This window comes from Oncorhynchus keta, unplaced genomic scaffold (assembly GCF_023373465.1).
Source record: "Oncorhynchus keta strain PuntledgeMale-10-30-2019 unplaced genomic scaffold, Oket_V2 Un_contig_1957_pilon_pilon, whole genome shotgun sequence".
NCBI lineage: Eukaryota > Metazoa > Chordata > Actinopteri > Salmoniformes > Salmonidae > Oncorhynchus > Oncorhynchus keta.
In genome coordinates, this window is record NW_026281550.1 from 76,653 (window position 1) to 182,414 (window position 105,762).

General features: G+C 49.4%; 1 protein-coding gene and 5 long non-coding RNA genes across 10 annotated transcripts; 2 read left to right on the plus strand and 4 right to left on the minus strand.

Annotated features, from left to right (window-relative positions):
* Positions 1-25,449: 25,449 nt before the first annotated feature.
* reep3b (receptor accessory protein 3b) lies at positions 25,450-90,601 on the minus strand. The gene is made up of 8 exons (XM_052504561.1): positions 90,273-90,601; positions 60,511-60,583; positions 57,223-57,299; positions 48,695-48,815; positions 48,317-48,430; positions 41,149-41,308; positions 33,623-33,759; positions 25,450-29,356 (listed from the first exon to the last, which is right to left on the minus strand). Exons 1-8 carry the CDS (start codon positions 90,302-90,304, stop codon positions 29,282-29,284), a joined length of 789 nt encoding a protein of 262 aa, XP_052360521.1. The 5' UTR covers positions 90,305-90,601; the 3' UTR covers positions 25,450-29,281.
* LOC127920473 (uncharacterized) lies at positions 29,686-30,317 on the minus strand. The gene is made up of 3 exons (XR_008106348.1): positions 30,212-30,317; positions 30,086-30,153; positions 29,686-30,017 (listed from the first exon to the last, which is right to left on the minus strand). It is a non-coding gene; the product is annotated as an uncharacterized LOC127920473 (long non-coding RNA).
* Positions 37,390-41,134, minus strand: LOC127920474 (uncharacterized). The gene is made up of 3 exons (XR_008106349.1): positions 37,755-41,134; positions 37,668-37,714; positions 37,390-37,627 (listed from the first exon to the last, which is right to left on the minus strand). It is a non-coding gene; the product is annotated as an uncharacterized LOC127920474 (long non-coding RNA).
* LOC127920476 (uncharacterized) lies at positions 50,388-51,200 on the minus strand. Its single transcript, XR_008106351.1, has 3 exons — positions 51,164-51,200; positions 50,998-51,123; positions 50,388-50,518 (listed from the first exon to the last, which is right to left on the minus strand). It is a non-coding gene; the product is annotated as an uncharacterized LOC127920476 (long non-coding RNA).
* On the plus strand, positions 52,257-54,787 carry LOC127920477 (uncharacterized). Of its 5 annotated transcripts, none has more exons than XR_008106353.1 (3): positions 52,257-52,312; positions 54,521-54,584; positions 54,745-54,787. It is a non-coding gene; the product is annotated as an uncharacterized LOC127920477 (long non-coding RNA). The 5 variants fall into 5 exon arrangements; XR_008106352.1 differs by lacking the exon at positions 52,257-52,312 and adding an exon at positions 52,656-52,792; XR_008106354.1 differs by lacking the exon at positions 52,257-52,312 and adding an exon at positions 53,193-53,240.
* LOC127920475 (uncharacterized) lies at positions 65,893-69,797 on the plus strand. Its single transcript, XR_008106350.1, has 3 exons — positions 65,893-65,967; positions 67,849-67,962; positions 69,729-69,797. It is a non-coding gene; the product is annotated as an uncharacterized LOC127920475 (long non-coding RNA).
* Positions 90,602-105,762: the final 15,161 nt, after the last annotated feature.

The window sequence follows — 105,762 nt, forward strand, 5'->3', positions numbered from 1 at the left end:
GAGTTGGGATGAATCTGATCATTAATCAGTGTGTTGAGTTGGGATGAATATGGTCATTAATCAGTGTGTTGAGTTGGGATGAATCTGGTCATTAATCAGTGTGTTGAGTTGGGATGAATCTGATCATTACTCAGTGGGTTAAGTTGGGATGAATCTGGTCATTAATCAGTGTGTTAAGTTGGGATGAATCTGGTCATTAATCAGTGGGTTGAGTTGGGATGAATCTGGTCATTAATCAGTGGGTTGAGTTGGGATGAATCTGATCATTAATCAGTGGGTTGAGTTGGGATGAATCTGGTCATTAATCAGTGGGTTAAGTTGGGATGAATCTGATCATTAATCAGTGGGTTAAGTTGGGATGAATATGATCATTAATCAGTGTGTTGAGTTGGGATGAATCTGGTCATTAATCAGTGGGTTAAGTTGGGATGAATCTGGTCATTAATCAGTGGGTTAAGTTGGGATGAATATGATCATTAATCAGTGGGTTAAGTTGGGATGAATCTGGTCATTAATCAGTGTGTCCTGATTCTTCACGACGTCACATTATGTCAGTTTAAACACAACATTCTGGGCACGTTCCAGGTGCTCTTTATTTCACAGTTGGGCTGATCTCACAAAATTGGGGGAAATTCTCAGAAACCAGCGAACCATCCCAGTAATATGACTTGGGATCTTCAGATGAGGCCTTCATTCCTCGAATAAATAAGTCCACCGATGCATCATTAGGGTTTCAAATGTAGGGCAAGATGCATCATGGGAGTTGACTGTTGCTCTGAAAACTCCCCATTACAGTTCCTGGGACAGAGCAGCAATGCATCACACTCAAACGTGAGAAAATAACTATAGTTTAACTGTGCAACCATTGAAAATGAGGTTGAATGATACATAAGGGTTCAATATTAGACGCATTTGTCAGTGCATTAATAAATGTTTAACAGCTGGAGTTAAATAGTGTCTCACTATTTGGCAAGCACTGACTGGCTATCTCACTATTTTGACCAATTTGTTATAACCCATTTATTAATGGTTTATAATAATTTACTAATGATCAAATAACCGTTAATAACATAATAACAAATCATCTATAAACCCTTTACAAATGGAACCTACAAATGGAACCGACAAATGGAACCTACAAATGGAACCTACAAATGGAACCTACAAATGGAACCTCATTGTAAAGAATTACCCAAATTTGATTTGACAACCTATGTGTCCCTACCCTCTTACTGAACCCTGGGTTGCCCTGCTTCCTGCGTCTCCACACACACAATTACCCTGTGGTTACCCTCCCGTTACCCTGGGTGAACTACAGATGAACCCTGCTCTCTCTCTCTGAACCAGGCAGCTGCTCATACATCTGAATCCATGGTTCATTTCCAGCCCCAATTCACCGGCACAACCTCTCGCCCTCTCTCTCTCCTCTATGATGTAACATCTGAACTGGCATCAGCTCGCTCTGATCACTTCACGCTTGGAGGACCATATTCTGCTGTGTTATGTCACAGGAAATGACTGTCGGTGTCAATTCACCCCCCCCCCCTTTAATCAATTATTTGAAGCACAGCTCAACCTCAGTCATACCCCCACCAGATATCTCCAGTCATACCCCCACCAGATATCTCCAGTCATACCACCCTTCAGTCATACCCCCACCAGATATCTCCAGTCATACCCCCACCAGATATCTCCAGTCATACCACCCTTCAGTCATACCCCCACCAGATATCTTCAGTCATACCCCACCAGATATCTCCAGTCATACCCCCACCAGATATCTCCAGTCATACCCCCACCAGATATCTCCAGTCATACCCCCACCAGATATCTCCAGTCATACCCCACCAGATATCTCCAGTCATACCCCCACCAGATATCTCCAGTCATACCTCCACCAGATATCTCCAGTCATACCTCCACCAGATATCTCCAGTCATACCCCCACCAGATATCTCCAGTCATACCTCCACCAGATATCTCCAGTCATACCTCCCACCAGATATCTCCAGTCATACCACCACCAGATATCTCCAGTCATACCACCACCAGATATCTCCAGTCATACAACCCTTCAGTCATACCCCCACCAGATATCTCCAGTCATACCCCACCAGATATCTCCAGTCATACCCCCACCAGATATCTCCAGTCATACCACCACCAGATATCTCCAGTCATACCACCACCAGATATCTCCAGTCATACCCCCACCAGATATCTCCAGTCATACCCCCACCAGATATCTCCAGTCATACCACCACCAGATATCTCCAGTCATACCACCACCAGATATCTCCAGTCATACAACCCTTCAGTCATACCCCCACCAGATATCTTCAGTCATACCCCCACCAGATATCTCCAGTCATACCACCACCAGATATCTCCAGTCATACCACCACCAGATATCTTCATATCTTCAGTCATACCACCAGATATCTCCAGTCATACCCCCACCAGATATCTCCAGTCATACAACCCTTCAGTCATACCCCCCCCAGATATCTTCAGTCATACCCCCACCAGATATCTCCAGTCATACCACCACCAGATATCTCCAGTCATACCAACCCTTCAGTCATACCTCCACCAGATATCTTCAGTCATACCCCCACCAGACATCTCCAGTCATACCACCCTTCAGTCATACCCCACCAGATATCTTCAGTCATACCTCCACCAGATATCTTCAGTCATACCCCCACCAGATATCTCCAGTCATACCACCCTTCAGTCATACCCCCACCAGATATCTTCAGTCATACCCCCACCAGATATCTCCAGTCATACCCCCACCAGATATCTCCAGTCATACAACCCTTCAGTCATACCACCACCAGATATCTCCAGTCATACCCCCACCAGATATCTACAACCCCAGTCATACACCCTTCAGTCATACCCCCACCAGATATCTCCAGTCATACCCCCACCAGATATCTCCAGTCATACCCCCACCAGATATCTCCAGTCATACCCCCACCAGATATCTCCAGTCATACCCCCACCAGATATCTCCAGTCATACAACCCTTCAGTCATACCACCACCAGATATCTCCAGTCATACCCCACCAGATATCTCCAGTCATACCACCACCAGATATCTCCAGTCATACCCCCACCAGATATCTCCAGTCATACCACCACCAGATATCTCCAGTCATACCCCCACCAGATATCTCCAGTCATACCCCCACCAGATATCTCCAGTCATACCCCCACCAGATATCTCCAGTCATACCCCCACCAGATATCTCCAGTCATACCACCACCAGATATCTCCAGTCATACCACCACCAGATATCTCCAGTCATACCCCCACCAGATATCTCCAGTCATACCCCCACCAGATATCTCCAGTCATACCCCCACCAGATATCTTCAGTCATACCCCCACCAGATATCTCCAGTCATACCCCCACCAGATATCTTCAGTCATACCCCCACCAGATATCTTCAGTCATACCCCCACCAGATATCTCCAGTCATACCCCCACCAGATATCTTCAGTCATACCCCACCAGATATCTCCAGTCATACCCCCACCAGATATCTCCAGTCATACCCCCACCAGATATCTTCAGTCATACCCCCACCAGATATCTCCAGTCACACCAGATATCTTCCCCCACCAGATATCTTCAGTCATACCCCCACCAGATATCTCCAGTCATACCCCCACCAGATATCTTCAGTCATACCCCCACCAGATATCTCCAGTCATACCCCCACCAGATATCTTCAGTCATACCACCACCAGATATCTCCAGTCATACCACCACCAGATATCTCCAGTCATACAACCCTTCAGTCATACCCCCACCAGATATCTCCAGTCATACCCCCACCAGATATCTCCAGTCATACCACCCTTCAGTCATACCCCCACCAGATATCTCCAGTCATACCCCCACCAGATATCTCCAGTCATACCACCCTTCAGTCATACCCCCACCAGATATCTCCAGTCATACCCCCACCAGATATCTCCAGTCATACAACCCTTCAGTCATACCCCCACCAGATATCTCCAGTCATACCCCCACCAGATATCTTCAGTCATACCCCCACCAGATATCTCCAGTCATACAACCCTTCAGTCATACCCCCACCAGATATCTTCAGTCATACCCCCACCAGATATCTCCAGTCATACCACCCTTCAGTCATACCCCCACCAGATATCTCCAGTCATACCACCACCAGATATCTCCAGTCATACCCCCACCAGATATCTCCAGTCATACCCCCACCAGATATCTCCAGTCATACAACCCTTCAGTCATACCACCACCAAATATCTCCAGTCATACCCCACCAGATATCTTCAGTCATACCCCACCAGATATCTCCAGTCATACAACCCTTCAGTCATACCCCCACCAGATATCTTCAGTCATACCCCCACCAGATATCTCCAGTCATACCACCCTTCAGTCATACCACCACCAGATATCTCCAGTCATACCCCCACCAGATATCTCCAGTCATACCATCACCAGATATCTCCAGTCATACCCCCACCAGATATCTCCAGTCATACCACCCTTCAGTCATACCCCCACCAGATATCTCCAGTCATACCCCCACCAGATATCTCCAGTCATACCACCCTTCAGTCATACCCCCACCAGATATCTCCAGTCATACCACCCTTCAGTCATACCCCCACCAGATATCTCCAGTCATACCACCACCAGATATCTCCAGTCATACCCCCACCAGATATCTCCAGTCATACAGATATCCCATACCAGATATCTCCAGTCATACAACCCTTCAGTCATACCACCACCAGATATCTCCAGTCATACCCCCACCAGATATCTCAGTCATACAACCCTTCAGTCATACCCCCACCAGATATCTCCAGTCATACCCCCACCAGATATCTCCAGTCATACAACCCTTCAGTCATACCCCCCCACCAGATATCTCCAGTCATACATCACCTTCAGTCATACCCCCACCAGATATCTCCAGTCATACCCCCACCAGATATCTCCAGTCATACAATAAAGTCTTAATTTATTACAATTAAAATACCCACCATGAATATAACAATAATAATTAATAATAACCAGATATCTCCAGTCATACCCCCACCAGATATCTCCAGTCATACCACCACCAGATATCTCCAGTCATACAACCCTTCAGTCATACCACCACCAGATATCTCCAGTCATACCCCCACCAGATATCTCCACCAGATATCTCCAGTCATACTACAACCCCACCAGATATCTCCAGTCATACCCCCACCAGATATCTCCAGTCATACCCCCACCAGATATCTCCAGTCATACCCCCACCAGATATCTCCAGTTATACAACCCTTCAGTCATACCCCACCAGATATCTCCAGTCATACCACCACCAGATATCTCCAGTCATACCCCCACCAGATATCTCCAGTCATACAACCATTCAGTCATACCTCCACCAGATATCTCCAGTCATACCCCCACCAGATATCTCCAGTCATACCCCCACCAGATATCTCCAGTCATACAACCCTTCAGTCATACCTCCACCAGATATCTCCAGTCATACCCCCACCAGATATCTCCAGTCATACAACCAGATTCAGTCATACCCCCACCAGATATCTCCAGTCATACAACCCTTCAGTCATACCCCCACCAGATATCTCCAGTCATACATCCCTTCAGTCATACCCCACCAGATATCTCCAGTCATACCCCCACCAGATATCTCCAGTCATACCCCCCTTCAGTCATACCCCCACCCCCCACCAGATATCTCCAGTCATACAATAGTCTTAATTTATTACAATTAAAATACTGTGTATGAATATAACAATAATAATTAATAATAACCAGATATCTCCAGTCATACCCCCACCAGATATCTCCAGTCATACCACCACCAGATATCTCCAGTCATACAACCCTTCAGTCATACCACCACCAGATATCTCCAGTCATACCCCACCAGATATACAACCCTCCAGTCATACCCCACCAGATATCTCCAGTCATACCTTCAGTCATACCAGACCAGATATCTCCAGTCATACCCCACCAGATATCTCCAGTCATACCCCCACCAGATATCTCCAGTCATACCACCCTTCAGTCATACCCCCACCAGATATCTCCAGTCATACCACCCTTCAGTCATACCCCCACCAGATATCTCCAGTCATACCACCCTTCAGTCATACCCCCACCAGATATCTCCAGTCATACCACCACCAGATATCTCCAGTCATACCACCACCAGATATCTCCAGTCATACCACCACCAGATATCTCCAGTCATACCCCCACCAGATATCTCCAGTCATACCACCCTTCAGTCATACCCCCACCAGATATCTCCAGTCATACCCCCACCAGATATCTCCAGTCATACCACCCTTCAGTCATACCCCCACCAGATATCTCCAGTCATACCACCCTTCAGTCATACCCCCACCAGATATCTCCAGTCATACCCCACCAGATATCTCCAGTCATACAATAGTCTTAATTTATTACAATTAAAATACTGTGTATGAATATAACAATAATAATTAATAATAACCAGATATCTCCAGTCATACCCCCACCAGATATCTCCAGTCATACCCCCACCAGATATCTCCAGTCATACCCCCACCAGATATCTCCAGTCATACCCCCACCAGATATCTCCTTCAAAATATCTGTTGTTATGGTGTGGATTCAACTGTGTGTGAAACAGTGCAATACTTAGATCAGTTGAAACAAGTTTTTTTTTTTGCCTTCTGCTATTGTTGTCTCCTGGCTGACCAATCGGTTGTTTGTATCTTATTCCAGGAATCGAACAATGCTCTCATCTGATCTGTTACAGGATCTGACTGCACCTGCACTACTGGGCCAGGAGCCAAGAAGCCAATAGCCAGCCAGCGAGCTGCGGAGAGAGCAGTCTGTTTTACGGTCACTGGGTGAATACACGGCCACCAGGGTAGAGATGTCAGCTGCACAGTCAGAGCCTGGGGAGACACTCTGTCAGGGGCAGGAGAGAAGAGAAGGGGGCAGCAGGGAGGGAGGGAGGCAGAATCACTGGAAAAGAAGGGGGGATATGCTGGAAGAGCTAACCCTAACCCTGGAGGATACCCTAATCCCGGAAGATCCCCTCCCTGCTCCCCTAACCCTGGAGGATCCTCTAATCCCGGAAGATCCCCTCCCTGCTCCCCTAACCCTGGAGGATCCTCTAATCCCGGAAGATACCCTCCCTGCTTCTCTAACCCTGGAGGATCCTCCCTGCTCCCCTAACCCTGGAGGATCCCTCCCTGCTCCCCTAACCCTGGAGGATCCTCCCTGCTCCCCTAACCCTGGAGGATCCCTCCCTGCTCCCCTAACCCTGGAGGATCCCTCCCTGCTCCCCTAACCCTGGAGGATCCCTCCCTGCTCCCCTAACCCTGGAGGATCCCTCCCTGCTCCCCTAACCCTGGAGGATCCCTCCCTGCTCCCCTAACCCTGGAGGATCCTCCCTGCTCCCCTAACCCTGGAGGATCCTCCATGCTCCCCTAACCCTGGAGGATGCCCTCCCTGCTCCGCTAACCCTGGAGGACCCCTCCCTGCTCCCTAACCCTGGAGGATCCCCTAACCCTGGAGGATCCTCCCTGCTCCCCTAACCCTGGAGGATCCCCTCCCTGTTCCCTAACCCTGGAGGATCCTCCCTGATCCCCTAACCCTGGAGGACCTCCCTGATCCCCTAACCCTGGAGGACCTCCCTGCTCCCCCTAACCCCAGAGGACCTCCCTGCTCCCCTAACCCTGGAGGATCCTCCCTGTCCCCTAACCCTGGAGGATCCTCCCTGCTCCCCTAACCCTGGAGGATCCTCCCTGCTCCCCTAACCCTGGAGGATCCTCCCTGCTCCCCTAACCCTGGAGGATCCTCCCTGCTCCCCTAACCCTGGAGGATCCCTCCCTGCTCCCCTAACCCTGGAGGATCCCTCCCTGCTCCCCTAACCCTGGAGGATCCCTCCCTGCTCCCCTAACCCTGGAGGATCCCCTAACCCTGGAGGATCCCTCCCTGCTCCCCTAACCCTGGAGGATCCTCCCTGCTCCCCTAACCCTGGAGGATCCTCCCTGCTCCCCTAACCCTGGAGGATCCCTCCCTGCTCCCCTAACCCTGGAGGATCCCTCCCTGCTCCCCTAACCCTGGAGGATCCCTCCCTGCTCCCCTAACCCTGGAGGATCCTCCCTGCTCCCCTAACCCTGGAGGATCCTCCATGCTCCCCTAACCCTGGAGGATGCCCTCCCTGCTCCGCTAACCCTGGAGGATCGCCTCCCTGCTCCCCTAACCCTGGAGGATCCCCTAACCCTGGAGGATCCCTCCCTGCTCCCCTAACCCTGGAGGATCCCCTAACCCTGGAGGATCACTTCCTGTTCCCCTAACCCTGGAGGACCCCTCCCTGCTCCCCTAACCCTGGAGGATCCTCCCTGCTCCCCTAACCCTGGAGGACCTCCCTGATCCCCTAACCCTGGAGGACCTCCCTGCTCCCCTAACCCTGGAGGATCCCTTCCTGTTCCTCTAACCCTGGAGGACCCCTCCCTGCTCCCCTAACCCTGGAGGATCCCCTAACCCTGGAGGATCCTCCCTGCTCCCCTAACCCTGGAGGATCCCCTCCCTGTTCCCCTAACCCTGGAGGATCCTCCCTGATCCCCTAACCCTGGAGGACCTCCCTGATCCCCTAACCCTGGAGGACCTCCCTGCTCCCCTAACCCCAGAGGACCTCCCTGCTCCCCTAACCCTGGAGGATCCTCCCTGTTCCCCTAACCCTGGAGGATCCTCCCTGATCCCCTAACCCTGGAGGACCTCCCTGCTCCCCTAACCCTAGAGGACCTCCCTGCTCCCCTAACCCTGGAGGATCCTCCCTGTTCCCCTAACCCTGGAGGATCCCTCCCTGCTCCCCTAACCCTGGAGGATCCCTCCCTGCTCCCCTAACCCTGGAGGACCCCTCCCTGCTCCCCTAACCCTGGAGGATCCCCTCCCTGATCCCCTAACCCTTGAGGATCCTCCCTGCTCCCCTAACCCTGGAGGATCCTCCCTGATCCCCTAACCCTGGAGGATCCTTCCTGCTCCCCTAACCCTGGAGGATCCCCTAACCCTGGAGGATCCCTCCCTGCTCCCCTAACCCTGGAGGATCCCCTAACCCTGGAGGATCCCTTCCTGTTCCCCTAACCCTGGAGGACCACTCCCTGCTCCCCTAACCCTGGAGGATCCTCCCTGCTCCCCTAACCCTGGAGGACCTCCCTGATCCCCTAACCCTGGAGGACCTCCCTGCTCCCCTAACCCTGGAGGATCCCTTCCTGTTCCCCTAACCCTGGAGGACCCCTCCCTGCTCCCCTAACCCTGGAGGATCCCCTAACCCTGGAGGATCCTCCCTGCTTCCCTAACCCTGGAGGATCCCCTCCCTGTTCCCCTAACCCTGGAGGATCCTCCCTGATCCCCTAACCCTGGAGGACCTCCCTGATCCCCTAACCCTAGAGGACCTCCCTGCTCCCCTAACCCTGGAGGATCCTCCCTGTTCCCCTAACCCTGGAGGATCCTCCCTGATCCCCTAACCCTGGAGGACCTCCCTGATCCCCTAACCCTGGAGGACCTCCCTGCTCCCCTAACCCTAGAGGACCTCCCTGCTCCCCTAACCCTGGAGGATCCTCCCTGATCCCCTAACCCTGGAGGACCTCCCTGATCCCCTAACCCTGGAGGACCTCCCTGCTCCCCTAACCCTAGAGGACCTCCCTGCTCCCCTAACCCTGGAGGATCCTCCCTGTTCCCCTAACCCTGGAGGATCCCTCCCTGCTCCCCTAACCCTGGAGGATCCCCTCCCTGCTCCCCTAACCCTGGAGGATCCCCTCCCTGCTCCCCTAACCCTGGAGGATCCCCTAACCCTGGAGGATCCTCCCTGCTCCCCTAACCCTGGAGGATCCTCCCTGCTCCCCTAACCCTGGAGGATCCTCCCTGCTCCCCTAACCCTGGAGGATCCTCCCTGCTCCCCTAACCCTGGAGGATCCTCCCTGCTCCCCTAACCCTGGAGGATCCTCCCTGCTCCCCTAACCCTGGTGGATCCTCCCTGCTCCCCTAACCCTGGAGGATCCTCCCTGCTCCCCTAACCCTGGAGGATCCTCCCTGATCCCCTAACCCTGGAGGATCCTCTAACCCTTGAGGATCCTCCCTGATCCCCTAACCCTGGAGGACCCCTCCCTGATCCCCTAACCCTGGAGGACCTCCCTGCTCCCCTAACCCTGGAGGATCCTTCCTGCTCCCCTAACCCTGGAGGATCCTTCCTGCTCCCCTAACCCTGGAGGATCCTCCCTGCTCCCCTAACCCTGGAGGATCCTCCCTGATCCCCTAACCCTGGAGGACCTCCCTGCTCCCCTAACCCTGGAGGATCCCCTAACCCTGGAGGATCCTCCCTGCTCCCCTAACCCTGGAGGATCCCTCCCTGCTCCCCTAACCCTGGAGGATCCTCCCTGCTCCCCTAACCCTGGAGGATCCCTCCCTGTTCCCCTAACCCTGGAGGACCCCTCCCTGCTCCCCTAACCCTGGAGGACCCCTAACCCTGGAGGACCCCTCCCTGCTCCCCTAACCCTGGAGGATCCTCCCTGCTCCCCTAACCCTGGAGGATCCCCTCCCTGCTCCCCTAACCCTGGAGGATCCTCCCTGCTCCCCTAACCCTGGAGGATCCCCTCCCTGCTCCCCTAACCCTGGAGGATCCTCCCTGCTCCCCTAACCCTGGAGGATCCCCTCCCTGCTCCCCTAACCCTGGAGGATCCCCTCCCTGCTCCCCTAACCCTGGAGGATCCCCTCCCTGCTCCCCTAACCCTGGAGGATCCTCCCTGCCCCCTAACCCTGGAGGATCCCCTCCCTGCTCCCCTAACCCTGGAGGATCCCCTAACCCTGGAGGATCCCCTCCCTGCTCCCCTAACCCTGGAGGATCCCCTCCCTGCTCCCCTAACCCTGGAGGATCCTCCCTGCTCCCTAACCCTGGAGGATCCCCTCCCTGCTCCCCTAACCCTGGAGGATCCTCCCTGCCCCCTAACCCTGGAGGATCCCCTCCCTGCTCCCCTAACCCTGGAGGATCCTCCCTGCTCCCCTAACCCTGGAGGATCCTCCCTGCTCCCCTAACCCTGGAGGATCCCCTCCCTCACAGAACGGCCCATTACAACCAAAAGTTCTGGTCTGATGCCAATGTAGGGATGGAGAGAGGGAGGGATGGAGGGACAGAGAGAGAGACTGATGGAGGGAGGGAAGGTGGGACTTAGGGAGAGACTGATGGAGGGAGGCAGGGATGGTGGGACTGATGGAGGGAGGCAGGGAAGGTGGGACTGAGGGAGAGACTGATGGAGGGAGGGAAGGTGGGACTTAGGGAGAGACTGATGGAGGGAGGCAGGGATGGTGGGACTGATGGAGGGAGGCAGGGATGGTGGGACTGAGGGAGAGACTGATGGAGGGAGGGAAGGTGGGACTTAGGGAGAGACTCATGGAGGGAGGCAGGGATGGTGGGACTGATGGAGGGAGGCAGGGAAGGTGGGACTGAGGGAGAGACTGATGGAGGGAGGGAAGGTGGGACTTAGGGAGAGACTGATGGAGGGAGGCAGGGATGGTGGGACTGAGGGAGAGACTGATGGTGGGACTTAGGGAGAGACTCATGGAGGGTGGGATGGAGGGACTGAGGGAGAGACTGATGGAGGGAGGCAGGGATGGTGGGACTGATGGAGGGAGGCAGGGATGGTGGGACTGAGGGAGAGACTGATGGAGGGACTGAGGGAGAGACTGATGGAGGGAGGGAAGGTGGGACTTAGGGAGAGACTGATGGAGGGAGGCAGGGAAGGTGGGACTGAGGGAGAGACTGATGGAGGGAGGGAAGGTGGGACTGAGGGAGAGACTGATGGAGGGAGGCAGGGATGGTGGGACTGAGGGAGAGACTGATGGAGGGAGGGAAGGTGGGACTTAGGGAGAGACTCATGGAGGGTGGGATGGAGGGACTGAGGGAGAGACTGATGGAGGGAGGCAGGGATGGTGGGACTGATGGAGGGAGGCAGGGATGGTGGGACTGAGGGAGAGACTGATGGAGGGAGGTAGGGATGGTGGGACTGAGGGAGAGACTGATGGAGGGACTGAGGGAGAGACTGATGGAGGGAGGCAGGGATGGTGGGACTGATGGAGGGAGGCAGGGATGGTGGGACTGAGGGAGAGACTGATGGAGGGACTGAGGGAGAGACTGATGGAGGGAGGGAAGGTGGGACTTAGGGAGAGACTGATGGAGGGAGGCAGGGATGGTGGGACTGATGGAGGGAGGCAGGGATGGTGGGACTGAGGGAGAGACTGATGGAGGGAGGTAGGGATGGTGGGACTGAGGGAGAGACTGATGGAGGGACTGAGGGAGAGACTGATGGAGGGAGGCAGGGATGGTGGGACTGATGGAGGGAGGCAGGGATGGTGGGATTGAGGGAGAGACTGATGGAGGGAGGCAGGGATGGTGGGACTGATGGGGGAGGCAGGGATGGTGGGACTGATGAAGGGAGGCAGGGATGGTGGGACTGATGGGGGAGGCAGGGATGGTGGGACTGATGAAGGGAGGCAGGGATGGTGGGACTGAGGGAGAGACTGATGGAGGGAGGGAGGGATGGTGGGACTGATGGAGAGACTGATGGAGGGACTGAGGGAGAGACTGATGGAGGGAGGGATGGTGGGACTGAGAGAGAGACTGATGGAGGGAGGGATGGTGGGACTAAGAGAGAGACTGATGGAGGGAGGCAGGGATGGTGGGACTGAGGGAGAGACTGATGGAGGGAGGGAAGGTGGGACTTAGAGAGAGACTGATGGAGGGAGGCAGGGATGGTGGGACTGATGGAGGGAGGGATGATGGGACTGAGAGAGAGACTGATAGAGGGAGGGAAGGTGGGACTTAGGGAGAGACTGATGGAGGGAGGCAGGGATGGTGGGACTGAGGGAGAGACTGATGGAGGGAGGGAAGGTGGGACTGATGGAGGGAGGCAGGGATGGTGGGACTGAGGGAGAGACTGATGGAGGGAGGTAGGGATGGTGGGACTGAGGGAGAGACTGATGGAGGGAGGTAGGGATGGTGGGACTGAGGGAGAGACTGATGGAGGGAGGCAGGGATGGTGGGACTGATGGAGGGAGGCAGGGATGGTGGGACTGAGGGAGAGACTGATGGAGGGACTGAGGGAGAGACTGATGGAGGGAGGCAGGGATGGTGGGACTGATGGAGGGAGGCAGGGATGGTGGGACTGAGGGAGAGACTGATGGAGGGACTGAGGGAGAGACTGATGGAGGGAGGGAAGGTGGGACTTAGGGAGAGACTGATGGAGGGAGGCAGGGAAGGTGGGACTGAGGGAGAGACTGATGGAGGGAGGGAAGGTGGGACTTAGGGAGAGACTGATGGAGGGAGGCAGGGATGGTGGGACTGATGGAGGGAGGCAGGGATGGTGGGACTGAGGGAGAGACTGATGGAGGGAGGCAGGGATGGTGGGACTGATGGAGGGAGGCAGGGAAGGTGGGACTGAGGGAGAGACTGATGGAGGGAGGGAAGGTGGGACTTAGGGAGAGACTGATGGAGGGAGGCAGGGATGGTGGGACTGAGGGAGAGACTGATGGAGGGAGGGAAGGTGGGACTGAGGGAGAGACTGATGGAGGGAGGGAAGGTGGGACTTAGGGAGAGACTCATGGAGGGAGGCAGGGATGGTGGGACTGATGGAGGGAGGCAGGGATGGTGGGACTGAGGGAGAGACTGATGGAGGGAGGCAGGGATGGTGGGACTGATGGAGGGAGGCAGGGAAGGTGGGACTGAGGGAGAGACTGATGGAGGGAGGGAAGGTGGGACTTAGGGAGAGACTGATGGAGGGAGGCAGGGATGGTGGGACTGATGGAGGGAGGCAGGGATGGTGGGACTGAGGGAGAGACTGATGGAGGGAGGGAAGGTGGGACTTAGGGAGAGACTCATGGAGGGTGGGATGGAGGGACTGAGGGAGAGACTGATGGAGGGAGGCAGGGATGGTGGGACTGATGGAGGGAGGCAGGGATGGTGGGACTGAGGGAGAGACTGATGGAGGGAGGTAGGGATGGTGGGACTGATGGAGGGAGGCAGGGAAGGTGGGACTGAGGGAGAGACTGATGGAGGGAGGGAAGGTGGGACTTAGGGAGAGACTGATGGAGGGAGGCAGGGAAGGTGGGACTGAGGGAGAGACTGATGGAGGGAGGGAAGGTGGGACTGAGGGAGAGACTGATGGAGGGAGGGAAGGTGGGACTTAGGGAGAGACTCATGGAGGGAGGCAGGGATGGTGGGACTGATGGAGGGAGGCAGGGATGGTGGGACTGAGGGAGAGACTGATGGAGGGAGGCAGGGATGGTGGGACTGATGGAGGGAGGCAGGGAAGGTGGGACTGAGGGAGAGACTGATGGAGGGAGGGAAGGTGGGACTTAGGGAGAGACTGATGGAGGGAGGCAGGGATGGTGGGACTGATGGAGGGAGGCAGGGATGGTGGGACTGAGGGAGAGACTGATGGAGGGAGGGAAGGTGGGACTTAGGGAGAGACTCATGGAGGGTGGGATGGAGGGACTGAGGGAGAGACTGATGGAGGGAGGCAGGGATGGTGGGACTGATGGAGGGAGGCAGGGATGGTGGGACTGAGGGAGAGACTGATGGAGGGAGGTAGGGATGGTGGGACTGAGGGAGAGACTGATGGAGGGAGGCAGGGATGGTGGGACTGATGGAGGGAGGCAGGGATGGTGGGACTGAGGGAGAGACTGATGGAGGGACTGAGGGAGAGACTGATGGAGGGAGGGAAGGTGGGACTTAGGGAGAGACTGATGGAGGGAGGCAGGGATGGTGGGACTGATGGAGGGAGGCAGGGATGGTGGGACTGAGGGAGAGACTGATGGAGGGAGGTAGGGATGGTGGGACTGAGGGAGAGACTGATGGAGGGACTGAGGGAGAGACTGATGAAGGGAGGGATGGTGGGACTGATGGAGGGAGGCAGGGATGGTGGGACTGAGGGGGGAGGGAGGGATGGTGGGACTGAGGGAGAGACTGATGGAGGGAGGGAGGGATGGTGGGACTGATGGAGGGAGGCAGGGATGGTGGGACTGATGGAGGGAGGCAGGGATGGTGGGACTGATGGAGGGAGGCAGGGATGGTGGGACTGATGGAGGGAGGCAGGGATGGTGGGACTGATGGGGAGGCAGGGATGGTGGGACTGATGAAGGGAGGCAGGGATGGTGGGACTGAGGGAGAGACTGATGGAGGGAGGGAGGGATGGTGGGACTGAGGGAGAGACTGATGGAGGGACTGAGGGAGAGACTGATGGAGGGAGGGATGGTGGGACTGAGAGAGAGACTGATGGAGGGAGGGTGGGATGGTGGGACTGAGGGAGAGACTGATGGAGGGAGGGAGGGATGGTGGGACTGAGGGAGAGACTGATGGAGGGACTGAGGGAGAGACTGATGGAGGGAGGGATGGTGGGACTGAGAGAGAGACTGATGGAGGGAGGGAGGGATGGTGGGACTGAGAGAGAGACTGATGGAGGGAGGGATGGTGGGACTGAGGGAGAGACTGATGGAGGGAGGGACTGAGGGAGTGACTGATGGAGGGAGGGAGGGAGGGATGGAGGGACTGGGACTGAGGGAGAGACTGATGGTGGGAGGGAGGGATGGAGGGACTGAGGGAGAGACTGATAGAGGGAGGGACTGAGGGAGAGACTGATAGAGGGACTGAGGGAGAGACTGATGGAGGGAGGGGGGTGGGACAGAGGGAGAGACTGACAGAGGGAGGGACTGATGGAGGGACAGAGGGAGAGACTGATAGAGGGAGGGATGGAGGGACAGAGGGAGAGACTGATAGAGGGAGGGACTGAGGGAGAGACTGATGGAGGGAGGGATGATGGGACAGAGGGAGAGACTGATGGAGGGAGGGAGGGATGGTGGGACAGAGGGAGAGACTGATGGAGGGAGGGAGGGATGGAGGGACAGAGGGAGAGACTGATAGAGGGAGGGACTGACTATGTACCGAGTGTGAAAACAGTAGATAACATCAGGTCACCCACTGAGCAGGAGATCACCCAGAGCAGCAGCAGGCTAAATCACCCTCAGACCCCCAAACATGTTGTCTTTGGCCCGGTCCAGTCGACAGGCCCCATGCCTTGGCCACACCATAGAGTGTCCTGGGCCCCTGACACAGACCTCAAGCCTCTTCACACAGGAACCCTCCTAGAACCCAGACCTTGATCCTAGAAGGTAAAACCTGCTGTCACAGGGACATGGCTGGAGCGGACAGAACAGACAGAGGAACCAGGTCAGGAAGTAAAGCGTCAGAACACACCCCTGTCATTGATCTGTGGAGGCGGTAGGGAGGTCGCAGAGAGGACAGAAGCACACAGGCAGCCTCTGCCCTTGCTTTAAACTCTCACCCCCTCACCTCCACCTCCTCCTTGCCTCATCCCACCCCCTTTCCTTTCCTCCCCCGACTCCCAGCCCCAAAAGACACGAGCTGATTCAATCAGATTTGTCCGTTTTTTAAGGTCCTGACCCCTGTGCCTTCGGGAATGTGAACTTTTCCTGTTTATTGATGCTCGTCAGGCCAACGCTTGTGGATAACAGCTGTGTGTGTGTTTGTGAGAGAGAAACGAACTCCATCTGTGGATAGCTCCTGTTCAGCCAATCACAAGCCCCGTCTCTGCATTTCCCCCTCTGCCAGTCCAAGTTTCACACTTTATAAACACACAGTAACAGGTGTTTACTACCACCTCAAACATCCAAAGGAAAGAGATGGAAACCTGTTGGTTGACACCGGCCCTGGGTGAATACCTGTGACACCGGCCCTGGGTGAATACCTGTGACACCGGCCCTGGGTGAATACCTGTGACACCGGCCCTGGGTGAATACCTGTGACACCGGTCCTGGGTGAATACCTGTGACACCGGTCCTGGGTGAATACCTGTGACACCGGCCCTGGGTGAATACCTGTGACACCGGTCCTGGGTGAATACCTGTGACACCGGCCCTGGGTGAATACCTGTGACACCGGTCCTGGGTGAATACCCGTGACACCGGTCCTGGGTGAATACCCGTGACACCGGTCCTGGGTGAATACCTGTGACACTGGACCTGGGTGAATACCTGTGACCCCGGCCCTGGGTGAATACCTGTGACACCGGTCCTGGGTGAATACCTGTGACACTGGACCTGGGTGAATACCTGTGACACCGGTCCTGGGTGAATACCCGTGACACCGGTCCTGGGTGAATACCCGTGACACCGGTCCTGGGTGAATACCTGTGACACTGGACCTGGGCGAATACCTGTGACACCGGCCCTGGGTGAATACCTGTGACCCCGGTCCTGGGTGAATACCTGTGACACCGGCCCTGGGTGAATACCTGTGACACCGGTCCTGGGTGAATACCCGTGACACCGGTCCTGGGTGAATACCCGTGACACCGGTCCTGGGTGAATACCCGTGACACCGGTCCTGGGTGAATACCTGTGACACTGGACCTGGGTGAATACCTGTGACCCCGGCCCTGGGTGAATACCTGTGACACCGGTCCTGGGTGAATACCAGTGACACTGGACCTGGGTGAATACCTGTGACACCGGCCCTGGGTGAATACCTGTGACACCGGTCCTGGGTGAATACCTGTGACACCGGTCCTGGGTGAATACCTGTGACACCGGTCCTGGGTGAATACCTGTGACACCGGTACTGGGTGAATACCTGTGACACCGGTCCTGGGTGAATACCTGTGACACCGGTCCTGGGTGAATACCTGTGACCCCGGCCCTGGGTGAATACCTGTGACACGGGCCCTGGGCGAATACCTGTGACACCGGCCCTGGGTGAATACCTGTGACACCGGCCCTGGGTGAATACCTGTGACACCGGCCCTGGGTGAATACCTGTGACACCGGTCCTGGGTGAATACCTGTGACACCGGTCCTGGGTGAATACCTGTGACACCGGTCCTGGGTGAATACCTGTGACACCGGTCCTGGGTGAATACCTGTGACACCGGTCCTGGGTGAATACCTGTGACACCGGTCCTGGGTGAATACCTGTGACACCGGTCCTGGGCGAATACCTGTGACACCGGTCCTGGGTGAATACCTGTGACACCGGTCCTGGGCGAATACCTGTGACACCGGTCCTGGGCGAATACCTGTGACACCGGTCCTGGGCGAATACCTGTGCTCCTGCTGTCATGTGAGTGCTCCTGCTGTTGGCTGTTAGAGCTGAAGGCCTAACATGTGACAGGCAAGGAGGAACCCAGGCAGTCGAGGGGGGCAGTAGAGTCAGTCTGCTGTCAGCAGAACAGATTTATGACACCTCCTGTCACTTTGAACACTGCTCCTGTTTGCTTAATTAAAGACCCCTAACTACTTTACATGGCCTGGCTCAGCCCCTCAGCCCTCTGGTTCTCTATCCTGTCTCTCTGGCTCAACCCTCAGCCCTCTGGTTCTCTATCCTGTCTCAGCCCCTCAGCCCTCCGGTTCTCTACCCTGTCTCAGCCCCTCAGCCCTCTGGTTCTCTACCCTGTCTCAGCCCCTCAGCCCTCCGGTTCTCTACCCTGTCTCAGCCCCTCAGCCCTCTGGTTCTCTACCCTGTCTCAGCCCCTCAGCCCTCTGGTTCTCTACCCTGTCTCAGCCCCCAGCCCTCTGGTTCTCTACCCTGTCTCAGCCCCTCAGCCCTCTGGTTCTCTATCCTGTCTCTCTGGCTCAGCCCCTCAGCCATCTGGTTCTCTATCCTGCCTCTCTGGCTCAGCCCCTCAGCCCTCTGGTTCTCTATCTTGTCTCAGCCCCTCAGCCCTCTGGTTCTCTATCCTGTCTCAGCCCCTCAGCCCTCTGGTTCTCTATCCTGTCTCTCTGGCTCAGCCCCTCAGCCCTCTGGTTCTCTATCCTGTCTCTCTGGCTCAGCCCCTCAGCCCTCTGGTTCTCTATCCTGTCTCTCTGGCTCAGCCCCTCAGCCCTCTGGTTCTCTATCCTGTCTCAGCCCCTCAGCCATCTGGTTCTCCATCCTGTCTCTCTGGCTCAGCCCCTCAACCCTCAGGTTCTCTATCCTGTCTCTCTTGCTCAGCCTCTCAGCCCTCTGGTTCTCTACCCTGTCTCAGCCCCTCAGCCCTCTGGTTCTCTACCCTGTCTCTCTGTCTTCTCTACCCTGTCTCTCTTTCATCCCACATCCCTTCATCCCTCGCCCCTTCATCCCCATCCCTCCATTCTCCATTCCTTCATCCCCCATCCCTCCTCCCCCATCCCCTCAGCCCTCCATCCCCCATCCCTTCATCCTCTATCCCCCCATCCCTTCATCATTCATCGCCCCATCCCTTCATCCCCCATCCCTTCATCCCCTCATCCCCCATCCCCTCATCCTCTATCCCTTCATCCCCCATCCCTTCATACCTTCATCCCCCATCCCTTCATCCCCCATCCTCTATCCCTTCATCCCCTCATCCTTCATCCCCTCATCCCTTCATCCCCCATCCCTTCATCCCCCATCCCTTCATCCTCTATCCCTTCATCCTTCATCCCCCATCCCTCCATCCCTCCTCCCTTCATCCCCCATCCCTCCTCCCTTCATCCCCCATCCCCTCAGCCCTTCATCCCTCCATCCCCCATCCCTTCATCCTCTATCCCCCATCCCTTCATCCTTCATCGCCCCATCCCTTCATCCTTATTATCCTCTATTCCTTTATCCCCCATCCCCTCATCCTCTATCCCTTCATCCCCCATCCTTCATCCCCTCATCCTCTATCCCTTCATCCCCCATCCCTTCATCCCCCATCCCTTCATCCTCTATCCCTTCATCCCCATCCCTTCATCCCCCCCATCCCCTCATCCTCTATCCCTTCATCCCCCATCCCTTCGTCCCCCATCCCTTCATCCCCATCATCCCCCATACCTCCATCCCCTCATCCTCCATCCCTTCATCCCCATACCTTCATCCCCCATCCCCTCATCCTCCATCCCTTCATCCCCATACCTTCATCCCCCATCCCTCCATCCCCCATCCCTTCATCCCCCATCGTACATCATCCTCTACCTCATAGTCCAGCGTCAATCAGCACTCCTTCTAAACAAGTGGTGGGTGTGTTTTAGTAATTAACAATATTTAATAAATCAATGATTGTTCCTTTGAATGAACTGATGTAGTGAAGGTTAACTCATGGAAGGATGTTGCTATAATCAATATAAATGTAGTTCGCTGCACCATGTCATCTTTTAATAATTTGACTCTGTTTTATTCAAACCATGTTAAATGTGTTTCTGGTCTAGTTGGTGTACTATGGGAAATGTGGAATACCAAAGTCCTCTCTTTTTTCTGGTTTTAATGTTCCACAGCGACCCCTGGTGGAGGCGATTAGAACTGGGGGAAATGAAATCCGTTGTGAGTGGCTTGAAGAGAACTGGCCAGAGAAGGGCACTTACCTCCCGGTAACAACAACAACAGGATGACAGGTAAAACAAAGGAATATTCACACACAATACAAGTATTATAATAATATATAAATATTCTATGGGGGAGGGTCCATTGAGGTGGGGAGGGGAAATGTCCTAGGTGGCAAAGGTTCAGATGGATATAGTTATTTATCGCCGTAGTAACGAACCCACACCTCACAACCTATTCGACCCCAAACATGGTCAAAATGTTTACACCCTTCTTGTTTGCAGAGAGAATATTTAGCCGTTTTAAAACTCATTTCCTGTAATTCTCCACATTCTACTATGTGCTGTGTGTGTTTATATGACACCAGGGGTCGAAGCCCGACCAAGTTGGCCCTGTTCTGGTTCCGGACCGCCAGCAGAGTATGGGGGCTCAATATAGTAAGCAGATACACCCTAAGGCTGGATGGTCTATGTGCTTGTTAATTAAGAGAGTTGGACTAGTAACCGGAAGGTTGCAAGTTCAAATCCCCGAGCTGACAAGGTACAAATCTGTCGTTCTGCCCCTGAACAGGCAGTTAACCCACTGTTCCTAGGCCGTCATTGAAAATAAGAATATGTTCTTTAACTGACTTGCCTGGTTAAATAAAGGTAAAATAAAAAATTAAAACATGTAAATAATGATTCCCAGACAGGTTGAGTCTGTAATACAGACATCCCCCACCTCCAGGCTTTTTGTGGCCAGAGCAGGCCTGAGTCCTCATCTAGGCCCCAGCCTGTATCCTCATCTAGGCCCCAGCCTGTATCCTCATCTAGGCCCCAGCCTGTATCCTCATCTAGGCCCCAGCCTGTATCCTCATCTAGGCCCCAGCCTGTATCCTCATCTAGGCCCCAGCCTGTATCCTCATCTAGGCCCCAGCCTGTATCCTCATCTAGGCCCCAGCCTGTATCCTCATCTAGGCCCCAGCCTGTATCCTCATCTAGGCCCCAGCCTGTATCCTCATCTAGGCCCCAGCCTGTATCCTCATCTAGGCCCCAGCCTGTATCCTCAGCTAGGCCCCAGCCTGTATCCTCATCTAGGCCCCAGCCTGTATCCTCATCTAGGCCCCAGCCTGTGTCCTCATCTAGGCCCCAGCCTGTGTCCTCATCTAGGCCCCAGCCTGTATCCTCATCTAGGCCCCAGCCTGTATCCTCATCTAGGCCCCAGCCTGTATCCTCATCTAGGCCCCAGCCTGTGTCCTCATCTAGGCCCCAGCCTGTGTCCTCATCTAGGCCCCAGCCTGTGTCCTCATCTAGGCCCCAGCCTGTGTCCTCATCTAGGCCCCAGCCTGTGTCCTCATCTAGGCCCCAGCCTGTGTCCTCATCTAGACCCCAGCCTGTATCCTCATCTAGGCCCCAGCCTGTATCCTCATCTAGGCCCCAGCCTGTGTCCTCATCTAGGCCCCAGCCTGTATCCTCATCTAGACCCCAGCCTGTGTCCTCATCTAGACCCCAGCCTGTATCCTCATCTAGACCCCAGCCTGTATCCTCATCTAGACCCCAGCCTGTATCCTCATCTAGACCCCAGCCTGTATCCTCATCTAGACCCCAGCCTGTGTCCTCATCTAGACCCCAGCCTGTATCCTCATCTAGACCCCAGCCTGTGTCCTCATCTAGACCCCAGCCTGTATCCTCATCTAGACCCCAGCCTGTGTCCTCATTTAGGACCCCAGCCTGTGTCCTCATCTAGACCCCAGCCTGTGTCCTCATCTAGGCCCCAGCCTGTGTCCTCATCTAGGCCCCAGCCTGTATCCTCATCTAGACCCCAGCCTGTGTCCTCATCTAGGCCCCAGCCTGTGTCCTCATCTAGGCCCCAGCCTGTGTCCTCATCTAGACCCCAGCCTGTGTCCTCATCTAGACCCCAGCCTGTGTCCTCATCTAGACCCCAGCCTGTATCCTCATCTAGGCCCCAGCCTGTATCCTCATCTAGGCCCCAGCCTGTATCCTCATCTAGGCCCCAGCCTGTATCCTCATCTAGGCCCCAGCCTGAGTCCTCATCTAGGCCCCAGCCTGTGTCCTCATCTAGGCCCCAGCCTGTGTCCTCATCTAGGCCCCAGCCTGTGTCCTCATCTAGGCCCCAGCCTGTGTCCTCATCTAGGCCCCAGCCTGTGTCCTCATCTAGGCCCCAGCCTGTGTCCTCATCTAGACCCCAGCCTGTGTCCTCATCTAGACCCCAGCCTGTGTCCTCATCTAGGCCCCAGCCTGTGTCCTCATCTAGACCCCAGCCTGTGTCCTCATCTAGGCCCCAGCCTGTATCCTCATCTAGGCCCCAGCCTGTATCCTCATCTGGGGCCTGTGTCCTCATCTGGGCCCCAGCCTGTGTCCTCATCTGGGCCCCAGCCTGTATCCTCATCTGGGCCCCAGCCTGTGTCCTCATCTGGGCCCCAGCCTGTGTCCTCATCTGGGCCCCAGCCTGTATCCTCATCTGGGCCCCAGCCTGTATCCTCATCTAGGCCCCAGCCTGTGTCCTCATCTAGACCCCAGCCTGTATCCTCATCTAGGCCCCAGCCTGAATCCTCATCTAGGCCCCAGCCTGAATCCTCATCTAGGACCCCAGCCTGTGTCCTCATCTAGGCCCCAGCCTGTGTCCTCATTTAGGACCCCAGCCTGTGTCCTCATCTAGGCCCCAGCCTGTATCCTCATTTAGGACCCCAGCCTGTGTCCTCATCTAGGCCCCAGCCTGTGTCCTCATCTAGACCCCAGCCTGTATCCTCATCTAGGCCCCAGCCTGTATCCTCATCTAGGCCCCAGCCTGTGTCCTCATCTAGACCCCAGCCTGTGTCCTCATCTGGGCCCCAGCCTGTATCCTCATTTAGGACCCCAGCCTGTGTCCTCATCTGGGCCCCAGCCTGTATCCTCATCTGGGCCCCAGCCTGTATCCTCATCTAGGCCCCAGCCTGTATCCTCATCTAGGCCCCAGCCTGTATCCTCATCTAGGCCCCAGCCTGTGTCCTCATCTAGGCCCCAGCCTGTATCCTCATCTAGACCCCAGCCTGTATCCTCATCTGGGCCCCAGCCTGTATCCTCATCTAGACCCCAGCCTGTGTCCTCATCTAGACCCCAGCCTGTGTCCTCATCTAGGCCCCAGCCTGTGTCCTCATCTAGGCCCCATCTAGGCCCCAGCCTGAATCCTCATCTAGACCCCAGCCTGTGTCCTCAGCTAGGCCCCAGCCTGTATCCTCATCTAGGCCCCAGCCTGAATCCTCATCTAGACCCCAGCCTGTGTCCTCATCTAGGCCCCAGCCTGTGTCCTCATCTAGGCCCCAGCCTGTGTCCTCATCTAGGCCCCAGCCTGAGTCCTCATCTAGACCCCAGCCTGTATCCTCATCTGGACCCCAGCCTGTATCCTCATCTGGGCCCCAGCCTGTGTCCTCATCTAGGCCCCAGCCTGTGTCCTCATCTAGACCCCAGCCTGTATCCTCATCTAGACCCCAGCCTGAATCCTCATCTAGACCCCAGTCTGAGTCCTCATCTAGACCCCAGCCTGTATCCTCATCTAGGCCCCAGCCTGTGTCCTCATCTAGGCCCCAGCCTGTGTCCTCATCTAGACCCCAGCCTGTGTCCTCATCTAGGCCCCAGCCTGTATCCTCATCTAGGCCCCAGTCTGTGTCCTCATCTAGACCCCAACCTGTATCCTCATCTAGGCCCCAGTCTGTGTCCTCATCTAGACCCCAGCCTGTATCCTCATCTAGACCCCAGCCTGTGTCCTCATCTAGGCCCCAGCCTGAATCCTCATCTAGGCCCCAACCTGAGTCCTCATCTAGGCCCCAGCCTGTGTCCTCATCTAGGCCCCAGCCTGTGTCCTCATCTGGGCCCCAGCCTGTATCCTCATCTAGACCCCAGCCTGTATCCTCATCTAGACCCCAGCCTGTATCCTCATCTAGGCCCCAGCCTGTATCCTCATCTAGACCCCAGCCTGTGTCCTCATCTAGACCCCAGCCTGTGTCCTCATCTAGGCCCCAACCTGTGTCCTCATCTAGACCCCAACCTGTATCCTCATCTAGGCCCCAGTCTGTGTCCTCATCTAGACCCCAACCTGTATCCTCATCTAGGCCCCAGTCTGTGTCCTCATCTAGGCCCCAGCCTGTATCCTCATTTAGGCCCCAGCCTGTATCCTCATCTAGACCCCAGCCTGTATCCTCATCTAGACCCCAGCCTGTGTCCTCATCTAGACCCCAGCCTGTGTCCTCATCTAGACCCCAGCCTGTGTCCTCATCTAGGCCCCAGCCTGTGTCCTCATCTAGGCCCCAGCCTGTATCCTCATCTAGACCCCAGCCTGTATCCTCATCTAGGCCCCAGCCTGTATCCTCATCTAGGCCCCAGCCTGTATCCTCATCTAGGCCCCAGCCTGTATCCTCATCTAGACCCCAGCCTGTATCCTCATCTAGACCCCAGCCTGTGTCCTCATCTAGACCCCAGCCTGTATCCTCATCTAGGCCCCAGCCTGTGTCCTCATCTAGGCCCCAGCCTGTATCCTCATCTAGGCCCCAGCCTGTGTCCTCATCTAGGCCCCAGCCTGTATCCTCATCTAGGCCCCAGCCTGTGTCCTCATCTAGACCCCAGCCTGTATCCTCATCTAGGCCCCAGTCTGAGTCCCAAATGGAACCTTATTACCTATATAGCGCACTACTTTTATCCCATAGGGCTCCATTTGGGACACATATCTAGGCTGGGTGATACACCGGCCGTCTCTCCCGACAGATCAGGCCGTCTCTCCCGACAGATCAGGCCGTCTCTCCCGACAGATCAGGCCGGGAGGGTTTTCTTCTGTGATTGTGGTCTGACCTTAGAATGGCCGTCATCATTCAGGGTCAGGACTCTGTGTCGTTGGGAAAGAGCTTGTCAGTCAGAATGTCACTGTAAAGTCGACAGCGGTTGTAATCAGCATGTGACAAATGAAATGTGGTGACTAGAAGTCCCATCAGAGGAATCCCTATCAGCTGTTGATTGGTAGTAATGTATTATATTGTTTTGTTGAAAACCACATGATCAAAAGTTGAATTACTTTTCAGACATTTTTGAATGTATACATTTATTTACAACACCTCTATGATACATTCCCACACGAATCAGACCCAGGTCACTGGTTTAGTAGATAAAGCTTTGGTATTAAATAGGTTTCATCACGTGGTTAAAAGCATCCCAGAATGCAGCAGGACACATTCTAAAAACAGATGACATCAAAGCCTTACAAAAGGACATCGTTTTGGAAGAGAGTGTGCAAAAAGACTGGTTATGAAAAAATGAAAAAAGCTTTGTTCCAAAATCTAAAACAGGAAATGCAGTCATTCAAACTGGACAGGCCAGTTACAGTCAACACAAACATACCTCAACATTGGGTTCGCATCCCTAATGGCACCCTATTCCCTACACAGTGCACTACTTTAGAGCAGGGCCCTATGGAACCCTATTCCCTACGTAGTGCACTACTTTAGAGCAGGGCCCTATGGAACCCTATTCCCTACGTAGTGCACTACTTTAGAGCAGAGCTCTATGGAACCCTATTCCCTACGTAGTGCACTACTTTAGAGCAGGGCCCTATGGACCCCTATTCCCTACGTAGTGCACTACTTTAGAGCAGGGCCCGATGGAACCCTGTGCACTACTTTAGAGCAGAGCTCTATGGAACCCTATTCCCTACGTAGTGCACTACTTTAGAGCAGGGCCCTATGGACCCCTATTCCCTACGTAGTGCACTACTTTAGAGCAGGGCCCTATGGAACCCTATTCCCTACGTAGTGCACTACTTTAGAGCAGGGCCCTATGGACCCCTATTCCCTACGTAGTGCACTACTTTAGAGCAGGGCCCTATGGACCCCTATTCCCTACGTAGTGCACTACTTTAGAGCAGGGCCCTATGGACCCCTATTCCCTACGTAGTGCACTACTTTAGAGCAGGGCCCTATGGACCCCTATTCCCTACGTAGTGCACTACTTTAGAGCAGGGCCCTATGGACCCCTATTCCCTACGTAGTGCACTACTTTAGAGCAGGGCCCGATGGAACCCTATTCCCTACGTAGTGCACTACTTTAGAGCAGGGCCCATTGGGTAGTGCCCTGTATAGGGAATGAAGCCATTTGGGACACAAGCCAATAACAGGATTCTCTGTTCCCTTTCTCTCATCATTGGTTTATTCCTCCGGAAAGGAACAAGGGACACTTTTTGGTCAGCTGTTACTTTGTAACAATCTTTTTAAGTGTGTCAGAATGATCACTATTCTAATGTATTCTACTATTTAATAGGCTAAACTCAAAATACAAGGCAGCATATATGACAAAATGAAGCTAAATTAATTATATAACACCTCCAAAAAAAAAAAGCCAAGATCCTAAAAAGTCCACATCCGCACATTAAAACGACCCAGAAAATAAGATCCATGCAACAAAAACACACAACTAAAAGACAGGAAACCTTAAGATTCTTTCTGTACAGCTGCCGCTGTACGATGGTTTAAATACACAGTCAGAATAAATGTCATAAATATAGTGAGTTGATGGTTCATTTAAAAAGACAGATGCTCCCAGCGTGAATAGAATTAGACCCCCAGGACAGTTAAAAAAAACACCAGCAGAACAGTTCCACAGCATCGTTCTCCATAGAATGGATGGTCTGACACGTCAGTAGTTACTGATATGGATGTTGGAGCAGTCAGTAGCCACTGATATGGATGTTGGAGCAGTCAGTAGTTACTGATATGGATGTTGGAGCCGTCAGTAGTCACTGATATGGATGTTGGAGCCGTCAGTAGTCACTGATATGGATGTTGGAGCAGTCAGTAGTCACTGATATGGATGTTGGAGCAGTCAGTAGTTACTGATATGGATGTTGGAGCCGTCAGTAGTCACTGATATGGATGTTGGAGCCGTCAGTAGTCACTGATATGGATGTTGGAGCCGTCAGTAGTTACTGATATGGATGTTGGAGCCGTCAGTAGTTACTGATATGGATGTTGGAGCAGTCAGTAGTTACTGATATGGATGTTGGAGCCGTCAGTAGTCACTGATATGGATGTTGGAGCAGTCAGTAGTCACTGATATGGATGTTGGAGCAGTCAGTAGTCACTGATATGGATGTTGGAGCAGTCAGTAGTTACTGATATGGATGTTGGAGCAGTCAGTAGTCACTGATATGGATGTTGGAGCAGTCAGTAGTTACTGATATGGATGTTGGAGCCGTCAGTAGTTACTGATATGGATGTTGGAGCAGTCAGTAGTCACTGATATGGATGTTGGAGCAGTCAGTAGTCACTGATATGGATGTTGGAGCAGTCAGTAGTCACTGATATGGATGTTGGAGCAGTCAGTAGTCACTGATATGGATGTTGGAGCCGTCAGTAGTTACTGATATGGATGTTGGAGCAGTCAGTAGTCACTGATATGGATGTTGGAGCAGTCAGTAGTCACTGATATGGATGGTGGAGCAGTCAGTAGTCACTGATATGGATGTTGGAGCAGTCAGTAGTTACTGATATGGATGTTGGAGCCGTCAGTAGTCACTGATATGGATGTTGGAGCAGTCAGTAGTCACTGATATGGATGTTGGAGCAGTCAGTAGTCACTGATATGGATGTTGGAGCAGTCAGTAGTCACTGATATGGATGTTGGAGCAGTCAGTAGTCACTGATATGGATGTTGGAGCAGTCAGTAGTCACTGATATGGATGTTGGAGCCGTCAGTAGTCACTGATATGGATGTTGGAGCAGTCAGTAGTTACTGATATGGATGTTGGAGCAGTCAGTAGTTACTGATATGGATGTTGGAGCAGTCAGTAGTTACTGATATGGATGGTGGAGCAGTCAGTAGTCACTGATATGGATGTTGGAGCCGTCAGTAGTCACTGATATGGATGTTGGAGCCGTCAGTAGTTACTGATATGGATGGTGGAGCAGTCAGTAGTCACTGATATGGATGTTGGAGCCGTCAGTAGTCACTGATATGGATGTTGGAGCCGTCAGTAGTTACTGATATGGATGTTGGAGCCGTCAGTAGTTACTGATATGGATGGTGGAGCAGTCAGTAGTTACTGATATGGATGTTGGAGCCGTCAGTAGTTACTGATATGGATGTTGGAGCCGTCAGTAGTTACTGATATGGATGGTGGAGCAGTCAGTAGTTACTGATATGGATGTTGGAGCAGTCAGTAGTTACTGATATGGATGTTGGAGCAGTCAGTAGTTACTGATATGGATGTTGGAGCAGTCAGTAGTTACTGATATGGATGTTGGAGCAGTCAGTAGTCACTGATATGGATGTTGGAGCAGTCAGTAGTTACTGATATGGATGTTGGAGCAGTCAGTAGTTACTGATATGGATGTTGGAGCAGTCAGTAGTTACTGATATGGATGTTGGAGCAGTCAGTAGCCACTGATATGGATGTTGGAGCAGTCAGTAGTCACTGATATGGATGTTGGAGCCGTCAGTAGTCACTGATATGGATGGTGGAGCAGTCAGTAGTTACTGATATGGATGTTGGAGCAGTCAGTAGTTACTGATATGGATGTTGGAGCCGTCAGTAGTCACTGATATGGATGTTGGAGCCGTCAGTAGTCACTGATATGGATGTTGGAGCAGTCAGTAGTCACTGATATGGATGTTGGAGCCGTCCTTCCTGAATTGTTGACTGATTACCTGGTCCGTCCCAAAAAGCCTATTCCCATTCTAGTGCACTACTGTTGGCCAGGGCCCATAATGCACTACTGTTGGCCAGGGCCCATAATGCACTACTGTTGGCCAGGGCCCATAATGCACTACTGTTGGCCAGGACCCACCGTGCTCTGGTCAACAGTAGAGCACTACAGAAGGAAACCCATCCATGGCACCAGCCAGCAGTCTCCTGGACTGGTCATTACATGGCACTGTAGGTAGCAGCAGTCAGAACCGGCCTCCGCTTCCCTTTGATCTTCAGAGATCCATAACGGGCCTGTTGGACAGAACAGATTATTTATCACCATCAGACTGGTATAACTCTGACCTAGTTAATATACGATAACAAGCATTACAGCCTCCTGAAACAGACCATCAGACTGGTATAACTGACCTAGTTAATATACGATAACAAGCATTACAGCCTCCTGAAACAGACCATCAGACTGGTATAACTCTGACCTAGTTAATATACGATAACAAGCATTACAGCCTCCTGAAACAGACCATCAGACTGGTATAACTCTGACCTAGTTAATATACGATAACAAGCATTACAGCCTCCTGAAACAGACCATCAGACTGGTATAACTCTGACCTAGTTAATATATGATAACAAGCATTACAGCCTCCTGAAACAGACCATCAGACTGGTATAACTCTGACCTAGTTAATATACGATAACAAGCATTACAGCCTCCTGAAACAGACCATCAGACTGGTATAACTCTGACCTAGTTAATATACGATAACAAGCATTACAGCCTCCTGAAACAGACCATCAGACTGGTATAACTCTGACCTAGTTAATATACGATAACAAGCATTACAGCCTCCTGAAACAGACCATCAGACTGGTATAACTCTGACCTAGTTAATATACGATAACAAGCATTACAGCCTCCTGAAACAGACCATCAGACTGGTATAACTCTGACCTAGTTAATATACGATAACAAGCATTACAGCTTCCTGAAACAGACCATCAGACTGGTATAACTCTGACCTAGTTAATATACGATAACAAGCATTACAGCCTCCTGAAACAGACCATCAGACTGGTATAACTCTGACCTAGATAACAAGCATTACAGCCTCCTGAAACAGACCATCAGACTGGTATAACTCTGACCTAGTTAATATACGATAACAAGCATTACAGCCTCCTGAAACAGACCATCAGACTGGTATAACTCTGACCTAGTTAATATACGATAACAAGCATTACAGCCTCCTGAAACAGAACAGACCATCAGACTGGTATAACTCTGACCTAGTTAATATACGATAACAAGCATTACAGCCTCCTGAAACAGACCATCAGACTGGTATAACTCTAACCCTAACCCTACATTATCACAGCACAGTGGCTATATGCCTGGTCTAATACATTATCACAGCACAGTGGCTATATGCCTGGCCTAATACATTATCACAGCACAGTGGCTATATGCCTGGTCTAATACATTATCACAGAGTAGTGGCTATATGCCTGCCTGGTACTATATTTAATTATCACAGCATAGTGGCTATATGCCTGGTAATACATTATCTAATACATTATCACAGCACAGTGGCTATATGCCTGGTCTAATACATTATCACAGCACAGTGGCTATATGCCTGGTCTAATACATTATCACAGCACAGTGGCTATATGCCTGGTCTAATACATTATTATCTAATACATTATCACAGCATAGTGGCTATATGCCTGGTCTAATACATTATCACAGCAGTGGCTATATGCCTGGTCTAATACATTATCAGTGGCTATATGCCTGGTCTAATACATTATCACAGCACAGTGGCTATATGCCTGGCCTGGCTATATGCCTGGCCTAATACATTATCACAGCATAGTGGCTATATGCCTGGTCTAATACATTATCACAGCATAGTGGCTATATGCCTGGTCTAATACATTATCACAGCATAGTGGCTATATGCCTGGTCTAATACATTATCACAGCATAGTGGCTATATGCCTGGTCTAATACATTATCACAGCATAGTGGCTATATGCCTGGTCTAATACATTATCACAGCATAGTGGCTATATGCCTGGTCTAATACAGAATAGTGGCTATATGCCTGGTCTAATACAGAATAGTGGCTATATGCCTGGTCTAATACATTATCACAGCATAGTGGCTATATGGTCTGGCCTAATACATTATCACAGCATATTGTCTGGCCTAATACATTATCACAGCATATTGTCTGGCCTAATACATTATCACAGCATAGTGGCTATATGCCTGGCCTAATACATTATCACAGCATAGTGGCTATATGTCTGGCCTAATACATTATCACAGCATAGTGGCTATATGCCTGGCCTAATACATTATCACAGCATAGTGGCTATATGCCTGGCCTAATACATTATCACAGCATAGTGGCTATATGCCTGGCCTAATACATTATCACAGCATAGTGGCTATATGCCTGGCCTAATACATTATCACAGCATAATGGCTATATGCCTGGCCTAATACATTATCACAGAATAGTGGCTATATGCCTGGCCTAATACATTATCACAGCATATTGTCTGGCCTAATACATTATCACAGCATAGTGGCTATATGCCTGGCCTAATACATTATCACTGCATGGTGGCTATATGCCTGGCCTAATACATTATCGCAGCATAGCGGCTATGTGCCTGGTCTAATACATTATCACAGCATGGTGGCTATATGCCTGGCCTAATACATTATCACAGCACAGTGGCTATATGCCTGGCCTAATACATTATCACAGTGGCTATATGCCTGGCCTAATACATTATCACAGCATAGTGACTATATGCCTGGTCTAATACATTATCACAGCATAGTGACTATATGCCTGGCCTAATACATTATCACAGCGGCTATATGCCTGGCCTAATACATTATCACAGCATAGTGACTATATGCCTGGTCTAATACAATATCACAGCATAGTGGCTATATGTCTGGCCTAATACATTATCACAGCATATTGTCTGGCCTAATACATTATCACAGCACAGTGGCTATATGCCTGGCCTAATACATTATCACAGCATAGTGGCTATATGCCTGGCCTAATACATTATCACAGCATAGTGGCTATATGCCTGGCCTAATACATTATCACAGCATAGTGGCTATATGTCTGGCCTAATACATTATCACAGCACAGTGGCTATATGCCTGGCCTAATACATTATCACAGCACAGTGGCTATATGCCTGGCCTAATACATTATCACAGCACAGTGGCTATATGCCTGGCCTAATACATTATCACAGTGGCTATATGCCTGGCCTAATACATTATCACAGTGGCTATATGCCTGGCCTAATACATTATCACAGCACAGTGGCTATATGCCTGGCCTAATACATTATCACAGCACAGTGGCTATATGCCTGGCCTAATACATTATCGCAGCATAGTGGCTATATGCCTGGTCTAATACATTATCACAGCATAGTGGCTATATGCCTGGCCTAATACATTATTATAAAGTGTGTTGTATTCAGACAGACATCTTTACAGTGTGTTATATTCAGACAGACATCTTTACAGTGTGTTGTATTCAGACAGACATCTTTACAGTGTGTTGTATTCAGACAGACATCTTTACAGTGTGTTGTATTCAGACAGACATCTTTACAGTGTGTTGTATTCAGACAGACATCTTTACAGTGTGTTATATTCAGACAGACATCTTTACAGTGTGTTATATTCAGACAGACATCTTTACAGTGTGTTATATTCAGACAGACATCTTTACAGTGTGTTGTATTCAGACAGACATCTTTACAGTGTGTTATATTCAGACAGACATCTTTACAGTGTGTTATATTCAGACAGACATCTTTACAGTGTGTTATATTCAGACAGACATCTTTACAGTGTGTTATATTCAGACAGACATCTTTACAGTGTGTTATATTCAGACAGACATCTTTACAGTGTGTTGTATTCAGACAGACATCTTTACAGTGTGTTATATTCAGACAGACATCTTTACAGTGTGTTATATTCAGACAGACATCTTTACAGTGTGTTATATTCAGACAGACATCTTTACAGTGTGTTGTATTCAGACAGACATCTTTACAGTGTGTTATATTCAGACAGACATCTTTACAGTGTGTTGTATTCAGACAGACATCTTTACAGTGTGTTATATTCAGACAGACATCTTTACAGTGTGTTATATTCAGACAGACATCTTTACAGTGTGTTGTATTCAGACAGACATCTTTACAGTGTGTTGTATTCAGACAGACATCTTTACAGTGTGTTATATTCAGACAGACATCTTTACAGTGTGTTATATTCAGACAGACATCTTTACAGTGTGTTGTATTCAGACAGACATCTTTACAGTGTGTTGTATTCAGACAGACATCTTTACAGTGTGTTGTATTCAGACAGACATCTTTACAGTGTGTTATATTCAGACAGACATCTTTACAGTGTGTTATATTCAGACAGACATCTTTACAGTGCGTTATATTCAGACAGACATCTTTACAGTGTGTTGTATTCAGACTTACATCTTTGCGGGCTTTAGAGCGCACGATCTTGACACTCTGGGACCTCCTCAGACCTCTCTGGGTGACAGCCTCGTCCTCTGAGAAGAGTTGTTCCCCCTCCTCGTCTGTCCTGTCCTCCTGATCATAGGCATAGTACTCTGGGGAGACATGTCCCTATCAGTTAGACAGGGTACTCTGGGGAGACATGTCCCTATCAGTTAGACAGGGTACTCTGGGGAGACATGTCCCTATCAGTTAGACAGGGTACTCTGGGGAGACATGTCCCTATCAGTTAGACAGGGTACTCTGGGGAGACATGTCCCTATCAGTTAGACAGGGTACTCTGGGGAGACACGTCCATATCAGTTAGACATGTCCCTATCAGTTAGACAGGGTACTCTGGGGAGACATGTCCCTATCAGTTAGACAGGGTACTCTGGGGAGACATGTCCCTATCAGTTAGACAGGGTACTCTGGGCAGACATGTCCCTATCAGTTAGACAGGGTACTCTGGGCAGACATGTCCCTATCAGTTAGACAGGGTACTCTGGGGAGAGATGTCCCTATCAGTTAGACAGGGTACTCTGGGGAGACATGTCCCTATCAGTTAGACAGGGTACTCTGGGGAGACAAGTCCATATCAGTTAGACATGTCCACATCAGTTAGACATAGTACTCTGGGGAGACATGTCCCTATCAGTTAGACATAGTACTCTGGGGAGACATGTCCCTATCAGTTAGACAGGGTACTCTGGGGAGACATGTCCCTATCAGTTAGACATAGTACTCTGGGGAGACATGTCCCTATCAGTTAGACATAGTACTCTGGGGAGACATGTCCCTATCAGTTAGACATAGTACTCTGGGGAGACATGTCCCTATCAGTTAGACATAGTACTCTGGGGAGACATGTCCCTATCAGTTAGACATAGTACTCTGGGGAGACACGTCCATATCAGTTAGACAGGGTACTCTGGGGAGACACGTCCATATCAGTTAGACATGTCCATATCAGTTAGACAGGGTACTCTGGGGAGACATGTCCATATCAGTTAGACAGGGTACTCTGGGGAGACATGTCCATATCAGTTAGACATGTCCATATCAGTTAGACAGGGTACTCTGGAGAGACATGTCCATATCAGTTAGACAGGGTACAACTAAACCAGAAGAAGGTTATCTTGGTCTTCTGACCAGACTCCTAGGTCGTGTCCTCATGGTAGAAGTGCTGAGTCCGAGGGGGGCTGACTGACATTCTGACTGGTGTGTTGGAGAGAGAGAGAGAGACCGGCTGCCTGGGGACAGAGCCAATCACTGGGGACGGAGCCAATCACTGGGGACGGAGCCAATCACTGGGGACGGAGCCAATCACTGGGGACAGAGCCAATCACTGGGGACGGAGCCAATCACTGGGGACGGAGCCAATCACTGGGGACAGAGCCAATCACTGGGGACGGAGCCAATCACTGGGGACGGAGCCAATCACTGGGGACGGAGCCAATCACTGGGGACAGAGCCAATCACTGGGGATGAATTCCACAGCTGAGGCCACAACAACCAACGGTGTTATCCCCTAACAGATATAACATACACTACATGACCTAAAGTATGTGTAAACTGTGCAGGACAGTCAAGTTCTTCCACACTGATCTCCACAAACCATTTCTGATTGGACCTCACTGGGCTATGACCCCTACTAACTGACTGGGGCTGTTCTGTAATATCATCACTGGGCTATGACCCCTACTAACTGACTGGGGCTGTTCTGTAATACCATCACTGGGCTATGACCCCTACTAACTGACTGGGGCTGTTCTGTAATACCATCACTGGGCTATGACCCCTACTAACTGACTGGGGCTGTTCTGTAATATCATCACTGGGCTATGACCCCTACTAACTGACTGGGGCTGTTCTGTAATATCATCACTGGGCTATGACCCCTACTAACTGACTGGGGCTGTTCTGTAATACCATCACTGGGCTATGACCCCTACTAACTGACTGGGGCTGTTCTGTAATATCACTGGGCTATGACCCCTACTAGCTGACTGGGGATGTTCTGTAATATCATCACTGGGCTATGACCCCTACTAACTGACTGGGGCTGTTCTGTAATATCACTGGGCTATGACCCCTACTAGCTGACTGGGGCTGTTCTGTAATACCATCACTGGGCTACGACCCCTACTAACTGACTGGGGCTGTTCTGTAATACCATCACTGGGCTACGACCCCTACTAACTGACTGGGGCTGTTCTGTAATATCACTGGGCTATGACCCCTACTAACTGACTGGGGCTGTTCTGTAATACCATCACTGGGCTACGACCCCTACTAACTGACTGGGGCTGTTTTGTAATACCATCACTGGGCTACGATCCCTACTAACTGACTGGGGCTGTTCTGTTCTGTAATACCATCACTGGGCTATGACCCCTACTAACTGACTGGGGCTGTTCTGTAATATCATCACTGGGCTATGACCCCTACTAACTGACTGGGGCTGTTCTGTAATATCACTGGGCTATGACCCCTACTAACTGACTGGGGCTGTTCTGTAATATCACTGGGCTATGACCCCTACTAACTGACTGGGGCTGTTCTGTAATATCATCACTGGGCTACGACCCCTACTAACTGACTGGGACTGGTATGTGTTGTGAGTCACGACAGCTGCCATTCTACCAGCCTCCACCAGGGGGCAGCAGTAACATAGTAACAGCCCCCAGTCCTCCTCTCCTTTGTTCCTGTAGTCACATCTGCTCTCCATTCTAGAAAGATCCTTGGGATCTGGAGCCACTAGTAACTCTACAGGGCTGTTCATATTTGTTTGAGAATTTAAACTTTCTGCAACCTAAGAATTTTTTTTTTTTTTATGCTAGCCTTCACACAGTCCAAGGCAAACTGGTATCAGATGAAGCTATTGAGCCCTATTGGTTGACAGCTGTTTTAGGAGAAATATCTAATTCTCCACATCAGATATAATTTTCCTAGTAGGACAAAGGTGAGGAGCCCATTCCATTCATCCCACTAATGACCTATTTATGTGTCTTCCAGCATACATCTGACTGGTCATGGCTGAGCTAGTCCAGAACAGCCCAGAACAGTCCAGCCCAGCCCAGAACAGTCCAGCCCAGAGCAGCCCAGAGCAGTCCAGCCCAGAGCAGTCCAGCCCAGAGCAGTCCAGCCCAGAGCAGTCCAGCCCAGAGCAGACCAGCCCAGAGCAGACCAGCCCAGAGCAGTCCAGCCCAGAGCAGTCCAGCCCAGAGCAGTCCAGCCCAGAACAGTCCAGCCCAGAGCAGTCCAGCCCAGAACAGTCCAGCCCAGAGCAGTCCAGCCCAGAGCAGTCCAGCCCAGAGCAGCCCAGAGCAGTCCAGCCCAGAGCAGTCCAGCCCAGAGCAGTCCAGCCCAGAGCAGTCCAGCCCAGAGCAGTCCAGCCCAGAGCAGTCCAGCCCAGAGCAGTCCAGCCCAGAGCAGTCCAGCCCAGCAGTCCAGCCCAGAGCAGTCCAGAGCAGCCCAGAGCAGTCCAGAGCAGTCCAGCCCAGAGCAGTCCAGCCCAGAGCAGTCCAGCCCAGAGCAGTCCAGCCCAGAGCAGTCCAGCCCAGAGCAGTCCAGCCCAGAGCAGTCCAGCCCAGAACAGTCCAGCCCAGAGCAGTCCAGCCCAGAGCAGTCCAGCCCACTTGCGTGATGACGAGTAATGTGACTATCCCTCCCTGAGAACAGAACCAACCAACCCCTCCCTGTACTGATCAACCTGAGGAGAACAGAACCAACCAGAACCCTGTACTGATCCTCTGTCAACCTGAGGAGAACAGAACCAACCCCTCCCTGTACTGATCCTCTGTCAACCTGAGGAGAACAGAACCAACCCCTCCCTGTACTGATCCTCTGTCAACCTGAGGAGAACAGAACCAACCCCTCCCTGTACTGATCAACCTGAGGAGAACAGAACCAACCCCTCCCTGTACTGATCAACCTGAGGAGAACAGAACCAACCCCTCCCTGTACTGATCCTCTGTCAACCTGAGGAGAACAGAACCAACCCCTCCCTGTACTGATCAACCTGAGTAGAACAGAACCAACCCCTCCCTGTACTGATCCTCTGTCAACCTGAGGAGAACAGAACCAACCCCTCCCTGTACTGATCAACCTGAGTAGAACAGAACCAACCCCTCCCTGTACTGATCCTCTGTCAACCTGAGGAGACACTACATAGGGAATAGGGTGCAGAATGGAACCACCACATCTGAGCTTGCAGCTGGTCACACTACATAGGGAATAGGGTGCACTACATAGGGAATAGGGTGCACTACATAGGGAATAGGGTGCACTACATAGGGAATAGGGTGCACTACATAGGGAATAGGGTGCAGAACGGTTGTCTAGCAGTGATCAACAACCAATTCGAAAGAGCATGAAGCAGTTTGAAAATAATAGAAATGGGCAAATGTTGTACAATCCAGGTGTGCAAAGCTCTGAGAGACGAACAGCTGGACTCACTGCCACAGCTCTGAGAGACTAACAGCTGGAATCACTGCCAAAGCTCTTAGAGACGAACAGCTGGAATCACTGCCAAAGCTCTTAGAGACGAACAGCTGGACTCACTGCCACAGCTCTGAGAGACGAACAGCTGGAATCACTGCCAAAGCTCTTAGAGACTAACAGCTGGAATCACTGCCGAAGCTCTGAGAGACGAACAGCTGGAATCACTGCCAAAGCTCTTAGAGACGAACAGCTGGAATCACTGCCACAGCTCTGAGAGACGAACAGCTGGAATCACTGCCAAAGCTCTGAGAGACGAACAGCTGGAATCACTGCCAAAGCTCTTAGAGACGAACAGCTGGAATCACTGCCACAGCTCTTAGAGACGAACAGCTGGAATCACTGCCAAAGCTCTGAGAGACGAACAGCTGGAATCACTGCCAAAGCTCTGAGAGACGAACAGCTGGAATCACTGCCAAAGCTCTGAGAGACTAACAGCTGGAATCACTGCCAAAGCTCTTAGAGACGAACAGCTGGAATCACTGCCAAAGCTCTTAGAGACGAACAGCTGGAATCACTGCCAAAGCTCTGAGAGACGAACAGCTGGAATCACTGCCAAAGCTCTTAGAGACGAACAGCTGGAATCACTGCCAAAGCTCTGAGAGACGAACAGCTGGAATCACTGCCAAAGCTCTGAGAGACTAACAGCTGGAATCACTGCCAAAGCTCTTAGAGACTAACAGCTGGAATCACTGCCAAAGCTCTTAGAGACGAACAGCTGGAATCACTGCCAAAGCTCTGAGAGACGAACAGCTGGAATCACTGCCAAAGCTCTTAGAGACGAACAGCTGGAATCACTGCCAAAGCTCTGAGAGACGAACAGCTGGAATCACTGCCAAAGCTCTTAGAGACGAACAGCTGGAATCACTGCCAAAGCTCTTAGAGACGAACAGCTGGAATCACTGCCAAAGCTCTGAGAGACGAACAGCTGGAATCACTGCCAAAGCTCTTAGAGACGAACAGCTGGAATCACTGCCAAAGCTCTTAGAGACGAACAGCTGGAATCACTGCCAAAGCTCTGAGAGACGAACAGCTGGAATCACTGCCAAAGCTCTGAGAGACGAACAGCTGGAATCACTGCCAAAGCTCTTAGAGACGAACAGCTGGAATCACTGCCAAAGCTCTGAGAGACGAACAGCTGGAATCACTGCCAAAGCTCTGAGAGACGAACAGCTGGAATCACTGGCTCATAGGCACCCTACATCCTATAGAGGACACTGCTTTAGACCAGGGCTCATAAGGAGGGTTAACCCGTGTTACTCACAGGGAGGGTTAACCCGCGTTACTCACAGGGAGGGTTAACCCGCGTTACTCACAGGGAGGGTTAACCCGCGTTACTCACAGGGAGGGTTAACCCGCGTTACTCACAGGGAGGGTTAACCCGCGTTACTCACAGGGAGGGTTAACCCGCATTACTCATAGGGAACAGGGAGGGTTAACCCGTGTTACTCATAGGGAACAGGGAGGGTTAACCCGTGTTACTCATAGGGAACAGGGAGGGTTAACCCGTGTTACTCATAGGGAACAGGGAGGGTTAACCCGTGTTACTCATAGGGAACAGGGAGGGTTAACCCGCGTTACTCACAGGGAACAGGGAGGGTTAACCCGTGTTACTCATAGGGAACAGGGAGGGTTAACCCGTGTTACTCATAGGGAACAGGGAGGGTTAACCCGTGCTACTCATAGGGAACAGGGAGGGTTAACCCGTGTTACTCATAGGGAACAGGGAGGGTTAACCCATGTTACTCATAGGGAACAGGAAGGGTTAACCCATGTTACTCATAGGGAGGGTTAACCCGCATTACTCATAGGGAACAGGGAGGGTTAACCCGCATTACTCATAGGGAACAGGGAGGGTTAACCCGTGCTACTCATAGGGAGGGTTAACCCATGTTACTCACATGGAGGGTTAACCCATGTTACTCATAGGGAGGGTTAACCCATGTTACTCATAGGGAGGGTTAACCCGTGTTACTCACATGGAGGGTTAACCCATGTTACTCATAGGGAGGGTTAACCCATGTTACTCATAGGGAGGGTTAACCCATGTTACTCATAGGGAACAGGGAGGGTTAACCCGTGTTACTCACAGGGAACATGGAGGGTTAACCCGTGTTACTCACAGGGAGGGTTAACCCGTGCTACTCATAGGGAGGGTTAACCCATGTTACTCATAGGGAGGGTTAACCCATGTTACTCATAGGGAACAGGGAGGGTTAACCCGTGCTACTCATAGGGAGGGTTAACCCATGCTACTCATAGGGAGGGTTAACCCATGTTACTCATAGGGAACAGGGAGGGTTAACCCGTGTTACTCACAGGGAACAGGGAGGGTTAACCCGTGTTACTCATAGGGAGGGTTAACCCGTGTTACTCATAGGGAACAGGGAGGGTTAACCCGTGTTACTCATAGGGAACAGGGAGGGTTAACCCGTGTTACTCATAGGGAGGGTTAACCCGTGTTACTCATAGGGAGGGTTAACCCGTGCTACTCATAGGGAGGGTTAACCCGTGCTACTCATAGGGAGGGTTAACCCGTGTTACTCATAGGGAGGGTTAACCCGTGTTACTCATAGGGAACAGGGAGGGTTAACCCATATTACTCATAGGGAGGGTTAACCCGTGCTACTCATAGGGAGGGTTAACCCGTGCTACTCATAGGGAGGGTTAACCCGTGTTACTCATAGGGAGGGTTAACCCGTGTTACTCATAGGGAGGGTTAACCCGTGTTACTCATAGGGAGGGTTAACCCATGCTACTCATAGGGAGGGTTAACCCGTGCCACTCATAGGGAGGGTTAACCCGTGCTACTCATAGGGAGGGTTAACCCGCGTTACTCAACACAGACCCAGCTATAGAGGATGTTTGAGGAAGGTGGAGACCAGAGTCTTACTGTGGTATAATTGGCTCCCTCTTCAGATCAATGATTAACAGACCAGTGGAAGGTACGAGGTGATGGGTTCATTTCAGTGTGTGTGTGTGTGTGTGTGAACGTGTCCTACCTGTCCTGTCGGTCGAGTTTGCGGCGAGCGCCCTCCTGCTCACGGCAGGGTTGCCGGCATGGGCCGTATAGATCTGATTGGCTGCTGCGTCGTCGAGGGGTATCTGAGTCAGGTCGTGCATACTGAAGCTCCTCAGCTTCTCTGTGATCGCCCCCTGGCCCTACACACACACACACACACACACACACACACACACACAGTTAGTGTCACCACAGGGATAACACTGTCCTCTAAACGCCTCCCCTCTCCTCATGACATCACGGCTCCAGTATCTTACTGTGCTCCGACAAAACACAGTAACAGGCTGAGGGAGTGTTTGTGTTCTGACACAGTAACAGGCTGAGGGAGTGTTTGTGTTCTGACACAGTAACATGCTGAGGGAGTGTTTGTGTTCTGACACAGTAACATGCTGAGGGAGTGTTTGTGTTCTGACACAGTAACATGCTGAGGGAGTGTTTGTGTTCTGACACAGTAACATGCTGAGGGAGTGTTTGTGTTCTGACACAGTAACATGCTGAGGGAGTGTTTGTGTTCTGACACAGTAACATGCTGAGGGAGTGTTTGTGTTCTGACACAGTAACATGCTGAGGGAGTGTTTGTGTTCTGACACAGTAACATGCTGAGGGAGTGTTTGTGTTCTGACACAGTAACAGGCTGAGGGAGTGTTTGTGTTCTGACACAGTAACAGGCTGAGGGAGTGTTTGTGTTCTGACACAGTAACAGGCTGAGGGAGTGTTTGTGTTCTGACACAGTAACAGGCTGAGGGAGTGTTTGTGTTCTGACACAGTAACAGGCTGAGGGAGTGTTTGTGTTCTGACACAGTAACAGGCTGAGGGAGTGTTTGTGTTCTGACACAGTAACATGCTGAGGGAGTGTTTGTGTTCTGACACAGTAACATGCTGAGGGAGTGTTTGTGTTCTGACACACAGTAAGTGTTTGTGTTCTGAGTAACATGGAGTGTTTGTGTTCTGACACAGTAACATGCTGAGGGAGTGTTTGTGTTCTGACACAGTAACATGCTGAGGGAGTGTTTGTGTTCTGACACAGTAACAGGCTGAGGGAGTGTTTGTGTTCTGACACAGTAACATGCTGAGGGAGTGTTTGTGTTCTGACACAGTAACATGCTGAGGGAGTGTTTGTGTTCTGACACAGTAACATGCTGAGGGAGTGTTTGTGTTCTGACACAGTAACATGCTGAGGGAGTGTTTGTGTTCTGACACAGTAACATGCTGAGGGAGTGTTTGTGTTCTGACACAGTAACATGCTGAGGGAGTGTTTGTGTTCTGACACAGTAACAGGCTGAGGGAGTGTTTGTGTTCTGACACAGTAACAGGCTGAGGGAGTGTTTGTGTTCTGACACAGTAACAGGCTGAGGGAGTGTTTGTGTTCTGACACAGTAACAGGCTGAGGGAGTGTTTGTGTTCTGACACAGTAACATGCTGAGGGAGTGTTTGTGTTCTGACACAGTAACATACTGAGGGAGTGTTTGTGTTCTGACACAGTAACATGCTGAGGGAGTGTTTGTGTTCTGACACAGTAACATGCTGAGGGAGTGTTTGTGTTCTGACACAGTAACAGGCTGAGGGAGTGTTTGTGTTCTGACACAGTAACATGCTGAGGGAGTGTTTGTGTTCTGACACAGTAACAGGCTGAGGGAGTGTTTGTGTTCTGACACAGTAACATGCTGAGGGAGTGTTTGTGTTCTGACACAGTAACAGGCTGAGGGAGTGTTTGTGTTCTGACACAGTAACATGCTGAGGGAGTGTTTGTGTTCTGACACAGTAACAGGCTGAGGGAGTGTTTGTGTTCTGACACAGTAACATGCTGAGGGAGTGTTTGTGTTCTGACACAGTAACATGCTGAGGGAGTGTTTGTGTTCTGACACAGTAACATGCTGAGGGAGTGTTTGTGTTCTGACACAGTAACATGCTGAGGGAGTGTTTGTGTTCTGACACAGTAACATGCTGAGGGAGTGTTTGTGTTCTGACACAGTAACAGGCTGAGGGAGTGTTTGTGTTCTGACACAGTAACATGCTGAGGGAGTGTTTGTGTTCTGACACAGTAACAGGCTGAGGGAGTGTTTGTGTTCTGACACAGTAACATGCTGAGGGAGTGTTTGTGTTCTGACACAGTAACAGGCTGAGGGAGTGTTTGTGTTCTGACACAGTAACATGCTGAGGGAGTGTTTGTGTTCTGACACAGTAACATGCTGAGGGAGTGTTTGTGTTCTGACACAGTAACATGCTGAGGGAGTGTTTGTGTTCTGACACAGTAACATGCTGAGGGAGTGTTTGTGTTCTGACACAGTAACATGCTGAGGGAGTGTTTGTGTAAAACTACTACATAAGTTAAATTCCTAGAATCTATTCACAGTGTTAATCATAGTGTTTTCAAACAGCGTATGACAACGCAGAACCTTTTCCATAACAGAACTGGGGAACAGACAGGATGTGTACTATCACGAAGGGACCATTAGTGGTTGTGTGTGCAGCACAGCTTGACAACATCACAGAAAATACCAAAAAGATAAAAAGACTAGCAAACGCCATAAAAAACGATGAATAGATGAATCTATGAATGATCTGAGTAGGGCTGGGCGGTATACTGTGTTTAGCGATATACCGGTATTGATGCACGGACTGGTTTGGCTTTTTAACTTTGCCTTCTATCCCAGGTATTTGAATGTTTGACTTGTTAAATGTGATGGCAGTCAGTGTGTGACGTCCATGTGTTCCTCTCTCTTTATGACGCCTTCCGCACACACCTAGCCCCGCCCCATGTCACTCAAGGAGCGCATTGGATGTTCCTCAACCACGTGACCCGTGTGTCCAGTCCGCCTGGTCAATGCAGCACGAGTAACACTGTTGACGACAATGCTGCTTTCCCTTTGCTTCTTAATATATAAATCTACTAGCGTTCTGTAATTACACTATTAGCTTGTTTTTCTTTTCTTAGTAAGTTGTTCCTAAATCTTGTTAGCCGCTAATTGTTAGCCACTAATGCTAATCGCTAGCAAGCTAATAAATGTACTGCGTAAGAGCAAACGTAACTTAGCGAGCGAATACAGCCTGATAATACCAGTGATTGTGTAGGCCTAAATCAGCATGTTGTTTGTGCAACAGTGTCTTATAAATTAAAGAGGTAAACGCAAAGCAAGAATATGTTCGCTACATTAAGTAGTTATGACAACACGTTCAATCTAGCCAAAGATTATAGGATCCCCCAGGAAACACTTATCAACACATTAGTTCCGACCCTGCCACAACAACTCCCTGGCGGCAATTTCATTCGTTGTCTCAGTCAAACACTGTATTAAAAGTGCCCAATTATATTTGTACTATATAATTATAATATACATTCTATTCCCATGATTTCCAAGTGTTTCGCTCTAAATCTCAAGTCAAATTGCAACATTTGGTTAAAAATAAGGCCCAGATGACTTGCCCATATAATGCAGGCCTACGGGACAGTGTGGAAATGCTCAATATGCAGAAATTGAATTTACAAAAAAATTGCTATAATCGTGATATGTATCATTATTGGGATATGTGAGATTTTGGCCATAATCGCCCAGCCCTAGATCTGAGGTATTTCTTCATGCTACAGTAAAATATATCTCTATCATTATTACCTCAGAGAGCTGCCACTAGTAGTGCTGTGCCCCTAGAGACAGACTGCATGTCAGACAAGATTGGTAGAAAGACAGATCAACACCAACGTTAGAACACAGTCAGGAGGACAGGAAAACAGGACCAAAAGAATAGACTAGGAGGAGGGGAAAAGTAGAGCCATAGAAGACCTGATCAATTGGCTGGTTTGATAGAGTCAGAGTAGAGTCATAAAATATATGTATTTACAAGCTCCAGGAAGAGACAGTGAGAGAGGCTGCTGGATGCAGAGTCAAGGTTATATGCGGTTTCTGACTTTGTGTTGAGAGATGGGACATAGAAAGAAGGCAGCCTATTGTTTTATCCAGGCCTGGACCGAGGCTCTGTCCCAGCTAGCATGCTCAGGTTGTTTATCCAGGCCTGGACCGAGGTTCTGTCCCAGCTAGCATGCTCAGGTTGTTTATCCAGGCCTGGACCGAGGCTCTGTCCCAGCTAGCATGCTCAGGTTGTTTATCCAGGCCTGGACCGAGGCTCTGTCCCAGCTAGCATGCTCAGGTTGTTTATCCAGGCCTGGACCAAGGCTCTGTCCCAGCTAGCATGCTCAGGTTGTTTATCCAGGCCTGGACCGAGGCTCTGTCCCAGCTAGCATGCTCAGGTTGTTTATCCAGGCCTGGACCGAGGCTCTGTCCCAGCTAGCATGCTCAGGTTGTTTATCCAGGCCTGGACCGAGGCTCTGTCCCAGCTAGCATGCTCAGGTTGTTTATCCAGGCCTGGACCGAGGTTCTGTCCCAAATCTGTTTCCCCACCCCAGGTTTCAGATTTCTGCCTATTTTCTTCTCGCAAAAATCACACTAATAGAAAAAACCTTTTGGATGTCCATAATGTGGAGACCACTTTGGAGGTCTGGGAAAAATCTAAGAAATATGCAATTTATTTGGTGTTGATACCCTTTAATTCAAGTGCAAGAAACTTGTATAGTTAGCGGTGTTCCTGTAGCAAATAATCGTCTCATTCTGGCAGGTAGGCAGAGGCTACTTTGTAGTTAACATTTAATAGAAACATTTGGTTTTTTTTGGAAAGCCTTTCCATCTACCAGAAGACGGTTATCATGAAATACATTCCTGTGACCTTTCAGAAAGTTGTAGGAAAATACCAAATCACTGATACATTTTGTTCATATGTTTTGATTAACTGGGTTCAAACTAATATATGTTTTCTACTAAATTCAATACATTTAGTTGATTTCCTACTAAGGTCAACACATTTTAGAATATTGTTGAATTCTGTTTTAAAATGTCTGTATTTCGTGATTCCGTCCTCATGGCAGACTTTATAGGGCTCAACACGAGCATGTTCCACCAGTCAGCCACCGGACACAATACCAGCACATCAATCAGATCAGTCTGGCTTCAACAGACAATACCGATGCCTCCATGGAACTCTCTGTCTCTGAAGCAACAACAGTCCTATTAAGAGTAGAGAAGGAGAACAGACAGACCGATGCCTCCATGGAACTCTCTGTCTCTGAAGCAACAACAGTCCTATTAAGAGTAGAGAAGGAGAACAGACAGACCGATGCCTCCATGGAACTCTCTGTCTCTGAAGCAACAACAGTCCTATTAAGAGTAGAGAAGGAGAACAGACAGACCGATGCCTCCATGGAACTCTCTGTCTCTGAAGCAACAACAGTCCTATTAAGAGTAGAGAAGGAGAACAGACAGACCGATGTCTCCATGGAACTCTCTGTCTCTGAAGCAACAACAGTCCTATTAAGAGTAGAGAAGGAGAACAGACAGACCGATGTCTCCATGGAACTCTCTGTCTCTGAAGCAACAACAGTCCTATTAAGAGTAGAGAAGGAGAACAGACAGACCGATGCCTCCGTGGAACTCTCTGTCTCTGAAGCAACAACAGTCCTATTAAGAGTAGAGAAGGAGAACAGACAGACCGATGCCTCCATGGAACTCTCTGTCTCTGAAGCAACAACAGTTCTATTAAGATCTATTGTGCATGGCTGTTAGCCCAGGGACTGACCCGTGCTGCTCTTTCCACGTCAGTCCTTTAGACAGACACGTTTCCACGTCAGTCCTTTAGACAGACACGTTTCCACGTCAGTCCTTTAGACAGACACGTTTCCACGTCAGTCCTTTAGACAGACACGTTTCCACGTCAGTCCTTTAGACAGACACGTTTCCACGTCAGTCCTTTAGACAGACACGTTTCCACGTCAGTCCTTTAGACAGACACGTTTCCACGTCAGTCCTTTAGACAGACACGTTTCCACGTCAGTCCTTTAGACAGACACGTTTCCACGTCAGTCCTTTAGACAGACACGTTTCCACGTCAGCCCTTTAGACAGACACGTTTCCACGTCAGCCCTTTAGACAGACACGTTTCCACGTCAGCCCTTTAGACAGACACGTTTCCACGTCAGCCCTTTAGACAGACACGTTTCCACGTCAGCCCTTTAGACAGACACGTTTCCACGTCAGCCCTTTAGACAGACACGTTTCCACGTCAGCCCTTTAGACAGACACGTTTCCACGTCAGCCCTTTAGACAGACACGTTTCCACGTCAGCCCTTTAGACAGACACGTTTCCACGTCAGCCCTTTAGACAGACACGTTTTCCACGTCAGTCCTTTCAGACAGACACGTTTCCACGTCAGTCCTTTAGACAGACACGTTTCCACGTCAGTCCTTTAGACAGACACGTTTCCACGTCAGTCCTTTAGACAGACACGTTTCCACGTCAGTCCTTTAGACAGACACGTTTCCACGTCAGTCCACAGTCCTTTAGACAGACAACACGTTTCCACGTCAGTCCTTTAGACAGACACGTTTCCACGTCAGTCCTTTAGACAGACACGTTTCCACGTCAGTCCTTTAGACAGACACGTTTCCACGTCAGTCCTTTAGACAGACACGTTGGCCTGGGTACCAATCCCCAGACAACAACCGTTCCACGTCAGTCCTTCAGACAGACACGTTTCCACGTCAGTCCTTCAGACAGACACGTTTCCACGTCAGTCCTTCAGACAGACACGTTTCCACGTCAGTCCTTCAGACAGACACGTTTCCACGTCAGTCCTTCAGACAGACACGTTTCCACGTCAGTCCTTCAGACAGACACGTTTCCACGTCAGTCCTTCAGACAGACACGTTTCCACGTCAGTCCTTCAGACAGACACGTTTCCACGTCAGTCCTTCAGACAGACACGTTTCCACGTCAGTCCTTTAGACAGACACGTTTCCACGTCAGTCCTTCAACAGACACGTTTCCACGTCAGTCCTTCAGACAGACACGTTTCCACGTCAGTCCTTCAACAGACACGTTTCCACGTCAGTCCTTCAACAGACACGTTTCCACGTCAGTCCTTCAACAGACTCTTTATCCAGAGCGACTTATTTAGGGCACTCATCTTAAGATAGCTAGGTGGGACAACCACATATCACAGTAAGTACATTTTCCCTCAAAGTATCATATTAGCAAAGTCAGAGCCAGTAACAAGGGGTGGTGGGGTGGTGGGGTGGTGGGGAGACGACTCGTGCAGTACTTGCCTTGACAGCTGCGGAGACAGCTGCAGTAGCAGCTATACTTAGGCCCTGCTTGCCGAAGGTCACCATGGTCTCGTAGCTACGCTCCTTGGCCTGGACAATGTACTCATCTATCTCCTGGTGACAACAACCGTTACAGAGACAAACAGAGAGTCAGTTCACAGAATAACAACTATAGTATATGCAACAACATGTCAAAACCCATGACAACACAAAAGCTGAATATCTTGTCATCAACTGACAGCAGATCATTTTATGTGTCAGCCAGCTTTCTTAGTAGAAGGAATAAAAACAGACATAGGATTCAAACGTAGTCTTATGTTGCTTGACTTGGCTTCATATTCAATACACAGTTTAAAGTGCTCAGTCAGTCAGTCTTACCCTCTCTCTTGAGGACAGTAGAGGATGGAGACACTTCCGGTAGATGAGACTAGCTCCTCTGGTGTAGGGAGACAGCAACCAGATAACAAATGCTATCTTAATCTCATAGTACAAGGGGAACCTAGAGAGAGACACCACATTACAGTATTAACCTAAAGAGACCAGATATCTCATAGTACAGGGGGAACCTAGAGAGAGAGACCAGATATCTCATAGTACAGGGGGAACCTAGAGAGAGACCAGATATCTCATAGTACAGGGGGAACCTAGAGAGAGAGACCAGATATCTCATAGTACAGGGGGAACCTAGAGAGAGACCAGATATCTCATAGTACAGGGGGAACCTAGAGAGAGAGACCAGATATCTCATAGTACAGGGGGAACCTAGAGAGAGAGACCAGATATCTCATAGTACAGGGGGAACCTAGAGAGAGACCAGATATCTCATAGTACAGGGGGAACCTAGAGAGAGACCAGATATCTCATAGTACAGGGGGAACCTAGAGAGAGAGAGAGACCAGATATCTCATAGTACAGGGGGAACCTAGAGAGAGAGACCAGATATCTCATAGAACAGGGGGAACCTAGAGAGAGAGACCAGATATCTCATAGTACAGGGGGAACCTAGAGAGAGAGAGAGACCAGATATCTCATAGTACAGGGGGAACCTAGAGAGAGAGAGAGACCAGATATCTCATAGTACAGGGGGAACCTAGAGAGAGAGACCAGATATCTCATAGTACAGGGGGAACCTAGAGAGAGAGACCAGATATCTCATAGTACAGGGGGAACCTAGAGAGAGAGACCAGATATCTCATAGTACAGGGGGAACCTAGAGAGAGACACCATATCTCATAGTACAGGGGGAACCTAGAGAGAGAGAGACCAGATATCTCATAGTACAGGGGGAACCTAGAGAGAGACCAGATATCTCATAGTACAGGGGGAACCTAGAGAGAGACCAGATATCTCATAGTACAGGGGGAACCTAGAGAGAGACCAGATATCTCATAGTACAGGGGGAACCTAGAGAGAGAGAGACCAGTTATCTCATAGTACAGGGGGAACCTAGAGAGAGAGACCAGATATCTCATAGTACAGGGGAACCTAGAGAGAGAGAGACCAGTTATCTCATAGTACAGGGGGAACCTAGAGAGAGAGACCAGATATCTCATAGTACAGGGGGAACCTAGAGAGAGACCAGATATCTCATAGTACAGGGGGAACCTAGAGAGAGACCAGATATCTCATAGTACAGGGGGAACCTAGAGAGAGACCAGATATCTCATAGTACAGGGGGAACCTAGAGAGAGAGACCAGATATCTCATAGTAATATATAATATATAATAATATATGCCATTTAGCAGACGCTTTATCCAAAGCGACTTACAGTCATGTGTGCATACATTCTACGTATGGGTGGTCCCGGGATCGAACCCACTACCCTGGCGTTACAAGCGCCATGCTCTACCAACTGAGCTACAGAAGGACCATAGAAGGACCAGATATCTCATAGTACAGGGGGAACCTAGAGAGAGAGACCAGATATCTCATAGTACAGGGGTAACCTAGAGAGAGAGAGAGACCAGATATCTCATAGTACAGGGGAACCTAGAGAGAGAGAGACCAGATATCTCATAGTACAGGGGGAACCTAGAGAGAGAGAGAGACCAGATATCTCATAGTACAGGGGGAACCTAGAGAGAGAGAGACCAGATATCTCATAGTACAGGGGGAACCTAGAGAGAGAGAGACCAGATATCTCATAGTACAGGGGGAACCTAGAGAGAGAGAGACCAGATATCTCATAGTACAGGGGGAACCTAGAGAGAGAGAGACCAGATATCTCCCTGTACTATGGTCCTTCTGTAGCTCAGTTGGTAGAGCATGGCGTTGTAACGCCAGGGTAGTGGGTTCGATTCCCGGGACCACCCATACGTAGAATGTATGCACACATGACTGTAAGTCGCTTTGGATAAAAGCGTCTGCTAAATGGCATATTTTATAGTACAGGGGGAACCTAGAGAGAGAGAGACCAGATATCTCATAGTACAGGGGGAACCTAGAGAGAGAGAGAGACCAGATATCTCATAGTACAGGGGGAACCTAGAGAGAGAGAGACCAGATATCTCATAGTACAGGGGGAACCTAGAGAGAGACCAGATATCTCATAGTACAGGGGGAACCTAGAGAGAGACCAGATATCTCATAGTACAGGGGGAACCTAGAGAGAGACCAGATATCTCATAGTACAGGGGGAACCTAGAGAGAGAGACCAGATATCTCATAGTACAGGGGGAACCTAGAGAGAGAGAGACCAGATATCTCATAGTACAGGGGGAACCTAGAGAGAGAGAGACCAGATATCTCATAGTACAGGGGGAACCTAGAGAGAGAGAGACCAGATATCTCATAGTACAGGGGGAACCTAGAGAGAGAGACCAGATATCTCATAGTACAGGGGGAACCTAGAGAGAGAGAGACCAGATATCTCATAGTACAGGGGGAACCTAGAGACCAGATATCTCATAGTACAGGGGGAACCTAGAGACCAGATATCTCATAGTACAGGTGAGTGTTAGGAACGAGGGTCAGATTAAGGTTAGGTATAGATTCAGGTAAGCGTTAGGGAAAGGCATTGGGTTACGGTCGGGGAAAGGGTTAGCGTTAGGGAAAGGGTTAGCGTTAGGGAAAGGGTTAGCGTTAGGGAAAGGGTTAGCGTCAGGGAAAGGGTTAGCGTCAGGGAAAGGGTTAGCGTCAGGGAAAGGGTTAGCGTCAGGGAAAGGGTTAGCGTCAGGGAAAGGGTTAGCGTCAGGGAAAGGGTTAGCGTTAGGGAAAGGGTTAGCGTTAGCGTCAGGGAAAGGGTTAGCGTTAGCGTCAGGGAAAGGGTTAGCGTTAGCGTCAGGGAAAGGGTTAGCGTTAGCGTCAGGGAAAGGGTTAGCGTCAGGGAAAGGGTTAGCGTCAGGGAAAGGGTTAGCGTCAGGGAAAGGGTTAGCGTCAGGGAAAGGGTTAGCGTCAGGGAAAGGGTTAGCGTTAGGGAAAGGGTTAGCGTTAGGGAAAGGGTTAGCGTCAGGGAAAGGGTTAGCGTCAGGGAAAGGCATTGTGTTAGCGTACCGCCATTCACTGCTATTAATTTTCTGCCAGTCAAACATACACTGCCTAAATCCTATTAACCAGCCGACATGACGCTCCTCATTAAATCTGAACAACAAATTTATAAGACTGAATCTAAATCTCATTAAGCCTGGATTGTTGTCGGCATCGTGTGTTGATCAACGACAACACGGAAAACTAAATGGGATTGGCTTGTTTGGCACAAGCATAAAGTAGATGCTTCTGTCTGTATTAAGGCAACAGTGAGGTCTGTATTCAGTCTCACCAGGCTACAGTGAGGTCTGTAGTCAGTCTCCCCAGGCTACAGTGAGGTCTGTAGTCAGTCTCACCAGGCTACAGTGAGGTCTGTAGTCAGTCTCACCAGGCTACAGTGAGGTCTGTAGTCAGTCTCACCAGGCTACAGTGAGGTCTGTAGTCAGTCTTACCAGGCTACAGTGAGGTCTGTAGTCAGTCTCCCCAGGCTACAGTGAGGTCTGTAGTCAGTCTTACCAGGCTACAGTGAGGTCTGTAGTCAGTCTTACCAGGCTACAGTGAGGTCTGTAGTCAGTCTTACCAGGCTACAGTGAGGTCTGTAGTCAGTCTTACCAGGCAACAGCGAGGTCTGTAGTCAGTCTCACCAGGCTACAGCGAGGTCTGTAGTCAGTCTCACCAGGCTACAGAGAGGTCTGTATTCAGTCTTACCAGGCTACAGTGAGGTCTGTAGTCAGTCTTACCAGGCTACAGTGAGGTCTGTAGTCAGTCTCCCCAGGCTACAGTGAGGTCTGTCGTCAGTCTTACCAGGCTACAGTGAGGTCTGTAGTCAGTCTTACCAGGCTACAGTGAGGTCTGTAGTCAGTCTTACCAGGCTACAGTGAGGTCTGTATTCAGTCTCCCCAGGCTACAGTGAGGTCTGTATTCAGTCTCCCCAGGCTACAGTGAGGTCTGTAGTCAGTCTCCCCAGGCTACAGTGAGGTCTGTAGTCAGTCTTACCAGGCTACAGTGAGGTCTGTAGTCAGTCTTACCAGGCTACAGTGAGGTCTGTAGTCAGTCTTACCAGGCTACAGTGAGGTCTGTAGTCAGTCTTACCAGGCTACAGTGAGGTCTGTAGTCAGTCTTACCAGGCTACAGTGAGGTCTGTAGTCAGTCTTACCAGGCTACAGTGAGGTCTGTAGTCAGTCTCCCCAGGCTACAGTGAGGTCTGTATTCAGTCTCCCCAGGCTACAGTGAGGTCTGTAGTCAGTCTCCCCAGGCTACAGTGAGGTCTGTATTCAGTCTTACCAGGCTACAGTGAGGTCTGTATTCAGTCTCCCCAGGCTACAGTGAGGTCTGTAGTCAGTCTCACCAGGCTACAGTGAGGTCTGTATTCAGTCTCCCCAGGCTACAGTGAGGTCTGTATTCAGTCTCCCCAGGCTACAGTGAGGTCTGTAGTCAGTCTTACCAGGCTACAGTGAGGTCTGTAGTCAGTCTTACCAGGCTACAGTGAGGTCTGTAGTCAGTCTTACCAGGCTACAGTGAGGTCTGTAGTCAGTCTTACCAGGCTACAGTGAGGTCTGTAGTCAGTCTTACCAGGCTACAGTGAGGTCTGTAGTCAGTCTTACCAGGCTACAGTGAGGTCTGTAGTCAGTCTTACCAGGCTACAGTGAGGTCTGTAGTCAGTCTTACCAGGCTACAGTGAGGTCTGTAGTCAGTCTCACCAGGCTACAGCGAGGTCTGTAGTCAGTCTCACCAGGCTACAGTGAGGTCTGTATTCAGTCTTACCAGGCTACAGTGAGGTCTGTATTCAGTCTCCCCAGGCTACAGTGAGGTCTGTAGTCAGTCTTACCAGACTACAGTGAGGTCTGTAGTCAGTCTTACCAGGCAACAGTGAGGTCTGTAGTCAGTCTTACCAGGCAACAGTGAGGTCTGTATTCAGTCTCCCAGGCTACAGTGAGGTCTGTATTCATTCTTACCAGGCTACAGTGAGGTCTGTATTCAGTCTCCCCAGGCTACAGTGAGGTCTGTAGTCAGTCTCCCCCAGGCTACAGTGAGGTCTGTAGTCAGTCTTACCAGGCTACAGTGAGGTCTGTAGTCAGTCTTACCAGGCTACAGTGAGGTCTGTAGTCAGTCTTACCAGGCTACAGTGAGGTCTGTAGTCAGTCTTACCAGGCTACAGTGAGGTCTGTAGTCAGTCTTACCAGGCTACAGTGAGGTCTGTAGTCAGTCTTACCAGGCTACAGTGAGGTCTGTAGTCAGTCTTACCAGGCTACAGTGAGGTCTGTAGTCAGTCTTACCAGGCTACAGTGAGGTCTGTAGTCAGTCTCACCAGGCTACAGTGAGGTCTGTAGTCAGTCTCCCCAGGCTACAGTGAGGTCTGTATTCAGTCTCCCCAGGCTACAGTGAGGTCTGTAGTCAGTCTTACCAGGCTACAGTGAGGTCTGTAGTCAGTCTTACCAGGCTACAGTGAGGTCTGTAGTCAGTCTTACCAGGCTACAGTGAGGTCTGTAGTCAGTCTTACCAGGCTACAGCGAGGTCTGTAGTCAGTCTCACCAGGCTACAGCGAGGTCTGTAGTCAGTCTCACCAGGCTACAGCGAGGTCTGTAGTCAGTCTTACCAGGCTACAGTGAGGTATGTAGTCAGTCTCCCCAGGCTACAGTGAGGTATGTAGTCAGTCTCCCCAGGCTACAGTGAGGTCTGTAGTCAGTCTCCCCAGGCTACAGTGAGGTCTGTAGTCAGTCTCCCCAGGCTACAGTGAGGTCTGTAGTCAGTCTCCCCAGGCTACAGTGAGGTCTGTATTCAGTCTCCCCAGGCTACAGTGAGGTCTGTAGTCAGTCTCACCAGGCTACAGTGAGGTCTGTATTCAGTCTCCCCAGGCTACAGTGAGGTCTGTAGTCAGTCTCCCAGGCTACAGTGAGGTCTGTATTCAGTCTCCCCAGGCTACAGTGAGGTCTGTATTCAGTCTCCCCCAGGCTACAGTGAGGTCTGTATTCAGTCTCCCCAGGCTACAGTGAGGTCTGTATTCAGTCTCCCAGGCTACAGTGAGGTCTGTATTCAGTCTCCCCAGGCTACAGTGAGGTCTGTAGTCAGTCTTACCAGGCTACAGTGAGGTCTGTAGTCAGTCTTACCAGGCTACAGTGAGGTCTGTAGTCAGTCTCACCAGGCTACAGTGAGGTCTGTATTCAGTCTCCCCAGGCTACAGTGAGGTCTGTAGTCAGTCTTACCAGGCTACAGTGAGGTCTGTAGTCAGTCTTACCAGGCTACAGTGAGGTCTGTAGTCAGTCTTACCAGGCTACAGTGAGGTCTGTAGTCAGTCTTACCAGGCTACAGTGAGGTCTGTAGTCAGTCTTACCAGGCTACAGTGAGGTCTGTAGTCAGTCTTACCAGGCTACAGTGAGGTCTGTAGTCACTCTTACCAGGCTACAGTGAGGTCTGTAGTCACTCTTACCAGGCTACAGTGAGGTCTGTATTCAGTCTCCCCAGGCTACAGTGAGGTCTGTAGTCAGTCTCACCAGGCTACAGTGAGGTCTGTAGTCAGTCTTACCAGGCTACAGTGAGGTCTGTATTCAGTCTCCCCAGGCTACAGTGAGGTCTGTAGTCAGTCTCACCAGGCTACAGTGAGGTCTGTATTCAGTCTCCCCAGGCTACAGTGAGGTCTGTATTCAGTCTCCCCAGGCTACAGTGAGGTCTGTATTCAGTCTCCCCAGGCTACAGTGAGGTCTGTAGTCAGTCTTACCAGGCTACAGTGAGGTCTGTAGTCAGTCTTACCAGGCTACAGTGAGGTCTGTAGTCAGTCTTACCAGGCTACAGTGAGGTCTGTAGTCAGTCTCACCAGGCTACAGTGAGGTCTGTAGTCAGTCTCACCAGGCTACAGTGAGGTCTGTATTCAGTCTTACCAGGCTACAGTGAGGTCTGTATTCAGTCTCCCCAGGCTACAGTGAGGTCTGTAGTCAGTCTTACCAGGCTACAGTGAGGTCTGTAGTCAGTCTTACCAGGCTACAGTGAGGTCTGTATTCAGTCTTACCAGGCTACAGTGAGGTCTGTATTCAGTCTCCCCAGGCTACAGTGAGGTCTGTATTCAGTCTTACCAGGCTACAGTGAGGTCTGTATTCAGTCTCCCCAGGCTACAGTGAGGTCTGTAGTCAGTCTCCCCAGGCTACAGTGAGGTCTGTAGTCAGTCTTACCAGGCTACAGTGAGGTCTGTAGTCAGTCTTACCAGGCTACAGTGAGGTCTGTAGTCAGTCTTACCAGGCTACAGTGAGGTCTGTAGTCAGTCTTACCAGGCTACAGTGAGGTCTGTAGTCAGTCTTACCAGGCTACAGTGAGGTCTGTAGTCAGTCTTACCAGGCTACAGTGAGGTCTGTAGTCAGTCTTACCAGGCTACAGTGAGGTCTGTATTCAGTCTCACCAGGCTACAGTGAGGTCTGTATTCAGTCTCACCAGGCTACAGTGAGGTCTGTATTCAGTCTCCCCAGGCTACAGTGAGGTCTGTAGTCAGTCTTACCAGGCTACAGTGAGGTCTGTAGTCAGTCTTACCAGGCTACAGTGAGGTCTGTAGTCAGTCTTACCAGGCTACAGTGAGGTCTGTATTCAGTCTCCCCAGGCTACAGCGAGGTCTGTAGTCAGTCTCCCCAGGCTACAGTGAGGTCTGTAGTCAGTCTCCCCAGGCTACAGTGAGGTCTGTAGTCAGTCTCCCCAGGCTACAGTGAGGTCTGTAGTCAGTCTCCCCAGGCTACAGTGAGGTCTGTAGTCAGTCTCCCCAGGCTACAGTGAGGTCTGTAGTCAGTCTCCCCAGGCTACAGTGAGGTCTGTATTCAGTCTCCCAGGCTACAGTGAGGTCTGTAGTCAGTCTCCCCAGGCTACAGTGAGGTCTGTAGTCAGTCTCCCCAGGCTACAGTGAGGTCTGTAGTCAGTCTCCCCAGGCTACAGTGAGGTCTGTATTCAGTCTCCCAGGCTACAGTGAGGTCTGTAGTCAGTCTCCCCAGGCTACAGTGAGGTCTGTATTCAGTCTCCCAGGCTACAGTGAGGTCTGTATTCAGTCTCCCCAGGCTACAGTGAGGTCTGTAGTCAGTCTTACCAGGCTACAGTGAGGTCTGTAGTCAGTCTTACCAGGCTACAGTGAGGTCTGTAGTCAGTCTCACCAGGCTACAGTGAGGTCTGTAGTCAGTCTCACCAGGCTACAGTGAGGTCTGTAGTCAGTCTTACCAGGCTACAGTGAGGTCTGTATTCAGTCTTACCAGGCTACAGTGAGGTCTGTAGTCAGTCTTACCAGGCTACAGTGAGGTCTGTAGTCAGTCTCACCAGGCTACAGTGAGGTCTGTAGTCAGTCTCACCAGGCTACAGTGAGGTCTGTATTCAGTCTCACCAGGCTACAGTGAGGTCTGTAGTCAGTCTTACCAGGCTACAGTGAGGTCTCTAGTCAGTCTTACCAGGCTACAGTGAGGTCTGTATTCAGTCTTACCAGGCTACAGTGAGGTCTGTGATGGTCTCCACTACGGTGTAGAGAGCAAACACAATCCAGTACATCATCCAACGGACCTGTTGGAACAGAGAGAGAGAGATAATCAACACTTCCTACATGTTACAGTATGCTAGACATACACCTGTTGGAACAGAGAGAGAGGGAGAGATAATCAACACTTCCTACATGTTACAGTATGCTAGACATACACCAGTTGGAACAGAGAGAGAGAGATAATCAACACTTCCTACATGTTACAGTATGCTAGACATACACCTGTTGGAACAGAGAGAGAGAGATAATCAACACTTCCTACATGTTACAGTATGCTAGACATACACCTGTTGGAACAGAGAGAGAGAGATAATCAACACTTCCTACATGTTACAGTATGCTAGACATACACCAGTTGGAACAGAGAGAGAGAGATAATCAACACTTCCTACATGTTACAGTATGCTAGACATACACCTGTTGGAACAGAGAGAGAGAGAGATAATCAACACTTCCTACATGTTACAGTATGCTAGACATACACCTGTTGGAACAACAAAGATATACTTTGGAACAGATTTCTTAAATTAAAAATCACTTAGAGCTGATTGGCTGGTGTTTTACAGTGTTATGTCCAAAAAGAAGCACCAGGGAACTCTGCAATAAGGGTGAGCAGCACAGTACAGGACTACAGACCAACAGGCCGGCCTACAGACCAACAGGCCGGCCTACAGACCAACAGGACGGCCTACAGAACAACAGGACGGCCTACAGACCAACAGGACGGCCTACAGAACAACAGGACGGCCTACAGAACAACAGGACAACTGAGGAAGAGACTGAAGAGAGGAGGGAGAGACGGAGGAGAGGAGAGAGAGACGGGGAGAGGAGAGAGAGGGGGAGAGGAGAGAGAGACGGGGGGAGAGGGGGAGAGAGAGGAGAGAGAGACGGGGGAGAGGAGAGAGAGACGGAGGAGAGGAGGGAGAGAGAGACGGAGGAGAGGAGGGAGAGACGGAGGAGAGGGAGAGACGGAGGAGAGGAGGGAGAGACAGAGGAGAGGAGGGAGAGACAGAGGAGAGGAGGGAGAGACAGAGGAGAGGAGGGAGAGACGGAGGAGAGGAGGGAGAGACAGAGGAGAGGGAGAGACGGAGGAGAGGGAGAGACGGAGGAGAGGAGGGAGAGACGGAGGAGAGGAGGGAGAGACAGAGGAGAGGAGGGAGAGACGGAGGAGAGGAGGGAGAGACGGAGGAGAGGAGGGAGAGACGGAGGAGAGGAGAGAGAGACGGAGGAGAGGAGGGAGAGAGAGACGGAGGAGAGGAGGGAGAGAGAGAGGGGGGAGAGAGAGAGAGAGAGAGAGACGGGGGGAGAGGAGAGAGAGAGAGACGGGGGGAGAGGAGAGAGAGAGAGAGAGAGGGGGGGAGAGAGAGAGAGAGAGAGACGGGGAGAGGAGAGAGAGAGAGAGAGGGGGAGAGGGAGAGAGAGAGACACGGGGGAGAGGAGAGAGAGAGACACGGGGAGAGGAGAGAGACACGGGGAGAGAGAGAGACACGGGGAGAGGAGGGAGAGACACGGGGGGAGAGGAGAGAGACACGGGGGGAGAGGAGAGAGACACGGGGGAGAGGAGAGAGACACGGGGAGAGGAGAGAGACACGGGGGGAGAGGAGAGAGACACGGGGGAGAGGAGAGAGACACGGGGGAGAGGAGAGAGACACGGGGGAGAGGAGAGAGACACGGGGGAGAGGAGAGAGACAGGAGGGGGGAGAGGAGAGAGACACGGGGAGAGGAGAGAGACACGGGGGAGAGGAGAGAGACACGGGGAGAGGGAGAGAGACACGGGGAGAGGAGAGAGACACGGGGAGAGGAGAGAGAGAGAGACACGGGGGGAGAGAGAGAGAGAGAGAGGGGGGAGAGAGAGAGAGAGAGAGACGGGGGAGAGGAGAGAGAGAGAGAGACGGGGGAGAGAGAGAGAGAGAGACGGGGGAGAGGAGAGAGAGAGACGGGGGAGAGGAGAGAGAGAGACGGGGGAGAGGAGAGAGAGACGGGGGAGGAGGAGAGAGAGACGGGGGGAGAGGAGAGAGAGACGGGGGAGAGGAGAGAGAGACAGGGGGGGGAGAGGAGAGAGAGACGGGGAGAGGAGAGAGAGACGGGGAGAGGAGAGAGAGACGGGGAGAGGAGAGAGAGACGGGGGGAGAGGAGAGAGAGACGGGGGAGAGGAGAGAGAGACGGGGAGAGGAGAGAGAGACGGAGGAGAGGAGAGAGAGACGGAGGAGAGGAGAGAGAGACAGAGGGGGAGAGGAGAGAGAGACGGGGGAGAGGAGAGAGAGACGGGGGAGAGGAGAAAGGGCTGAGGGAGAGGAGAGATGGAGGGAGAGGACGGAGGAGAGGAGGGAGAGACAGGGGGGAGAGGAGAGAGAGACGGGGAGAGGAGAGAGAGACGGGGGAGAGGAGAGAGAGACGGGGGAGAGGAGAGAGAGACGGGGAGAGGAGAGAGAGACGGGGGAGAGGAGGAGAGAGAGACGGGGGGAGAGGAGAGAGAGACGGGGAGAGGAGAGAGAGACGGGGAGAGGAGAGAGAGACGGGGAGAGGGAGAGAGAGACGGGGGAGAGGGAGAGAGAGACGGGGGAGAGGAGAGAGAGACAGGGGGGAGAGGAGAGAGAGACGGGGGAGAGGAGAGAGAGACGGGGGAGAGGAGAGAGAGACAGAGGAGAGGAGAGAGAGACAGAGGAGAGGAGAGAGAGACGGGGAGAGGAGAGAGAGACGGGGAGAGGAGAGAGAGACAGAGGAGAGGAGAGAGAGACGGGGGAGAGGAGAAAGGGCTGAGGAGAGGAGAGATGGAGGGAGAGACGGAGGAGAGGAGGGAGAGATGGAGGAGAGGGAGAGATGGAGGAGAGGGAGAGATGGAGGAGAGGGAGACGGAGGAGAGGCGAAAGGGCTGAGGAGAGGAGACCGATTATGTCCTCATAAAGAACCTCTCCTAAACCTGTTGGCCACACACTCAATATAGCATTCCTGTAAAGCACCTGCTTGGAGCCCATCCTTCACAGTGCCCTGCTGCACGTCTCCACAGATCGGCATGTCAATGTGTTTGTTCCAGTCATAGGCAGTTAACTCCCATTCACATGCCTGGACTTGTCCTCAATACCTTCAGACCAGACATGGGCTGCTTTTCAAACTCATAAAAGACACACACACACACACACCCCCACCACCCCCCCACCCACACACACACACACACACACACACACACACGTATGATGAAATCAATGATGTTGAAATAAGGGTTTTTGTACTTACATATTCCTTGACATTTTTGGTTTTCACTGCTTTGTAGGAATAGTATGCAGGATACAGGGTCCCGAAGACGAGCCTGTGTAGAGACCAGAGAAATATGAAACTATCAGCGTCAAATCATTTACCACCAAGAGAGAACATATAAAAGGTTCAGTTAAACTAAAGCAACAACAAGCCGGACACACCGAAAGCATCATAATCACAGGCTGCTAAGAGCTGCTGTACTGAACCAGCCTCCTGGGTTTCCTGTAGTCCTCTATGTAGCCTGGTGTTAGGATGCACTACCACTCCCTACACGTGGGGGGAGCTGTGACTGTTTCACAACAGCCTCCTGGGTTTACTGTAGTCCTCTATGTAGCCTGGTGTTAGGATGCACTACCACTCCCTACACGTGGGGGGAGCTGTGACTGTTTCACAACAGCCTCCTGGGTTTACTGTAGTCATCTATGTAGCCTGGTGTTAGGATGCACTACCACTCCCTACACGTGGGGGGGAGCTGTGACTGTTTCACAACAGAGATTTTATCCAACATGTGCTCTTAATTTACATCCTGGTGCCCAAACTTGTCTGTGGGGGGGGTTCAGTGGGGTTCTCAGGGAGAGAACACAACCCAGCACGCCCCAGTGGATGACCCACACCAGATGTAAAGCCTACACATGGTTGTATACCGAATGGCATCCTATTCACTACCCATGAGCTCTCGTCAAAAAGTAGTCCACTGCCCCATGAGCCCTCGTCAAAAAGTAGTCCACTGGCCCATGAGCCCTCGTCAAAAAGTAGTCCACTGCCCCATGAGCCCTCGTCAAAAAGTAGTCCACTGGCCCATGAGCCCTCGTCAAAAGTAGTCCACTAACCCCATGAGCCCTCGTCAAAAAGTAGTCCACTAACCCCATGAGCCCTCGTCAAAAAGTAGTCCACTACCCCATGAGCCCTCGTCAAAAAGTAGTCCACTACCCCATGAGCCCTCGTCAAAAAGTAGTCCACTGGCCCACGAGCCCTCGTCAAAAAGTAGTCCACTACCCCATGAGCTCCCGTCAAAAAGTAGTCCACTGGCCCATGAGCCCTCGTCAAAAGTAGTCCACTGGCCCACGAGCCCTCGTCAAAAAGTAGTCCACTGGCCCATGAGCCCTCGTCAAAAAGTAGTCCAATACCCCATGAGCTCCCGTCAAAAAGTAGTCCAATACCCCATGAGCCCTCGTCAAAAGCAGTCCACTACCCCGTGAGCCCTCGTCAAAAGTAGTCCACTACCCCATGAGCCCTCGTCAAAAAGTAGTCCACTGCCCCATGAGCCCTCGTCAAAAAGTAGTCCACTAACCCCATGAGCCCTCGTCAAAAAGTAGTCCACTAACCCCATGAGCCCTCGTCAAAAAGTAGTCCACTGGCCCATGAGCCCTCGTCAAAAGTAGTCCACTACCCAATGAGCCCTCGTCAAAAGTAGTCCACTAACCCCATGAGCCCTCGTCAAAAGTAGTCCACTAACCCCATGAGCCCTCGTCAAAAAGTAGTCCACTACCCCATGAGCCCTCGTCAAAAAGTAGTCCACTACCCCATGAGCCCTCGTCAAAAAGTAGTCCACTACCCCATGAGCCCTCGTCAAAAGTAGTCCACTAACCCCATGAGCCCTCGTCAAAAAGTAGTCCACTAACCCCATGAGCCCTCGTCAAAAGTAGTCCACTACCCCATGAGCCCTCGTCAAAAAGTAGTCCACTACCCCATGAGCCCTCGTCAAAAAGCAGTCCACTACCCCCGTGAGCCCTCGTCAAAAGTAGTCCACTGCCCCATGAGCCCTCGTCAAAAAGTAGTCCACTGCCCCATGAGCCCTCGTCAAAAAGTAGTCCACTGCCCCATGAGCCCTCGTCAAAAAGTAGTCCACTATATAGGGAATGCTGCCATATGGGATGTACTCGGTGTGTTATATATAGGCCCTATAGGATTCTCTCTGATCTGAGACCGGTGCTGCACTGAGGAGTCACTATGTATGTATGTATGCATGTATGTATGTATGTATGTATGCATGTATGTATGTATGTACAATGCAGGTGACAAATATTCAGACCCCTTGACTTTTTCCACATTTTGATACGTTACAGCCGCATTTAAAACAATATATATGTCCCCCCCCCCCCACTTCAATCTACTCATTCCAGGGTTCTTTATTCAAGGTCCCTTTATAAAAATGTAGCAAATTGATTCCCTGAAGAATTCACAGTGTTCTGGAGGCAAAGGTGGATCCAACCCAGTACTAGAGGGGTGTACCTAATAAACTGGCCACCGAGCGCATAAGAGTGAAATTCTCTTCCTGTTCGTTTTATGTTTCATGGCCTCTGTCCAGGGATCCACCTCACTCGCCTCCATGACAGAGTTTATTGTGCTGTTGCCATAGAAACAGCAGAGGACTATACAGGGTCTCCAAGAATAGCCGTGGTTGGCTGTAGTCAGACAGTCCTTTCTCGAAGCCTCCAACAGGGAAGGAAGGAAGGGTGTAATTTGGAAAAGTCCTTCCATGTAACAGCTACTTGTTGAATTAAAACGGTGGTCTGCTTAGTTAATAGGTGCCATTTTTCCTTCAATTTGGTTGCTGTTCTTAAAAATCAGCTGAATCTAGCGCCACCCACAACACAGATAGCAGGCAGTAGACACACAACAGAAGTAGATTTACACTGGGAAGAAAACGCCAACATCCCTTCCTACTGGACAGCAACGACTTAGTCCACCATTTAAAGTAATGATAAAGCATATGCATATTATCACACCTCATCTAGTTCTTCTGTTTGAACAGGAGCTGCCTGCAGGATACCAGGTAATAACACGGCTACATACAGGAAGTACCAGGTAATAACACGGCTACATACAGGAAGTACCAGGTAATAACATGGCTACATACAGGGAGTGTCAAGTAATTGAGGTAGATATGTACATATAACTAGGAATATAGTGACTGATCAGAGTAGCAGCGTATGTGATGAGTCATACAAGTTAGTGAACATGCAGATCGTTGAATAGTTCTAATAGCTTCCTGCACCAACTCGTCTAATGGGAAGGTAAAACCTTGTCAGTTGTACAACAACGCATTCAACCGAAATGAGGCTTCTGCATTATTTAACCCCTCTGACTCACAGAGTTAAGGCCTTAAAAACCCACGTTGTCGGCGCCCGGGGAGCTGTTGTTGAGAGTTAACTGCCAGCTCGGGGATTTGAACCAGCGATCTTTCGGTTACCGTGCCAACACTTAACCGCTAGGCTACCTGCCACCCTCGGGGGTAGAAGCTGTTCAGGGTCCTATTGGTTCCAGACTCACTTGCAGTGCAGAAATAGGGAACAGTCTATGACAAGCGTGGCTGGAGTCTTTGACAATCTTTTGGGCCTTCCTCCGATGCTCCCTGGTATAGAGGTCCTGGGTGGCAGGAAGCTTGGCCACAGGGACGTACTGGGCCGTACTACCCTCTGTGGTGCCTTGTGGTCGGATGTCAAGCAGTCAGTCAAGACGCTCTCAATGGTGAAGAACTTTGAGGATCTGAAGGTGCCATCTTCACGACTGCGTAGGTGTGTTTGGACCACGATAGATTGTTATTGATGTGGACACTCTCGACCCGCTCCACTACAGCCCCGTCGATGTGAATGGGGGGTGTGGCTCGGCCCTCCGTTACCTGTAGCCCACCATCAGCTCCTTTGTCTTGCTGACGTTGAAGGAGGGGTTGTTGTCCTGGTACCCCACCGTCAGCTCCTTTGTCTTGCTGACGTTGAAGGAGGGGTTGTTGTCCTGGTACCCCACCGTCAGCTCCTTTGTCTTGCTGATGTTGAAGGAGGGGTTGTTGTCCTGGTACCCCACCATCAGCTCCTTTGTCTTGCTGACGTTGAAGGAGGGGTTGTTGTCCTGGTACCCCACCATCAGCTCCTTTGTCTTGCTGTTGTTGAAGGAGGGGTTGTTGTCCTGGTACCCCACCGTCAGCTCCTTTGTCTTGCTGACGTTGAAGGAGGGGTTGTTGTCCTGGTACCCCACCATCAGCTCCTTTGTCTTGCTGACGTTGAAGGAGGGGTTGTAGTCCTGGTACCCCACCATCAGCTCCTTTGTCTTGCTGACGTTGAAGGAGGGGTTGTTGTCCTGGTACCCCACCATCAGCTCCTTTGTCTTGCTGACGTTGAAGGAGGGGTTGTAGTCCTGGTACCCCACCATCAGCTCCTTTGTCTTGCTGACGTTGAAGGAGGGGTTGTTGTCCTGGTACCCCACCATCAGCTCCTTTGTCTTGCTGACGTTGAAGGAGGGGTTGTAGTCCTGGTACCCCACCATCAGCTCCTTTGTCTTGCTGACGTTGAAGGAAAGGTTGTTGTCCTGGTACCCCACCATCAGCTCCTTTGTCTTGCTGACGTTGAAGGAGAGGTTGTTGTCCTGGTACCCCACCATCAGCTCCTTTGTCTTGCTGACGTTGAAGGAGAGGTTGTTGTCCTGGTACCCCACCGTCAGATCCTTTGTCTTGCTGACGTTGAAGGAGAGGTTGTTGTCCTGGTACCCCACCGTCAGCTCCTTTGTCTTGCTGACATTGAAGGAGGGGTTGTTGTCCTGGTACCCCACCGTCAGCTCCTTTGTCTTGCTGACGTTGAAGGAGGGGTTGTTGTCCTGGTAGCCCACCGTCAGCTCCTTTGTCTTGCTGACGTTGAAGGAGGGGTTGTTGTCATGGTACCCCACCGTCAGCTCCTTTGTCTTGCTGGCGTTGAAGGAGGGGTTGTTGTCCTGGTACCCCACCATCAGCTCCTTTGTCTTGCTGACGTTGAAGGAGGGGTTGTTGTCCTGGTACCCCACCATCAGCTCCTTTGTCTTGCTGACGTTGAAGGAGGGGTTGTTGTCCTGGTACCCCACCATCAGCTCCTTTGTTTTGCTGACGTTGAAGGAGGGGTTGTTGTCCTGGTACCCCACCATCAGCTCCTTTGTCTTGCTGACGTTGAAGGAGAGGTTGTTGTCCTGGTACCCCACCGTCAGATCCTTTGTCTTGCTGACGTTGAAGGAGAGGTTGTTGTCCTGGTACCCCACCGTCAGCTCCTTTGTCTTGCTGACATTGAAGGAGGGGTTGTAGTCCTGGTACCCCACCGTCAGCTCCTTTGTCTTGCTGACGTTGAAGGAGAGGTTGTTGTCCTGGTACCCCACCGTCAGCTCCTTTGTCTTGCTGACGTTGAAGGAGGGGTTGTTGTCATGGTACCCCACCGTCAGCTCCTTTGTCTTGCTGACGTTGAAGGAGAGGTTGTTGTCCTGGTACCCCACCATCAGCTCCTTTGTCTTGCTGACGTTGAAGGAGAGGTTGTTGTCCTGGTACCCCACCGTCAGCTCCTTTGTCTTGCTGACGTTGAAGGAGGGGTTGTTGTCCTGGTACCCCACCATCAGCTCCTTTGTCTTGCTGACGTTGAAGGAGGGGTTGTTGTCATGGTACCCCACCATCAGCTCCTTTGTCTTGCTGACGTTGAAGGAGGGGTTGTTGTCCTGGTACCCCACCATCAGCTCCTTTGTCTTGCTGACGTTGAAGGAGGGGTTGTTGTCCTGGTACCCCACCATCAGCTCCTTTGTCTTGCTGACGTTGAAGGAGGGGTTGTTGTCCTGGTACCCCACCGTCAGCTCCTTTGTCTTGCTGACGTTGAAGGAGGGGTTGTTGTCCTGGTACCCCACCATCAGCTCCTTTGTCTTGCTGACGTTGAAGGAGGGGTTGTTGTCCTGGTACCCCACCATCAGCTCCTTTGTCTTGCTGACGTTGAAGGAGGGGTTGTTGTCCTGGTACCCCACCATCAGCTCCTTTGTCTTGCTGACGTTGAAGGAGAGGTTGTTGTCATGGTACCCCACCATCAGCTCCTTTGTCTTGCTGACGTTGAAGGAGAGGTTGTTGTCCTGGTACCCCACCATCAGCTCCTTTGTCTTGCTGACGTTGAAGGAGAGGTTGTTGTCCTGGTACCCCACCGTCAGATCCTTTGTCTTGCTGACGTTGAAGGAGAGGTTGTTGTCCTGGTACCCCACCGTCAGCTCCTTTGTCTTGCTGACATTGAAGGAGGGGTTGTTGTCCTGGTACCCCACCGTCAGCTCCTTTGTCTTGCTGATATTGAAGGAGGGGTTGTTGTCCTGGTACCCCACCATCAGCTCCTTTGTCTTGCTGACGTTGAAGGAGGGGTTGTTGTCATGGTACCCCACCGTCAGCTCCTTTGTCTTGCTGACGTTGAAGGAGGGGTTGTTGTCCTGGTAGCCCACCGTCAGCTCCTTTGTCTTGCTGACGTTGAAGGAGGGGTTGTTGTCATGGTACCCCACCGTCAGCTCCTTTGTCTTGCTGGCGTTGAAGGAGGGGTTGTTGTCCTGGTACCCCACCATCAGCTCCTTTGTTTTGCTGACGTTGAAGGAGGGGTTGTTGTCCTGGTACCCCACCATCAGCTCCTTTGTCTTGCTGACGTTGAAGGAGAGGTTGTTGTCCTGGTACCCCACCGTCAGATCCTTTGTCTTGCTGACGTTGAAGGAGAGGTTGTTGTCCTGGTACCCCACCGTCAGCTCCTTTGTCTTGCTGACATTGAAGGAGGGGTTGTAGTCCTGGTACCCCACCGTCAGCTCCTTTGTCTTGCTGACGTTGAAGGAGAGGTTGTTGTCCTGGTACCCCACCGTCAGCTCCTTTGTCTTGCTGACGTTGAAGGAGGGGTTGTTGTCATGGTACCCCACCGTCAGCTCCTTTGTCTTGCTGACGTTGAAGGAGAGGTTGTTGTCCTGGTACCCCACCATCAGCTCCTTTGTCTTGCTGACGTTGAAGGAGAGGTTGTTGTCCTGGTACCCCACCGTCAGCTCCTTTGTCTTGCTGACGTTGAAGGAGGGGTTGTTGTCCTGGTACCCCACCATCAGCTCCTTTGTTTTGCTGACGTTGAAGGAGAGGTTGTTGTCCTGGTACCCCACCATCAGCTCCTTTGTCTTGCTGACGTTGAAGGAGGGGTTGTTGTCATGGTACCCCACCATCAGCTCCTTTGTCTTGCTGACGTTGAAGGAGAGGTTGTTGTCCTGGTACCCCACCATCAGCTCCTTTGTCTTGCTGACGTTGAAGGAGAGGTTGTTGTCCTGGTACCCCACCATCAGCTCCTTTGTCTTGCTGACGTTGAAGGAGGGGTTGTTGTCATGGTACCCCACCATCAGCTCCTTTGTCTTGCTGACGTTGAAGGAGAGGTTGTTGTCATGGTACCCCACCATCAGCTCCTTTGTCTTGCTGACGTTGAAGGAGAGGTTGTTGTCCTGGTACCCCACCGTCAGCTCCTTTGTCTTGCTGACGTTGAAGGAGGGGTTGTTGTCCTGGTACCCCACCATCAGCTCCTTTGTTTTGCTGACGTTGAAGGAGAGGTTGTTGTCCTGGTACCCCACCATCAGCTCCTTTGTCTTGCTGACGTTGAAGGAGGGGTTGTTGTCATGGTACCCCACCATCAGCTCCTTTGTCTTGCTGACGTTGAAGGAGGGGTTGTTGTCCTGGTACCCCACCATCAGCTCCTTTGTCTTGCTGACGTTGAAGGAGGGTTGTTGTCCTGGTACCCCACCGTCAGCTCCTTTGTCTTGCTGACGTTGAAGGAGGGGTTGTTGTCCTGGTACCCCACCATCAGCTCCTTTGTCTTGCTGACGTTGAAGGAGGGGTTGTTGTCCTGGTACCCCACCATCAGCTCCTTTGTCTTGCTGACGTTGAAGGAGGGGTTGTTGTCCTGGTACCCCACCATCAGCTCCTTTGTCTTGCTGACGTTGAAGGAAAGGTTGTTGTCCTGGTACCCCACCATCAGCTCCTTTGTCTTGCTGACGTTGAAGGAGAGGTTGTTGTCCTGGTACCCCACCATCAGCTCCTTTGTCTTGCTGACGTTGAAGGAGAGGTTGTTGTCCTGGTACCCCACCGTCAGATCCTTTGTCTTGCTGACGTTGAAGGAGAGGTTGTTGTCCTGGTACCCCACCGTCAGCTCCTTTGTCTTGCTGACATTGAAGGAGGGGTTGTAGTCCTGGTACCCCACCGTCAGCTCCTTTGTCTTGCTGACGTTGAAGGAGGGGTTGTTGTCCTGGTACCCCACCGTCAGCTCCTTTGTCTTGCTGACGTTGAAGGAGGGGTTGTTGTCATGGTACCCCACCGTCAGCTCCTTTGTCTTGCTGACGTTGAAGGAGGGGTTGTTGTCCTGGTACCCCACCATCAGCTCCTTTGTCTTGCTGACGTTGAAGGAGAGGTTGTTGTCCTGGTACCCCACCGTCAGCTCCTTTGTCTTGCTGACGTTGAAGGAGGGGTTGTTGTCCTGGTACCCCACCATCAGCTCCTTTGTTTTGCTGACGTTGAAGGAGGGGTTGTTGTCCTGGTACCCCACCATCAGCTCCTTTGTCTTGCTGACGTTGAAGGAGAGGTTGTTGTCCTGGTACCCCACCGTCAGATCCTTTGTCTTGCTGACGTTGAAGGAGAGGTTGTTGTCCTGGTACCCCACCGTCAGCTCCTTTGTCTTGCTGACATTGAAGGAGGGGTTGTAGTCCTGGTACCCCACCGTCAGCTCCTTTGTCTTGCTGACGTTGAAGGAGAGGTTGTTGTCCTGGTACCCCACCGTCAGCTCCTTTGTCTTGCTGACGTTGAAGGAGGGGTTGTTGTCATGGTACCCCACCGTCAGCTCCTTTGTCTTGCTGACGTTGAAGGAGAGGTTGTTGTCCTGGTACCCCACCATCAGCTCCTTTGTCTTGCTGACGTTGAAGGAGAGGTTGTTGTCCTGGTACCCCACCGTCAGCTCCTTTGTCTTGCTGACGTTGAAGGAGGGGTTGTTGTCCTGGTACCCCACCATCAGCTCCTTTGTTTTGCTGACGTTGAAGGAGAGGTTGTTGTCCTGGTACCCCACCATCAGCTCCTTTGTCTTGCTGACGTTGAAGGAGGGGTTGTTGTCCTGGTACCCCACCATCAGCTCCTTTGTCTTGCTGACGTTGAAGGAGAGGTTGTTGTCCTGGTACCCCACCATCAGCTCCTTTGTCTTGCTGACGTTGAAGGAGGGGTTGTTGTCCTGGTACCCCACCGTCAGCTCCTTTGTCTTGCTGACGTTGAAGGAGGGGTTGTTGTCCTGGTACCCCACCATCAGCTCCTTTGTCTTGCTGACGTTGAAGGAGGGGTTGTTGTCCTGGTACCCCACCATCAGCTCCTTTGTCTTGCTGACGTTGAAGGAGGGGTTGTTGTCCTGGTACCCCACCATCAGCTCCTTTGTCTTGCTGACGTTGAAGGAGAGGTTGTTGTCATGGTACCCCACCATCAGCTCCTTTGTCTTGCTGACGTTGAAGGAGGGGTTGTTGTCATGGTACCCCACCGTCAGGTCTCTGGGACACAATCATTGGGTCACGCTTTATTTGGACAATGCGGATTCTCCATCTGTAGATGCTTACAGGATGGTCATACTATCAACAAACTACCTGTTGATAAGCAATTACTTACTAAGGTTAGGGTTAACGTTTAGGCTAGGGTTAAGTTTAGGTTTAGGATAAGGGTTAAGAGGTCAGAGTTAAGTTGAGGCTTAGGATAAGGGTTAAGAGGTCAGGGTTCATGTTAAGGGTTAAGAGGTCAGGGTTCGTGTTAAGGGTTAAGAGGTCAGGGTTAGGAGAAGAGTAAGGTTAGCGCTAGTGTTAGTAGTTAGTTTTTAGAGCACCTACAGATGGACAAATAAAACATAAATCATTGTTGGCCTGCAGAAATAGACCCTGTCCCGCTCGGGGCAGGCTGGAGTATTTTCACACAGGGGAGGAGGAATATTTCTCCAGAAACCTTGAACATGAAGGAGACAGAGCATGCAGAGAGGCTTCTTGAAACAATTGTGTGAAATGGGGCCTCTCTAGCAGTATGCAGCAGGAAAACACGACACACAAGCCTTGACATTCTGTTTTAGATCAACTTTCCCAGTTCTGGTAAAAAAAAAAAATAAGAAAAAAAATGTAATGTCTGACAGTACACCCACCGCCCACTCACGGCTCCTAGCATGAAGCCTGGGAGAGAGTCAGATCTAGAGTTACTGGGATAAAGACGGAGGAAGGATTTTAAGATCCAGGCAGAGATCAACTCCAACATCTGGTTTCAGCTACAGGGGTAAAGGGCTGATGGCTTTCCCCTGTAGAAATACACATCTGGTTTCAGCTACAGGGGTAAAGGGCTGATGGCTTTCCCCTGTGGAAATACACATCTGGTTATCAGCTACAGGGGTAAAGGGCTGATGGCTTTCCCCTGTAGAAATACACATCTGGTTTCAGCTACAGGGGTAAAGGGCTGATGGCTTTCCCCTGTAGAAATACACATCTGGTTTCAGCTACAGGGGTAAAGGGCTGATGGCTTTCCCCTGTAGAAATACACATCTGGTTTCAGCTACAGGGGTAAAGGGCTGATGGCTTTCCCCTGTAGAAATACACATCTGGTTTCAGCTACAGGGGTAAAGGGCTGATGGCTTTCCCCTGTAGAAATACACATCTGGTTTCAGCTACAGGGGTAAAGGGCTGATGGCTTTCCCCTGTGGAAATACACATCTGGTTATCAGCTACAGGGGTAAAGGGCTGATGGCTTTCCCCTGTAGAAATACACATCTGGTTTCAGCTACAGGGGTAAAGGGCTGATGGCTTTCCCCTGTGGAAATACACATCTGGTTATCAGCTACAGGGGTAAAGGGCTGATGGCTTTCCCCTGTGGAAATACACATCTGGTTATCAGCTACAGGGGTAAAGGGCTGATGGCTTTCCCCTGTAGAAATACACATCTGGTTATCAGCTACAGGGGTAAAGGGCTGATGGCTTTCCCCTGTAGAAATACACATCTGGTTATCAGCTACAGGGGTAAAGGGCTGATGGCTTTCCCCTGTGGAAATACACATCTGGTTATCAGCTACAGGGGTAAAGGGCTGATGGCTTTCCCCTGTAGAAATACACATCTGGTTTCAGCTACAGGGGTAAAGGGCTGATGGCTTTCCCCTGTGGAAATACACATCTGGTTATCAGCTACAGGGGTAAAGGGCTGATGGCTTTCCCCTGTAGAAATACACATCTGGTTTCAGCTACAGGGGTAAAGGGCTGATGGCTTTCCCCTGTAGAAATACACATCTGGTTTCAGCTACAGGGGTAAAGGGCTGATGGCTTTCCCCTGTAGAAATACACATCTGGTTTCAGCTACAGGGGTAAAGGGCTGATGGCTTTCCCCTGTAGAAATACACATCTGGTTTCAGCTACATGGGGGTAAAGGGCTGATGGCTTTCCCTGTAGAAATACACATCTGGTTTCAGCTACAGGGGTAAAGGGCTGATGGCTTTCCCCTGTAGAAATACACATCTGGTTTCAGCTACAGGGGTAAAGGGCTGATGGCTTTCCCCTGTAGAAATACACATCTGGTTTCAGCTACAGGGGTAAAGGGCTGATGGCTTTCCCCTGTAGAAATACACATCTGGTTTCAGCTACAGGGGTAAAGGGCTGATGGCTTTCCCCTGTGGAAATACACATCTGGTTTCAGCTACAGGGGTAAAGGGCTGATGGCTTTCCCCTGTGGAAATACACATCTGGTTTCAGCTACAGGGGTAAAGGGCTGATGGCTTTCCCCTGTGGAAATACACATCTGGTTTCAGCTACAGGGGTAAAGGGCTGATGGCTTTCCCCTGTGGAAATACACATCTGGTTTCAGCTACAGGGGTAAAGGGCTGATGGCTTTCCCCTGTAGAAATACACATCTGGTTTCAGCTACAGGGGTAAAGGGCTGATGGCTTTCCCCTGTGGAAATACACATCTGGTTTCAGCTACAGGGGTAAAGGGCTGATGGCTTTCCCATCTGGTTTCAGCTACAGGGGAAATACACATCTGGTTTCAGCTACAGGGGTAAAGGGCTGATGGCTTTCCCCTGTGGAAATACACATCTGGTTTCAGCTACAGGGGTAAAGGGCTGATGGCTTTCCCCTGTAGAAATACACATCTGGTTTCAGCTACAGGGGTAAAGGGCTGATGGCTTTCCCCTGTAGAAATACACATCTGGTTTCAGCTACAGGGGTAAAGGGCTGATGGCTTTCCCCTGTAGAAATACACATCTGGTTATCAGCTACAGGGGTAAAGGGCTGATGGCTTTCCCCTGTGGAAATACACATCTGGTTTCAGCTACAGGGGTAAAGGGGTAAAGGGCTGATGGCTGATCTGGCAGGGGTTTCCCTGTGGAAATACACATCTGGTTTCAGCTACAGGGTTAAAGGGCGTTCTGATGGCTTAACCCCTGTTCCTGGAAATACACATCTGAAAACAGAATTTGTTCTTAACTGACTTGCTGGTTTAGTTAAATAGGGGTAAAATAAAATAAAAAAATATTCAGGCTACTACGCTCTCATTGGCTAGCTACGTTGTCTCACTCACAGGCGACCAGCGCAGAGACAGTGACCTTCCACAGCTAAGGATGGAAAGTGTAATTGAACAGTTAGCTGCCTGCCTGCAGGCCAATCATCATCATGTTTGGGATCACTTGCCCATATATTTATTTTCAGTTTCAGTGAGTTGTAAAAGTGTCTCTGAGAACTCTGCTGAATTCCCTGTATTGAAGGTCAGCTAAGTTAACCCAGACTACTTAATGTTACTATATTGGTATTAGAAGTTGTGTTATTATCATTAGCAGTCTATTATCAGGTAAAAACATATGCTTATTATTCATGATTTCTTAAATATTTATTTAAGAATACACTATGACTACAGCCATTGACTGTCTGAGCGATAAGGGACGTTAATGGTTTGTTCGGTCCACGTCATAATGTCGTTATATTTTTCAATCTTGAAATACAAGGACAAACGTTATTAAATTGGTGACTGAAATGTCAGGCTACGTGAACGTGGAGCCTGGGAGAGCGCTCAAAGCGTTGTAGAACGAACCTCTGAATAAACGGGGCTTGGTTTTGGATTTAACCAAGTTGGGAGAAAGATGTGTTAAAAATGACAGGCGTTTCTAATCTGTCCCGGTCATTATCCAAACTAAAATGACAGGCATTTCTAATCTGTCCCGGTCATTATCCAAACTAAAATGACAGGCGTTTCTAATCTGTCCCGGTCATTATCCAAACTAAAATGACAGGCGTTTCTAATCTGTCCCGGTCATTATCCAAACTAAAATGACAGGCGTTTCTAATCTGTCCCGGTCATTATCCAAACTAAAATGACAGGCGTTTCTAATCTGTCCCGGTCATTATCCAAACTAAAATGACAGGCGTTTCTAATCTGTCCCGGTCATTATCCAAACTAAAATGACAGGCGTTTCTAATCTGTCCCGGTCATTATCCAAACTAAAATGACAGGCATTTCTAATCTGTCCCGGTCATTATCCAAACTAAAATGACAGGCGTTTCTAATCTGTCCTGGTCATTATCCAAACTAAAATGACAGGCATTTCTAATCTGTCCCGGTCATTATCCAAACTAAAATGACAGGCGTTTCTAATCTGTCCCGGTCATTATCCAAACTAAAATGACAGGCGTTTCTAATCTGTCCCGGTCATTATCCAAACTAAAATGACAGGCATTTCTAATCTGTCCCGGTCATTATCCAAACTAAAATGACAGGCGTTTCTAATCTGTCCCGGTCATTATCCAAACTAAAATGACAGGCGTTTCTAATCTGTCCCGGTCATTATCCAAACTAAAATGACAGGCGTTTCTAATCTGTCCCGGTCATTATCCAAACTAAAATGACAGGCATTCCAGTTGAAGTAGAAACAATAGAAAAACAAAGTGTTGGTCCCATGAGCCAAAATAAAAGATCCCAGACATTTTCCATATGAACAAAAAGCTTATTTTTGTGCACAAATTTGTTTCCATCCCTGTCAGGAGGCATTTCTCCTTTGCCAAGGTAAGATGACAGAGCGTGCAGTTGGCCTGCTGACTGCAGGAATGTCCACCAGAGCTTCTGCCAGAGAAGCCGCCTCCAAAGTCCATTTAGATCATTTGTCATTACATCCAACCGGCCTCAACCACAGACCACATATAACCACGCCAGCCCAGGACCTCTACATCGGCTTCGCCACCTGCGGGATTGTCTGAGACCAGCCACATGTCTAGTAGAGTGGGCCAGACAGAAGCCACTCCTCAGTAAAAAAAAGGCACATGACAGCCCGCTTGGAGTTTTGCCAAAAAGGCACCTAAAGACTCTCAGACCATGACAAACAAGATTCTCTGGTCTGATTAAACCAAGATTGAACTCTTTGTCCTTAAGGCCAAGCATCAGGTCTGGAGGAAACCTGGCACCATCCCTACGGTGAAGCATGGTGGTGGAAGCATCATGTCTGGAGGAAACCTGGCACCATCCCTACGGTGAAGCATGGTGGTGGAAGCATCATGTCTGGAGGAAACCTGGCACCATCCCTACGGTGAAGCATGGTGGTGGAAGCATCAGGTCTGGAGGAAACCTGGCACCATCCCTACGGTGAAGCATGGTGGTGGAAGCATCATGCTGTGGTGATGTTTTTCCAGTGGTGGGAACAGAGAGAATAGTCAGGATCGAGGGGAAATAGCTGTGAAAACGACGCTCCCCAGCCAACCTGACAGAGCGTGAGAGAATCTGTAGAGAAGAATGGGGGAAACTCCCCAAATACAGGTGTGCCAAGCTTGTGGCGTCAGACCCAATAAGACTCCAGGCTATAGTCGCTGCCAAAGGTGCTTCAACAAAGTAATGCGTAAATAAGTTTAAATAGAAATTAACAACCATTTCTGAATACCACATAATGACAAAGCAAACAATGGTTTTGTGTGTAGATTGATGAGGGTGGGGAAAAGTAATTTTAGAATAAGGCTGTAACATAAAAATGTGGAAAAGTCAAGGAGTCTGAAGGCCTTCCGAAGGCCCTGTATCTGTGACCAACAGACTGTATTCCCAGTCATGTAGTGTGTATCTGTGACCAACAGACTGTATTCCCAGTCATGTAGTGTATATCTGTGACCAACAGACTGTATTCCCAGTCATGTAGTGTATATCTGTGACCAACAGACTGTATTCCCAGTCATGTAGTGTATATCTGTGACCAACAGACTGTATTCCCAGTCATGTAGTGTATATCTGTGACCAACAGACTGTATTCCCAGTCATGTAGTGTGTATCTGTGACCAACAGACTGTATTCCCAGTCATGTAGTGTGTATCTGTGACCAACAGACTGTATTCCCAGTCATGTAGTGTATATCTGTGACCAACAGACTGTATTCCCAGTCATGTAGTGTATATCTGTGACCAACAGACTGTATTCCCAGTCATGTAGTGTATATCTGTGACCAACAGACTGTATTCCCAGTCATGTAGTGTATATCTGTGACCAACAGACTGTATTCCCAGTCATGTAGTGTATATCTGTGACCAGCAGACTGTATTCCCAGTCATGTAGTGTATATCTGTGACCAACAGACTGTATTCCCAGTCATGTAGTGTATATCTGTGACCAACAGACTGTATTCCCAGTCATGTAGTGTATATCTGTGACCAACAGACTGTATTCCCAGTCATGTAGTGTGTATCTGTGACCAACAGACTGTATTCCCAGTCATGTAGTGTGTATCTGTGACCAGCAGACTGTATTCCCAGTCATGTAGTGTATATCTGTGACCGGCAGACTGTATTCCCAGTCATGTAGTGTATATCTGTGACCTGCAGACAGTATTCCCAGTCATGTAGTGTATATCTGTGACCTGCAGACTGTATTCCCAGTCATGTAGTGTATATCTGTGACCGGCAGACTGTATTCCCAGTCATGTAGTGTGTATCTGTGACCTGCAGACTGTATTCCCAGTCATGTAGTGTGTATCTGTGACCTGCAGACTGTATTCCCAGTCATGTAGTGTGTATCTGTGACCTGCAGACTGTATTCCCAGTCATGTAGTGTGTATCTGTGACCGGCAGACTGTATTCCCAGTCATGTAGTGTGTATCCAAACTAAAGACTGACAGGACCGTTTCAGACTGTATTCCCAGTCATGTAGTGTGTATCTGTGACCAACAGACTGTATTCCCAGTCATGTAGTGTATATCTGTGACCAACAGACTGTATTCCCAGTCATGTAGTGTATTTCTAGCAGACTGTATTCCCAGTCATTAGTCCATCTGTGACTAAGCAGACTGTATTCCCAGTCATGTAGTGTCATTATCTGTGAAATGACAGACTGTATTCCCAGTCATGTAGTGTATATCCAGACTAAAATGACTGTATTCCCAGTCATGTAGTGTGTATGTGACCAACAGACTGTATTCCCAGTCATGTAGTGTGTATCTGTGACCAGCAGACTGTATTCCCAGTCATGTAGTGTATAAATGACCAGCAGACTGTATTCCCAGTCATGTAGTGTATATTGTGACCAAGACTGTATTCCCAGTCATGTAGTGTATATCTGTGACCTGCAGACTGTATTCCCAGTCATGTAGTGTATATCTGTGACCGGCAGACTGTATTCCCAGTCATGTAGTGTGTATCTGAAAGACTGATTCCCAGTCATGTAGTGTAATCTGTGACCTGCAGACTGTATTCCCAGTCATGTAGTGTTGACCTGCATCTGTCCCAGTCATGTATCCAAACCAACAGACTGTATTCCCAGTCATGTAGTGTGTATCTGTGACCTGCAGACTGTATTCCCAGTCATGTAGTGTGTAAATGACCAGCAGACTGTATTCCCAGTCATGTAGTGTATATCTGTGACTAACAGACTGTATTCCCAGTCATGTAGTGTATATATCTGTGACCAACAGACTGTATTCCCAGTCATGTAGTGTATATCTGTGACCAGCAGACTGTATTCCCAGTCATGTAGTGTATATCTCTGACCAACAGACTGTATTCCCAGTCATGTAGTGTATATCTGTGACCAACAGACTGTATTCCCAGTCATGTAGTGTATATCTGTGACCAACAGACTGTATTCCCAGTCATGTAGTGTATATCTGTGACCAACAGACTGTATTCCCAGTCATGTAGTGTATATCTGTGAAACAGACTGTATTCCCAGTCATGTAGTGTGTATCTGTGACCAACAGACTGTATTCCCAGTCATGTAGTGTATATCTGTGACCAACAGACTGTATTCCCAGTCATGTAGTGTATAAGACCAACAGACTGTATTCCCAGTCATGTAGTGTGCTGACCAACAGACTGTATTCCCAGTCATGTAGTGTGTATCTAGACCAACAGACTGTATTCCCAGTCATGTAGTGTATATCTGTGACCAACAGACTGTATTCCCAGTCATGTAGTGTATATCTGTGACCAGCAGACTGTATTCCCAGTCATGTAGTGTATATCTGTGACCAGCAGACTGTATTCCCAGTCATGTGACCAACAGACTGTATTCCCAGTCATGTAGTGTATATCTGTGACCAACAGACTGTATTCCCAGTCATGTAGTGTATATCTCAGACCAACAGACTGTATTCCCAGTCATGTAGTGTATATCTGTGACCAGCAGACTGTATTCCCAGTCATGTAGTGGCCAGACTGTATTCCCAGTCATATCTGTGACCTGCAGACAGTATTCCCAGTCATGTAGTGTATATCTGTGACAGACTGGCACATGAGTGTATTCCCAGTCATGTAGTGTATATCTGTGAATGCAGACTGTATTCCCAGTCATGTAGTGTGTATCTGTGACCTGAAACAGACTGTATTCCCAGTCATGTAGTGTGTATCTGTGACCTGCAGACTGTATTCAGTCATGTAGTGTATAGTCATTCCCAGTCAGTGTATATCTGTGACCAACAGACTGTATTCCCAGTCATGTAGTGTGTATCTGTGACCTGGCAGACTGTATTCCCAGTCATGTAGTGTGTATCTGGCAGACTGTATTCCCAGTCATGTAGTGTATAACCTGGACCGACAGACTGTATTCCCAGTCATGTAGTGTATATCTGTGACCAACAGACTGTATTCCCAGTCATGTAGTGTATATCTGTGACCAGCAGACTGTATTCCCAATCATGTAGTGTATATCTGTGACCAGCAGACTGTATTCCCAGTCATGTAGTGTATATCTGTGACCAACAGACTGTATTCCCAGTCATGTAGTGTATATCTGTGACCAACAGACTGTATTCCCAGTCATGTAGTGTATATCTGTGACCAACAGACTGTATTCCCAGTCATGTAGTGTATATCTGTGACCAACAGACTGTATTCCCAGTCATGTAGTGTGTATCTGTGACCAACAGACTGTATTCCCAGTCATGTAGTGTGTATCTGTGACCAACAGACTGTATTCCCAGTCATGTAGTGTGTCTGTGACCAACAGACTGTATTCCCAGTCATGTAGTGTATATCTGTGACCAACAGACTGTATTCCCAGTCATGTAGTGTATATCTGTGACCAGCAGACTGTATTCCCAGTCATGTAGTGTGTATTCGGCAGACTGTATTCCCAGTCATGTAGTGTATATAATGTGAAGCAGACTGTATTCCCAGTCATGTAGTGTATATCTGTGACCGGCAGACTGTATTCCCAGTCATGTAGTGTGTATCTGTGACCAACAGACTGTATTCCCAGTCATGTAGTGTGTATCTGTGACCGGCAGACTGTATTCCCAGTCATGTAGTGTATATCTGTGACCAACAGACTGTATTCCCAGTCATGTAGTGTATATCTGTGACCAACAGACTGTATTCCCAGTCATGTAGTGTATATCTGTGACCAACAGACTGTATTCCCAGTCATGTAGTGTATATCTGTGACCAACAGACTGTATTCCCAGTCATGTAGTGTGTATCTGTGACCAACAGACTGTATTCCCAGTCATGTCTGTGACCTGCAGACTGTATTCCCAGTCATGTAGTGTGTGACCAACAGACTGTATTCCCAGTCATGTAGTGTATATCTGTGACCCAGACAGACTGTATTCCCAGTATTCCCATGTAGTGTGTATCTGTGACCAGCAGACTGTATTCCCAGTCATGTAGTGTATATCTGTGACCAACAGACTGTATTCCCAGTCATGTAGTGTATATCTGTGACCAACAGACTGTATTCCCAGTCATGTAGTGTATATCTGTGACCAACAGACTGTATTCCCAGTCATGTAGTGTATATCTGTGACCAACAGACTGTATTCCCAGTCATGTAGTGTATATCTGTGACCAACAGACTGTATTCCCAGTCATGTAGTGTATATCTGTGACCAACAGACTGTATTCCCAGTCATGTAGTGTATATCTGTGACCAACAGACTGTATTCCCAGTCATGTAGTGTATATCTGTGACCAACAGACTGTATTCCCAGTCATGTAGTGTATATCTGTGACCAACAGACTGTATTCCCAGTCATGTAGTGTGTATCTGTGACCAACAGACTGTATTCCCAGTCATGTAGTGTATATCTGTGACCAACAGACTGTATTCCCAGTCATGTAGTGTATATCTGTGACCAACAGACTGTATTCCCAGTCATGTAGTGTATATCTGTGACCAGCAGACTGTATTCCCAGTCATGTAGTGTGTATCTGTGACCGGCAGACTGTATTCCCAGTCATGTAGTGTATATCTGTGACCAACAGACTGTATTCCCAGTCATGTAGTGTATATCTGTGACCTGCAGACTGTATTCCCAGTCATGTAGTGTATATCTGTGACCAACAGACTGTATTCCCAGTCATGTAGTGTATATCTGTGACCAGCAGACTGTATTCCCAGTCATGTAGTGTATATCTGTGACCAGCAGACTGTATTCCCAGTCATGTAGTGTATATCTGACCAACAGACCAACAGACTGTATATTCCCAGTCATGTAGTGTGTATCTGTGACCAACAGACTGTATTCCCAGTCATGTAGTGTATATCTGTGACCAACAGACTGTATTCCCAGTCATGTAGTGTATATCTGTGACCAACAGACTGTATTCCCAGTCATGTAGTGTATATCTGTGACCAGCAGACTGTATTCCCAGTCATGTAGTGTATATCTGTGACCAGCAGACTGTATTCCCAGTCATGTAGTGTATATCTGTGACCAGCAGACTGTATTCCCAGTCATGTAGTGTATATCTGTGACCGACAGACTGTATTCCCAGTCATGTAGTGTAGATCTGTGACCGACAGACTGTATTCCCAGTCATGTAGTGTATATCAGACTGACCAACAGACTGTATTCCCAGTCAGTGTAGTGTGTATCTGTGACCAACAGACTGTATTCCCAGTCATGTAGTGTATATCTGTGACCAACAGACTGTATTCCCAGTCATGTAGTGTATATCTGTGACCAACAGACTGTATTCCCAGTCATGTAGTGTATATCTGTGACCTGCAGACTGTATTCCCAGTCATGTAGTGTATATCTGTGACCTGCAGACTGTATTCCCAGTCATGTAGTGTATATCTGTGACCAACAGACTGTATTCCCAGTCATGTAGTGTATATCTGTGACCAACAGACTGTATTCCCAGTCATGTAGTGTATATCTGTGACCAACAGACTGTATTCCCAGTCATGTAGTGTATATCTCAGACTGTATTCCCAGTCATGTAGTGTGTATCTGTGACCTGCAGACTGTATTCCCAGTCATGTAGTGTATATCTGTGACCAACAGACTGTATTCCCAGTCATGTAGTGTGTATCTGTGACCTGCAGACTGTATTCCCAGTCATGTAGTGTGTATCTGTGACCGGCAGACTGTATTCCCAGTCATGTAGTGTATATCTGTGACCAACAGACTGTATTCCCAGTCATGTAGTGTATATCTGTGACCAACAGACTGTATTCCCAGTCATGTAGTGTATATCTGTGACCAGCAGACTGTATTCCCAGTCATGTAGTGTATATCTGTGACCAGCAGACTGTATTCCCAGTCATGTAGTGTATATCTGTGACCAACAGACTGTATTCCCAGTCATGTAGTGTATATCTGTGACCAACAGACTGTATTCCCAGTCATGTAGTGTATATCTGTGACCAACAGACTGTATTCCCAGTCATGTAGTGTATATCTGTGACCAACAGACTGTATTCCCAGTCATGTAGTGTATATCTGTGACCAACAGACTGTATTCCCAGTCATGTAGTGTATATCTGTGACCAACAGACTGTATTCCCAGTCATGTAGTGTATATCTGTGACCAACAGACTGTATTCCCAGTCATGTAGTGTATATCTGTGACCAACAGACTGTATTCCCAGTCATGTAGTGTATATCTGTGACCGGCAGACTGTATTCCCAGTCATGTAGTGTATATCTGTGACCAACAGACTGTATTCCCAGTCATGTAGTGTATATCTGTGACCGGCAGACTGTATTCCCAGTCATGTAGTGTATATCTGTGACCAACAGACTGTATTCCCAGTCATGTAGTGTATATCTGTGACCAACAGACTGTATTCCCAGTCATGTAGTGTATATCTGTGACCAGCAGACTGTATTCCCTAGTGTATATCTGTGACCAGAACAGACTGTATTCCCAGTCATGTAGTGTATATCTGTGACCAACAGACTGTATTCCCAGTCATGTAGTGTATATCTGTGACCAACAGACTGTATTCCCAGTCATGTAGTGTATATCTGTGACCAACAGACTGTATTCCCAGTCATGTAGTGTATATCTGTGACCAACACACTGTATTCCCAGTCATGTAGTGTATCTGTGACCAACAGACTGTATTCCCAGTCATGTAGTGTATATCTGTGACCAACAGACTGTATTCCCAGTCATGTAGTGTATATCTGTGACCAGCAGACTGTATTCCCAGTCATGTAGTGTATATCTGTGACCAACAGATGTATATCTGTATTCCCAGTCATGTGAAACCCATCAATTAAGGCCTAATTTCTTTACTTCAATTGATTGATTTCCTTATATAAACTGTAACATTGAAATTGTTGCATTTTGCGATTAATATTTTTTGTTCCGTGTAGTAAGAAATACTCAAATTGACCCCCCCCCAACATTTCCAAAGATGTAAACAAATGTGATCACATAAACAGCGAGTTCATTGTAAGTTAAACGACTACTTTCACATTCCTATTCCACGACGCCTCAAAAACAAATCAATCACGAACACACCTTATAATGACTAACCTATGGAAAGGACCCAGCCAACGCCACACAGCAGTCTGGAAGAACTGGTTTTACACACGCTTATAAGGTTCACCGTGACTTGGGAGACAAGATAATCCACTAAACCATAACGTGCTTAAATAACTGGAATAACCACTTAGAGAAGGCTGTACAACACACACTGGAAAGTTATTTTTGTCATTGGTGAATTAAATCATGTGATGAGCCACATGATCAGGTTAATGATCAGGTGAAACCAGAGCGACGTCAGAATCAGTGCAGGAGCCTAGTTCTGCCCTCAAGACTTCAGACTTACAACATGAAACGCTAAACGTGGATACAGGCAGTCCGTAACTGCCAAGTTAACTTGTCTGCAGCGTAATATGGCTACTAGCCCTGTAGACTAGAACATGTGTTGTCTAATGCATATGGCTACTAGCCCTGTAGACCAGAACATGTGTTGTCTAATGCATATGGCTACTAGCCCTGTAGACTAGAACATGTGTTATCTAATGCATATGTCTACTAGCCCTGTAGACTAGAACATGTGTTGTCTAATGCATATGGCTACTAGCCCTGTAGACTAGAACATGTGTTGTCTAATGCATATGGCTACTAGCCCTGTAGACTAGAACATGTGTTATCTAATGCATATGGCTACTAGCCCTGTAGACTAGAACATGTGTCGTCTAATGCATATGGCTACTAGCCTGTAATAGCCCTGTAGACCAGAACATGTGTTATCTAATGCATATGGCTACTAGCCCTGTAGACTAGAACATGTGTTGTCTAATGCATATGGCTAGCCCTGTAGACCAGAACATGCATGGCTAGAGCCCTGTAGACCAGAACATGTTGTCTAATGCATATGGCTACTACTAGCCCTGTAGACCAGAACATATCTAATGCATATTATCTACATGCTAGACCAGAACAATGCTAATATGGCTACTAGCCCTGTAGAACATGTGTTATCTAAGAACATGTTGTTATCTAATGCATATGGCTACTAGCCCTGTAGACCAGAACATGTGTTATCTAATGCATATGGCTACTAGCCCTGTAGACCAGAACATGTGTTATCTAATGCATATGGCTACTAGCCCTGTAGACCAGAACAGGTTATCTAATGCATATGGCTACTAGCCCTGTAGACCAGAACATGTGTTATCTAATGCATATGGCTACTAGCCCTGTAGACCAGAACATGTGTTATCTAATGCATATGGCTACTAGCCCTGTAGACCAGAACATGTGTTATCTAATGCATATGGCTACTAGCCCTGTAGACTAGAACATGTGTTGTCTAATGTCTATGTGTTATCTAGCATATGGCTACTAGCCCTGTAGACCAGAACATGTGTTATCTAATGCATATGGCTACTAGCCCTGTAGACTAGAACATGTGTTGTCTAATGCATATGGCTACTAGCCCTGTAGACCAGAACATGTGTTATCTAATGCATATGGCTACTAGCCCTGTAGACCAGAACATGTGTTATCTAATGCATATGGCTACTAGCCCTGTAGACCAGAACATGTGTTATCTAATGCATATGGCTACTAGCCCTGTAGACTAGAACATGTGTTGTCTAATGCATATGGCTACTAGCCCTGTAGACCAGAACATGTGTTATCTAATGCATATGGCTACTAGCCCTGTAGACCAGAACATGTGTTATCTAATGCATATGGCTACTAGCCCTGTAGAACAGAACATGTGTTATCTAATGCATATGGCTACTAGCCCTGTAGACCAGAACATGTGTTATCTAATGCATATGGCTACTAGCCCTGTAGACCAGAACATGTGTTATCTAATGCATATGGCTACTAGCCCTGTAGACCAGAACATGTGTTATCTAATGCATATGGCTACTAGCCCTGTAGACCAGAACATCTAATGCATATGGCTACTAGCCCTGTAGACAGAACAGAACTATGTGTTATCTAATGCATATGGCTACTAGCCCTGTAGACCAGAACATGTGTTATCTAATGCATATGGCTACTAGCCCTGTAGACCAGAACATGTGTTATCTAATGCATATGGCTACTAGCCCTGTAGACCAGAACATGTGTTGTCTAATGTTATCTGTAGACCAGAACAATGCATATGCTAGACTAGCCCTGCATAGACCAGAACATGTGTTATCTAATGCATATGGCTAGCCCTAGACCAGAACCTGCATAGACTAGAACATGTGTTGTCTAATGCATATGGCTACTAGCCCTGTAGACCAGAACATGTTGTCTAATGCATATGGCTACTAGCCCTGTAGACCAGAACATGTGTTATCTAATGCATATGGCTACTAGCCCTGTAGACTAGAACATGTTGTCTAATGCATATGGCTACTAGCCCTGTAGACCAGAACATGTGTTATCTAATGCATATGGCTACTAGCCCTGTAGACCAGAACATGTGTTATCTAATGCATATGGCTACTAGCCCTGTAGACCAGAACATGTGTTGTCTAATGCATATGGCTACTAGCCCTGTAGACCAGAACATGTGTTATCTAATGCATATGGCTACTAGCCCTGTAGACCAGAACATGTGTTGTCTAATGCATATGGCTACTAGCCCTGTAGACCAGAACATGTGTTATCTAATGCATATGGCTACTAGCCCTGTAGACCAGAACATGTGTTATCTAATGCATATGGCTACTAGCCCTGTAGACCAGAACATGTGTTATCTAATGCATATGGCTACTAGCCCATGTGTTGTCTAAGAGCCCCAGAACATGTGTTATCTAATGCATATGGCTACTAGCCCTGTAGACTAGCAATGGCACATGTTATCTAATGCTATATGAACATGTGTTATCTACTAGCCCTGTAGACCAGAACATGTGTTATCTAATGCATATGGCTACTAGCCCTGTAGACCAGAACATGTGTTATCTAATGCATATGGCTACTAGCCCTGTAGACCAGAACATGTGTTATCTAATGCATATGGCTACTAGCCCTGTAGACCAGAACATGCCCTGTTATCTAATGCATATGGCTACTAGCCCTGTAGACCAGAACATGAACATGTTGTCTAATGCATATGGCTACTAGCCCTGTAGACCAGAACATGTGTTATCTAATGCATATGGCTACTAGCCCTGTAGACCAGAACATGTGTTATCTAATGCATATGGCTACTAGCCCTGTAGCCTAGCCCTGTAGACCAGAACATGTGTTATCTAATGCATATGGCTAGCCCTAGAGACCAGAACATGTGTTGTCTAATGCATATGGCTACTAGCCCTGTAGACAGAACAGAACATGGCTACTAGTTGTCTATGTGTTATCTAATGCATATGGCTACTAGCCCTGTAGACCCCTAATGCATATGGAGCCCTGTAGAACATGCATATGGCTACTAAGCCCTGTAGACCAGAACATGCTGTGTCTAATGCATATGGCTACTAGCCCTGTAGACCAGACAGAACATGGCTACTAGTTGTCTAGAACATGTGTTGTCTAATGCATATGGCTACTAGCCCTGTAGACCAGAACATGTGTTGTCTAATGCATATGGCTACTAGCCCTGTAGACCAGAACATGTGTTGTCTAATGCATATGGCTACTAGCCCTGTAGACCAGAACATGTTATCTAATGCATATGGCTACTAGCCCTGTAGACCAGAACATGTGTTATCTAATGCATATGGCTACTAGCCCTGTAGACCAGAACATGTGTTATCTAATGCATATGGCTACTAGCCCTGTAGACCAGAACATGTGTTGTCTAATGCATATGGCTACTAGCCCTACTAGAACAGCCCTGTAGCCCTGTAGACCAGAACATGTGTTGTCTAATGCATATGGCTACTAGCCCTGTAGACCAGAACATGTGTTATCTAATGCATATGGCTACTACTAGACCAGAACATGTGTTATCTAATGGCTACTAGCCCCAGAACATGTGTTGTCTAATGCATATGGCTACTAGCCCTGTAGACCAGAACATGTGTTATCTATGCTACTAGCTAGCCCTGTAGACCAGAAATGCATATGGCTACTAGCCCTGTAGACCAGAACATGTCTAATGCATATGGCTACTAGCTAACCCTGTAGACCAGAACATGTGTCGTCTAATGCATATGGCTACTAGCCCTGTAGACTAGAACATGTGTTGTCTAATGCATATGGCTACTAGCCCTGTAGACTAGAACATGTTGTCTAATGCATATGGCTACTAGCTAACCCTGTAGACCAGAACATGTGTCATCTAATGCATATGGCTACTAGCCCTGTAGACCAGAACATGTGTTGTCTAATGCATATGGCTACTAGCCCTGTAGACCAGAACATGTGTTATCTACTATACCAGAACATGTGTTATCTAATGCATATGGCTACTAGCCCTGTAGACCAGAACATGTGTTGTCTAATGCATATGGCTAGACCAGAACTAGCCATATGGCTACTAGCCCTGTAGACCAGAACATGTGTTATCTAAGATACATGCCCTGTAGACCAGAACATGTGTTATCTAATGCATATGGCTACTAGCCCTGTAGACCAGAACATGTTGTCTAATGCATATGGCTATGGCCCTGTAGACCAGAACATGTGTTATCTAATGCATATGGCCCTGTAGACCAGAACATGTGTTATCTAATGCATATGGCTACTAGCCCTGTAGACCAGAACATGTGTTATCTAACATGGCTACTAGCCCTGTAGACCAGAACATGTGTTGTCTAATGCATATGGCTACTAGCCCTGTAGACCAGAACATGTGTTGTCTAATGCATATGGCTACTAGCCCTGTAGACCAGAACATGTGTTATCTAATGCATATGGCTACTAGCCCTGTAGACCAGAACATGTGTTATCTAATGCATATGGCTACTAGCCCTGTAGACCAGAACATGTTGTCTAATGCATATGGCTACTAGCCCTGTAGACTAGAACATGTTATCTAATGCATATGGCTACTAGCCCTGTAGACTAGAACATGTTGTCTAATGCATATGGCTACTAGCCCTGTAGACCAGAACATGTGTTATCTAATGCATATGGCTACTAGCCCTGTAGACCAGAACATGTGTTGTCTAATGCATATGGCTACTAGCCCTGTAGACCAGAACATGTGTTATCTAATGCATATGGCTACTAGCCCTGTAGACCAGAACATGTTGTCTAATGCATATGGCTACTAGCCCTGTAGACTAGAACATGTGTTATCTAATGTAGCCCTGTAGACCAGAACATGTTATCTAATGCATATGGCTACATATGAACATGTGTTATCTAATGCTAGCCCTGTAGACCAGAACATGTGTTATCTAATGCATATGGCTACTAATAGCATATGGTTATCTAATGCATATGGCTACTAGCCCTGTAGACCAGAACATGTTGTCTAATGCATATGGCTACTAGCCCTGTAGACCCCTAATGCATAGACCTGTAGAACATGTTATCTAATGCATATGGCTACTAGCCCTGTAGACCAGAACATGTGTTATCTAATGCATATGGCTACTAGCCCTGTAGACCAGAACATGTGTTGTCTAATGCATATGGCTACTAGCCCTGTAGACCAGAACATGTGTTATCTAATGCATATGGCTACTAGCCCTGTAGACCAGAACATGTGTTGTCTAATGCATATGGCTACTAGCTAGCCCTGTAGACCAGAACATGTGTTATCTAATGCATATGGCTACTAGCCCTGTAGACCAGAACATGTGTTATCTAATGCATATGGCTACTAGCCCTGTAGACCAGAACATGTTGTCTAATGCATATGGCTACTAGCCCTGTAGACCAGAACATGTGTTATCTAATGCATATGGCTACTAGCCCTGTAGACCAGAACATGTTGTCTAATGCATATGGCTACTAGCCCTGTAGACCAGAACATGTTATCTAATGCATATGGCTACTAGCCCTGTAGACTAGAACATGTGTTATCAGAACATGGCTACTAGCCCTGTAGACCAGAACATGTTATCTAATGCATATGGCTACTAGCCCTGTAGACTAGAACATGTTGTCTAATGCATATGGCTACTAGCCCTGTAGACCAGAACATGTTATCTAATGCATATGGCTACTAGCCCTGTAGACCAGAACATGTGTTGTCTAATGCATATGGCTACTAGCCCTGTAGACCAGAACATGTTGTCTAATGCATATGGCTACTAGCCCTGTAGACTAGAACATGTTATCTAATGCATATGGCTACTAGCCCTGTAGACCAGAACATGTTATCTAATGCATATGGCTACTAGCCCTGTAGACCAGAACATGTTATCTAATGCATATGGCTACTATGGCTACTAGCCCTGTAGACCAGAACATGTTGTCTAATGCATATGGCTATCTAGACCAGAACATGTTAGACCAGAACATCTAATGCATATGGCTACTAGCCCTGTAGACCAGAACATGTTATCTAATGCATATGGCTACTAGCCCTGTAGACCAGAACATGTTATCTAATGCATATGGCTACTAGCCCTGTAGACCAGAACATGTTATCTAATGCATATGGCTACTAGCCCTGTAGACTAGAACATGTTGTCTAATGCATATGGCTACTAGCCCTGTAGACTAGAACATGTTATCTAATGCATATGGCTACTAGCCCTGTAGACTAGAACATGTTATCTAATGCATATGGCTACTAGCCCTGTAGACCAGAACATGTGTTGTCTAATGCTTTCACTTATGCATTACTTTTAAATGAATTGTCTGATTGTTTTGAAGCATTGACAGGATGCCTTTACCAGTGACTCACGCCCAGTCTAGGCTACAGTGGAAGAACAGGACACAGAGTAGACTGTAAATACTGTGCTGTCTCTTCTCCCAATCACACCTGAAGCAGTCTTCCCCTTCCATGTACTGTAGCCTACAGTACAGTCATGTAATTGTACTGGGCCATGAGTTGTGAGGGGAGAACAGAGTAAAAACTGGGCGTTTTCTTTCTCTAAAATGTACAAACTCATCCATCATCTGATCTCACATACTTGTGTGGTCAGCAAACTAACTAGTAGTCATGGGACACAACATTGGAAGTCTGTATTAGTTGGGCTACTTGAGGTGTATATTATTCTGGAGGACGGCGACGGAAAATAACCCTACCACGATAAAGCCGGCTTTACCAAAATGCAAAGGCAAATGAATTCTCTCGGTTAACTCTACTTGATGTAAAGTGAAATGTGTCCTTCGCTATGAAATAAACATCTGAAACCAACTTTAGTCCGAACCGCACCACATTCCGTGTTTCCATTCAACCACAAACTTCAGGCCTAAACATCCCACAATCTACCACAGTCCACACAGATGGAGTATTTCGGTTCCAAAGCTAACTAACTAGCTAACTAACTCATTTAACTAACTAACTCATTTAACTAACTAACTTGTTTCCAGAGAGCACAACTCACTGAGCTGCCTCTAGCTAGTTAAGACGTGGTTAAACATCCTTAGTTACTAAGTTACAGGGACAAAAACGTAAACAACAACAAGCTAACGTTAGCTAGCAAGGTAACTAATGAGGTAATACTTCTCAATGTTGACAATATGAGGTTGTTGTTGTTTAAAAGTTTTTACAGAACTTCTACAAATATAACTTCGAAATTAATACCATTACAATAAGCGAAATTGCTTTGCTTAATTAAAAAAAGTTAGTTTAAGTGCCGTGCTAAAATTAGCGTTAGCTAGCTACTTGGTTAGCTCTCCAGCTAGCTACAGAAAACAGCTTTAAAAACAACTCGTCTGATAATGATCATTTCAGCAAAATACAAAATACAATTCTCGTCTGTAACTTACACAACGCTTCTGGAGATCATCCACGACACCATCTTTCCCAGATCGAGGTGAGCTGAGAGGCAGAAGAGAGAGACAGGGCCCAGGGGCTGGAGGGGTAACGGGTACACCGGGTGGTGATGGTAGACACCGGTAACAAGTTAATAACGACGAGCGATCTTCTCAAACATGTCCGTGAACTTTGAAACAAACAAAAAAAAAGAAACGTGTTGTTCCACAAATCTAAGTTAAAAGCGAGAGGTTACGATTTAGCCAGCTATGTTTAAATGATGTTTTATTAAAGCTTGTCCAACTCTCCTTTTGGTCAAACTCTCCTTTGGGTCAAACTCTCCTTTGGGCTAACTAACTAGAGCACATTTAACTAACGTGGTTATCCTTGCTAAGTTCAAACTCTCCTTTTGGTCAAACTCTCCTTTTGGTCAAACTCTCCTTTGGGTCAAACTCTCCTTTGGGTCAAACTCTCCTTTTGGTCCAACTCTCCTTTTGGTCCAAACTCTCCTTTGGGTCAAACTCTCCTTTGGGTCAAACTCTCCTTTTGGTCCAACTCTCCTTTTGGTCCAAACTCTCCTTTTGGTCCAAACTCTCCTTTTGGTCCAAACTCTCCTTTGGGTCAAACTCTCCTTTGGGTCAAACTCTCCTTTTGGTCCAACTCTCCTTCGGGTCAAACTCCTTCACCTCTCTTCTGTCTGTGCTCCGCAGGCAGGAAGGAGATCCACACCAGGCGACCTGAGATCAGATAGATCTTCCTCCTGCTTTATCTCATTGGACAGAAGTGCCTGTTTACACCAATGCCGCATAACTATTGGCTATTGAAGACGCTCCATGTGAAATAATGATGAAATATCATACTCAACTCTGATTGGTGTAGATTCGATGCGTGGCGAGTATGAACCAATCACGGTCAAAAGCGTTGAGAATAGTATTGTTGCTTTACAAATACGCTGTTGTTGCAAGGAGGTACTGTAAAATAATAACCTTAACGGTTGGCAGTGATTTATTTAAAAATAGACAACACCTTTATTTAACCAGGTAAGCTAGTTGAGAACAAGTTGTCATTTGCAACTGCGACCTGGCCAAGATAAAGCATAGCAGTGCGACACATAGAACAACACAGAGTTACACATGGAATAAACAAAACATACAGTCAATAATACAGTAGAAAAAAATATAAAAAATAAAACAAAAAGTTTATATACAGTGAGTGCAAATGAGGTAAGATAAGGGAGTTAAGGCAATAAATAGGCTATGGTGACGAAGTAATTACAATATAGCAATTAAACACTGGAATGGTAGATGTGCAGAATCAAATCAAATCAAATTTATTTATATAGCCCTTCGTACATCAGCTGATATCTCAAAGTGCTGTACAGAAACCCAGCCTAAAACCCCAAACAGCAACCAATGCAGGTGTAGAAGCACGGTGGCTAGGAAAAACTCCCTAGAAAGGCCAAAACCTAGGAAGAAACCTAGAGAGGAACCAGGCTATGAGGGGTGGCCAGTCCTCTTCTGGCTGTGCCGGGTGGCGATTATAACAGAACATGGCCAAGATGTTCAAATGTTCATAAATGACCAGCATGGTCGTATAATAATAAGGCAGAACAGTTGAAACTGGAGCAGCAGCACGGTCAGGTGGACTGGGGATAGCAAGGAGTCATCATGTCAGGTAGTCCTGGGGCATGGTCCTAGGGGGCTAGAGAGAGCATGTGGGGTGGGTCCTCTGGCTGTGCTGGTTGGAGATTATAACAGAACATGGCCAAGATGTTAAAATGTTCATAAATGACCAGCATGGTCGTATAATAATAAGGCAGAACAGTTGAAACTGGAGCAGCAGCACGGTCAGGTGGACTGGGGATAGCAAGGAGTCATCATGCCAGGTAGTCCTGGGGCAGGACACTGCATACTTAAATTCACATAGGACACTGGATAGGACAGGAGAAGTACTCCAGATATAACAATCTGACCCCAGCCCCCCGACATATAAACTACTGCAGCATAAATACTGGAGGCTGAGACAGGACGGGTCAGGAGACACTGTGGCTCCATCCGATGATACCCCCGGATAAGGCCAAACAGGCAGGATATAACCCCACCCACTTTGCCAAAGCACAGCCCCCACACCACTAGAGGGATATCTTCAACCACCAACTTACCATCCTGAGACAAGGCCAAGTATAGCCCACAAAGATCTCTGCCATGGCACGAACCCAAGGGGGGGCGCCAACCCAGACAGGATGACCACATCAGTGAATCAACCCACTCAGGTGACGCACCCCTTCCAGGGACGGCATGAGAGAGCCCCAGTAAGCCAGTGACTCAGCCCCTGTAATAGGGTTAGAGGCAGACAATCCCAGTGGATGAAGATCAGATCAAATTTGATGACCAATTTATGCAGAAATCCAGGTATTACCAAAAGGTTCACATACTTTTTCTTGCCACTGTGTGGATGGAGTCCACAGTTCAATTCACAGATTCTATCAGATGCCAGATGCATTATACATTATATGACATGAGGAAATAGTGAATATACTGTGATGAACACCGTGCCACTGAGTTTAGTCTGTTTCATCTCCTGTCCTGCTAATGTTGCTATATCATCGTGGGCCGTTAGACTGCCTACATTCTTGGACATGACCATTTACTAAATAGAAAGACATCTATATTTTCCGACAAGGGGCTATCACTATACAAGTTAGCAGGCCACTACTGTAGATTAGTAGTAGAGCATTGTGAGCTAATGTATAGCTCACTAAAGACCTTGGAAGAAAGCCCATTTGGGTTAATACAATGGTCTCTTATTACATTAAATCAAATCAAATCAAATTTATTTATATAGCCCTTCGTACATCAGCTGATATCTCAAAGTGCTGTACAGAAACCCAGCCTAAAACCCCAAACAGCAAACAATGCAGGTGTAAAAGCACAAGAGGACATTAGTCCTCTGCAGTGCATTTGGAGAACGTCTCCTGTAGCTGGGGTTGATTGGATTAGATCATGTGCAACGGGATGGTGTGCTGGGGTTTACTTCACTGTAGAGTGGAGTTTTCTCTCTTTAAAATAGCTGAAATACACTGTAGGGCTTTCCCCTGTTCACAGACTAAATCCACTGCATGGAACGGGAGGCTCCCAGTGGTCTGCTTGTTCTCTGATCTCCCATCTGTCCAGAACACAATAGTACGGTTCATCAGAAACCAGACACTTTGTTTTTGTGATTATAGTAATCGCCATGTTAACGAGTTATTCTTGATCTACTCTACTGCGTATATCATAATATTTTCTAAACCCTATGATACGGATCAATATCTCAAATGGTTTTGTTGTTGGACTTTGTACGGTGTTGTATAAGAGATAATACTTTATAGCACAGGGCATGAAATTAATCAATATATATATAACTAGGCAAGTCAGTTAAGAACAAATTCTTATTTACATTGACAGCCTACCCCGGCCAAACCCTAACACGGAAGATGCTGGGCCAATTGTGCTCCGCCCTATGAGATTCCCAATCACGGCCGGTTGTGATACAGCCTGGATTTGAACTGTGTGTGTAGTGAAGCCTGTAGCACTGAGATGCAGTGCCTTAGACCGCTGCGCCACTCTTCAGCATATAATTATACACATGTATTTATCCATGATAACAGATATAGGTTTCTCTCTGTGTTGTAACTCTTTATCTCTCTGAAAATGAAAACTATGTGATGTGCTCCAGAGTAATTCATCAGATTACCGACCATTTCGAATCCCACCGTACCTTCTCCGCTATGCAATCTGGTTTCAGAGCTGGTCATGGTGCACCTCAGCCACGCTCAAGTTCCTAAATGATATCATAACAGCCATCGATAAGACACATTACTGTGCAGCCGTATTCATTGATCTGGCCAAGGGTTTCGACTCTGTCAATCAAACCACATTATTTTTGGCAGACTCGACAGCCTTGGTTTCTCAAATGATTGCCAACATCTCCAATCTCATCTCATTGATTGGACTCCAGGTTAACTGACTCCTGACTCCAATTATCTTTTGGAGAAGGTATTAGCCTTGGGGGGGTTCATATACTTTCCCCAACCTACACTGTGAATGTCTAAATGATCTATTCAATATAGACAAGAAAATAATACAATAATTAGTGTGTTATTAGTTTAATCGCACGGTGTTTGTCCCACACTGTGAAGATAATACTGAATGTTATTCATGAACACGCCAGGAGGCTGGAGAGATTCCCCACGGGATCCCTGGTCTCACTGTAGATAATACTGAATGTTATTCAGGAACACGCCAGGAGGCTGGAGAGATTCCCCACGGGATCCCTGGTCTCACTGTAGATAATACTGAATGTTATTCAGGAACACGCCAGGAGGCTGGAGAGATTCCCCACGGGATCCCTGGTCTCACTGTAGATAATACTGAATGTTATTCATGAACACGCCAGGAGGCTGGAGAGATTCCCCACGGGATCCCTGGTCTCACTGTAGATAATACTGAATGTTATTCAGGAACACGCCAGGAGGCTGGAGAGATTCCCCACGGGATCCCTGGTCTCACTGTAGATAATACTGAATGTTATTCAGGAACACGCCAGGAGGCTGGAGAGATTCCCCACGGGATCCCTGGTCTCACTGTAGATAATACTGAATGTTATTCAGGAACACGCCAGGAGGCTGGAGAGATTCCCCACGGGATCCCTGGTCTCACTGTAGATAATACTGAATGTTATTCAGGAACACGCCAGGAGGCTGGAGAGATTCCCCACGGGATCCCTGGTCTCACTGCTAGATAATACTGAATGTTATTCTCACTGTAGAACACGAACACCAGGAGGCTGGAGAGATTCCCCACGGGATCCCTGGTCTCACTGTAGATAATACTGAATGTTATTCATGAACACGCCAGGAGGCTGGAGAGATTCCCCACGGGATCCCTGGTCTCACTGTAGATAATACTGAATGTTATTCAGGAACACGCCAGGAGGCTGGAGAGATTCCCCACGGGATCCCTGGTCTCACTGTAGATAATACTGAATGTTATTCATGAACACGCCAGGAGGCTGGAGAGATTCCCCACGGGATCCCAGGAGGCTGGAGAGATTCCCCACGGGATCCCTGGTCTCACTGTAGATAATACTGAATGTTATTCAGGAACACGCCAGGAGGCTGGAGAGATTCCCCACGGGATCCCTGGTCTCACTGTAGATAATACTGAATGTTATTCAGGAACACGCCAGGAGGCTGGAGAGATTCCCCACGGGATCCCTGGTCTCACTGTAGATAATACTGAATGTTATTCATGAACACGCCAGGAGGCTGAGAGATTCCCTGGTCTCACTGTAGATAATACTGAATGTTATTCATGAACCCAGGAGGCTGGAGAGATTCCCTGGTCTCACTGTAGATAATACTGAATGTTATTCAGGAACACGCCAGGAGGCTGGAGAGATTCCCCACGGGATCCCTGGTCTCACTGTAGATAATACTGAATGTTATTCGGGATCCCTGGTCTCACAGATAAGGAGGCTGAATGTTATTCAGGAACACGCCAGGAGGCTGGAGATTCCCCACGGGATCCCTGGTCTCACTGTAGATAATACTGAATGTTATTCAGGAACACGCCAGGAGGCTGGAGAGATTCCCCACGGGATCCCTGGTCTCACTGTAGATAATACTGAATGTTAGACGCCAGGAGGCTGGAGAGATTCCCCACGGGATCCCTGGTCTCACTGTAGATAATACTGAATGTTATTCAGGAACACGCCAGGAGGCTGGAGAGATTCCCCACGGGATCCCTGGTCTCACTGTAGATAATACTGAATGAACACGCCAGGAGGCTGGAGAGATTCCCCACGGGATCCCTGGTCTCACTGTAGATAATACTGAATGTTATTCAGAACACGGAACACGGGCCAGGAGGCTGGAGAGATTGAACACGCCAGGAGGCATTCCCCGGGATCCCTGGTCTCACTGTAGATAATACTGAATGTTATTCAGGAACACGCCAGGAGGCTGGAGAGATTCCCCACGGGATCCCTGGTCTCACTGTAGATAATACTGAATGTTATTCAGGAACACGCCAGGAGGCTGGAGAGATTCCCCACGGGATCCCTGGTCTCACTGTAGATAATACTGAATGTTATTCAGGAACACGCCAGGAGGCTGGAGAGATTCCCCACGGGATCCCTGGTCTCACTGTAGATAATACTGAATGTTATTCAGGAACACGCCAGGAGGCTGGAGAGATTCCCCACGGGATCCCAGGAGGCTGGAGAGATTCCCCACGGGATCCCTGGTCTCACTGTAGATAATACTGAATGATATTCAGGAACACGCCAGGAGGCTGGAGAGATTCCCCACGGGATCCCTGGTCTCACTGTAGATAATACTGAATGTTATTCATGAACACGCCAGGAGGCTGGAGAGATTCCCCACGGGATCCCTGGTCTCACTGTAGATAATACTGAATGTTATTCAGGAACATGCCAGGAGACTGGAGAGATTCCCCACGGGCCCCTGGTCTCACTGTAGATAATACTGAATGTTATTCAGGAACACGCCAGGAGGCTGGAGAGATTCCCCACGGGATCCCTGGTCTCACTGTAGATAATACTGAATGTTATTCAGGAACACGCCAGGAGGCTGGAGAGATTCCCCACGGGATCCCTGGTCTCACTGTAGATAATACTGAATGTTATTCAGGAACACGCCAGGAGGAATGTCCCCACGGGATCCCTGGTCTCACTGTAGATAATACTGAATGTTATTCATGAACACGCCAGGAGGCTGGAGAGATTCCCCACGGGATCCCTGGTCTCACTGTAGATAATACTGAATGTTATTCAGGAACACGCCAGGAGGCTGGAGAGATTCCCCACGGGATCCCTGGTCTCACTGTAGATAATACTGAATGTTATTCAGGAACACGCCAGAGGCTGGAGGCTGGAGAGATTCACTGTAGATAATACCCACGCCAGGAGGCTGGAGGATCCGGGATCCCTGGTCTCACTGTAGATAATACTGAATGTTATTCAGGAACACGCCAGGAGGCTGGAGAGATTCCCCACGGGATCCCTGGTCTCACTGTAGATAATACTGAATGTTATTCATGAACACGCCAGGAGGCTGGAGAGATTCCCCACGGGATCCCTGGTCTCACTGTAGATAATACTGAATGTTATTCAGGAACACGCCAGGAGGCTGGAGAGATTCCCCACGGGATCCCTGGTCTCACTGTAGATAATACTGAATGTTATTCAGGAACACGCCAGGAGGCTGGAGAGATTCCCCACGGGATCCCTGGTCTCACTGTAGATAATACTGAATGTTATTCAGGAACACGCCAGGAGGCTGGAGAGATTCCCCACGGGATCCCTGGTCTCACTGTAGATAATACTGAATGTTATTCAGGAACACGCCAGGAGGCTGGAGAGATTCCCCACGGGATCCCTGGTCTCACTGTAGATAATACTGAATGTTATTCATGAACACGCCAGGAGGCTGGAGAGATCCCCACGGGATCCCTGGTCTCACTGTAGATAATACTGGATCCCAGGAGGCTGGAGAGAGATCCCTGGTCTCACTGTAGATAATACTGAATGTTATTCAGGAACACGCCAGGAGGCTGGAGAGATTCCCCACGGGATCCCTGGTCTCACTGTAGATAATACTGAATGTTATTCCCAGGCTGGAGACACGGGATCCCAGGAGGCTGGAGAGATTCCCCACGGGATCCCTGGTCATTGGTGTTCAAGTGGCTGAACATTAGACTGGTGGAATTGCCCGCTCTGCTTGGGTACATCTCAGCTGGTTGGACTCTGTTTTCAGGAGGAGAGTGTATCTAGGTCCCAAAAGGCACCCTATTCCCTATCAGCATATCGATTGCGCAACCAGGGCGGGAAAAACCTTGGATCATTGTTATTCTAACTTCCGCGACGCATATAAGGCCCTGCCCCGCCCTCCTTTCGGAAAAGCTGACCACGACTCCATTTTGCTGATCCCTGCCTACAGACAGAAACTTAAACAAGAGGCTCCCACGCTGAGGTCTGTCCAACGCTGGTCCGACCAAGCTGACTCCACACTCCAAGACTGCTTCCATCACGTGGACTGGGACATGTTTCGTATTGCGTCAGATAACAACATTGACGAATACGCTGATTCGGTGTGCGAGTTCATTAGAACGTGCGTTGAAGATGTCGTTCCCATAGCAACGATTAAAACATTCCCTAACCAGAAACCGTGGATTCATGGCAGCATTCGCGTGAAACTGAAAGCGCGGACCACTGCTTTTAATCAGGGCAAGGTGACTGGTAACATGACAGAATACAAACAGTGCAGCTATTCCCTCCGCAAGGCTATCAAACAAGCTAAGCGTCAGTATAGAGACAAAGTAGAATCTCAATTCAACGGCTCAGACACAAGAGGTATGTGGCAGGGTCTACAGTCAATCACGGACTACAAGAAGAAAACCAGCTCAGTCACGGACCAGGATGTCTTGCTCCCAGGCAGACTAAATAACTTTTTTGCCCGCTTTGAGGACAATACAGTGCCACTGACACGGCCTGCAACGAAAACATGCGGACTCTCCTTCACTGCAGCCGACGTGAGGAAAACATTTAAACGTGTCAACCCTCGCAAGGCTGCAGGCCCAGACGGCATCCCCAGCCGCGCCCTCAGAGCATGCGCAGACCAGCTGGCCGGTGTGTTTACGGACATATTCAATCAATCCCTATACCAGTCTGCTGTTCCCACATGCTTCAAGAGGGACACCATTGTTCCTGTTCCCAAGAAAGCTAAGGTAACTGAGCTAAACAACTACCGCCCGTAGCACTCACTTCCGTCATCATGAAGTGCTTTGAGAGACTAGTCAAGGACCATATCACCTCCACCCTACCTGACACCCTAGACCCACTCCAATTTGCTTACCGCCCAAATAGGTCCACAGACGATGCAATCTCAACCACACTGCCCTAACCCATCTGGACAAGAGGAATACCTATGTGAGAATGCTGTTCATCGACTACAGCTCGGCATTCAACACCATAGTACCCTCCAAGCTCGTCATCAAGCTCGAGACCCTGGGTCTCGACCCCGCCCTGTGCAACTGGGTACTGGACTTCCTGACGGGCCGCCCCCAGGTGGTGAGGGTAGGCAACAACATCTCCACCCCGCTGATCCTCAACACTGGGGCCCCACAAGGGTGCGTTCTGAGCCCTCTCCTGTACTCCCTGTCCACCCACGACTGCGTGGCCACGCACGCCTCCAACTCAATCATCAAGTTTGCGGACGACACAACAGTGGTAGGCTTGATTACCAACAACGACGAGACGGCCTACAGGGAGGAGGTGAGTGCCCTCGGAGTGTGGTGTCAGGAAAATAACCTCACACTCAACGTCAACAAAACTAAGGAGATGATTGTGGACTTCAGGAAACAGCAGAGGGAACACCCCCCTATCCACATCGATGGAACAGTAGTGGAGAGGGTAGCAAGTTTTAAGTTCCTCGGCATACACATCACAGACAAACTGAATTGGTCCACTCACACAGACAGCATCGTGAAGAAGGCGCAGCAGCGCCTCTTCAACCTGAGGAGGCTGAAGAAATTTGGCTTGTCACCAAAAGCACTCACAAACTTCTACAGATGCATAATCGAGAGCATCCTGGCGGGCTGTATCACCGCCTGGTACGGCAACTGCTCCGCCCACAACCGTAAGGCTCTCCAGAGGGTAGTGAGGTCTGCACAACGCATCACCGGGGGCAAACTACCTGCCCTCCAGGACACCTACACCACCCGATGTTACAGGAAGGCCATAAAGATCATCAAGGACAACAACCACCCGAGCCACTGCCTGTTCACCCCGCTATCATCCAGAAGGCGAGGTCAGTACAGGTGCATCAAAGCTGGGACCGAGAGACTGAAAAACAGCTTCTATCTCAAGGCCATCAGACTGTTAAACAGCCACCACTAACATTGAGTGGCTGCTGCCAACACACTGACTCAACTCCAGCCACTGTAATAATGGGAATTGATGGGAAATGATGAAAAATATATCACTAGCCACTTTAAACAATGCTACCTAATATAATGTTTACATACCCTACATTATTCATCTCATATGTATACGTATATACTGTACTCTATATCATCTACTGCATCCTTATGTAATACATGTATCACTAGCCACTTTAACTTTGCCACTTTGTTTACATACTCATCTCATATGTATATACTGTACTCGATACCATCTACTGTATCTTGCCTATGCTGCTCTGTACCATCACTCATTCATATATCTTTATGTACATATTCTTTATCCCCTTACACTGTGTATAAGACAGTAGTTTTGGAATTGTTAGTTAGATTACTTGTTGGTTATTACTGCATTGTCGGAACTAGAAGCACAAGCATTTCGCTACACTCGCATTAACATCTGCTAACCATGTGTATGTGACAAATACAATTTGATTTGATTTGATTTAGTGCACAACGTTTGACCAGGGCCCATAGAGTAGTGCACTATGTAGGGAATAGGGTTCCGTTTGGCCAAGCAGCACAGTTTAACAGTCGTCTCAGGTGACATGTAATTCTATCAGCAGCTGAGATGTGTTTCTCCGTCTACTGCCCTGACCCGAAGGTAACACAAGGCTGATTGGCTCCAGTGGACAGGCTTTACATACAGCGAGACACCTTCTCCTTTATAATACAGGCAGCACAGCCATAAGGCAGCACAGTCATAAGGCAGCACAGCCATAAGGCAGCACAGCCATAAGGCAGCACAGCACAGCCATAAGACAGCACAGCCATAAGGCAGCACAGCACAGCCACAAGGCAGCACAGCCATAAGGCAGCACAGCCATAAGGCAGCACAGCACAGCCACAAGGCAGCACAGCCATAAGGCAGCACAGCACAGCCACAAGGCAGCACAGCCATAAGGCAGCACAGCCAGCACAGCCACAAGGCAGCACAGCACAGCCATACCAGGCAACACAGCCATAAGGCAGCAGCACAGCCACAAGGCAGCACAGCCATAAGGCAGCATAGCCACAAGGCAGCACAGCCACAAGGCAGCACAGCCACAAGGCAGCACAGCAGCACCGCCATAAGGCAGCACAGCCACAAGGCAGCACCGCCATAAGGCATTCTCAGGGGAGAGCTGTAAAGGGATAAACAGAGAAACACACTAAACATATCATAGATGTTTCCCTAAACTGGAGCTGCATCAACAAGAGAAAACAACGCTTACATAAAAAAAATAAACATCAACATAATTTTCTTACATGTAAAATATCTATTGTCTTATGCATCGTATTTGATATCTGTCAAGTTATTATCAAAATATACACCACTAATATTCAATATAATAATACATCCTTTTATTTTTGGGACAAATGTACATAATGTTTCAGCAGCAAAACCAGGTGGACTGGGGACAGCAAGGAGACATCAGGCCAGGTAGTCCTGAGGCATGGTCCTAGGGCCAGGTGGACTGGGGACAGCAAGGAGACATCAGGCCAGGTAGTCCTGAGGCATGGTCCTAGGGCCAGGTGGACTGGGGACAGCAAGGAGACATCAGGCCAGGTAGTCCTGAGGCATGGTCCTAGGGCCAGGTGGACTGGGGACAGCAAGGAGACGTCAGGCCAGGTAGTCCTGAGGCATGGTCCTAGGGCCAGGTGGACTGGGGACAGCAAGGAGACATCAGGCCAGGTAGTCCTGAGGCATGGTCCTAGGGCCAGGTGGACTGGGGACAGCAAGGAGACATCAGGCCAGGTAGTCCTGAGGCATGGTCCCAGGGCTCAGGTGGGGGGGAGGGAGAGGGAGAATTAGAGGGAGCATACATCACACAGGACACCGGATAAGACAGGAGAAGTCATCCAGATATAACCTGACCCGAGGCCATGAACTACTGCAGCATAAATACTGGAGGCTGGACAGGAGGGGTCAGGAGACACTGTGGGAGACACCCCTGGACAGGGCCAAACAGGAAGGATATAACCCCACCCACTTTGCCAAAGCACAGCCCCCACACCACTAGACGGATATCTTCAAACCACCAACTTACTACCCTGAGACAAGGCTGAGTATAGCCCACAAAGATCTCCACCACGGCACAACCCAAGGGGGACGCCAAACCCGGACAGGAAGACCACGTCAGTGACTCCACCACGGCGCAACCCAGGGGGACGCCAAACCCGGACAGGAAGACCACGTCAGGGACTCCACCAGCGCAACCCAAGGGGAACGCCAAACCCGGACAGGAAGACCACGTCAGTGACTCCACCACGGCGCAACCCAAGGGGGACGCCAAACCCGGACAGGAAGACCACGTCAGTGACTCCACCACGGCGCAACCCAGGGGGACGCCAAACCCGGACAGGAAGACCACGTCAGTGTCTCCACCACGGCGCAACCCAAGGGGGACGCCAAACCCGGACACAGTGTCTCCACCACAGGCGCACCCAAGGGGGACGCCAAACCCGGACAGGAAGACCACGTTAGTGATCCACCACGGCGCAACCCAGGGGGACGCCAAACCCGGACAGGAAGACCACGTCAGTGACTCCACCACGGCGCTACCCAAGGGGGACGCATAAACCCGGACAGGAAGACCACGCTGACTCCACCACGGCGACCCAAGGGGGACGCCAAACCCGGACAGGAAGACCACAGTGGCCCCATCGGCGCAACCCAAGGGGGACGCCAAACCCGGACAGGAAGACCACGTCAGTGACTCCACCACGGCGCAAAGGGGGACGCCAAACCCGGACAGGAAGACCACGTCAGTGACTCCACCACGGCGCACCCAAGGGGGATGCAAAACCCGGTCAGGAAGACCACGTCAGTGACTCCACCACGGCGATATCCCAAACCAAACCCCACCACGTCAGTGACTCCACCCTGCGACAAGGGGGACGCCAAACCCGGACAGGAAGACCACGAGTGACTCCACCACGGCGCAACCCAAGGGGGACGCCAAACCCGGACCAGTGACTCCACCACGGCGCAACCCAAGGGGGACGCCAAGCCCGGACAGGAAGACCAGTGACTCCACCACGTCAAACCCGGACAGGAAGGAAGACCACGTCAGTGACTCCACCACGGCGCAACCCAAGGGGGACGCCAAACCCGGACAGGAAGACCACGTCAGTGACTCCAACACGGTGCAACCCAAGGGGGGACGCCAAACCCGGACAGGAAGACCACCAGGATGTGTACTCAAAGCGTGCGCTGACCAACTGGCAACTGTCTTCACTGACATTTTCAACCTCTCCCTGACCGAGTCTGTAATACCAACATGTTTGAAGCAGACCACCATAAACCCTGTGTCCAAGAACAGTAAGTTAACCTGCCTAAATGACTACCGACCCGTAGCACTCACGTCTGCAGCCATGAAGTGCTTTGAAAGGCTGGTCATGGCTCACATCAACACCATTATCCCAGAAACCCTAGACCCACTCCAATTTGCATACCTCCCTAACAGATCCACAGATGATACAATCTCTATTGCACTCCACACTGCTCCAAGCTCATCAATAAGCTATGGACCCTGGGACATAACACCTCCCTCTGCAACTAAATCCTGGACTTCCTGACGGGTAGCCCCCAGGTGGTAAGGGTAGATAACAACACATCCGTCACTCTGATCCTCAACACAGGGGCCCCTCGGGGGTGCATTCTCAGTCCCCTCCTGTACTCCCTGTTCACTCAGGACTGCATGGCCAGACACAACTCCAACACCATCATTAAGTTTGCTGATGACACAACAGTGGTAGGCCTGATCACCAACAACAATGAGACAGCCTATAGGGAGGAGGTCAGAGACCTGGTCGTGTGGTGCCAGAATAACAACCTTTCCCTCAACGTGATCAAGACAAAGGAGATGATTGTGGACTACAGGAAAAGGAGGACCAAGTACGTCCCCATTCTCATCAACAGGGCTGTAGTGGAGCAGGTTGAGAGCTTCAAGTTCCTTGGTGTCCACTTTACCAACAAACTATCATGGTCCAAACACACTAAGACAGTTGTGAAGAGGGCACGACAAAGCCTATTCCCCTTCAGGAGACTGAAAACATTTGGCATGGGTCCTCAGATCCTCAAAAAGTTCTATAGCTGCAACATCGAGAGCACTGACTGACTGGTTGTATCACTGCCTGGTATGGTAACTGCTCGGCATCTGACCGTAAGGTGCTACAGATGGTAGTGCGGCCCAGTATATCACCGGGGCCAAGCTTCCTGCCATCCAGGACCTCTATACCAGGCGGTGTCAGAGGAAGGCCCTACAGAGGGTAGTGGGTACAGCCCAGTACATCACCGGGGCCAAGCTTCCTGCCATCCAGGACCTCTACACTAGGCGGTGTCAGAGGAAGGCCCTACAGAGGGTAGTGGGTACAGCCCAGTACATCACCGGGGCCAAGCTTCCTGCCATCCAGGACCTCTACACTAGGCGGTGTCAGAGGAAGGCCCTACAGAGGGTAGTGGGTACAGCCCAGTACATCACCGGGGCCAAGCTTCCTGCCATCCAGGACCTCTACACTAGGCGGTGTCAGAGGAAGGCCCTACAGAGGGTAGTGGGTACAGCCCAGTACATCACTGGGGCCAAGCTTACTGCCATCCAGGATCTCTACACCTTCAGAGGAAGGCCCAACAAATTGTCAAAGATTCCAGCCACCCTTGTCATAGACTGTTCTATCTGCTACCGCACGGCTACTGTTCTCTGCTGCCAATGACTGGAACGATTTGCAAAAATAACTGAAGCTGGAGAGACCCATATCTCCCTCACTAACTTCAAGCACCAGCTGTCAGAGCAGCTCACAGATCACTGCACCTGTACATAGCCCATCTAACTACCTCATTCCCATACTGTTATTTATTTTTTTCTCCTTTGCACCCCAGTATCTCTACTTACACATTCATCTTCTGCACATCTATCACTCCAGTGTTTAATTGCTAAATTGTAATTACATCACCACTACGGCCTATTTATTGCCTTACCTCCCTTATCTTACCACATTTGCACACAGTATATCGACTTTTTCTATTGTGCTATTGACTGTATGTTTGTTTATTTCATGTGTTCTCAACTAGCCTACCTGGTTAAATAAAGGTGAAATATATATATATATATATATTTAAAAGCAATAAGTCTGGGTCCAAAAGGCTTCTAAACAGCTTCTATCCCCAAGCCATAAGACCTCTGAACAGCTAATCAAATGGCTACCCAGACTATTTGCATTACGCTGCTGCTACTGTCTGTTTATTATCTTTGCATAGTCACTTTAACTACCTACATGTACATATTACCGGAATTACCTCGACTAACTTTTGCCCCTAAACATAGCCTCGCTATTGTTATGTTACTACTGCTCTCTAATTAGTTCTTATTTCTTACTTATCTATTTTTTTTAAACGTATTTTTCTTAAAATTGCGTTAAAATTTTGGTTAAGGGCTTGAAAGTATAAGCGTTTCACTGTAAGGGTCTTCTTCGTGTGTTGTATTCGGCGGCATGTGACATA

Coding starts and splice junctions, on each gene's coding strand:
- reep3b (XM_052504561.1), bottom strand. CDS start 90,304: ATGGTGTCGTGGATGATCTCCAGAAGCGTTGT. Junction 60,584..90,272: donor ATGATCTCCAGAAGCGTTGT/GTAAGTTACAGA, acceptor GTCTCTACACAG/GCTCGTCTTCGGGACCCTGT. Junction 48,431..48,694: donor TACTGTCCTCAAGAGAGAGG/GTAAGACTGACT, acceptor TGTTGTCACCAG/GAGATAGATGAGTACATTGT.